The following is a 144,179-nucleotide window of genomic DNA, read 5'->3' as shown; positions in this document are numbered from 1 at the left end:
GGTGGCTCAGCCTGTAAAGAACCCATCTGGCAATGCAGGAGAGGCAAGAGACACAGGTTCTGTCCCTGTGTTGGGAAGATCCCCTGGAGGAGGAAATGATAACCTCCTCCAGTATGCTTGTCTTGAAAATTCTATGAACATAAGTGCCTGGTGGGCTATATTCCATAGGGTCGCAAAGAGTCGGACACAACTGTGTGTGTGCATGCACACACAGAGGATAATATACATATTTTAATTTGGATACATATTTACATAATGTCTTCCAGAAAAACCAATACTAATTTAGTCTGGCAAGAAGAGTTTATGAGAGTGCCTTTTTATATCAAAGTCAACATTGAAACATCATTATTTATAAGATGTGTAAATATTGAAAAGATAGTTCATTGCTGGTCTAATTTAATGTATTCAAGTATTAGTGAGATTAAACATTTTATTGTCCTTTAGTCATTGTATATTTTTTGAGACATTCATTGATATATTTTACCCATGTTTCTAATCATGCATTCATTATATATCCTACTCTTCGGAAGTTTAAAATTTTAATCTAGTTGATCCATCAGTCTTTTGATTGATGGCCTAATATAATACTTTGGACAGATTTTCCTGACCCAAGCTTATATCAAGAAAAGCTATCTCTGGTACTCTTGTTCTATATTTTTATACTTATAACACTAAACTATTTATAAATTATCCTTCCTAGGCTTTAATTCTAAATGCCAGAGAGAATTTCAGCATTTAAGCTAGACTTTTATTGAGACTTCTATAGCCATATTTAGTTTGGCTTAGGTGGCACTAGTGGTAAAGAACTTGCCTGCCAATGCAGGAGACACAAGAGATGTGGGTTCGATCCCTGGGTTAGGAAGATCACCTGGAGGAGGGCACAACAACCCACTCTAGTATTCGTGCCTGGAGAATCCCAGGGCCAGAGGAACCTGGTAGGCTACAGTCCATGGGGTTGCAAATAGTCAGACATGGCTGAAGCGACTTAGCAAAGCACAAATAGTATGTGTGTGTGTATATATATATATATATATATATATATATATAATGACCAGTATTTTTTTTTCCCTAAAATAACATCTAAATATCAACACTCATTGCAGGGCACAAATATAGTCCAGAATATACCTGAACTTGTCAAAATGTGAGATTAAAAGATGTATTTGTCTTTTAATATGGAACGCTCAAGGGCAGATATATTCTGGACCTAAGTCAGCTGCCCAGGTCTGTTAAGCCAGGACTCAGGGTCCAGGCTCTCACCTGATAGAAGAGGAAAGACCAAGAAGAAAAAGAAATATCCGGGGCTTATCCCAGATGAAGCAGCCTTGATTACTCCCTTGTTTTTGCCACAATCCTTATAATAAAGAGAAACAGAAAGAGCCAAGGCTTCTCTGCTAAGAGCCAGGCTCTTAATGTTTTAACAATGTTGATGGAACTCATTTAATAAAAACTTATCATAAGCTATTCTGATCGTTAATGTTCTAAGTGCTGTGGCTACAAGAGTAGACAAAGCACAGAGTTCTAGTCATGCAAGTTTAAATTTTCACAAAAGAGACAATTCATAGTGTAAGTGAATGTAGTGTAATTTTTTAAATAGTGGAACATTTAGGGAGATACTGATTTGTGTTAGGAAGTAAACCATGCCAGGAAGGATGGATATTAAGTGTTGCCTGGGTGTTCTTTGAGACATGTGAGTCAGGAGATGCCTCACTGAACAGGGATATTTACTCTATAAACCCTGTAACCTCATGGTTTTCCAGTTAGGCAATCTGAGATATGATTGTATCTTAGAAACAACATATGTGATATGTGTTATGCCATGGTATTTTTGCTTAAAACTCTCTTCCTTCTATTTGCTCAGATAATTATGATGTGAAACATTCAGATAGTGCATATCAGGCTAAAAGCAGTATTTTTCTGGAGTTGTTTATACAACAAACAATGTCAAAGATGCCAATACTGACATATAAACTCTGAATGATGGTTAAGTGTCCTGTCAACTTCTTTACTTGGAGGACAGTAAAGAATTAAAGGACTTTGGGCTTATAAGTTATGAGATTTTTATCTTTATTTTTACTAAAAGGTACTAGGAAGAATATTTACTAAATTAGTGATTTAATTTTATGGAAATAAAAATGTTTATTTACTTTTGGAAAGCTTTGTTTGGCTGAGAAGCCAGAATTAAAAAAACAAAAACAGGAGAACCTAAGAAAGTTCTTTCTTTTCAAATAGCTTCTCTATCAGCTAGTAGGTATCTCAGTTCAGTTCAGTTCAATCGCTCAGTCGAGTCCGACTCTTTTTGACCCCAAGGACTGCAGTACACCAGGCTTCCCGGTCCATTACCAACTCCTGGAGTTTGCTCAAACTCATGTCCATCGAGTCTGTGATACCATCCAACCATCTCATCCTCTGTCGTCCCCTTCTCCTCCTGCCTTCAATCTTTCCCAGCATCAGGGTCTTTTCCAATAGTAGGGATCTAACAGCAGTTATTACTACCTTGAGAGAGTGCAGACACCTAGTGGGAGAGGATGAATTCAGCCAGTGTCTGTGAAGAAGTCACTGTAACTCATGACTTGAATTCCTAAGGAGTGTGAATGCAAGCTCAGAATTATTTTTAAGTTACTACTATGGATGAATATGAGCTGATGATGGAGAGGGAAGCCTAGAGTGCTGCAGTCCATGGGGTCACAAAGAGTTGGACTCAACTGAGCGATTGAACTGAACTAATGGGTAAATATTAGCAAGAGATCAATCAACCCTTGCAGTAAATATATGCATTTATCCTCTTTATATATGTGTATATGTAATGAACTTATCAGACCTATTCCTGAGAGTAGTTTTGTAATAGAAAGAAAGGGAAAGTAGGATTACATAAAGGAAAGCTAGATAGGTATCCGAAGTAAACTTACTCATATTTTTTATAATGGATTTTAACCAGGAATTTCATCTTGTTTCAGGAGTTCAGAATACTGTCATTTTTATTCCAGGAAATAAGATAGAGAAGAAGTATTCCCAATATCTCCTGTAGCTAAGCCTACATAGGGGTAAATGAGGAGAGAAAAATTAAGGTGGAGAGGGAAAGGAAGGAAGGGAAATTTGGAGAGGCATAAGAATTATGAAACTTTCTGTAGCCATGTGAAAAAGCAGAAATCAAATGGAAAAGAAAATTATCTGAAGTTATTGGTAAGAAAAACATGTAAATGAATAAAGTGAAGATGCTTATTTTTTAACTGAAAGACTGATCGTCATGTATTTTAAAATATTTCCAGTTAGTGAACATTATTCCAGACCAATTTTTATGCTAGAAAATCAAGCCAAAAGTATTATTTCAATATAGTTTTAACTATTTTGACATTTTAACTATTACTTAGTTTTGTTGTCATAACAATCGACCATAGAAATACATCATGCATTGTTACATCCAGTTTACAAGAAAGTTATATACATACACATTCAATCACACACATATATGTATGTGTACTTACATATATGTATATACACACATCCGTCAATCTATCATCTGTCTATTGTCAATGATCTAGAAAATGGTGTCCTCCTTTCATAGTAATAACAGAAACAAAAATGAAAATCCTCTTATTGTCATCTTGAGAACAGGTTGTGGACCGAGTATTTACTGATCTCATTGTCATTATAAAGAAAAAAACTGAACCCAGGGAGATTTGAGTTTGCATAACAAGTAATGTCAGATTGGCAAACAAGTTATATTGATTTTCAGCTGGATTTTGGTCCTTTATACACATAGAAAACATTAATGAGGATAACCTACTTCATGGACAACTGGCTAAGTCCTCGAGAAGCTTGTTTACTCTTCGAGTCAGAGAGAACAGTGGGATCTGATTGAGCACATAGTTTAAATGTGGTCATTGTTGCCCAGCCGACTCTCCTGAGTCATCTCCCATGTATGGTTTCTGGGCCCATCCCTGCAGAATAGCACTAAGTACATAAATAGACCCTGAATGGGTGAAAGGGAAGCAGAGCACAACCGTTTCCTGCAGTTATTGAGTTGACTCTCTTCAATAATTTCTCTGATTTTGAGACTAAAAGCACAGCAGAAAATGCTGCTGTCCTTGCAAACGTCATGATCAGGGGAAGAAACTGCCCTGGTGTGTCCCGGTATATAGGTGTATCATTGATTAGGTTTCTCCTCACCACTCCGCTTCTCTCACCTGACTGATTCAAACCAGGAAATTATCACGAATTAACTTATCTTAGTATCCACTTCATTGGGCTTTATATTCGCCTCAGTATTCACTTTGTGTTGTTTTTACATCTGTCATCTATAGGGAAATGAGTACACGTCAAAATACATAAGCATTAGAAGAGAAGGAAAACTTTATAATAGTCAAGGGCACTCTTCATAAAGCTCAATGAATACTAAAGCCAAAGTAAATGTTACATAGAGAAGATACTATTTTTAGTTTTTAAAGAATATAATGCACGAAGAGTTACAAACAATATATCAAACGCCTGGAGTTAATGGTGAACATTTCTACATATTTACCTCTACATTTTTTTTAATCTAAAGAGATTATTATTATATGTTACAGCTATTACAGATACGGCTATTCTTTTACCAGCACCTAAATTTTCTACTCTTCTTTTCCCAATTCCAGAGGCAACCAATACCACACATTTAGTATTTATCATTTCATTTCATTTTGCATATATAGAGGAATGCATTCACAAGCAATACGAAAGTATGTTTTTGCTGTATTTTTAACTGCTCCATATTAACAGATGATATATAGATAGCTCATATTATGCCTTGCAGCGTTTCGTTTTGACATGTATCTATGTTTTCTCTGCTTTGTAGCATTCTGTGCTGAGATTGTGTCCTGTTGTGCTAATGTCTTTTTCCATTTCTCTACTCATACACACTTGGTACTACTTGTACACCTTGATTTTGCTGCTAAGGAGAAATGCTTTTTGTGTGTGTCTCTTTGCATACGTGTGTAAGAGTTCTTTAGGCATGCACTCAGATATGTAATTGTGGCATTGAGTGTCCTCTAAGTGGCTGTATTCTACTAGCTATATCTGAGAGAACCATTTTTCCCCCCAATTTTCCAAATCCTTGACATTATCAGACATACACATTTTTACCATTCACTGAAATAGTAAATGAAATAAGTGAAATATGGTTGTGTTAATAATTAATTTCTTCAATAGTTAGTGAGGTTGGATGGCTTTGTAATTAATTGGCTGTTATGATTTCTACTTCTCATCTCTTTTCTGAATGGCTATATTTTTCTTATTGTTGATTAGTAGGCGTATTTTACAAAGTTTAGAGTCTAGAGGAGTTAATGATAAGTCTTACTGATTTTGGCTTGAGAAACTGGAAGAAAGGAGTTGCTGCTTACTGATAAGAATGGGGCTTCAGTTTTTCTTTTTTTTTTTAAGTACATCAATTTATTAGAATAGTGATAAAACTATTTCAAATAGGTTTCTTCAGATTAATTCTTTAGGGAAAGCAGCAATAATTATGGGCGACTCTGAAAGCCAACAGGAATAGTTTCTGGCTCCTTCTTCTCAGCTCTAATTGAAGCTGAAGCTGATTCCATTCAGCCAACATTATTGTTGGTGTCATGAGTCACATCAGTGATGAATATGGGGCCAACTAACATAGCCACCTGCATCTCTCTTTGAGAGCTTCCTTTCTCCCAGTGGCTTTGGGCCAACTTTAGGGAGAAATGTGACTTTGTCCAGGGGTGAGTCTCACAGTAATTGCAAAATATCTGTGTTACCTTCTAGAGGATATCATGCATTGCTTGATCTGTTGAAGAGTCTGGCTCAGCTGATGCTCTGCTAGCTTCAGACAGCATGTGATATAAATTAGATTGCAGATGTCACCAGAACACCTAAATGTGTCAGCTCTCAACTAAAAACTTGGATACCTAATCCTTTGGCTGTTAGAAATGCTGTAAAACTGTCATACCAGTCACTTGTATTTTCATCTTGCTTATAGTGAACTTTGATGTTATAAAGTATACTATTTTAATGCAATTTGATTATTATTTTCCATAGGGCATATGCTTCTAAAATTTAAAATTCTTTCCACTTGAGCTCTCATTAATGTCTGTGCTGTGTGCTTGGTTGCTCAGTAGTGTCAGACTCTTTGTCACCCCATGGACTGTAGCCCGCCAGACTCCCCTGGAGTGAGTTGCCATATCCTCCTCTAGTGGATTGTCCCAACCCTTTATTTTAAATTTAAAATCTAGATTTAAAGTTTGTTGTCTACTTTTTAAAAAAACTTTATTTATTGAAAAGGTCATCTTTTCTCCATTGAACTATAGCACAATATTGAACAAGAACAATCAGCGGGGATATCCTTGTTTTGTTCCTGATTTTAATTTTAAATTAATTATTTTTTGACTATGCTGCATAGCGTGTGGGATCTTAGTTCCCTAACCAGGGGTTGAAACCATGCCCTTTGCAGTGAAAGCATGGAATCTTAACCACTGGACTTCCAAGGAAGTCCCTTTTTCCTGATTTTAGGAAGAAAGTGCCTGTTTGCTCAATATTAAGTATAGTATTAGCTCTCAGTTTTTTGTAGCTGTTCTTTATCAAGTTGAGGAAATTCTCCTCAGCTCCTAGTTTCCCAGTAGTTTTTATCATGAATATATATTAAATTTTCTCCAATGTTTTTTATGAGTCTATGGGTATGATTACATGATTTTTCATCTTTAGCCAATTGATATGATGGGTATGTTAAATGATCTTTGAAAGTTGAGCTGGTTTTACATATCTGAAATAAATCCTACTTGGGCATGATATATTTTTTTCTGTGATTTTATTTAATTTGGTAATACTTTGTTGAGGACTTTTGTATTTCTGTTTATGAAGTATATTGGTTTGTAGTCTTCTTGTAATACCTTTGTCTGATTTTGGAATTAGGGTAGTGCTGGTATCAGAGATTGAGTTAGGAAGCAGTCCTTCTGCTTGTTTTCTAGAAGAGATTATAGAGAATTGGTATCAGTCCTTCCTTAAATGTCTGGTAGATTTTATTTTTATATTCTTAAACTTTTTCTTCAGCCCTCCATTTGTGGAGTAATTTTTATCATTCTTGAAGTAATCCCTTCAGGGTACATTAGTGTGTAGAAATTCTTTAGGATATCTTATGTCTGAAATTTCATCATTTTATTTCCATGCTTGTTTGTTGGGATTTTAGTCTGATATATATGTATTTCCTTGACACTTTGACAGTATTACTTTACTGTCATCTCATTTCTGGTTTTGATGATTAATCTGCTATCCATTTTGAATAGGCCTATGTTCATTCTGACAGGCCTAATCCTCAGTCATCAGTTTCTTCATATTGCCTTTTCCCCCCATGTGAAAAATGTTAAGAACTTTTTTGCTAATAATTTTTATGTCTAAGTCCATGTATATAAAAATCATGTTTGGGATTCAAGAAGCACTTTTAGTCTGAAGAATTATATTTTCAATTATTAAACACCCTTATTCTGTAATTATATTTTTCTACCATTCTATTTCCTTCTAGAATTTCTTCTGATTCTCTTTTTCTTACCTACTTTTTCATACTGTTAATCTCTTTTTAGCTTTCTGGTATTCTGTAAAAAGACTTTGAATTTGTTATTTCATTGCAGTAATCCTTCAACATCTCCACAGTTCTAGTTATTGAGTGTTTTATTTAAATGAGTATATTTTACATATTATTTTTCATTGAATTTTTTGTATCTGCCATTCATAAACTCTCTCTTTTCCCTTTTTTTTTAAATTAATTAATTCATTTTAATTGGAGGGTAATTACTTTACAATATTGTGATGGTTTTTGCCATACATTGATATGAATCAGCCACGGGTACACATGAGTCCCCCCACCCACCCCACAACATAAGTTCTCTTTATGGATTCTATTTTTGCTCTCTTGATATCTACTTATATTGCACCAGGTTTTTAGATCCCACATATAAGAGAACTCATATGATATTTGTCTTTTCTCTGTCTGGCTTACTTCACTGAGTAGGACAATCATTAGGTCCATCCAGGTAGCTACAAATGCCAAGTCATTCCTTTTTGTGACTGAGTAATGTTCCTTGATATATGTATATACGTACTCATATATACATCTATCTGTGTGTGTGTATATATATATCTAAAACTAGCATAATATTGTAAATTAACTATACCCTAATAAAAATTAAAAAAAAATTAAAACCTACCTATTTAGAAAAGCCATTTCAGATTGTTCTCTAGTCTAGTTCTTTGATTGTAAATTTCCTAGTTTAGTGATTCTATGGACTCTATCTTGTGTTAATGTGTAATTTTCTTCTATAGGTATAGTCTGGTGAATTTCCTCATTCCTTTTTCAAGTGATCCTGTAGGTTTTATCAGATCTGAACCGATATTTAGGTTTGTTTCTCAGTTCAAGAGTTCTATAACTGAAGGGTGGAGTGAACTTACACACACCCCCCCAACCTGCTGCCACTCCCACCACTTCTGCCCCTCACACATTGATCACTACATGTGCTTCTGGTTCCTACTCGGTATGGGGAGGGCAGTCCCTTTATCCACATGTGTCCATGAACATTTCAAGCTTCTAGAACTCGACAGCTGAAAAGAAAGTTTCAAGTCACCATTCACTTAAATAATAACCATTTCCTAGGCCCCAGGTTTTTACAGGGAGCCAAGTGCTATTTCCCTGATTTTAGAAATAAGATCTGAAACTAACATCTATCAAGATTGGCTTAAAACTTCAGCCCCCTAGGGGATGTATCTAGTTCCCTTCTCCATGTTTCACATAGCTTCAGTTCTTGCTGGGTTTCTGATACATGCATATTTTCCTCCTTTACCTTTAAGCTTGGTTGTATATTTTCCTCTAACAGCTTTAATTGAGAAAAGATGGATATATCTGTGTTTACTCAATTCATCACCTTGACCAGAAGTCCAAAAGTTATTCTTTTCTGGGAAAACAAAGCAAAACTTTTAAAGTGAATCTTAAGTGCCTAATGGCTGCTGCTGAAGTTTCTGGTCATCCTTTGGAGTGAATGTCTTTATGATTCTTCATTGGAGCTCTTCTTTTCACAATTGCTGTCTCTGTGTTCAGCCCAGTAGTTTAAAAAATGAAGATTTCTCTAGTTGCTCCAGTCAATTTTCCTGCTAGGTGAACATAGAGCATTAGAATATAGTTCCTTTAGTTCCCATTTTTCTGTAAACTTTCTATTCCCTCTAAGGGACCATCTGGACGAGTATAGTTATCCTCACTAATTATTTAACCTTTTGTGCTTTGAATTTTATTGAGACTATCAGGCATATCAAGAGCAAGTCTAAATAACCACGAGGTCCTTTAAAAGAAACCTCCTTTGTCAAACAAGTTCTTTTTTATTTTTGTCTTGTATATTAGAAGTATAATTGAAAATATAGTTGTACACTCAAAATTGAAAATAATCGTTTCACCTTCCAATGCCACTGCAGGTATTTCAGAAATGAGAGTACTGAAATATAGCAATGAATAAAACAAACATGCCCAGCAATTCCATAGCATTTACACTATGTAATGAAAAGATGAGCAAATTGTGCCCAAAAAGCTTCTGGAACAGAACCACACCTCCTTGTTTACTTATGGATGCTTTCTACCTACAAGGGCACAGTTGAGTGGTTGAAACAAAGACCCTATGCCCAGCAAAGCCTAATTTTTACTCCCAAGTCCTTTATAGAAAAGAAATAACAGAAGACAGACACATTAAACAATCAAATTCAAAACTTCAACTAAGTAGAGTCTCTGAGAAGGAAGAGTATGATCAAGAGTATGAAGAAGGAGGTATGTCTTGTCTGATGGAAAGTGTTTGGTACAGTGGGCATTTAGAAGTGTATAGGTCTTACAAGTTAAGGGAGAGAGAGAATAAAGTTTCAGGAGAATATTTGGGGCAAAGATCACATGGAAAGCGTCAGCATAATATAGTAACAGAAAGAAGGATCCTATATCTGAACCAGAAAAGTTAGAAAGGTACAAAGTGAGGCTAGAAAGGTAGGTAGGGGCTAGATGACACAAAAGTTATTAGTTTTGATCAATCAAACTTATTTTTAAGGCAGGACAAGACAATTTTTTAATGTAAAATTCTCTGCCCATTTGGGCCACTTCCCCTATCCCTTTAAATGTGCAGTGTATATCTTCATTATACATTAACTAGAGCCCTAGAAGACCCAGGAATGCTGCTTGCCAAAAAAAAAAAAAAAAAGAAGAAGAAAGAAAGGAAGAAAAAAAACCCCACAAAACCAAAAGCAGTTTCCTCCTGGAGCCAGCAAGGTAACTCCTAGGCAAAAGCACTCCTTTCTCAACTGTTTAAGGATCAGGATGATCCACTACTCATTATGTTGGACTATGTAAATTGTCTGTATATTACTTTAATGTATAACCTTTTGTCTCAAAAACTTATATTACTATCTTTGACTTTTAGTGGATGGAGCAGTCCTTAGGGCTTTGTGAAACCTAACCTCCCGGTTATAATCCTCAGATTGACTCTTATGAAATTTTCCATTTCTTTCTTAGATGCACTATTGATTAATTTTTTCATCAACAGGTTTTATTCGTGTTTTAGCCATTTTATTAGGAACAATGAAAAAGCATTGAAGGGTTTTCAAGCAAAAAGGGATTATTAATGTATTATAATATTCCACATGAAACTGAGTGGTAACCTGGGCTTGGTTAATGAATGAGAAGATGGTTTAATGGATGGATTTAATTTGATGTGAGTATTTTGGAAAAAGGAGAAATCACTGTGCCTGTCAGGTTTCCACTTCAGAGACTGTCATTTAATAAGCGAGTGGACACAGGGAGAGGGCCGGTATGGGATGGGAAAGCTCATGAATTAAATTTTAGGGTACATTGACGTTCAGGTATGTGTTGAATCAGCCGCTGGCTATGCTGGTCTGGAGTCAAGAAGAGAGACAGTTATGGGTATGAAAGCAGGCACTTTAAGCTTGTTCTTCCTTGTTCAGTTTCTAAGTCATGTCTGACTCTTTGTGGCTCAACAGACTGCAGCACACCAGGCTTCTCTGTCCCTCACTACATCCTAGAGCTTGCTCAAACTCTTGTCTATTGAGTTGGTGATGCCATCCAACCATCTTATCCTCTGCCTGCTTCTCCTCCTGCCCTCAATCTTTCCCAGCATCAGGGTCTTTTCATGAGTCAACTCTGCATCAGGTGACCAAAGTACTGGAGCTTCAACTTCAGCATCAGTCCTTCCAGTGAATATTAAGAGTTGATTTCCTTTAGGATTGACTGGTTTGATCTCCTTGCTGTCCAAGGGACTCTCAAGAGTCTTGGCCAGTACCACAGTTCAAAAGCATCAGTTCTTCAGGGCTCAGCCTTCTTTATGGTCCAAATCTCATGTCCATGCATGACTACTGGAAAGACCATAGCTTTGACTAGATGGACCTTTGTCAGCAAAGTGATGTCTCTGCTTTTGAATACGCTGTCTAGGTTTGTCCTAGCTTTTCTTCTATAAGAAGCATCTCTTAATTCAGGGCTGCAATTACCATCCACAGTGATTTTTGGAGCCCAGGAAAATCTGCCAATGTTTCCACTTTCCCCTGTCTATTTGCCATGAAGAGATGGCAACGGATGCCGTGATCTTTGTTTTTTGAATGTTGAGTTTTAAGCTAACTTTTTCACTCTCCTCTTTTACCCTCACCAAGAGGTTCTTTAGCTCCTTTTTGCTTTTTGCCATTAGAGTGGAATCATCTGCATATATAAGGTTATTGATATTTTCCTGGCAATCTTGATTTCCAGCTTGTTCTTCTTCCAGCCCAGCATTTCACATGATATATTCTGCATAGAAGTTAAATAAGCAGGGTGACAATATACAGCCTTGCCATATTCCTTTCCCAATTTTGAACCCATGTGTTGTTCCATGTCTGGTTCTAACTGCTGCTTTTTGACCTGCATACAGGTTTCTTAGGAGATAGGTAAAGTGATCTGGTAATCCCATCTCTTTAAGAGATTTTCTGCAGTTTGTTGTTATCCACACAGTCAAAGGCTTTTAGCATAGTCAATGAAGAAGATGTTTTTCTGGAATTCCCTTGCTTTTTCTATGATTCAGTGGATGTTGGCAATTTAATCTGTGGTTCCTCTGTCTTTTCTAAGTCCTGCTTATACATCTGAAAGCTCTCAGTTCATGTACTGCTAGCCTAGCTTGAAAGATTTTGAGCATACCTTGCTAGCATATGAAATGAGCCCAATTGTGTGATAGTTTGAGCATTCTTTGGCATTTCCTTTCTTTGGGATTAGGATGAAAACTAACCTTTTCCAGTTTTAAGCTAGTTTATTTTTTCTCCTGGAATGAACAAAAGCAACATCAGACCTGATAGCATATTTCTGACTATATTTGTTAAGTGTCTGGGAAAGCCTCTGTGATGTTGTGTACCTGTGGGCTTTAACTGTGACCAGCCCTTGTATGAAAATCTTGTTTGCTGCAGCCTTGTAGTAAGTACCATTCTGTATTTTTGGCCAGGGAAATATCTACTGAGCTTTGTATTTTTGTGGGCTATGTAGGCAATTAAAAATAGCACAATAGCAAGTGGCCAGAAGGATAGAGTCATTATATGACTCCCTCTGTGTTACAAATTCCCCAAAGGTATCAGTATAACATATTCCCAGCTCGTAACATTCAAATGTGACACCTAGACCATTCAAACTGGGTAAAATCATATGTGTTCAAATGTGATCAAAATATGACTTAATATAGAAATTCACAAATAGAATATGTACATGGTGATAAATTTCTTCTGTTCTGGTTAATGTTCTTCCAGGTAAAATTTATAAACCAAGACTTTGGTAGGTGGACTAGTTTGCGGGTAGGTAAACTTACCTACTTTGCAATCCCTGTTCCATGAGACCAACAGCTTATAATTTTATCAAAGGATTCAACTTCTGGAATGAGAGAGTATATTTCTAATAGCAAATGTTAATGTATATTTTAACTGTACATTTGTATATCTGATAATGAAAATTTGGTGCTAAGTACCAATGTTCAAGATAATTTATTTTATCATTAATACAGTTGTTTTTGTGGTGTGATTTGTTTAGCATTGTTTGCATAAATTATGGAAATTTATACAATATCCCCGGGCAGCAATCAAACGCAAATCTAACAAGTAGAAAAATGTTGGCAGGCTAATTTTTTGGCATTTTGTTGAGCTTGTAATGTTAAAATCATATTTTAACTTTTAAGACTATGGGAAATGTTTAGAAATGGACCCAAAGCCCCCAAATCCTCAATAAAATTTCCCTTTCTAAATCAAATATCTTCACTGGTTCAGTTCAGTTCAGTCGCTCAGTCATGTCTGACTCTCCGTGACCCCATGAATCACAGCACGCCAGGCCTCCCTGTCCATCACCAACTCCCGGAGCTCACTCAAACTCATGCCCACAGAGTCGGTGATGCCATCCAGCCATCTCATTCTCGGTCGTCCCCTTCTCCTCCCGCCCTCAACCTTTCCCAGCATCAGTCTTTTCCAGTGAGTCAACTCATCGCATGAGGTGGCCAAAATATTGCAGTTTCAGCTTCAGCATCAGTCCCTCCAATGAACACCCAGGATCGATCTCCCTTAGAATGGACTGGTTGGATCTCCTTGCAGTACAAGGGACTCTCAAGAGTCTTCTCCAGCACCACAGTTCAAAAGCATCAATTCTTCAGTGATCAGCTTTCTTCACAGTCCAACTCTCACATCCATACATGACCACTGGTAGACAGGGATAAAGCAGTTTCTACATTGCAGTGTCCTTGATGTTAACATTAAGTAGGGAAATTAACACCTTAAACTTAAGGCTAGCAGATGTAGGTTATTCTTTTACTAATGCCAAGGAAGTGACAAAATTCTGTTAAAGGGAAAAGAATGGGGCATTTTAACTGTACTTTAAATCATCTGAACAGAAGTGTAACCAATATCTTAACAAATGACTTTGAAATAAGATGAGATTTCTATTGTAAGACTTGTTTGCGTAGACGGGGTACTCAGTTCAGTTCTGTCGCATAGTCGATTCCAACTCTTTGGAACCCCATGGGCTGCAGCATGCCAGGCTTCCCTGTCCCTCACTACATCCCAGAGCTTGCTCAAGCTCATGTCCATTGAGTTGGTGATGCCATCCAACCATCTCATCCACTGTCCTCCCTTTCTCCTCCTTCATTCAATTTTTCCCAGCATCAGAGTCTTATCGAATGAGTCACTGTTTCACATCAGGTGGCCAAAGTATTAGAGTTTCAGCATTAGTCCTTCCAATGAATATTCAGGACTGGTTTCCTTTACAATTGCCTGGTTTGATCTCCTTGCAGTCCAAGGGACTCACAAGAGTCTTTTCCGCTACCACAATTCAAAAGCATTAGTTCTTCAGTGCTCAGCCTTCTCTACGGTCCAAATCTCACATCCATACATGACTATTGGAAAAACCATAGCTTTAACTAGATGGACCTTTGTTGGGAAAGTAATGTTTCTGCTTTTTAATATGCTGTTTAGGTTGATCATAGTTTTTCTTCCAAGGGGCAAGCATCTTTTAATTTCATGGCTGCAGTCACCATCTGCAGTGATTTTGAAGCCCAAGAAAATAAAGTCTGTCCCTGTTTCCATCGTTTCCCTATCTATTTGATGAAGTGATGGGGCCGGATGCCATGATCCTTGTGTTTTGAATGTTGAGTTTTAAGCCAGTTTTTTCCCTCACCTCTCTCACTTTCATCAAGACTCTCTAGCTCCTCTTTGCTTTGTGCCATAAGGGTGGTGTCATCTGCATATTTGAGGTTATTGATATTTCTCACTGCAGTCTTGATTTCCAACTTGTTATTCATCTAGCCCGGCATTTTGTGGGATGTACTCTGCATATAAGCTAAATAAACAAGGTGATGGTATACAGCCTTGCTGTACTCCTTTCCCAAGTTTGAACGGATCTGTTGTTCCATGTCCGGTTCTAACTGTTGTTTCTTTACCTGCATACAGATTTCTAGGAGGCAGGTAAGATGGTCTGGTATAGGCTTTAGCGTAGTCAATGAAGTCGAAGTAGATCTCTTTCTGGAATTCTTTTGCTTTTTCTATGATTCAACGGATGTTTGCAATTTGATCTCTGGTTCCTCTGCCTTTTCTAAATCCAGTTTGAACATCTGTAAGTTCTAGGTTAGGGCATAGTAATCTTGCAGTAATTTGGAACATTTTAAAGATATACTAAAAGTAACTGGCTATAAGATATATGCAACATTTTTTAATTTAAAGGATTTAGAAGCATAAGTCATAATGTAATCTATTAGAAATAGCAGGCATATGAAATATTGCTTCAAGCTTAACACTGATAGTTTGGAGGTTTAATCAAACTGAATTAACTTTCACAAAAGTGACCCTAAGGTAAATTGTTGATTATCATTCTCAATTAGTTAGTCCTCTGTTTTTCTCATGTTTAATGGTCAAATTTGGATACATCCAGGCAGGCACAGATGTGGGTTATTCCTTTCCAAGCTATTCAATTCAATTCCTGCCAAGATTTCCCAAGTGTCAATTGCAATGTCAATTGTAATGTTAGTGTTTTCAAAAGAATGCTTGAAGATTATGACTGTTTTCCGAAGGAAGATTTTAGATCCTATAATTGAATGTTTTGTGTTTGTTTGAATCAGCTGTTTCTTTTTTCTAACTTTATACCATAATTTTAGAAAATAGACCCCAATTTTAGCAGTGGTGCCCTCTGGGTTGCAGGATTATAGTAGCAATTCTAATCTTTCTGTTTTTTATAAACTTTAAAAATTATTTGCAGTTTGTTTATTTTTGAAGTATTCTGTTATTAAAGTAAGACATATGAATGGTTAAGAATTGAGATGATGCTAAAGAACTGAAAATAAGGATAGTCTGTGCTCCACCCTTTCCCACCCCAAATTGCAATGCTCAATGGCTTTATTTTCAATACTTGTAGCTATTATTTTATTTACATACATATTTAAAGTATTAAAATATATTTATACTGCTATTGAAAAAAGATTTAAGTTGCAAATATTTTCTACTGATTTCTAAATATGAAAGATGAGGCTTTGACATTTTTACCATGACCAGTCCCCCACACTTCCCCACCCTCCCACACATGCTCTCACTGTCTCACACTTTCCGTCCATCAGACCTACCAGTATGATTGCCTTTTGTTTGTCTTGGTTAAATGACAAGACAAGGATTGCATTATGATGATCATGTATGAGTGACCCTGTCTATTTTGTCTGAAACTCAGTCTTGCACTGTATCAGAATGTATTAAGTGTCTTATCACCATTGGCTTACACTTATCTCTCCTTGCGTGAGTTAGTCATTCAGTTGTGTCTGACTCTTTGCGACCCCGTGGACTGTAGCCCACCAGGCTCCTCTGTCCATGGAATTCTCCAGGCAAGAGTACTGGAATGGGTTGCCATTTCCTTCTCCAGGGGATCTTCCTGACCCAGGGATTGAACCTGGGGTGGCTCAGACGGTAAAGAGTCTGCCTGCAATGCGGGAGAGATCTGTGTTTGATCGCTGGGTCTGGAAGTTTCCCTGGAGAAGGAAATTGAGAGTACCCATTCCAGTACTCTTGCCTGGAAAATCCCATGGATGGAGGAGCCTGCTAGTCTACAGTCCGTGGAGTCGCAAAGGGTCAGACACCACTGAGTCACTTCTCTATCTCTCCTTATCACTAATTAATCTATGAACTCTGTTAGAATGCTAAGCTTTTCACCAGGTGGGTCAAGTGCATCAATTAAATTATTGTCTTAGAGGGAGGTTTACAGAATCATTCTCCTGCTATGACCTGGACTGGAATCTTTCTTTTTTGTATACTAGTCCTGGGGATTTCCTTCACCATTTTTTTTTTTTTCTTTTGATGATTGCTCCTATTTCCTGGTTCCTGTGACTTCCACTTGCTTACTGCCCTGTTTCAGTTCAGCACGTTCTCCAGTAGCTTCCTTAAAAAAAAAATAAAGTTTGTACCACAAGTTAAACTTTTGCTACCTCAAATGCCTGAAAATGCCTTTATTTTACTTTTATATTTGATTGATAGTCTAGCTAGGTGTAGAATTTAGACGATAAGACATTTCCTCTTGGAATTCTGTAGCATTGCTTATTTTTAACTTCTGAGTGGGAATTGTGTGTTTGTTCCCAGTCTCTAATATGTGACCTAATTTGTCTCACTATAAACTGGTGTAGAGCCCTGGCTTGACTCTTGGTATTTCTGAAAAATCAGCATGGTGTGCCTTGCTGCTGGTATTTTTTTACACATTGTTCTATGCATTTTACATCACAATTACTTTGAATTATTTTGAAGTTTTCAGTCCTGTTAATTTTTCATGTGGTATTTGTTTAATGCTTTCCTTTCTGTATTTTCTCTGTTAACTCTTTCTTGACTCATGATATTTGGATATTGACCTTCTGGCCAGAACGGTTAACTCCTTGACTTTTTGCCCCATATTTTACTTCACCTTTTGGATTGGCTTTTTGTTTTATATCTGATATCACTTTTGTAACTTCCTAGATACTTGTTTTGGAATGTTTTTTTTGTAGACTTATGTTTTAACTTAAATTTTTTGTTGAGGTAATTGTAGATTTACATGCAGTTTTAAGAAAAAATGCAGAGTTGTCACACACACTATACTCAGGTCCCTCCAATAGTAATATTTTTTGAACTATAGAATAATTTCACAGTTACAGTATTGAGATTGATATATTCTACCCAGCAAATTCAGATTTCCCCAGTTGTACTTGTGTGGCTATGGATTTAGTTCTATGTGATTTTCTCACATGTGTAGATGTGTGTATTTACTACCACATGGATGCCTTGTGTTGCACTTGTGTTTATAACCAAACCTACTCCCCCTACTTTTATTTTCATTTCTAGGATTTTGTCTTTTCCAAAATGTTATATAAGCATAATCATACATGTGTAACTTCTCGAGGCTGACCTTTTTCACTAAGTATAATGCCCTTGAGATTCATTTCAGTTGTTGTGTGTTCATTCCTTTTACTGCTTCGTGGTATCTCATGGTTTGGATATGCCACTGTTTGCTTAACCACATATTGAATGGCACCTGGACTGATTCCCATTCTTGACTATTACAAACAGAACTGCTATGAGCATTCACATACAAGCTTTTATATAAGTTTTCATTTCTGTAGGATAAATGCCCAAGAGTGTAATTACTAGGTCATATGATAATTTTCTGTTAATTTGAAAAGAACCAGGTAAACTGTCCCTCAGACTGTTTCTAGTGTCTTATATTTGAATCACTAATGTGTGAGGGATCCAGTTTCTCTTCAGTCTGGCCAGAATTGGAGTGGTCACTGTTTCTTTTTTTTTTTTTTCATGTTAGCTATTCTAATGGGTATGTAGTAAAGTGGTTTTCATCTTGCATTTCCCTGATGACTATGAAGTTGTTGGCAATCTGTGTATCTTCTCATTGATATAACTTTTATATCTTTAGCCCACTCTGTTACTGGATTGTTTTCCTACTATAAAATTTTGAAGTTTCCTTCTATAATCATAATACTACTCTTTTGTTGAACATCTGTAAAATTTTACCCCAGTCTATAATTTATCTATTCATCCTCTTTATGTGGACTTTCAAAATGAAAATGATGAAATCCGGTTTGTCAAATTTTCTTTTTATGGATTATGATTTTGGTGATAAGTCTAAGAACTCCTTGTCTAACACTAGACTTGAGGTTTTTCTTTATATTTTCCCTAAATGTTGTGTGTTTTAAGTCTGTAATCCATTTTGAGTTAATTATTGAATAAACTGTGAGGTTTAGGTCAATGTTTGTATTTAGGCACATTTGTGTGGGGACTATTACTTGTTTCTCCTGTTAGTTCCTTTTTTATTCCTTTGTCAGAAATATACTATTTTGGTTGCTATGTCTATATAGTAAGCCTTAATATTGTGTAGATATGATAGAGATTTTATTATTATCTTAGATGTCCTTGAGATCTGAAATAAAAATATTAAGATCTATATAGGATCTCATTAAGAATACTAGGTTAGGAACTAGAAAATCTGGATACAAGTAGAGTCTTAGGTTTGTAACTAACTGACAGTGTGAACTATGTTAGACTTAGTAGTTCAGTTCAGCTCAGTCGCTCAGTCGTGTCCAACTCTTTGCAACCCCATGAATCACAGCACGCCAGGCCTCCCTGTCTATCACCAACTCCCGGAGTTCACTCAAACTCATGTCCGTAGAGTCGGTGATGCCATCCAGCCATCTCATTCTCTGTTGTCCCCTTCTCCTGCCCCCAATCCTTCCCAGCATCAGAGTCTTTTCCGGTGAGTCAACTCGTCACATGAGGTGGCCAAAGCATTGCAGTTTCAGCTTTAGCATCAGTCCTTCCAATGAACACCCAGGATTGATCTCCTTTAGAATGGACTGGTTGGATCTCCTTGCAGTCCAAGGGACTCTCAAGAGTCTTCTCCAGCACCACAGTTCAAAACCATCAACTCTTAGGCGCTCAGCTTTCTTCACAGTCCAACTGTCATATCCATACATGACCACGGGAAAAACCATAGCCTTGACTAGACAGACCTTTGTTGACAAAGTAATGTCTCTGCTTTTTAATATGCTATCTAGGTTGGTCATAACTTTCCTTCCAAGGAGTAAGCGTCTTTTAATTTCATGGCTGCAATCAGCATCTGCAGTGATTTTGGAGCCCAAAAACATAAAGTCTGACACTGTTTCCACTGTTTCCCCATCTATTTCCCATGAAGTGATGGGACCAGATGCCATGATCTTCGTTTTCTGAATGTTGAGCTTCAAGCCAACCTTTTCACTCTCCTCTTTCACTTTCCTCAAGAGGCTTTTTAGTTCCTCTTCACTTTCTGCCATCAAGGTGGTGTCATCTGCATATCTGAGGTTATTGATATTTCTCCCAGCAATCTTGATTCCAGCTTGTGCTTCTTCCAGCCCAGAGTTCCTCATGATGTACTCTGCATATAAGTTAAATAAGCAGGGTGACAATATACAGCCTTGACGTACTCCTTTTCCTATTTGGAACCAGTCTGTTGTTCCATGTCCAGTTCTAACTGTTGCTTCCTGACCTGCATACAGGTTTCTCAAGAGGCAGGTCAGGTGGTCTCATATTCCCATCTCTTTCAGAATGTTCCACAGTTGATTGTGATCCACACAGTCAAAGGCTTTGGCATAGTCAGTGAAGCAGAAATAGATGTTTTTCTGGAACTCTCTTGCTTTCTCCATGATCCAGTGAATGTTGGCAATTTGATCTCTTGTTCCTCTGCCTTTTCTAAAACCTGCTTGAACATCTGGAAGTTCACAGTTCACATATTGCTGAAGCCTGGCTTGGAGAATTTTGAGCATGACTTTACTAGCATGTGAGGTGAGTGTAGTAAGTAAAATAAACTGTTTATGATAAGGTACCTTTTGTACACTCCTTATTATTAATATAAACCAGAATTTTTTCATATTTTTACTATAGTAAAATATGCATATAATTTAACATTTTAACTATTTTTAATTGTACAATTCATTTATATTAATACATTCAAAATGTTGTGCAACAAGCACCATTATCCATTTCCATAACTTTTTTTTTTTTATCATCCTGGACAGAAACATGGTATTCTTTAAGTAATAACTACCAATTTATCTCATCCCCTCTGTCCCTAGTACTGACTGTTTATCTTCTATCTCTATGAATTTTCTGTTCTGGATACTGCATATAAGTAGAGTCATATAATATTTGCCCTTTTATATCTGGCTTATTTCACTTAGAAAAACATTTTCAAGATTGTGAATGAATAATATTCCATTATATGTGTATATCAGAATTTTGCTTATCCATTCATCTACTGATGGTCATTTGGGTTGTTTCCACCTTTTGGCTATTTATGTACTTTAAAAACTCTCCAAACCCCAAACTTTAACCAGAGGAGCTCTATTTTTAAGTGATTTACATTTGGCTTGAACAAAAGATTGTTTCTAAAATCAGTCTGAAAAGAGACATTTTATTTAAAATGATGATTCTATCATCCCTCAAATTTGAAATTTCTGCACATATCTATTTTGATAATAAATACATATCTTAACATATGTCTTGATATTTGCAAGGTGATTGAATAACTTACAGTAAGAAAAGAGATATGATTTTCTACTTAATTTGGAGGATCTCTGTATGGAAAAGTGGAAAAATCCTCAATGAATACTAAGTCTCCTATCTTATGCATCTTACAGTCTTATCTCCACCTTTCACTGCCTTTCAGTGATTTTTACAATATTTGTGGAAAATTAATAATTATGCAGATAACTCTTGTCTGTAGAAATGTAAGTCAGCCTCATCTGATGAAATGCAATTGTTTATTATCCCATAGAAGGACAGTCTTATGTATTTTTATTAATATGCTTCAGAATTTTGATTGACCTATATAAGTGGGGTCACCATTTTATTGATAGTAATATCTTACTGAATCCCACATTAATGAATAAGTTAAATACAATATTCATTAAGTGTTCATATTATATTTGTATGAGCCATGACATTACCTATTTGGGGAAAATAATCATTTCAAAACATATTGACCTGACCTTTAGGTAACAAATTCAAGGCTGGGAGATTCACTCTTGGTCAAGCCTGGGAACAATTCCAAAGAAAAGAAAATCCTTTCCTGGGTGACTAGTGAAGTCACTCAGTTGTGTCTGACTCTTTGCGACCCCATGAACTGCAGCCTACCAGGCTCCTCCATCCATGGGATTATCCAGGCAAGAGGACTGGAGTGGGTTGCCATTGCCTTCTCCGAACACATGTGCTACCTCTACCCATTTCCCTTGTGCTTACAGAACCAGTCTAATTGTAAAACAGTATTATACGAACATAAAAGTGATATGTTTCTTCCAAGCGTCACCACACCAGTGTGAGTCTACTCTGGTCCACTAAAAGCCAGCGTTACCAAAGGCAAAAAAAAAAACAAACAACATTGTAATTCCAATCTGAGTAACCTTTAACCTCAGAGATGCTCTTGTAGCTAGAGCTCCATCTAACTTCCAAACTTTCGATTCCTAGCGAGGCTAGGAGCTTCCTGACTACCAATCCAAGTTTAAGACGTAAGTCATAGTACACAGTAACAGCACAGATCACAAGTCTCTTGAAAGTCTATGATCTGACAAATTAGGTTAGTACTTCTAATTTCCACGGAGTTATGAAATGGTCAAAGAGACCGAAAAATCTGACCGAGAAAGGAAAGTTTGGTCCATACGCTTTGCCCATTTCTGGCCGGTTCCCGAAGGAGATGTTGAGTGCCTCTCGGCATTGGCAGGTCGGTATAAATCCCCAACAAGTTTCTGCCATAAGCGGCATGAAGTCACCATGGAACTGCAGAGCAGGGCTCCTCACTTGCTTCCTGCAGGGTGTTTCATTCATTCACACAAGCACACCGTAGAGTTAGTAAAGTATAGCAGAAAACGTGTTCGCTAGGAGAACAAAGAACTAGAGCTCCAAGCATCCTTACCTTATCCTGAAGAATCCCGGACGAGCCCCCAAGGTGAAATGTTGTTGCTGAATCATGCAAAGGCACCAGGATTCTTGGCCTCCGGAGGAGAAGAATTCAATCCGGGGCCAGAGATGAGGATTGATCGCTCAGAGCTTTTGTGTAATAAAGTTTTATTAAAGTACAAAGGAGATAGAGAAAGCTTCTGACACAGACATCAGAAGGGTACTATAAAGAGTACTAGAGGAGCTTATAAAACCACTCAGAGAACCACAGAGTTCTGGAGTTCCTTGAGAAGACTCATGACTTGCCTCCATACTTCTCACATTGTATAGCATGAAGCATCTCCACTAACAAGTTCAGAGGCATGCAGCAATGGAGGTACAGATTTGGAGGCAATTCTAAGCCTCAAATTAGGTATCTTTCTTAAAGCAAGAAAACTCTGGCTTGAACTGGAGTTTTTCGTGTTAGTGAAGTATACAGAAAATTTTTAACTCTAAGCAAAGAATGTTATAGACAGAAAATTGTTATAGACAGAAAATGCATTGTGCTCATAGAGAAAGAACAGTGTGTATCTACCCAATCCAAGAAACCAATTTGTCTTCACTTGCCTTGAGAAGATTGAAATAACTGTGACTTCATTTCTATTATATGTTATTCACATAGTTGTTTCTGTGATAGGTAATTATTAATACTTTAGGCACATGGTATATTGAGGGGAGTATATTCAAAATGGGCTGCATGATAAATCTTAAATATTTAAGTTTATTCTTTAGTTTTGCTTTATAGATATAACCAGGAAGAGTTTAAAAATTAAGAGTTGGAAGTGAACCTGTCAATCAATCTATCAAGAGACTTTAATTTGGAAAATTCACTTAGTTGTGAGGGAAAGGAATGATTTTCTCCAAGAAGGAGACAAAGATCACAGACTTAATGTACCAGATCATTTTCTTAACACATTATTAACCTGGGAGATTTTTGCAGACACTAACACCTGTAGCCTGTGATTTTTTATGTAAGCAGATACTGAAACACCTCCAGTCAATAACATTCAAGTAACAAGATGTACTAATATATCTCTATTCAATAATGAGTTTATTGATTGATAGGTAGCTTACATGAAATTTCAGTGCAAAGGGAAAGTTCTCTTGTAATTTCATCATGAGCGTTAGGTAAAATATAAATATCAAGAATGAAGAAAATAAATGTGTTATCATATGCTTCTAAATCATGTTTCTGTTGTATCTGTAAAACAGTTCCTCATTCTCTGACATACAAAGTTGTTTTCACACATTTTAAGGATAGTTCTTTTCCTTTCTGAATACTTATCTTGAGCATGTGTTCTCTCTCACTTCAAACCTTGAGGATTTGTGTCTTTGCATCGTTGGTTGAGCATTCACAGTAACTTTACATTTGTTCCTATATTCACTCGTTCACTCAACACCAGTTATTGAGCACCTCTGCGAACCAGGATCTGAGGTAAGTGTTATCACTATACTTTGGTCTTGAGGGATCAAGAAAAGTTTTGCAGGTGAGAATACAAAGCCAAAAAGTTGAAACAGTATCTGCAGATGCATGGGATGGTGAAAGGACGTGGCATTTTCCAGGCAAGGACATCGCATTTTTCAGAAAAGTGTCAATACTTAAAGCATAAAGTGCTCATAGTAGTTAGATTTGAAGTTGGAGAAAGAGGTGAGGAAATCCTGCTTTGAAGGTGATTACACTGTGATTAAGACTTACCTGGGTGGCTCAGTGGTAAAGAATCTGCCTGCTGATGCAGGAGCCACAGGAGATGGAGGTCAGGAAGATACCCTGGAGGAGGAAATGGCAATCCACTCCAGTATTCTTGCCTGGAGAATCCCATGGACACAGGAGCCTGGCAGGCTACAGTCCACAGAGTTGCAAGGTGTCAGACATAACTGGGCGGCTGAGCACACACAAGCACACATAGATATCCAGTCATGTTATTAGTTAAATTATCCTATGTTTTCTTTTTCTAACTGGATAATATGTTCCTGGATGACAGAGATTACATAGTATATTATTAATTATTTGGAAAATTTTATAATTTATTTCCTGGATTTAGTTAATAAACAGTAATAATGTAACAAGTACTAATAATTAACTCTCAATATACGTTCTCTCCTTTCCCCTGCATAGGATCCATATGTTTTAGCAGGCCCATGCAGGAAAGGTGTGTAGATGTGTTTGCATGTGTGTACATTAACGTATGTTCTAACTAGAAGGTTCCTGCCCAGCTGGAAGTCTATGAAAACGTGGACTTAATATTTTGTTCTTGGCTGTTTCCTAGAGTCTAGGACAGTGTCAGCCATGTTGAACAAATGTTTGTTGAATTGATTAAACAATTCATTTATGCAACAGGAAAGTTGGAATGATATGGCTTTGTGAAGAAAGAAAACATTTTCATTTAAAAACATACAACTTGTAATTCAGAGAACATAATTGGAACGGAAAAATATGAATTCAACAAACAGGTCTGAGATGTTACACATTTTCCTTCACCTGTGCTGGAAGATGACGAGTAAAAGATATATTCAAGTGACTCATTTATTTAGGAAAATAAAAGAGAAAATGATAGATGGGAAAATGACACAAGGAAAATAGAAAAACCTAAATGTCAAAGAGAAAAATAGATTTCAACAAAGAAAACTGAAGAAAATACTGGCTAGTTACTAACTGGATAATTAATCAAAGAACACATTGCAGTAAGAAAAACTGCATTGCTAAGACTATAAAGTGAGGATGGCTGCTGACACCCTGGAGTTTAGTGTTTTAAATTGGTATGAGTTTTTGTTCAAGTGAGAGATTCATCATACTTTCCAAATACAAAGCTAAGGTGCTGAACAAAGTGTTGAGAGTCATACCTCAGGTTTAGTTTTGAATGACTAATTTTAAAAGAAGCAAAGCATAATTTGTCCTATTTTATGTTTTTAATATTGTATTGAAAACAAAATTTATTCAAGAACTTTGATAGGATGATTGAAACATTCAAAATAATTGGAGGAAATTGCCAACAGACATGTACTCTTTAAACCTTTCAAAAATATTTCATAGGAACCTACTGTGTCCAAGCATTGGGTATGCTATTAAGCAGACAAAAAAAAATGATGAACAGAACAATAGCAATTTGTGTCCTAATGGCTTTATTTTTTAATGTTTCCACAATAGAAGGCTCATTTTATTTTTAGGAAAAAAAGGCAGAGCATCAAGGACACATTTAGTAAAATGTGTGAAAATGGCTCTTAAATATTTGACAGTATGTTCAAGCTCACTCATAATGTGTATACAAACTATAGTGAAACATATTTTCTTGCCATTCCATATTGACAGAATTAAAATACATGTTAATACATTTTTACATTGAGTCTGTGGGGAATCAGTCATTCACATCATTGATGGTAGGGATTTAAATTGACACAATCTTAATGAAAGACATTTTACAATATCTCGTTAAAGTACTTCCAGAATATACAAGCAGCACATGCAGCTCAATATCAGAGAAACAACACAATTGAAAAATGGACAGAAGACTTAAACAGACTTTTCTCCAAAGAAGATGCACAGATGGCCAACAAATGCATGAAAAAATGCTCAGCACCACTCATTATTGTGTGTGTGAGAGGTCAGTTATGTCCAGCTCTTCACAAGCCTGTGGACTGTAGCCCACCAGGCTCCTCTGCCCATGGGATTCTCTAGGCAATACTGGAGTGGGTGACCATTTCCTCCTCCAGGGGATCTTTTTGAGCCAGGAATGAAACCTGCATCTCTAACATTTCCTGCTCTGGAAGGTAGATTCTTTACCTCTGAGCCACCTGGGAAGCCCAGCTCACTATTACAAAAATGCAAATCAAAACTCCAATGAGGTATCACCTCACACCTGTCTGAATGGCCATCCTCAAAAAATCTGCAAATAAATGCTTGAGAGGATGTGGAGAAAAGGGAACCCTCTTGCACTGCTGCTGGGAATGTAAATTGATACAGCGTAATGGATTTAATTCAAGGCAAAGAGAGCTACACACACACACACACACACACACACGCACACACACACTCACACTCACATTCACATCCACACACAAACACAAAGTAACTAAAGAAAAAGTGTGTGTGTGTGTGTCAGTCCCTCAGTCGTGTTAGATTCTGCGACCCCATGGACTGTAGCCCACCAGGCTCCTCTGTCCAAGGATTCTCCAGGCAAGAATACTGGAGTGGGTTGCCATTTCCTTTTTCAGGGGATGTTTACAACCCAGGGATTGAACCCACGTTTTCTGCATTGCAGGTGGATTCTTTTCTGTCTGAGCCATAGCAAATACCTATTTCTTAGGAAGGAAATGAACAAAAGAGCCGAGAGAAGGATTTCTCTTGAATAGCTTAGGAGTGAATGCTCTTTTGAGAGAATGAATTTAAGCTGATACTTTGAGGAGAGAATGATGTGCAAAGGGTTAGAGGAAAAGTGTTCCTGGCAGAGGGAATAGTATGGGAAAAGGTCCTTGGGAAAGAGTTTTTTTAGCCCAGAATTGCAGAAAGCTCTGGTGTCCGGGTTGCAGTGAATTAAGAGGGAGATGGAGAAGGATGAAGTTAGAACACAGGCAGAGGCTAGACCACGATGAGCTTTATGCTTCATGGAATGGAGGTTGGCTTTATTCGAAAGCAAAGGGGGGCTTCTGGAGGAGAACAAAAATAGGGCAATGAGGCCTTGTCCTCATTTCCTTGTGAAACAATGTCAGAAGTGAAATTAAAATATAGTTACTTTTTCAGTAACATATCCACTTCGAGTCAGATTTAGAAAAATGTCTCCTGGAAATATATTCATATTTTTGGTAAACTGGACTATGACTTTTGTACTTCTTTATGCTGCGAATGCCTGGAAACAAAATTTATATAACTGTATATAGGTTAACTGGGCTTCCCAGGTGGTGCTAGTGGTAAAGAACCCACCTGCCGATTCAGGAGACCTAAGAGTTGGGGGTTCAATTTCTGGGTGGAGAAGATCCCCTGGAGGAGGGAATGGCAAACCATTCCAGTGTTCTTGAGGAATCCCATGGACAGAGGAGCCTAGCAGGCTGTGGTTTGTAGGGTCAGAAAGAATCGGGCACGATGAAGTGACTTAGCATGCACAAAAGTTAACTGTGTTCATATCCTGTTTTTTTTTAACCGCATGCAGTTGTTATAGGAGAAACAATTTGACCTTCTCTGAATCTAAATCCACAAGTGACTGGAGTTGAATTAACACCCTGAAACCTTTATTTCTGAAAAATCTCATATGTATTTGTCTTGATCTTGAGCTGAATATCCTGATACTTAGCTTTGTTATATCAGAAAGTGAAAAGACAGTTTAAAATGATAAAACTTCTCAATACGCATGACTTATCTGCTTTTTGTCTGTAAGGAATCAAGTTTTGATATAGTGTTTCCAAAAAAATGATTATGCTTGCATCGCAGACATAGTTTTTCATTTCTAAGTAGTATTATTAGCCTCCTCTTGAGCAGTGACATATAAGAAATCATGGGTCTGATTTGCTGGTCACATAATTCTAATACACATTAATATGAGAGTAACACCACTGACATCACTGTTTACCATTTACCAAGTAAAACTATCCTGGGTAACACCAATGTTACAAAAAAGAAATTGGCATCAGCAGTTAAGACCATTTCTTCAGAGTCCAACCATATACTTAAACCATCCTTTGGGTAGATAGGCACAGTATCTGTGCCTTCTGAAAAATCAGTAGCAACAAACCATAACAGAGGCGTAAGCAAATATCAAGCCCAACTCAATTCTAATAATCTGTACTCCCTGTAAACTGCTGAAGCATGGGACAACTCGACAGACTCTGTTTACAGTCCATGAATTACTGTTGGGCAGTCTTGGCCAAAAGAACTTTCAATTTTCAGTTCTATGCTAGGTCGCTAGAAATAACTCTTAAGTCTATTGATCAGAAGCTTCTGACTAGAGAAGACGAGAGCAGTATGATACATATAGACAGGCCCTTCTAACTTCTAGCTTCTCAGGGTCAAACATACTTGGTTATACAGAAGTCTTTTGCCTGCTAGCAATTAAGAATGTAGAACAATTGAGAAAGTAATAAATTGACTAAAAGCAAAATTAGCGTTCAACCTAATTTCGATGAGGTAGAGAGTCTTGGTCAGTGAAAAGACATGCCACATGATATAATAATTGTGTTGAAATCTTCATCAGAAACTCTCTTGACTCCTCAAGGAGCAAGGGCGTAGTTTGTAAAGGTAAAAGGTAGAAATTTACTTTTAAGTCTAATTTAACCTTCAGAAACATGCTTTAAAACAAACCGCTCAGAAGAGCAATAGCATTATAAATAAGAGACAAGTATAGATTAGAATTGGAATTTACTATAGTAAATTCAAATGGGGCTTTCTAATAATTTACTTTTTTCTTCTCTTTATAGTTAGAATTTTATTTCGTAGTATTATAGCTCTTCCCCCCCCCTTTTTTTTTGTATTTAGACTATATTTTAGACCTGTGTGTATGGAATTTTAAAGATATACTGTTAACATAGAATGTTGTGTTATCACAAACTATCAATGTAAAAAAAAGCATGATAATATTAACATGTTTGTGTTTTCTCTGTGTTCATTTTATTTTTTTTTAAATTTTTATTGGAGGCTAATTATTTTACAATATTATATTGGTTGGTTTTGCCATACATTGACATGAATCTGCCCCGGGTATACATGAGTTCCCCCTCCCGAATCCCCCTCCCACCTCCCTCCTCCCCTTATCCTCCCTCTGGGTCATCCCCGCATACCAGCCCCGGGCATCCTGTAACATGCATCAACCCTGAACTGGCGATTGGTTTCACATATGATAATATACATGTTTCAGTGCCATTCTCCCACTGTTCTATACATCTGTGTCTCTTTTGCTGTCTCGTATACAGGGTTATCATTTGCATCTTTCTAAATTCCGTATATATGCATTAGTATATTGTATTGGTGTTTTTCTTTCTGGCTTACTTCACTCTGTATAATAGGCTCTAGTTTCATCTACCTCATTAGAACTGGTTCAAATGCATTCTTTTTAATGGCTGAGTAATACTCCATTATGTATATGTACCAAAGCTGTGTTCTGTGTTCATTTTAAATTAACAAACATTCACTGAATGTCTAGCATGTACTGCAGTCATTTTGTCATTTTCAGGATAGAAAATGAGTAAAGTTGTAAAAAAAAAAAAAAAAAAGTGAAGTTGCTCAGTTGTGTCCAACTCTGTGACTCCATGGACTGTAGTCTGCCAGGCTTCTCCATCCATGGGATTTCCCAGGCAAGAATACTGGAGTGGGTTGCCATTTCCTAACATGACCCCTAATTTGCAGGAGATTCCAATCTGGCAGGGTAGTGGTGATAGATAGAGGATATACCCGCAAAGATCTTTTAAGACGTGGTGCAACATGATGTAAGCACTAAGAACTTTTAAAAGGAATACTCTTCTCTCCTGTCCTGGCCACTCTGGCCACAAGAGTATCAGCCTTACTGAGCAGATGGCATGCATGCTGTACCTCTTTATCAAAACTTCAGATCGGTGTACTTATCTCAGTTATACATTCACCTGTGGGGAACTGGGGAAATGAGAATAACTGGCATCTAATTCTTCATAGGACTTAAAAATATACCAACATGAGCACATGCCAAGTTGTATAAAAGTTCCTTTTTCTTTTTTTGAAATGAGAATTACACTAAATCTCTATCATCCCCTATGCAATCTCGTCTGCCCAAACTTGAACTCCCATTACTATCACTTTGCTGTGCTTCAGTGTTTAGAACCATGTGGCACACTTAAGGATTCTTCATTGGAATCATAACAAGATGCCCTGGATGTAGAGGGTAAAACCTGATGATCTGTGCTGAGGAGCAAGAAAGACTAATTCTAAGAGTCCTTTTTATAGAACTCATTGCTCAGCGCCTGTATCTTTCATTATCTGTCATGAAGACATTGAGGGATATGACGATGTTCTCAAAATCATCTTTTGTTCATAGTTTAATATTGTCCTGTTGAAAGTAAATGCAAAACAAAATCTTACTTGACATTTGGATTAGGAAACACTAAGTAACAGTGACTTTAGTTCAGTTCAGTTCAGTCGCTCAGTCGTGTACGACTCTCCGCGACCCCATGAATCACAGCATGCCAGGCCTCCCTGTCCATCACCAACTCCCAGAGTTCACCCAAACTCATGTCCATCGAGTCGGTGATGCCATCCAGCCATCTCATTCTCTGTCGTCCCCATCTCCTCCCACCCCCAATTCTTCCTAGCATCAGGCTCTTTTCCAGTGAGTCAACTCAACGCATGAGGTGGCCAAAGTATTGGAGTTTCAGCTTTAGCATCAGTCCTTCCAATGAACACCCAGGATAGATCTCCTTTAGAATGGACTGGTTGGTATAGGAGGTCAATAATGAGAAATAGGACTGCCTTAGTTTTGTGAACACCTGGAAGCCTCATATATAAGTCATAGTCATTATTTCATTTGACCTCACAAATAGCCTATGCCTAAAACAAAAGGGACTCAGACTCAGAAAGTTAAGAAACTTTCCCAGAGAAAGAGAATCAGAAAGGAAGGAGCTGGGGCAAGGACCAGAATGCTGTCTTTGAGCTCCATATTCTTTTCATAAACCCACAAAAAACCTCTCTGACACAAGCTATACCACTTTAACCATGAAATGTAACCCTGCCAAACTTGTCCTTTTAGTGAACAACAAAGACCAGCACACATCAAATAAAAACACTTTTGTCTAATCAGAATTTCTGAGGTTCTTCTTAGCTATTATTTCCATAGGGTTTTGAGTGATTCATTTGATTTATTCGAAGGGAGCTGAGTCAGCCACCTTCTTCTGTATCTTACTCCATTGCCTTTTCCCTTGGTCTAGGATCTATTTTTATTGATTAAGCTTCTGAACTATTCACTATTAAGTTGTCAGTTGTTGTAATATTAGGTGCTTTAGTTCCATAAGCTGCACTGAAAGGAATGGCACTGGTCAGAAATTTGTCATGATTAGGTGTGAAACTGAAATGTTTAAATGTCATCATGAACAATGTCTACAATCTGTTACATATTACAGTGTCCTCAGGTATTTAGCAGTATAGAATGTCACCATGTGTGGCCTTTCTTCACCTTAAAATGGTATATGTGCATGTAGTTATATGTGAGTTATATACGTGAGTGTGTGTGTTCTTGCATACTTTGAATGTTCATGTATCTTTAAGCTGATTTGCTGCTGATGAAAGATGCTATGAAACGGTGCTATTGTGATAAACAGAGAAAAATGAGAAAAAGAAGTCATAAAATATTTGAGAAGAAGTCATGTGTTCTTTTAATATTACCAGCATGACAAAAGGGAAGAGTATCCATATAATCAATGAAAGAGAAATAAGGGAAGATATTAGATAGGGACACATAATTAAAAGTAGTGTTATTTCTTCCCTCAGATCTCTTCTAGAGGTAATGTATCACAATATTATATTAATGGTGGTCAAAGGTGGGAACCACCACTTTTGCCTCACTGTAAGTTACTAAGATAATTTTGACAGGATACACTATCATTTTACTAGCTCTTTTTGGGTCATATTTCTTTAATTGAAAAATATATTCAACTCAAAGGTGATTTTGCCCAAAGGGGATAAACAATTATTGTTAAGGGGAAAGAATTCCTCCTCTTCTTATGTATAAAGTGCAGATATACATAGAATACATACACAGATATAAATAGATCTATAATGTTGAAATCGGAGGCAATGTGGAAGACAATGCCTAAAAACTCTTCTTGGGGAGTGATACTAAAGAAATGAGTGAGAAATACCACTCTAGACTTATTGATTTCTAAGGTCTCTTTCGGTGCTGTCTTTCCATGGTTATGGACTTTTACATCTTGAATGTCTTTATTTTTATTATATCATTAAAAATGGAGGCAAAGAGGACGTTTCAAAATGAACGATGCACATCATTAGCCATACAAGCAATGTAGTTTAGAGCTGACGAGCTTGAGTAAGTGCTGGGTATAGCAAGGAATACTCTGGAAGAAATTAAAAGAGTGTAAGAGACTTCATTCCCTCCCTATCCGAAGACATGATTTGCATGGCAGATGGGGTCTATAACTGGAGCTCACCTTCTTTGGGCTGGAGTGTGGGGAAAAGGACTGGCAAAGAGACCTGGTAGAATTTGTGGAGGAATTCCCTCATAAAAACATCAGTTTCTATGTATCCTTGTTAAAAGTTAGGAACATTTAATCCTGAACGTTTATACATTTACTCTTATTTCTTTGATTTATCATGTAAGTGATTTAAAATGACATAAAAAAAAAAGGGAGAAAATGACAAACCGATAATCATTTTATATTGGCCTTGTAACTGTATAGTGCTTTGTGGATATAATATAAATAACCATTGATTTTCATTCCTGACATGTAGTACAGGTCAATTTGAAGGAATTAAAATGAATTTCAAGGGCATTCTTTTGGTTTTTTACAGTGTTGGGGTATATCAGCCTGTTCTTAGAGCATTTAGGCATATAACTATAGGCATACAATGTTACATCTGTATCATTTTTATAATTTATAGATGCTTTCAAAAATATAGCTTATGCTGTTAATGTACTTAGAAAAGGCTAGTAAAATCAGAGTCATGCCTCCATAAAATATAGGCTTCATTACCTGACTCAGGGAACTGACTGTCACTCCACTTCTGAACACAATTCTACCACTCAAACACAAGTCATGGATAGCTTATTAGTGTCAAAATGACAGGAATAGATGGAAAAGAATAATTTTTATTCAGTCAGTTTAGTGAGCAGGGAGATGTACACACAGTTCTGAAGGCATTGTTTATTTTAGTAGAGGAAGAACTGAATTATAAAACAAAATTTATGTGATCCCTAAGGCATAAATTATATCTACTACTGTGGGCAGGAATCCCTTAGAAGAAATGGAGTAGCCATCATGGTGAACAAAAGAGTCCGAAATGCAGTACTTGGATGCAATCTTAAAAATGACAGGATGATTTCTGTTCGTTTCCAAGGCAAACCATTCAATATTACAGTAATCCAGGCCTATGCCCCAACCAGTAATGCTGAAGAAGCTGAAGTTAATCGGTTCTATGAAGACCTACAAGACCTTTTAGAACTAACACCCAAAAAAGATGTCCTTTTCATTCTAGGGGACTGGAATGCAAAAGTAGGAAGTCAAGAAACACCTGGAGTAACTGGCAAATTTGGCCTTGGAGCACGGAATGAAGCAGGGCAAAGGCTTATAGAGTTTTGTCAAGAGAATTCACTGGTCATAGCAAACACCCTCCTCCAACAACACAAGAGAAGACTCTACACATGGACATCACCAGATGGTCAACACCGAAATCAGATTGATTATATTCTTTGTAGCCAAAGATGGAGAAGCTGTATACAGTTAACAAAAACAAGACCAGGAGCTGACTGTGGCTCAGATCATGAACTCCTTATTGCGAAGTTCAGACTTAAATTGAAGAAAGTAGGGAAAACCACTAGACCATTCAGATATGACCTCAATCAAATCCCTTATGATTATACAGTGGAAGTGAGAAATAGATTTAAGGGACTAGATCTGATAGATAGAGTGCCTGATGAACTCTGGATGGAGGTTCGTGACATTGTACAGGAGACAGGGAACAAGACCATCCCCATGGAAAAGAAATGCAGAAGAGCGAAATGGCTGTCTGAGGAGGCCTTACAAATAGCTGTGAAAAGAAGAGAAGCGAAAAGCAAAGGAGAAAAGGAAAGATATAAGCATCTGAATGCAGAGTTCCAAAGAATAGCAAGGAGAGATAAGAAAGACTTCCTCAGTGATCAATGCAAAGAAATAGAGGAAAACAACAAAATAGGAAAAACAAGAGACCTCTTCAAGAAAATTAGAGATTCCAAGGGAACATTTCATGCAAAGATGGGCTTGATAAAGGACAGAAATGGTATGGACCTAACAGAAGCAGAAGATATTAAGAAGAGGTGGCAAGAATACACAGAAGAACTGTACAAAAAAGATCTTCCCGACCAAGATAGTCACGATAACGTGATCACTGACCTAGAGCCAGACATCTTGGAATGTGAAGTCAAGTGGGCCTTAGAAAGCATCACTACTAACAAAGCTAGTGGAGGTGATGGAATTCCAGTTGAGCTATTACAAGTCTTGAAAGATGATGCTGTGAAAGTGCTGCACTCAATATGTCAGCAGATTTGGAAAACTCAGCAGTGGCCACAGGACTGGAAGAGGTCAGTCTTCATTCCAATCCCAAAGAAAGGCAATGCCAAAGAATGCTCAAACTACCGCACAATTGCACTCATCTCACACGCTAGCAAAGTCATGCTCAAAATTTTCCAAGCCAGGCTTCAGCAATATGTAAACCGTGAACTCCCAGATGTTCAAGCAGGTTTTAGAAAAGGCAGAGGCACCAGAGATCAAATTGCCAACATCCGCTGGATCATGGAGAAAGCAAGAGAGTTTCAGAAAAACATCTATTTCTGCTTCATTGACTATGCCAAAGCCTTTGACTGTGTGGATCACAATAAACTGTGGAACATTCTGAAAGAGATGGGAATCCCAGACCACCTGACCTGCCTCTTGAGAAACCTGTATGCAGGTCAGGAAGCAACAGTTAGAACTGGACATGGAACAACAGACTGGTTCCAAATAGGAAAAGGAGTACGTCAAGGTTGTATATTGTCACCTTGCTTATTTAACTTATATGCAGAGTACATCATGAGGAACGCTGGGCTGGAAGAAGCACAAGCTGGAGTCAAGATTGCTGGGAGAAATATCAATAACCTCAGATATGCAGATGACACTCCCCTTATGGCAGAAAGTGAAGAGGAACTCAAAAGCCTCTTGATGAAAGTGAAAGAGGAGAGTGAAAAGGTTGGTTTGAAGCTCAACATTCAGAAAACAAAGATCATGGCATCTGGTCCCATCACTTCATGGGAAATAGATGGAAAAACAGTGGAAACAGTGTCAGACTTTGTTTTTTTGGGCTCCAAAATCACTGCAGATGCTGATTGCAGCCATGAAATTAAAAGACGCTTGCTCCTTGGAAGGAAAGTTATGACCAACCTTGATAGTATATTAAAAAGCAGAGACATTACTTTGCCAACCAAGGTCCGTCTAGTCAAGGCAATGGTTTTTCCCGTGGTCATGTATGGTTGTGAGAGTTGGACTGTGAAGAAGGCTGATCGCCGAAGAATTGATGCTTTTGAACTGTGGTGTTGGAGAAGACTCTTGAGAGTCCCTTATACTGCAAGGAGATCCAACCAGTCCATTCTAAAGGAGATCAATCCTGAATGTTCATTGGAGGGACTGATGCTAAAGCTGAAACTGCAATACTTTGGCCACCTCATGCGACGAGTTGACTCACTGGAAAAGACTCTGATGCTGGGAAAGGTTGGGGGCGGGAGGAGAAGGGGACAACGGAGAATGAGATGGCTGGATGGCATCACCGACTCTGTGGACATGAGTTTGAGTGTACTCCGGGAGTTGGTGATGGACAGGGAGGCCTGGCGTGCTGTGATTCATGGGGTTGCGGAGAGTCGGACACGACTGAGCGACTGAACTGAACTGAACTGAAGGCATAAATAACAAACTTAGATAAATTGCACATCATAATGATTATTCTCATTTAAACATTTTGATTTTAGAATTTTCAGTACAAATGGTTAAGAAATAATGAACTGAACTGAGAATGCTAAGTATGAATTAACAAACAGATGCAGATTGAGTGAAAGTCTAGTTTTGATGTCTGGGACTCCTGTTCAGAACAGTGTCCATGTTTACACTTAATTATGGCTATCTGCTTTTTTGAGAGTGACATTCAGTAAATTTCAAATATATATAAAACTTGGGTTTATAAATATGCATAGAACACCTATGGTGTCAATATAGTATTTGTGATTGATTTTTTTCTAGAAACAATATATATATAAAAGCTTGGTGCTGCTGCTAAGTCACTTCAGTCGTGTCCAACTCTGTACAACCCCGTAGACGGCAGACTACCAGGCTCCCCCGTCCCTGGGATGCTCCAGGCAAGAACACTGGACTGGGTTGCCACCTCCTTCTCCAATGCATGAAAGTGAAAAGTGAAAGTGAAGTCGCTCAGTTGTGTCTGACCCTCAGCGACCCCATGGACTGCAGCCTTCCAGGCTCCTCTGTCCATGAGATTTTCCAGGCAAGAGTACTGGAGTGGGGTGCATATAAAAGCTTAATAAATATGAAAATAATGTGGGTTTTTTTTTTCAAATTTTATGCCTGATCACATCTTTTGTTTGTATTTTGAGTTTCTAACTTGGGAGTCAATATGTAATTTAAACAATAAATTCCTACTTTATTATTTATTTTCTAAGAATTAAATGGAAGAAATTGTAACATATGCGTATGTACTCACCAACATTGAGTTGTAACTTTATTGCTTTGTTTAGTGGCATTTGAAGAATATAAAATACATTTTAAGTAGATTTATTTTATTTTGAAAAATACTAATCCTCCACAAAAAGGAATAGATGCTTCTAGTCCCTTGGACTGCAAGGAGATCCAACCAGTTCATTCTAAAGGAGATCAATCCAGGGTGTTCATAGGAGGGACTGATGCTGAGGCTGAAACTCCAATACTTTGGCTATGTTATGCGAAGTGTTGAATCACTGGAAAAGACTCTGATGCAGGGAAAGATTGGGGGTGGGAGGAGAAGGGGACGACAGAGAGTGAGATGGCTAGATTGCATCACCGACTCGCTGGACATGAGTTTAAGTGAACTCTGGGAGTTGGTGATGGACAAGGAGGTCTGACGTGCTGTGATTCATGGGGTTGCAAAGAGTCGGACACGACTGAGTGACTGAACTGAACTGAAAGATGATAAGTTCATTTTTAAAAATAATTTTCTCTACTTTTGCCACCATTAGGCCTTTTTAACTCTCTGGGCTCTTAAAAATGCCATTCACCAAAAATAGCAAAGTTTACGACAGGTTCAAGAAATTGAATTTGTTCTTTTAATTAATTTGTTTTCAAGTTTTTAATCATACATATTATTGACAAGAAGTCTAGTCCTCAGATTGACAAAGTTAATTTTGTATGTTTGGGGTTTGATCCAGATCTTGGATCAAATGCTACATTGCAGCAAATTATCCCTTAATAAATGGTTATGTTTGCCCAACAGAAACTCCTAAAAAAATTCATATTCTACTTCAAACATCTGAATTCTTTTAGAAATCTTTTCAAAACTGAAAAATTCAATGTATCATCCAGATGAACTGTATAAAAGGAGCATTTAATCCTTTAAGTGGCATCTTGTCCGTCAAGTCAAGGCTATGGTTTTTCCAGTGGTCATGTATGGATGTGAGAGTTGGACTGTGAAGAAAGCTGATCGCCAAAGAATTGATGCATTTGAACTGTGGTGCTGGAGAAGACTCTTGAGAGTCCCTTGGACTGCAAGGAGATCCAACCAGTCCATTCTAGAGGAGATCAATCCTGGGTGTTCATTGGAAGGACTGATGCTAAGACTGAAACTCCAATACTTTGGCCACCTCATGTGACGAGTTGACTCACTGGAAAAGACTCTGATGCTGGGAAGGATTGGGGGCAGGAGGAGAAGGGGATGACAGAGAATGAGATGGCTGGATGGCATCACCGACTCGATGGACATGAGTTTGAGTGAACTCCGGGAGTTGGTGATGGACAGGGAGCCCTGGCGTGCTGTGATTCATGGGGTCACAGAGAGTCAGACACGACTGAGTGACTGAACTGAACTGAACTGACTGACTTACCTCCTGAGAGGAAAAGGCTTTTTTCAGCTTTATGTTATCCACAAGGAGAACACCGTGACCATGTAAGGTGGCTCTGTGTGTAAATTCATTGTGGGCAGGTGGTGGTAGGTGACGAGTGATAGGAGGTTGAACCCAAGAAATGAAAGAAAGGAAAGTATACAGGGCCATTTGGGCTAAGTCATGTGAATTCTGCCATCTGATCAAATCACTCAATCAAATGTCAGATAATGGCCCTATTATTTCCCCACATTTATATGCTGTTTTTATGGTTCTCCTTTCTTTCCTGTAATACTGAGGCAGATTTACAGAACTTCCTGGGGTGTTGCAAATGCAATATGCACGGTGGCAGTACTGTTCTAGTAAGAGCAGAAAAAGAATGAGGAGGAGAGTGGAAAGAAAATTTACTCATGGTTAAAGGCATGTTAGTCTTTGAAGACTGTTTTAAAGTAAGAGATTAAGACTGTAGTAACCATGACTTATTTTATCAATATATCAGAACTTACTTTAGGTTAAATCTATAATTGGACCACCTGGACTAGAATGGTGAGGAGTCTTGATTGTGAGTGTGTGTTTGACAGCTTAATTCTCTTCAGAAATTCTCAAATAGAAAGATTTAGGATTCCTTGAGGCACAGAAAGGCTGTGGATTAAGCCTGCCAGGGCAAGAATTTCTTATCTTGGCTTTGCATCTGACTTGCTTAGTCTCACTTTGTGCTCATTTGTAAAATGTGAATTGAACAATCAATTTACTTCTCCAAGTTATATCTATGGAACGAGGAAAAATGGTTGTAGAACATTTTGAAAATATAAAGACCTGTGTAAATGTCGTATTATAAAGATGAGCCAGCTAGCCCAATTATCCATTACAATGATTCCCACTCTTTGATTAACCAGTTAAAAACTAGTTTTTTTTCTTAACATCCTTAAAAAGTCAGAAACTTGCTTTGGTAGACTGTCACACTGAATTTTAATGCCAAATGTGGTACATCTTCTTAATTATATTTTAGCTGATACATACTATGAATTATATTATAAATCATAATTTCATTTAAATTACAGGTTCTGAATTGAGATTTAATTTTTATTTGGGTCTTACATCTATGTACTATTGTATGCTATATTTTGCCTCTATTTGGTGATTAGAACTCAGGTCAAAGTTTTATTTTTTTTTGTTCTGTTTGTTTTAATAATGACAAATTTAAATCACTTTAGGAATGAAATTTTGAATACATTTATTCTTTGCCCTCTTTTCTACCCAAAACAAATTTATTTGCTAAATTTGATGGACATGTAGAATAGACTTCATGCCACATAATTTGAATTTATAACTTATCCTATATTTTAACACAAAATTCAAATAAGATTAGATAGTAAATGGTTAAAGGAGGCATTAACCTTCCAAGATCACACAGTGGAAACAATGGATCAACTTCCTCAGTAGACACTGGTGAATGAAAATTCAACTAGAATCCAGATAAATATCTATTGATAGAAAAGTTATTCTGGATGTTTATAAAGCCTATTTTAAAATAATCAATAGCCGTAAGTTGTTTACAGTTAGAGTGAACTCACTGATAATATGCTATACCTTGTAAGTCTATATCAAAGGGCCCAGCCACCTTCAAATTCATATATCTATAAGTACATGATAAGCAAGTCATGCCTTTGGGTTTAAATGGTCAACTCTCTAGACAGTGGTTTCTACTTCAGACTCTCCTGAGGAAAGAGACATGTTGGGATACTATGATTCATCTATTTCTACCTGTTTATGAATCAGAATTGTTGTAATTTATGACTACAAAGCCTGTGGTTTAAAAGGGCACTGGACACTTCAAACAGAAAGTTAAAAAAAAAAGACTTTAATGCCTTAAATGCTTCAGTCTTTTGCTATGAGGTCAATGCTGAGTAGATAGCTATAGCAAGTTAAAAAATGAATAGACTTGTTGAAAAGTAATGGTGGATACATTTTATACATTTGCAAACCCTACAGAACGTACAGTAAGTCTCCGACATACAAATGAGTTTCATTCTGAGAGCATGTTTGTAAGTCCAACAAAGTTAGCCAAGGTACCCAGTTAACACAATTGGCTATATTCTGCTGCTTTTATGCTTTCTTCTGGACATTTTGGGCTTGAAATAAAGATCCTGTACTAATGTACTCTATACAGAACTGTAAAGTACACAAAACACAACAAATTGTAAAGAATGCATGCATATGACAATGTATACCTGACATATGAACCAACTTACATGTTTGGACATGTGAACTTATTCATATCTTGAAAGTTTGCAACTTGAAGATTCATGTGTAGAGGTCTTACTGTAAACTATGGGCTTTAGTTAATAATGATAGACAGTATTGGCTCCTGGATCATGGAGAAAGCAAGAGAGTTCCAGAAAAACATCTATTTCTGCTTCATTGACTACGCCAAAGCCTTTGACTGTGTGGATCACAATAAACTGTGGAACATTCTGAAAGAGATGGGAATACCAGAAAACCTGACCTGCCTCTTGAGAAACCTGTATGCAGGTCAGGAAGCAACAGTTAGAACTGGACATGGAACAACAGACTGGTTCCAAATAGGGAAAGGAGTACGTCAAGGTTGTATATTGTCACCCTGCTTATTTAACTTATATGCAGAGTACATCATGAGGAACACAGGGTTGGAAGAAGCACAAGCTGGAATCAAGATTGCCGGGAGAAATATCAATACCCTCAGATATGCAGATGATATCACCCTGATGGCAGAAAGTGAAGAGGAACTCAAAAGCCTCTTGATGAAAGTGAAAGAGGAGAGTGAAAAGGTTGGCTTGAAGCTCAACATTAAGAAAACAAAGATTATGGCATCTGGTCCCATCACTTCATGGGAAATAGATGGGGAAACAGTGGAGACAGTGTCATACTTTATTTTTTTGGGCTCCAAAATCACTGTGGATGCTGATTGCAGCCAGGAAATTAATAGACGATTACTCCTTGGAAGGAAAGTTATGACCAAACTAGATAGCATATTAAAAAGCAGAGACATGACTTTGCCAACCAAGGTCCGTCTAGTCAAGGCAATGGTTTTTCCCATGGTCATGTATGGATGTGAGAGTTGGACTGTGAAGAAAGCTGATCGCTGAAGAATTGATGCTTTTGAACTGTGGTGTTGGAGAAGACTCTTGAGAGTCCCTTGTACTGCACAGAGATCCAACCAGTCCATTCTAAAGAAGATCAATCCTGGGTGTTCATTGGAAGGACTGATGCTAAAGCTGAAACTCCAATACTTTGGCCACCTCATGCGATGAGTTGACTCACTGGAAAAGACTCTGATGTTGGGAGGGATTGGGGGGTGGGAGGAGATAGGGATGACAGAGAATGAGATGGCTGGATGGAATCACCGACTCGATGAACATGAGTTTGAGTGAACTCCAGGAGTTGGTGATGGACAGGGAGGTCTGGTGTGCTGTGATTCATGGGGTCGCAAAGAGTCGGACACGACTGAGCGACTGAACTGAACTGAACTGAACTGATTGGCTCATTAATTCTAGCAAATGTACCACACTTAGACAAGATGTTGACATACGGAAAGCTGGTGTCTGTGTGTGTGCATGTGTGCATGTGTATGTATGAAGGTGGAGAAGTATATAAGAACACTCTATACATTATATTTTATTTTTCTGCAACCCTAAAATTGCTCTAAAATAGCTAGCTAAATATTAATGGTAAATAATATTTTAAAAGGAAATTATACACAACTGTCATGGATTCTCCCTTTTTTGTAATATATTTTAAATTCTTTCCATTACATTATTAACAAAAACCTTTGGGATATGCTGAAATATTATTAATACATATATCTTACGGTTGTCCCAACCAAGAACATGATAACTTTACCATTTTTAAAAAAATTAATAAAGATAAATTTTTAAAAATATATGTGGTAAAAGACCTAATTTAAATTATCCTTTCCTGAAAAGAGGAAAAATGCCAATCACTTGCCTATGAGATCAGAGTGCTGACAATGCATCATGATTTAATGCTGAATCATCATGTAATTTGTTGATAGCAAATAAAATTTTGCATATAACATATCAAAAAAAACCCTCATCTTTTTTCATGCTTTAAATGGGAATGTAATAAAATTATTAAAAATGTAATATTATGAAAACAGAATTAAATTAACTGCTTTCACCTCCTGATGGAAGACTTGAGTACATGTATTCATTTCTCATCTCTTTTTGGATTCCATAAAAATAGTGCAAAAATAGTAAAAATTAATTCAAGGCAAAATGAATGTGAGTATGTTTACAGATGAAACAAGTAGGAAATAGTACTAGGTATATACTGTATATACTATTGTTAATTCCATATTTATTTAAAACTAGTATCTGGGAGTCCAAATTAGTATATACACACCTAATTTATTTGTAGGTTCCCTTATAATTTTACTAGTTCCCAATTTATAGTTTTGTTTTTTTTAACAAATAAAAATATTTCAATTATCTTAAACATAGCTCTGTGTACAAGTAAAAGAACATTTATGGTATGAATTATTATAAATGAATTTAGGAGTCAAAGAGCACATGCATTTAAAATTCTGATACTGCTAATTTAACAGTATCATATTTTAAAAAATCTAATGAAATATACTATATGGTAACACACATGTATGATAAATACATCCAATTAAATTATGAGAGAAGCCAGTGTTAGAACTGTGCAAAGTGCAAAGTCATATAGTTTTAACTCAGTACAAAGTATGTGAACAGTTATCACAAAACTTCATAGCAAAATGAAAAGATGATTTCATTATGATTTCTAAGCTGAAACCATTGTATGATTGTGATTCCACTTAGAAAGTTATGCTTCTGTAGAGAATCAGTTTTTTATATACACAAGAGAAGTTTCCAGCTTAATTCTATCCCTGAAGGTAACCTGAGTCTGACCCATAGTTGGTTTAGTTCATCTTAGAATTCTTTCCCACTTGAGTACTTCTTTGTTGGTAATAAACCTGATTGGAAATCATTATTATGAAAAACCAAATCCAAAATTCATTTCCTTCACATTTATTTTTTGTGTAATTGCAACAAAAAGCATAATTAAAAAAAAAAAAAAGGTCTGTCTTCTGTGAGAAATTCTTCTAAGTAGTTTTTGTTCTTGGGCTGCAAATTTGCTTTTGTGGATCATGTGGGTTCTCCCGCACATGGCATTTTGGTGGCTGTTAAGAGTAATGGTTAGTACAGTTACAGTCCACCAGTAACAGCAGGAAGCCCCTTGCTCTGTTGGGTCTGCTCTACAAAACTCTGAAGGCAGAAGGAGACTGATTATAACACATACTTCCTAGGGGACACCATGGAGATGAAGTTGAAAGCCACCATCTGGATTCTTTAAGAGCTATTCTGAGGCATGCCTAATGATAGGAGCTCTGGTAATATACCCCATACTGTCTGGCAACAGCATAATAATTGTTTTTAATACATGGTATGTAGGTCCTACGGCTTTCTTCAAGTGAACTGTAAAGTTTTGCATTCTCTCACTTTATTAAAAAAACGTTGAGATTGCCTATATATTTCTGAAATAGTGACCCTGGAAAACACACATGGCCAAATGGTTAAACTAAACAACATGCTTGTTTTTTATATTAATGCACTCTCCTCTATTAAAAAAACCCCAGCCTTTACAAAGTTTTAAGTGAACTGTGAAAAGTTTATGCTGTTATTATCCAACTGTTCTTTAATCCAAGGTTAGCCATTGTAATGTGAGAACAGGCGCCACTGAGCCCTAAAAGGAAGCAGTAAGGTTCTGTCTGTGTAGCCTGGTGTTTGCCTGCCGTTTGTTTGCCTAATGTAACAGTGTGAACTCATGCAGCTCAGGGGCCTGGGTTGGAATCAAACCTAAGAGGTCTTTGTTGAAAAAAGTCTGAAACCATTCTGGATTTGCTTGGAGTATGACTCTTGGCTACTTGACTTACTCCATAATGTTTAATGGACCAAGTTCTCACCTTGTTCTTTCAAGCTGAAGGCCTAGTCTGGGTGTGAAGTTGAAATTCAGTTTGAGCTCTAGTCCCAGATGAGCTTTGGAAAGCAGCAGAGCAAGAGAGGAATTTGTTTTACTGCGTGCACAGACACCGACGTCTAATTTAATTTTTTTTTTTTTAAAGTTAGCTTTTCAGGGATGGGATTTAACAATGGCATGTACTGAATGCTGAGCAGAGTGCAGCTTGGTTCTGATCTCTGAGAGCACAGGTGGGCTGGTAGAGGTTGAGACTTGAAAGCTCAGAATTTGAAGAATTTTATTCACTTATGACTATGATAGTCTGTGTTGTAGGGGGAGGTCCCGAGCCAAAAAATAAAAAAGAACCAGTAGTGGGTCCCCAGTGGCACCAAGGAATTGGGCCATGCTGCTTCCTCTTGTCTACCCAATCTGTTCCTAGACTCCTAGACATGTGCTTCAAGCTCAAGCCTTGCAGCACTTTCCAGATACATGACCTCTTTTAAATCATAAATCTGTCTTAAAATGTAGGGTTATCACCTTTGTTTTAAAGTTGAGGACAGTGAGACTTAACTGATGTACTCTGTATATACAGGGTATATTCAGAGTATACCCTGAGTTAGTGGAAGATCTAGAATGACTCCAGTCTCTCTGATGCCAAAGTTTATGCTTTGCTTTATCCACTAAGTTCTACCACCCCTAAACTCTCTATCTGCCTTGAACCAATGTGAATGATTGGGTTAATGAAGAAGAAAGCCAAACACATTATTTCCATTATTGATAATGTCCCAAACATGCAAATAGTATAATTGCAGAATGAAAACTTTAAATTTCACTTTTAACTGGTGATGTAGCTCTCTCTGGATGGTGAAATTGTCAGGGGTCTTCTTCTTTTTTTAATTTTCTATATATTTCTAAGTTTTGTGTATTAAGGATATATTTTCATTCTTAAAAGACCACAAGTGATATATGAAAAATTTAAGTCATGCATAATAATTTTAAACTATCACGATTCCTCTGAAGAGTCACTGATAGTTACAGTATAGCTATCCTCCCTATTGTGTTCTTTTTATGAATTATTTCTTATTGTATGATGTTTATGGATAGAATGAAATGATAAACTTTAATTAGAATAATGTTTTAATGGACAGAGAAGCCTGGTGGGCTACAAATGGGATTTTCATAAGGGAATTATTCTGTAATCACCATATTTCTTAGCATCTTCAAAGATTCTCAGTTGAACTCTAGCTCCAGCTGTCCCATGGCTTGAGTTGATTAAGTATCAGTCCTTTGGAGGTGTTTGGTCCCTGGAGAGTCTCAGTGCCTTCTCATAGTTGAGAGAACAGGGTTTGGCTTGCACTGTGTGGCAGCATGAGTGTCACATGCTAGTGCTGAAGTTCAGCCCAAGCTTACGTAGAAATGAGAAAAGTATGAAAGTGTCTGAGAGTGAACATCACTCAGTTGTGTCCGAATCTTTGCAACCCCATGGAATATATAGTCCATGGAATTCTCCAGGCCAGAATACTGGAGTGGGTAGCCTTTCCCTTCTCCAGGGGATCTTCCCAACCCAGGGATCAAACCCAGGTCTCCCACATTGCAGGCAGATTCTTTACCAGCTGAGCCAGGGAAACCCACTGGAGTGGGTAGCCTATCCCTTCTCCAGTGGATCTTCCCAACCCAGGATCGAACTGGGGTCTCCTACATTGCAGGTGGAGTCTTTACCAACTGAGCTATGAGGAAAGCCAAGGAATATATGATTCCCTAAAAACTGTTATTACACAGAAGTAATATCCTATGGGCATCAATATTCTACTGAATATTAAAGTTGACTGAGGATTTAGGATGGTTGAATTAGTAGTGGTTAAAATGATCACAGGAAACCAACTACTTGTAGGTGTGTATGAAACTGCAAGGAATTTCAAGTACTCAAGATGCCTGCCTCTAAGCCCTTTATGCATGCATGCTAAATTGCCTAGGTTGTATCTGACTCTTTGTAACCCCATGGATTGTATCCTACGGGGTTCCTCCATCCATGGAATTCTCCAGGCAAGAATACTGAAGTGGGCTGCCATTTCTTCCTTCAGGGGATCTTCCTGACCCATTCTTTACCACTGCGCCACCTGGGAAGCCCCAGCCATAGCATAAATGTATTTTATTAACTGTTACATTTATGGTCTACAGAGTTGGATTTCATCAGATAATTTCATTTTTGTTTATCTATTATAAAATATTGCTTGGTTGCATTTTACCTTTTTTATAAATGTATCATCTACAGGGAAATATGAAAGTTGTTTATTAAAATACAAGAAGACATTTTTCTCCACAGGCTTACAATTCATATTTCTACATCAGTAACCGTACAAGACTGAGTAGCATGGTATTTACTAGTTTTAATGTTGAGTAGGGTTTTCTTTTTTTCTCATATGTATTGTATGCTTTTAGTTTGACTTTTCGATTTATGAAACTTCTACTAGACCTTGATGTGAAAATGCTTGTAAATTTTAAAATATACTTGGTTTTCCTGATGGTTATTAATTTGAGACCATATTTACTTTTCTCTTAATTCTTTGACCTCTACCCTCAGAAATGTGGACCTACCCTATTTGTTCTATTCATGTTTCTCCTCTTGCCTACTATCTTTGATGCAGTTTTTCTTCTGCTGTGCTGAAAACTAAACTTTCTCTTTCTATGCTCTCTCTGCAAGTTATGGACTTCTTTTCTATGGACAACAGCACTACTTTGAAAAATTACTTGATTGCTGCTGTTGCACCTCACTCTGATTATTTTTCAGTCATTAAATTTTGCTTTCTACTAAAGATATAGTCTTAACTTCTGGCTTCAACATGGAGTAATTTAGTTTTCTCAGAGTGTCTGAAATACAGGTCAGAGTTGAGAGGTAGTGACTAAAAGCGTGTGTGCTCTGTTTCTCAGCTGAGTCTGACTCTTTGCGATCCCGTGGAGTGTAGCCTGAATGCTCTTCTGTTCATGAGGTTTTCCACATAAGAATACTGGAGTGGTTTGCCATTTCATACTCCAGGAAATTGTCTCCACCCAGGGATCAAACCTGTATCTCCTGCATTGGCAGGTGGATTCTTTACAGCTGCACCACCTGGGAAGTCCAGTAACTAAAAGATGGCTATTTAAATATGTTTACCCTTTAAAACCTCCTCCTTCTGTATTTGAAATTGTGATCATTAACATCTTCCTCTTACTGTCTTCGGTCATCATCTGTCTTATTATCATACTCTTTTAAGTACTCTTCAATTTTAGACTAAATGATATTAAATTCCTGACATTTTAATGTTTGCCTTTGTTTTCCTCTCCTTTTCTAAGTTTTATCCATGGCTGTTTATATTCATTTCTTTGTTTCAGTTTGAAGACACAAATGGTTTATTTTCAGTTTTTCCTCAATATATTTAGTGTTTTCCATTGTTTAATGAAAGAATCTTAACTAAACATCATTATTTAGTTTACAAGATAGTCATGAAATGATTGGTTAGATCACAAATAAATGGTCTTTGATTCTGTTGGTCAAATGTGTTTCCAATCATTTTGGTATGTTAATTTGTTGGAGTCTATTGTGTATGTAGCATGTTTAAGAGCGACAACAAAAATGGCAAACATTTGTTTTTGCTGTAAAATAGCTGGACTGGCTGGGGACTCAGACAATTTTTTGGTGCTGGTCAGTGTAACACCTAAAGGACTTTCTGTTACTTAGTGAAGCTATTTTCTTTGGAATTTGATCCTGTTTATGGGTCACCTTCTCTTCCCCTTTTAAGGTAATGTGTGAGACGTCAACTTGGATATATTATGCCCTTCAGAAGAGAATGACTCCTCATATAGTACAGTTAAATACAATGAGTGGCTCTTGTAGTTGGAGGGATCTTAGAAAGGGTTTTAAAGTCGGCTTCGGCTCAGAGCATGAATGCCTTTGAACTTTTCCATTTGTGCTTTACGCAATGTTAGCTTTCTTTTCTTCTAGTTACTCGCGAACTTTAGATAATGTGTATCTATCATTTTCTCTTGCTTTTATTCCAACATGATTTAATTAATTTCAATTAAATACCAAGACAAAGACTGTCTTTTCATGTACTTTAAACATTCTGTCTTCTCCCAGCACTCCTTGTCAGATGGGCAAATTCTTCCGTTTGTGTGGATCTGTCTTGGCTCATTTTTTAGTTCCTCTTCTATTTATCTCTTTGTCTTGCATTTTTTCCTGCTACTATTAATCTTGACATTTTCATTCATTTAGTATTTTTTAAAATGTCTAGTTTTTGCCAAAGAAGTTTGATCTAGCTTTTGTAACATCTCATTGAGACTTTTGTAATTTCATTTATACAAGATGTTTTAGCTTTGGCCTTTAGTCATATTTAGCATTTATAATGCAATAACTAGATTTATTTACCTTTTTCCTCAAAGATCTCATTCTTAGGCTATTTATCAAAGGATTTTATTAGATACTACTAAAACTTGGGCCACCCCACTCCTGTAATTGTTGATGGGAATAAGATACATGCTCATATACATTTTTCTTCTTAAGGAATTTCATTTCATCATTATTTATTCTTACTTTAAAAATCCTTTTGAATATTTCACCTCTTTCCTTTTTCACCATAAGTAGTCTTATGTAAAGGGTAATATATTTCTAGAAATTTCTTTACTTAAATTCACTTTGGTTCACTGATTCTTTACTGAGAACTGTCTGTTGTATCTGTGCCAGACTCCTTGGTCTGACACTGAATATGGCCTGTACAATATGCCACTTCCCCTATACGTTTCTGTATCATTTATTTTGTTTTGTTTCCTGGCAGTTCAGATGAAATCTAGTTAGAATACTCATTTTTCCTAACCGTGTCCTAATTTTGTACCTGCTTTCATCCTACAAATTTTCTTGCTCCCATTTAGACCTCCACTATCCTTTCTTTTCTATTATAGCTACAATGCAAGGTCTGTGGGGCCAAGAAGAGCAATGACGAGGTAAATGTCATGAGTCGGGTAACTTCTAGGAGGAAGCACCAATGTCAGGCCACATTTCCCTTTATTTAGACTCTTTCAGGGATGCATGCTCATGGTCCCAGGGAACAGCGCCACATTCTGTGGGTGATTCAGATTCACACATACACTTTCCCCAAAATGTCCGTATAGTTATTTTCTATAAGCAAGCCTGTTTTCCCTTTGTTTTTACTATTATGTTGTAATATATGCCTTTTGTAAAAAGAAGTCCTATCTGGAGTAATGTTCCATACTGACTGAATGCCATCACAAATATAAATGATTTGAAGTATAGCCGAACAGGAAAGTGTTCAGGAAGATAATCTGTAGTGATAAATAGGAACCCTGTAAACTTTGTGGAGACATTGGGGCCCGAATGTGGAAATGTCAGGAAGGGTGTCCTACATAACAAATGAAGATGTTTCATTTATGACGCTGTCGTTCTTCCAGTGACAGTGCCAAAGAACAGCACTGGAGGAGGCAAAGGACCTGCCTGCAAAAAGCCTCCGTCGGTCCTTCCGCCAAAGTTACTACCAGCTAATCTAAAAATGCCCACATGTCTGCACTTATGCTGCTCCTTAAAGAAATTCTAGAACTTTCTCTAGTGACCCAGGCACTGGCTACAGCCACTGGAACTAACAAAAAGGTTAAGCAAACCAAAAAGGCACAGTTTAATGGGCACTTTGTACTTTGATATCCTGGAGGTCATTCCTGTTGAGCCTGCGTGTTTGCACATTTCTTTTCCATGGGCCATCCTCCCACACCACTAACTTGTGGTGAAGGAACAAGGGTGTAACTCACACACATTACTAGAATGCTACATCTTTGATTTTATTTTAATTCAATAGAGAGTTTCTAGAGAGTAGCTCAATAACTGCTTGAACTTGATTAAACTATGTCACTGGAAAAATTGTCTTTCTGTTGCCAATCATTTACTCATTAATCCAATATTTATTGACTACATACTCAGAAAGTTTCCTTAAACTTAGTGGGCCCTTTGGATCTATAAGCCTCTGTTTTACTGTTTCCTCAGGAAAATCTGGAAATCCTAGATTGAATCTGCATTTCTTTTTGTCTACATCTTTTATCTTCTCTCATTTTCATCTCTTTATTTCCTTTAGAATAACATTCATATATATATATATATATATATACACACACTTAACATAATTGATAGGGATTTCCCCCAATTGCTATTCTTTTTATTAACTTTAATGGATTATAAATTTACCCCAGATTTTATTCCTTTTCTCTTAAATCAAACCCTTGAATTTCACCTCATCATGTTATTTTTTGTGTCCCTTTGTTCTTGATTTGAAAATTACCTGTTATTTCTCTTTTTTTCATGGATTTCTGAAATCAAAATTCTTGCTAATTGAACTTTGTCATAGATTTGGAGAACTATCCTGTGATTTTTTTCTTTTTTCTTTATAAAATTTAATAAATGGTACAAAGCACAATGCCATAAACATTAACAGTTAAAATATCACCAAATGAAAAAAAAATACTATAGAATACACAGTTGCAAAAAGCTACATTAAGTTATTTTACAACTGCCTCAAGCTGCAAAAAGAAAAAAGAACCCAATGCCTTACCTAAGTTATCCCTCTCTCAAAATAATGCCATTTATATTATAAACCACGAACTCCCCATCAAAAGACGGGAACTGCTTTTGTTAATTCATGTGTGTATATATATATATGACTATATCACTTTGCTATACACCTGAAACAAACACAACACTATAAACAAAGTATAGTACAATATAAAATAAAAATAAGTAGCAGATCTTCGGGGCTTTACATTGAGTTAGAGTTCCTATCAGAGGGATAACAGCACCACAGCCGCACTGGATCCTCACGAAGGAGGCACACGAATGACTGGGTTACAAGAGTTACAGGAATGAGAGCTGCTCACTTCCCAGAAACTACTGCTCACAGAAAACCATCAAAGGCGCGAGATACAGACCATTCACTTATGAATGTGTAAAACTCAAAAAAGTCCACATCACTCCTACAACATGTCGAAAGTGCCTCAGAATTCACACAATACCAACTTTCTCATGGTTCTGGTTAAATTACATATACCAGTTTATAACAAATGGCAAAATCTGTAACTCTGTTCAAAGTTTTAAAAAATTACTTACGGATAATTTCTTGTATTTCTATGCCAACTTTATAGTTCTGGTTTCTCATTTCTTAATTAGTAAATTCAGCGTGCAGTTTCTATCCCAGGCTAATTTATACACTTCCGGAAGAAATGGCCTCTTAAATCCACAAAGTGTTGAGGTGGGGAGCCCCCAACCACGTCAGATTCGTTTCACATATGATAATATACATGTTTCAATCCATTCTCCCTAATTATCCCACCCTTGCTCTCTCCCACAGAGTCCAAAAGACTGCTCCACACATCCAAGTCTCTGCTGTTGTCTCGTATACAGGGTTATCGTTATCCTCTTGCTATAGTCCATATATATGTGTTAATATACTGTATTGGTGTTTTAGTTTCTGGCTTACTTCGCTTTGTATAATAGGCTCCAGTTTCGTCCACCTCATTAGAACTAATTGAAATGTATTCTTTTTAATCGCTGAGTAGTACTCCATTGTGTAAATGTACCACAGCTTTCTTATCCATTCATCTGCAGATGGACATCTAGGTTGCTTCCATGTCCTGGCTATCATAAACAGTGCTGCGATGAACATTGGGGCACATGCGTCTCTTTCAATTCTGGTTTCCTCGGTGTGTATGCCCAGGAGTGGGATTGCTGGGTCGTATGGCAGTTCTATTTCCAGTTTTTTAAGGAATCTCCACACTGTTCTCCATAGTGGCTGTACTAGTTTGCATTCCCACCAACAGTGTAAGAGGGTTCCCTTCCCTCCACACCCTCTCCAGCATTTATTGCTTGTAGACTTTTAGATAGCAGCCATTCTGACTGGCGTGAAATGATACCTCATTGTGGTTTTAATTTGCATTTCTCTAATTATGAGTGATCTTGAGCATCTTTTCATGTGTTTGTTAGCCATCTGTATGTCTTCTTTGGAGAAATGTCTGTTTAGTTCTTTAGCCCATTTTTTGATTGGGTCGTTTATTTTTCTGGAATTGAGCTGCCGGAGTTGCTTGTATATTTTTTAGATTAATTCTTTATCAGTTGCTTCATTTTCTATTATTTTCTATTATCTTTTTCTATTATTTCTATTATCAGTTGCTTCATTTTGCTATTATTTTCTCCCATTCTGAAGGCTGTCTTTTCACCTTGCTTATAGTTTCCTTTGCTGTGCAGAAGCTTTTAATTTTAATTAGGTCCCGTTTGTTTATTTTTGCCTTTATTTCCAATATTCTGTGAGGTGGATCATGGAGGATCCTGCTGTGACTTATGTCTGAGAGTGTTTTGCCTATGTTCTCCTCTAGGAGTTTTATAGTTTCTGGTTTTTATCCTGTGATTTTTTTTATTTTAGTATTTCTTCTAGACTCTGTAAGAAACTTACCTAATCCCAGTGCTTCCCAAAAGAATGGCAGGATGGAGTACTTAAGCTTGTGTGCTAATGGCTTGGGGTTTTCAGATCTAAACCTGAAGGAAAGGAAGATGTGATCAATTATGCTTGAATCCCCTTGAATCAAACAGTCATTTCATTTAAAACCAAAAAAGCTGGACTGATATAGACTTTTCTGTACTGAATATTGAATTATCTGATTCAGTTCTACTCCAAGTGTTGTTCACAGAAGGGGCAAGTTTGTAAAGTATCTGCTACAGGTAGAGAAGAAAGCAATAAAGCAATGGGAGGTAAGGCTTTTGAATCTTTTGCAAAATCACAATTAGAAGTATTTTATGTCTGTTGAATCTAATATTTTTAAAAATGCTCTTCATTTTGCATGATAGGTGGTTAGTTTAATTTCTAAGTGATTTATTAATATTGTAATTCTTAAAAGTTTCAGACAGCAATAGATCGGAAAGTTTTAAAAGATGAATAAACTGGGTCTTCACAAAAGGTAATTTGAGAAGCACTGACCTAAATAAGAAACAGAACACTCAGCAATTAGCTTTTTATTCATGAATTCTGAACACTGTGCTCCTATGCTATTCCAGTCTTTAAATCCTGTTGTAGTTTGATAGGATGAGAAGAGTTAATGAGAACAAGAGGAAGCAGACATGGCTCAGAATCAGAGCATGACAGAAGCAGACATGCTGATTTGGAAGAGAAATTGCAAGGACTTGAGAAATAACAGCCTTTTATTGTGCAGTGGTGATCCTGCATTAAGGCACCAAAGGTGACTATCAGGGTTACATTTCCCTGCATAAGAAACATTTAGGGGTCATGTTTGGTTAGTGCCCTTCAGATCTGGCCTTGAGGGTTAGATAAAAAATGAACTTTTGAATCAGTCCCTACAGAAGCCACAGTCAGTGTGAATGGCTATCCTACCCCTAACGGGGACTTGGGCACATTGTTTAAAGTGGACAGTTTTTGTTTCTAGGGATTTTCTCAGCTACTATTTATTTGAATATTTCCTGAGAAAAATACTTGAATATTTTATAAGGGATCTTATGGCCAGTTAATCTGCTTTCTTAGTTTCATAGGAAACCTTCCAAGGTAGCTTATAAAGGAGACCCCTTCAGTTTCCTTTATTCACAAGGAAAAAATTTGTGCTTTCTCTGCTTTCTTCATGAACACATTCCAAGAGATATATTGATGTTTCAGAAAGGAACCTTTTCCTGAGAGAGATTTCTAGCATGTAGACAGCTCTGTTAAGAGGAACTAATAATATATTGATTAATGGGAATTGAGCTTGAGGTTATTCTTTTTTTCTTCCTTCATCTACCATTTTACTCTGACACTTTGGGTCCTTGAGTATTGAATTTCTGCTTTGGAGCAAAATTCTACCATATAATAGGCATTTCAGTTATATTTATCTGACGTAGATAAGCTACAAATCCTGTTGGATCATGATCTTTGTCATCCATAGTAATCCCCAGAATCAGCCAACTTCAGCGATAGATAACCTTCTCCATTATGATTTAGTTTGAAAAATACTCTTGCCTTTTACAAAAAAAAGTAAACCATCTTGGAGAATAAATAAAACTTTCCCTGAAGACATACCAAGAGGAATAAAAATTTACCAACTAAATGTTTTCTTACCATCTGACGCAGGAGGTAGTGACAATGAAATGTTATGAAAGGACTGACTCTGAAAACCCACCATTGGTGGAAGTTGATTGCCTTCCCTGTCCATAAAATTTTCTGGGAAATAATATCCTATGTCTCTAATTTCACATTAAGAGCCTTGTAGTATACCTGCCATTTCTTGCTCCTAAACAAAGATACAACTATATATTAAATAAGAAGCCAGTATAATTAAGTTTATTCTAATATTATGAATGTGTCAAATTTGCTAGTCTAAATTTTTAAACTAGTTTCTTGATAATTGAACTCTTTTATTGGCATTTTAGATGTCCTGAGTATTTTTTCTCTTAGAGCAGCTGAACTTGCTGATATTAAAAACTGTCTACTTTAACTCTTTACCTGACACTGTAACATCAAACTGTGTCTAACACGGTGGAAGGTGGGGCAAATTTTCAACTTTTCTAGATAATGCAACAGAAAAGGGATGAGTGATGAAAAGAAAGTCATGTGCTAAATTACAGGTAAATTCCCTCCAGGTTTAAAACTTTTAGTCAATAATTGTAAATCTCTTCAAGTACAACAAAATTAAATGAAAAATATCTTCTGAAAGAGCTTAACCTGATCACATTCTCACTTTGACATTTCTTCCCAAAATGTCCTTATTTCCATAGTATTTCCCAGTGACTCAGCGGTAACAGAAATCCACCTGCAGGGCAGAAACTGCAGGAGACATGTGTGTAATCCCTCAGTCCAGGAAGATCCCCTGGAGGAGGAAATGGCAACCCACTCCAGGATTCTTGCCTAGGAAATCTCATGGACAGAGAAGTCTGGCAGGCTACAGTCTATGAGGTTGCAAAGAATCAGACAGGACTGAAGCTACTTAGCATGCACACATGCATAGTGGATATTAAATTTAGATTTGTAATATATTTTCACTTAATTCATCTCGGTATCTATGTAAATCTATATCTATCTTGCGTTCCAGCTAAAGAACATTGCTGTAAAGAAAGGAAGAAAAGCTGAGGGTGACATTTTATAGTATGATTGAAACAAATTGTTTTATTTCACCTTAAAGTGGGCCCCTTGGTTTGAAGGTGAATCTGTGAAACAGAATTCCTTCATGAATGAACAACCGTGAGCCCTATGTAGTTGGAAACGGAGAGAATAGAAGCTTTGGTATTTGTGAAAACAGTTCCCTGGGATGTTTTAATATAAAAGGCTTGCTTGGAGCATGTGCAGAGAGAAACCTTATTCAACCATTAGGGTTCCTTGGCAGTCATCATCTCTGTCACTATCTACCATCTCTGTGCGTTGACTTCAGTAATAGAAGCTGATGGGCAGCTTGCCCAAACCATTGAAAACAGCTGGCTCAGATTTTGAAAGCTCAGCACTGCCATTTCTGTGGCTGAGTAGAGCTTTCTAGGATGCTTGGGATCCCAGTGTCTTTCTTGTTCTGTCTTCTCGAAGTGCATTCCTTAGGGCTGGCACCCTTTAGTCATCACCTGCTCACCACTACCAACTGGCAAGCTGGTATAGTTCAGCCGACCATAGGACATTTCTCAAGATTTGGCAAACTTTTCTAAAATGCAAGTCCCAGAACATTTTCTATTCTTATCTACACCAACGCGGGGCAGGGGCAGTCTTGTGAATTTTGTAGGAGTCCGGTTTTACTAAGATTTCATTTTATCTCTTATTTAGAGCCACAGGTCACTATCTCACACCTTGAAGATGTGTCTGTATCTTCAAGAATGTACTTGTTTGTTAGTTTGTAGTTTAAAATCAGTTTAAAATGTCTCTAGGTCTTTCCTTCTGCTTTCCAAGTCAACATGACCAAAGGGTCATTGTAATGTCAGCATATCATAACTTCTTAATGATAAGTTGCTAAGCAATTTAATTCATGCAAAATACATGATTTGTATTTTCTTCTGATTCAGACCTCATCAGCACCTAGCCTGTAGAGGTATTCAATATCTTTTGAATTAAGTACATGGATGGAAAACTCATTCTAACCTCACATTTCCATTTTGACAGTATATTTTATTTCGTAAAAGAAAAACAGATATTTTCTTTTTTGAATTTAAATGATTAGGCTTTGACCAGATTAGTTTCTTATTGTAAAACGCATACATTAATACATTGAAAAGTTTTTTTAAAAATAAACATTTTATTGTAAAATGTTTAAATTTAGAGAAGAGTTTGTGAATTAAAATTTAGATGAAATTGCACATTTTCTAATTGATTACAATGTCCTAGATTCAAGACTAATCCTCTTTTCTTAGCTAAATCAAACAAAAAGCTCATAAAAGTACAATGATTATTTTTTCCATTTTCTCTAAAAATTGTCAAAATACTAACTGTTGTGTTGTTCAGTCACTAAACATGTCTGACTCTTTGTGACCTCATGGACTATAGCACTCCAGGAGGTTCCCCTGTCCTCCACTATCTATTTCCCAGAGTTTGCTCAAATTCATGTCCACTGAATCAGTCATGCTGTCTATCTTGTCCTCTGCCACCCCTTCCTTCTTTTCCCTTCAATCTTTCCCAACATCAAGGTCTTTTCCAATGAGTCAGCTGTTCGTGTCAGGTGGCAAAAGTATTGGCACTTCAGCATCAGTCCTTCTAGTGAATATTCAGGGTTAATTTCCTTTAGGGTTGACTGATTTGATCTCTTTGCAGTCCAAGGAACTTCAAGACTCTTCTCCAGCACCACAGTTTGAAAGCATCAGTTCTTTAGCTCCCAACTTTCTTTATGGTCCAACTCTCGCATCCATATGTGATGGCTGGAAAAACCATAGCTTTGACTATATGGACATTTGTCAACCAAGTGATGTCTGTATTTTAATACACTGTCTAGGTTTCTCATAGCTTTCCTTCCAAGGAGCAGGCATCTTTTAATTTCCTGGCTGCAGTCACTGTCTGCAGTGATTTTGGTGCCCAAAGAATGAAAATCTGTCACTGCTGCTACATTTTTCCTTTTCTGTTTCCCATGAAGTGATGGATGGGACTGGATGCTGTGATCCTAGTTTGTTTTTTTTTTTTTTAATATTGAGTTTCGAGCCAGCTTTTTCATGCTCTTCTTTCACCTTCAAGAGGCTCTTTAGTTCCTCTTCACTTTCTGCCGTTAGAGTGGTATCATCTGCGTATCTGACATTGCTGACATTTCCCCTGACAACCTTGATTCCAGCTTCTGATACATCTAGCCTGGCATTCTGTATGTTCTACTTTACATATAAGTTAAATAAGCAAGGTGACAATATACAGCCTTGTCATATTCCTTTCCCAAATTTGAACCAGTTCATTGTTCCATGTCTGGTTCTAACTGTTGCTTTTTTGACCTGCATAGAAGTTTCTTAGGAGACAGGTAAGATGGTCTGGTATTCCCATCTGTAAAATTTTCCACAGTTTGTTGTGATCCACAAAGTTTACTTGCCTGGAAAATTTCATGAACAGAGGAGCCTGGCGGGCTACAGTCCAAAGGGTAGCAAAGAGTCAGATCCGATTGAGCACGCATGCACACATACAGTCAAAGGCTTTAGCTTAGTCAATAAAACAGAAGTAGATGTTTTTTTTTTCTCCTGGAATTCTATTGCTTTCTCCATGATCCAACATATGTGGGAGATTTGAGTTCTGGTTCTTCTGCCTTTTCTAAACCCAGCTTGTACATCTGGAAGTTCTCAGTTCATCTACTGCTAAAGTCTAGCTTGAAGGATTTGAAGCATAACCTTGCTAGCATGTAAAATAAGCACAACTGTATAGTTGTTTGAACATTCTTTGGCACTGTCTTTCTTTGGGATTGGAATGAATACTGATTTTCTCAAGTCACTGACCTGTGGCCACTGCTGAGATTTCTAAATTTGCTGACATATTGAGTGCAGCACTTTAATAGCATCATCTTTTAGGATTTTACATAGCTCAGCTGGAATTATGCCACCTCCACTAACTTTGTTCATAGTAATGCTTCCTAAGGCCTGCTTGACATCACACTCCAGTATTTCTGGTTCTAAATGAGTGAGCTCACCATTGTGGTTTTCTGGGTCATTAAGACCTTTCTTTGGAGAAGGCAATGGCAACCCACTCCAGTACTTTTGCTTGGAAAATCCCTTGGATGGAGGACCCTGGTAGGCTGCAGTCCATAGGGTTGTGAAGAGTCAGACACGACTGAGCGACTTCACTTTCACGCATTGGAGAAGGAAATGGAAACCCACTCCAGTGTTCTTGCCTGGAGAATCCCAAGGACAGCGGAGCCTGGTGGGCTGCCGTCTATGGGGTAGCACAGAGTCAGACACGACTGAAGCGATTTAGCAGCAGCAGCAAGACCTTTCTTATAGTTCTTCTGTATATTCTTGCCACCTCATTTAATGTCTTCTGCTTCTGTTAGGCCCTTAACTGTTTTTGTCTTTCACCCTGCCCATCTTTGCGTGAAATGTTCCTTTGATATCTCCAATTTTCTTGAAGAGATCTCTAATGTTTCCTGTTCTGTTGTTTTCCTACTAAGTAAATAATATTAATTTTGTAAATTTAACTTGTTAAACCTCTATGATGTGAAAATAATTGTTCATTTAAGAAAAGGTAGTTTAGAATTTCTGGTTACCAAAGAGGAAAGAGACAGGGTGTGAGGGTGGGGAGACCCAGATTAGGAGTATTGGATTAACAGATAAAAACTAAATGGCAACCCACTCCAGTATTCTTCCTGGGAAATCCCACGGACAGAGGAACCTTGTTGGCTATAGTCCAGGTATCACAAGGGTTGGACACAATTTAGCGACTAAACCACCACCACAACATAAAATGCATAAGCAATAAGGATTTACTGGGTAGTACAGAGACTTATACCCAGTATCTTTTAATGACCTCTACTGGGATATAATCTGCAAAAAAGAAAAACACAAAAAACCTCAAACCCAAATCACTATTCTGTATACCTGAAACTGGGCTTCCCTGGTGGCTCAGTGGTAAAGAATCTACCTGCCAATGCTGGGGATATGGGTTTGATCCCTGGGTCAGGAAGATCCCCAGGAGCAGGAAATGGCAACTCACCCCAGTATTCTTGCCTGAGAAATCCCATGGACAGAGAACATTGGTGGGCTATAGTCCATGGCATTGCAAAAACTTTGGACACAACTTGGAGACTAAACAACAACTTATCTGAAACTGACATAACATTGTGAATCAACTGTACTTCAATAAAGAAAGCAAGAAAAGACTAAGAAAGCTTATTAGTAGAATCTAACAAGTAGGATGAAGTTTTGATTGACTGGGTCACTGATGTTTAAGGAAATGACTTTATAATTTTTCACTTGTTTAGCTATATATCCTATTGACAAAGAACTACATGGGAAAATACACAATTGTAAGAGAATAAAATATCATGTCGATAGATTTTAGGTTGTAATTTTGAACATGAATTTTTTTTTTTCCCAGTAGAAACTAAGCCATTTGTATTATGTTTGGTTACTAGGAGAGCCTTGAGAATCTTACTTAATTTAAAAAGTACTTAAAATCACTTGAAGTGCAAGTAATAACACCACTCCCTAACTGTCACTTTTGACAGCAGTTTACCATGAAACAGCCTGATTTTCACTAGAGCTGTTAGGAGCCAAATGCCATTGCAGAAACAGTGAGCTGAAAGATTTTCTTTCAGCCAATCTTGTTTGATAAGTGAGAAAACTGTAGGTTAGAGAGGTAAACTTTACTCAAGGGGACGGTTAGTAGAGACAAAAAGCTCAGTTGGCCAGCTTTCAATCTAGATCTTTTGTGACTGTATTACATGGCTAAGGACTACTTGAACTGAGTTATATATGAATTTTTTTTTTTTGGCACCATCTTCTGAGTGGTAAAAATCATTATTTTTCCTGGAAATATAAAATATAAGACTGGAGTATAACAAAGCTCCATGATAATTAACAAATATTTTTTAGGAAACATTTATTATTGCTTGTTATATGTCAGGTTTGGTGAAGGATAGAAAGGCATGTCAGACCCTCTCCTTCCCTGTCCAGTGGAGAATCATTTTCCTCAGATTTGAAAAAAATTAAGCATACTGCCTAAAATATCCTCTATCTACTCCATATCAGTGGATGAAAATTTTAATCTCTTTTTTTTTTTTGTGACTTTCTCAAAATTTATTTATTTATTTTTTTTTATAATTTTTTTTTCTTTACAGTTAAAAGTATTTTTATTAAAAAAGCACAAATGCAAAGAAATGAACAGAGGAAAAATTATGCGTCGAACCTGGACTGGTCACTTATGATAATATACATGCTACAATTCCATTCTCCCCAATCATTCCACCTTCACCCTCTCCCACAGAGTCCCAAAGACTGTTCTAAATGCCTATGTCTCTTTTGCAGTCTCTTATACAGGGTTCAGGTTACCATTTTTTCTAAATTCCATATATATGCGTTAATATACAGTATTGATGTTCTTCTTTCTGGCTTACTTCACTCTGTATAATTGGCTCCAATTTCATCCACCTCATTAAAACTGATTCAAATGCATTCTTTTTGATGGCTGAGAAATACTCCATTGTGTATATGTACCAAAGCTTTCTTATCCATTCATCTGCAGATGGACATCTAGGTTGCTTCCATGTCCTGGCTATTATAAACAGTGCTGCAGTGAACATTGGAGTACATGTGTCTCTTTCAATTCTGGTTTCCTCGGTGTGTATGCCCAGGAGTGCGATCGCTGGATCATATGGCAGTTCTATTTCCAGTTTTCTGAGGAATCTCCACACTGTTCTCCATAGTGGCTGTACTAGTTTGCATTCCCACCAACAGTGTAAGAGGGTTCCCTTCTCTCCACACCCTCTCCAGAATTTATTGCATGTAGACTTTTGGATAGCAGCCATTCTGACTGGTGTGAAATGGTATCTCATTGTGGTTTTGATTTGCATTTCTCTGATGATGAGGGATGTTGAGCATTTTTCATGTGTTTGTTAGCCATCTTTATGTCTTCTTTGGAGAAATGTCTGTTTAGTTCTTTGGCCCATTTTTTGATTGGGTCACTTAGTTTTCTGGAATTAAGCTGCAGGAGCTGCTTGTATAATTTGGAGATTAATCCTTTATCAGTTGCTTCATTTGCTATTATTTTCTCCCATTCTGAAGGCTGTCTTTTCACCTTGCTTAGAGTTTCCTTTGCTGTGCAGAAGCTTTTGATTTTAATTAGGTCCCATTTGTTTATTTTTGCTTTTATTTCCAATATTCTGGGAGGTGGGTCTTGGAGGATCCTGCTGTGATTTATGTCGGAGAGTGTTTTGCCTATGTTCTCCTCTAGGAGTTTTATAGTTTCTGGTCTTACATTTAGATCTTTAATCCATTTTGAGTTTATTTTGGTGTATGGTGTTAGGAAGTGTTCTAGTTTCATTCTTTTACAAGTGGCTGACCAGTTTTCCCAGCACCACTTGTTAAAGAGACTGTCTTTTCTCCATTTTATATTCTTGCCTCCTTTGTCGAAGATAAGGTGTCCATAGGAGCGTGGGTTTATCTCTGGGCTTTCTATTTTGTTCCATTGATCTATATTTCTGTCTTTATGCCAGTACCATACTGTCTTGATGACTGTGGCTTTGTAATAGAGCCTGAAGTCTGGCAGGTTAATTCCCCCAGTTCCATTCTTCTTCCTCAAAATTGCTTTAGCTATTCGAGGTTTTTTGTATTTCCATACAAATTGTGAGATTATTTGTTCTAGTTCTGTGAAAAATATTGTTGGTAGCTTGATAGGGATTGCATTGAATGTATAAATTACTTTGGGTAGTATACTCATTTTTACAATATTTATTCTTCCAATCCACGAACACGGTATATTTCTCCATCTATTAGTGTCCTCTTTGATTACTTTCACTAGTGTTTTATAGTTTTCTATGTACAAGTCTTTTGTTTCCTTAGGTAGATATATTCCTAAGTATTTAATTGTTTTCGTTGCAACAGTGAATGGAATAGTTTCCTTAATTTCTCTTTCTATTTTCTCATTATTAGTGTATAGGAATGCAAGGGATTTCTGTGTTTTGATTTTATATCCTGCAACTTTACTGTAATCATTGATTAGCTCTAGTAGTTTTCTGTTAGAGTCTTTAGGGTTTTCTGTGTAGAGGATCATGTCATCAGCGAACAGTGAAAGCTTTACTTCTTCTTTTCCAATTTGTATTCCTTTTATGTCTTTTTCTGCTCTGATTGCTGTGGCCAAAACTTCCAGAACTATGTTGAATAGTAGTGGTGAGAGTGGGCACCCTTGTCTTGTTCCTGACTTTAGGGGAAATGCTTTCAGTTTTTCACCATTGAGGATAATGTTTGCTGTGGGTTTGTCATATATAGCTTTTATTATGTTGAGGTATGTCCCTTCAATTCCCACTTTCTGGAGGGTTTTTATCAAAAATGGATGTTGTATTTTGTCGAAGGCTTTCTCTGCATCTATTGAGATAATCATATGATTTTTTTTTTCAGTTTGTTAATGTGGTGTATTACGTTGATTGATTTGCGGATATTGAAGAATCCTTGCATTCCTGGGATAAAGCCCACTTGGTCATGATGTATGATCTTCTTAATGTGTTGTTGGATTCTGACTGCTAGAATTTTGTTAAGGATTTTTGCATCTATGTTCATCAGTGATATTGGCCTATAGTTTTCTTTTTTTGTGGGGTCTTTACCAGGTTTTGGGATTAGGGTGATGGTGGCCTCATAGAATGAGTTTGGAAGTTTCCCTTCCTCAGCTATTTTCTGGAAGAGTTTGAGTAGAATAGGTGTTAGCTCTTCTCTAAATTTTTGGTAGAATTCAGGTGTGAAGCCATCTGGACCTGGGCTTTTGTTTGCTGGGAGATTTTTGATTACAGTTTCAATTTCCGTGCTTGTGATGGGTTTGTTCAGATTTTCTATTTCTTCCTGGTTCAGTTTTGGAAAGTTGTACTTTTCTAGGAATTTGTCCATTTCTTCCAGGTTATTCATTTTATTGCCATATAATTGCTGATAGTATTCTCTAATAATCCTTTGTATTTCTGTGTTGTCATTTGTGATCTCTCCATTTTCATTTCTAATTTTATTGATTTGGTTCTTCTCCCTTTGTTTCTTGATGAGTCTGGCTAGTGGTTTGTCAATTTTATTCACCTTCTCAAAGAACCAGCTTTTGGCTTTGTTGATTTTTGCTATGGTCTCTTTTGTTTCTTTTGCATTTATCTCTGCCCTAATTTTTATGATTTCTTTCCTTCTACTGACCCTGGGGTTCTTCATTTCTTACTTTTCTAGTTGCTTTAGATGTAGAGTTAGGTTATTTAGTTGACTTTTTTCTTGTTTCTTGAGGTGTGCCTGTATTGCTATGAACTTCCCCCTTAGCACTGCTTTTACAGTGTCCCAGAGGTTTTGGGTTGTTGTGTTTTCATTTTCATTCATTTCTATGCATATTTTGATGTCTCTTTTGATTTCTTCTATGATTTGTTCATTATTCAGCAGCGTGTTTTTCAGTCTCCATATGTTGGCACTTTTAATAGTTATTCTCCTGTAATTGAGATCTAATCTTACTGCATTGTGGTCAGAAAAGATGCTTGGAATAATTTCAATTTTTTTGAATTTACCAAGGCTAGATTTATGTCCCAGGATGTGATCTATCCTGGAAAAGGTTCCGTGTGCGCTTGAGAAAAAGGTGAAATTCATTGTTTTGGGGTGAAATGTCCTATAGATATCTATTAGGTCTAACTGTTCTATTATATCATTTAAAGATTGTGTTTCCTTGTTAATTTTCTGTTTAGTTGATCTATCCATAGATGTAAGTGGGGTGTTAAAATCTCCCACTATTATTGTGTTATTGTTAATTTCCCCTTTCATACTTGTTAGTAATTGTCTTACATATTGCGGTGCTCCTATGTTAGGTGCATAAATATTTATAATTGTTATATCTTCTTCTTGGATTGATCCTTTGATCATTATGTAGTTTCCTTCTTTGTCTCGTTTCACAGCCTTTGTTTTAAAGTCTATTTTATCTGATATGAATATTGCTACTCCTGCTTTCTTTTGGTCTCTATTTGCATGGACTATCTTTTTCCAGCCCTTCAGTTTCAGTCTGTATGCATCCCTCGTTTTGAGGTGGGTCTCTTGCAGACAACATATATGGGGGTCTTGTTTTTGTATCCATTCAGCCAGCCTTTGTCTTTTGGTTGGGGCATTCAACCCATTTACGTTTAAGGTAATTATTGAAAAGTAGGATCCCGTAGCCCTTTTCTTTATTGCTTTGGGTTCAAGTTTATACACTCTTTCTGTGATTCCTGTCTATAGAAGATCCTTTAGCATTTGTTGGAGAGCTGGTTTGGTGATGCTGAATTCCCTCAGCTTTTGCTTGTCTGTAAAGCTTTTGATTTCTCCTTCATATTTGAATGAGATCCTTGCTGGGTATAGTAATCTGGGCTGTAGGTTATTTTCTTTCATCACTTTAAGTATATCTTGCCACTCCCTTCTGGCCTGAAGAGTTTCTGTTGAAAGATCAGCTGTTATCCTTATGGGAATCCCCTTGAGTGTTATTTGCTGCTTTTCCCTTGCTGCTTTTAATATTTGTTCTTTGTGTTTGATCTTTGTTAATTTGATTAATATGTGTCTTGGAGTATTTCGCCTTGGGTTTATCCTGTTGGGGACTCTCTGGATTTCTTGGACTTGGGTGATTATTTCTTTCCCTATTTTAGGGAAGTTTTCAACTATTATCTCCTCAAGTATTCTCTCATGGTCTTTCTTTTTGTCTTCTTCTTCTGGGACTCCAATGATTCGAATGTTGGAGCGTTTAACATTGTCCCAGAGGTCTCTAATATTGTCCTCATTTCTTTTATTTCGTTTTTCTTTTTTCCTCTCTGTTTCATTTATTTCTACAATTCTATCTTCTAGTTCGCTTATCCTGTCTTCTGCCTCTGTTATTCTACTGTTTGTTCCCTCCAGAGTGTTTCTGATCTCATCTATTGCATTATTCATTGTATATTGACTCTTTTTTATTTCTTCTAAGTCCTTATTAAATCTTTCTTCCATCTTCTCAATCCTTTTCTCCAGGTTATTTATCTGTAACTCCATTTTACTTTCAAGATTTTGAATCATTTTCACCATCAAAATTCGAAATTCTTTATCAGGTAGATTCCCTATATCTTCTTCTTTTGTTTGTGTTGGTGGGCAATTATCTTGTTCCTTTACTTGCTGGGTATTTCTCTGCCTCTTCATCTTGCTTATATTGCTTTGCTTGGGGTGTCCTTTCCCTCTTCTTGCAGTTTGTGGAGTTCTCTTTATTATGTAGTTTCTTCGCTGTGTGTGGGGTTGGACAGGTGACTTGTCCGGGTTCCCTGGTTAGGGAAGCATGTGTCAGTGTTCTGGTAGGTGGAGCTGGATTTCTTCTCTTTCCTTTAGAAGACAATGGGCTGCTTTTCTGGGAGCCTGATGTCCTCTGCCAGTATTCAGAAGTGGTTTTGTGGACTTTACTCCACGTTCAAATGTTCTTTTGATGAATTTGTGGGGAAGAAAGTGGTCTCGCCGTCTTGTTCCTTCCTCCCCAGAACACTGGATTCCTATATTCCACCTGGTCGTGGAGTATCCCTTCCCAGCTGCTCCAGCAAGGCGCAGCCGCTGTACCCTACCTTGGACGAGGGGTATCTCCTCAAGGCCGCCCCTCCTGCTTTGAATGTGGATCAGCTCCTCTCGGCCCTCCGGTGCCCAAGAAGCCACCACCTCCTGGACGTGGTACAGCTCCTCTCGGCCACCGCCCCAACCCTGGGCGCGGAGCAGCTCCTCTCAGCCACGATTCTGCACGTGGTCGGTTGCGCCGGGAGCCGGGCGTCTCTCGCGTCTGCGCCGCCGGGAGCCGGGCGTCTCTCGCGTCTGCGCCGCCGGGAGCCGGGCGTCTCTCGCGTCTGCGCCGCCGGGAGCCGGGCGTCTCTCGCGTCTGCGCCGCCGGGAGCCGGGCGTCTCTCGCGTCTGCGCCGCCGGGAGCCGGGCGTCTCTCCAATGTAGTAGATTTCTATTGGGCAGTCCTTCCAGCACCCTTTTCCGACTGTTTAACAATGTTGGAGTCAACAGAGCTTGTTTTCCTCAAAGTTCTTCCAGCCTGAAATTGAACAGCCTAGGCCTTAGTTACTAAAGAGCTGTTATGGACCAGAAAGGTAGAGTTACTCCCAGAGGAGGAAAAGGGGAACCAAATTAGATCCGAAAATTTTAATCTCTTTAATAATGTACACAACTAAGGATAAAATATATTTTCAGTGTGACTTAGTTTTCTTCCTTTTACATCCCTTTGATTATTTGGACCTGACTTTTAAAACAATGAAATGGTTTCTCTTTACAGTGTCTCCTTTACATAGTACTATTGACCATTTTCTGAAATCTGGCAAAATAGTATAAATAAGCATACAGCAGTGTGGGGACAATATTTTAAAGCAATCAAGAATATTTTACCAATCATATTAATTTATCCTTTTCCTTCTCATGCTTAATTACTGCATACTTTGCAATATATATAAAAAAATTTAATTCCATTTAATTCCAATGGCAATCTGTCAACTCTCTTCAGAGATTTCCTATAGGAAATCTAATAGGAATTCATTTGGAAATGTGAAACATAAAAGACTCAGTGATATTCTCCTACCAAAGCAAAACTGACTTTTGAACAGGGCCTCTGGGAAAAAGAAATTTTAAAAAATTCACAAAGTCTTCTCTTTCTAATTCTAGATAAACAGATTGGGATAATCCTTAGGATTATAATTAATGTCATACTAACTTTAAAAAGGCATACACAAAGGATGAAAGTTATCTTTTAAGTTAACTACTTAAAATATTTTTCAAATTCTAGTAAGAGCAAGTGATAGTAAAATAAATCCTTATATTCAATATTAAAATTTTCACTTTAGTAATTTTCTTTTAGATACATTTATTCTCCCCTAATGACAACTATAAATTAATATTAACTTGAAAAACTTATTGCCTGTTTCTACAGACATCAACTAACTTGTCCATATTAATTAGCAGACTGGTTTTTAATCATGCATAAGTGCGTTGTTTAACCATAAGATGTTGAGAGAGGAAACCATATAATTAGGAGGCAAAATGAGATTCCTTTAAACCCAGTTGTCAGTTGACATAAAAAGTAAAAGATTATGATTGTTTTAATTTTATTATTAAAACCCGTGGAAGAGCAGAACATACCCCTTTTAGCTGTTAAGACTGTTTTCTATTAGGTCTCCACCAGGTCATCAAAAGAGCCTCTTCCTCAAACAAGAGAGAGCAATTCCTTCGTAAGCCTTAGCAATGACCCTAAAGCAGGTCGTATCATGTATAATGTTTATAGGTAGTTTAAGAAAGGTGTTTCTGTATGAAGTGGAATGGACAGACCCTGATTGCAATTGTGCAGATTTTTAGATGTAATACTTTAAGACTAGTGGACACAGCCAGGAGAGAGCTCTAAAATAAACCTTCAAGATGAAACTGTTGCTTGATAAACCCAGCTGAACAATCTGTTGTCTGCAAAGGGACTCTTACTCTGATGAGGGCTACTGGAGTGGCTCAGGTAAATAGGTTGCCTGAAATTTCCTGAAATAAACAAAACAGTTATTTGTAATTTCATCTTTCTGGGACAGACATTAATATTATTAGAATTTGTATCAATAAACTTGAAGTTCTATTTTCTAATTAGTTGATTACTCTCTAATAGTTGTCATCACTAATAAAGATTATCTAATAAGATCTATACCAGATATATATATGGAGACAAGTTAACCAAATGAAAGACTACGAATAACTGCACATAGTGTATGTTATGATTATACCTACAGATACAGATTTATTTATGGTTTGGGTGGAAGAGTGTGGTCAAATTTTGAACAGATAAAAGAACTTAAAGTTTTTGCCACCCCCTTAGAATCTTTTAGCTACTAGAAAATTTGAAATGAAGAATCATCCATGTTGGTCCCTTGAAAAGTGATTTTCTTTGGCCCAGGTTGAAAACCTGAAGTTAGCTAGGTGGCAGGACAAGAAGCGGGTATAATATAAATCTTCAGTTTTTATTTGAAGCATTGAGCAGCAGCATTCAGCAAGCCCATGACTTAATATTATGTATTTAACTTTATGTGCTGCACCACCTGTAGCAACGTAGATGTGTTTGTTTAAAGGCTGATGGATAACTGTGACCCCTTCTCTTTCCTCCTGCTCTCTGTTCATAGTTACGGTGATACGTGAGGTTCTCTTCGGCATAGCAAAAGCTTGCAAAAACCTAGTTGCATTCTTTTTGGTCAAAGTTTGAATGCCTTTACAAACCAAAACAAAGAATCTCTTCTGACTATTTATCTTCCTGCAGTTTGAGTTGCACAATTCCTTCCATTTTTTTTTCTGTGGCTTGCTCATGGTCTGATCAGAGAAGATCAGTTCATTGGAAGGACTGATGCTAAAGCTGAAACTCCAATACTTTGGCCACCTCATGCGATGTGTTGACTCACTGGAAAAGACTCTGATGCTGGGAAGGATTGGGGGCAGGAGGAGAAGGGGACGACAGAGAATGAGATGGCTGGATGGCATCACCAACTCAATAGACATGAGTTTGAGTGAACTCTGGAAGTTGGTGATGGACAGGGAGGCCTGGCGTGCTATGATTCATGGGGTCGCAAGGAGTCGGACACGACTAAGCGACTGAACTGAACTGAACATCAATATAAAATATTGTATAAACTAAGTAACATTAGTTGGATGGAAATTCACCTTCAAATGGAGCAGCAGTGGGATAAAAAGCTTACCAAGTCAACAAAGGCAGATTTTGAGCATTTCTAATATTCCATACTAAAGCTGAAACTCCAATACTTTGGCCACCTCCTGTGACGAGTTGACTCACTGGAAAAGACTCTGATGCTGGGAGGGGTTGGGGGCAGGAGGAGAAGGGGACGACAGAGAATGAGATGGCTGGATGGCATCACCTACTCAATGGACATGAGTTTGAGTGAACTCCGGGAGTTGGTGATAGACAGGGAGGCCTGGCGTGCTGTGATTCATGGGGTTGCAAAGAGTAGGACATGACTGAGCGATTGAACTGAACTGAACTGAATATTTCATGCCAAGGAGTTACTTTGCCAAGCCTTTACTATGTGGCTTTATATTTCACTGTATTATCTAAATAGTTAAGATGTAGAAAATGACTATCAAATTATCTAACAGAAATTAGGAAGTTGCATAATAGTTGTTGATATATTCAACAAATGTTTCTTATATGTTTGCTTGGTGATTTGAACAAAATCTCTCTACAACTCACAGAACTTATTGGGAGAAATGATCAGTCTGAAAGACAGCAGAAAATTTACTGAGAAATTAACCTTTGGCCTATGGTACCACCATTAATGTCCACAAGGAATACTTGTCAGACAGGCATTTTCATGTGACGAAAGTGAGCAGTATCCAATACAGTGTAACTATGCAAGAATTCTTATTTTTTTAATTAGTAAGACATATGGATACAAACATTTCATGTATTCTTTTGGGGGTGAGGAAAAGAGGATATTCCTTGAACATGTTATTCCCTAGTATATGAACAGTGACACAGCAATTATAAACAGGGATAACCCAGGGACAGGGATAAAATGGCACAAATACTGTCACTCTCCCTGAAATCTGCGATGCATCAGGGGTTTTTCTGTCTCTCTTCTACTCTGCAGAGATCATGAAAATCAATTTCTGATAATTATTTAAATTAATATTCTCATATGGTACATGGCTAAAAGTGGCACCCAGGGGTTTTCTGCCTATGGAAAGAAGGAAGGACATTTGAAAATTAATAGCATCATTATATAGTATAAAGGTAACTGAAAAGCAAAGTTGTTTACATAAAAATGGGCATTTTAAGGGGAGAAAAACATTAAGCAATAATAACAACAGATGCATCTGTTGTTATTTTTCCTTTTGAATGTGTTCTTCCTACCAGTTTCAACAAAGAAGAGAAATTTTTCAAGTGTGTTTATTCCCTATGAACAGGACATTAACTGGCAATATGTAGAAACACAAAAAAAATTTGGAAATTATTATTTTCAAACTGGTTAGAAACCTGAGATAGTTGCCTAAGCAGTCTGACATTTGAAGTCTAGTTTTAATTAGTTCTGAGAAGATAAACACAAATATGCCTTGTTGAATTTCACCTATACCTTTGCTTATTTATTTACTTATTTTTATTTATTTTTTAATTCCCTGTGACAAGTATTCCTTGTGGACATTAATGGTGGTACCATAGGCCAAAGGTTATTATTTTTTATTTTTTCCTTATTGACGTCTATTATTATACTAATATGGTTTTTCCAGTGGTCATGTATGGATGTGAGAGTTGGACTGTAAAGAAAGCTGAGTGCCGAAGAATTGATGCTTTTGAACTGTGGTGCTGGAGAAGACTCTTGAGAGTCCCTTGGACTGCAAGGAGATCCAACCAGTCCATCCTAAAGGAGGTCAGTCCTGGGTTTTCATTGAAAGGACTGATGTTGAAGCTGGAACTCCAATACTTTGGCTACCTGATGTGAAGAGCTGACTCATTGGAAAAGACCCTGATGCCGGGAAAGATTGAGGGCAGGAGGAGAAGGGGATGACAAAGGATGAGATGGTTGGATGGCATCACTGACTCAATGGACATGGGTTTGGGTGAACTCTGGTAGTTGGTGATGGACGGGGAGGCCTGGAGTGCTGCAGTTCATGGGATCGCAAAGAGTAGGACGTGACTGAGCAACTGAACTGAACGGAATGTTATCTTAGTTTCAAGTTGCAACATATATTCTTAAAGATATTCTTATAGATAATACTCCTCTTGTTCAGTTGCTCAGTCGTGTCCAACTCTGTGGTCCCATGGACTGCAGCACATTAGGCTTCTCTCTCCTTCACCATCTCGTGGAGTTTGCTCAAACTCATGTCCATCAAGTTGGTGATGCCATCCAACCATCTTGTCCTCTGTCGTCCCCTTCTCCTCCTGCCTTCAATCTTCAGTCCTTCCAATGAACATTCAGGACTGATCTCCTTTAAAACTGACTGGTTTGATCTCCTTGCAGTCCAAGGGACTCTCAAGAGTCTTCTCCAACACCATAGCTGGAAAGCATCAATTATTTAACACCCAGTCTTCCTTATTGTCCAACTCTCACATCTTTACGTGACTACTGGAAAAGACATAGCTTTGACTATACAGACCTTTTTCGGAATTTAAAGGTATTTTATTATAAAATATTGGCTCTATTCCCTCTACTGTACAATATATCTTTGTCATTTATTTTGTACTGAGTAGTTTGTACCTCTTAATCCCTTATTACAGTCTTTCCTTCCCTATTTCCCTCTCCCCACAGGTAACCCACAAATTCATTCTCTTTATCTGTGAGTCTGCTTCTGTTTTATTAAATTCATTAGTGTTATTTTTTAGATGCCACATATAAGTGATAACATATAGTGTCTATCTTTCTCTGACTTTTTTACTGAGCATAATACACTCCAGGTCCATCCTTGTAGTTAAAAATGGCAAAATTTCAGTCATTATTGTGAATCAGTAATGATCTATGTATATAAAGGGATCCAATCCAGGTCTCCCACATTGCAGTCGTGTGAGACCCTTTGGGACCCCATGAACTATAGCCTACCAGGCTCCTCTGTCCATGGAATTCTCCAGGCCAGAATACTGGTGTGGGTAGCCGTTTCCTTCTCCAGGGGATCTTCCCAACCCAGTGATAGGACCCAGGTCTGCTGCATTGCAGGCAGATTCTTTACCATTTGAGCCACCAGGGAAGCCCTATGTATACCATGTCTTTATCCATTTATCGTTTGACTGTCATGTGGGTTTCTTCCGTGTCTTGGCTACTGTAAATAATGCTGCCATGAACATTGAGGTGTGTGTATCTTTTTGAATTAATGTCTTCATTTTCTTCACATATATCCCCAGGATAGGATTAATTGGATCATGTAGAAGTGGTATATTTAGTTTAGTTTTTGAGTAGCTTTCATACTGTTTTCCACAGTGGCTGCACCAATTTACATTCCTACTGACGATGTGCAAGCATTCCCTTTTCTCTGCATTCTCACTGACATTTCTTATTTGTGGTCTTTTTGGTGACAGTCACTCTGACTGTGAGGTGATATCTCATTGTGTTTTGAATTGCATTTATCAGATGATTCATGATGTTTAGCATCTTTTGATGTGCCTGTTAATCATCTGTATGTCTTCTTTGGAAAAAATGTCTATTTAGGTCTTCTGCCCATTTTACTTTTGCCTAGAAAATCCCGTGGATGGAGGAGCCTGGTAGGCTGCAGTCCGTGGGGTCGCTAACTGAGCGACTTCACTTTCACTTTTCACTTTCACACATTGGAGAAGGAAATGGCAGCCCACTCCAGTGTTCTTGCCTGGAGAATCCCAGGGAAGGGGGAGTCTGGTGAGCTTCCGTCTATCGGGTCACACAGAGTCGGACACGACTGAAGTGACTTAGCAGCAGCAGCCCATTTTTTAAATGAGTTTTTTGTGTCTTGACATTGAATTTTATGAACTGTTTATATATGTTAGATAATAACCCATTTTGAGTCATATAATTTAAAAATATTTTCTCCCATTTAGTAGGTTGTATTTTTATTTTCTCAAAAAGTTTCTGAGTTGAATTAGGTCCCATTTGTTTATGTTTGCTTCTGTTTCCTTTGCCTTAGGAGACAGAGCCAAAAAATATTGCTAAGATTTTTGTCATAGAGTGTTCTGCCTAAGTGTTATTTTAGAAGTTTTATGGTTTCTAGTCTTATGTTTAAATCTTTGATACATTTTGAGCTTATTTTTGTATATGGTGTAGGAAAATATTCTAATTTTATTTTTTACATGTAGCTGTCCAGCTTTCCCAGCATCACTATTGAAGAGAATGTCTTTTCACCATTGTATATTCTTGCCTCCTCATTGTAGATTAATTAACCATACTTGTGTGAGTTTATTTCTAGGCTCTCTCTTCTGTTCCATCAATCAATGTGTCAGTATTTGTGCTAGTATGGTATTATTTTTGATTACTCTAGCTTTGTAGTATAGTCTGAAGTCAAGGAGCATGATATCTCCAGCTATGCTAAATATGGATTAATTCTGATTGTTACTGATATGAAAATAATATCTATACTTTCTTCAATAAATATTTCAATATTGTATCATTTATAATAGATTTGATCTCTTTTTATCAGTCTTTTCTGGGCATAGTAAACACTGAGAAAAATTACTGAGTTCCTGATCTTCCTTTTTTTTTTTTTTTTGTTTCTCTGCTCCATATCTGGATCTATTTTATCAGGCCTTTTACTCCTGTGGGTTGGATTCTAGCTCTGACTCTTGAGGTTGAACGTGTTATCAGCATGGGTGCATTGCTTCGTGTTTTGGTACTGATATTGCATGAAGCCAGAGTCTGTCCTGTCCTTCTCCAATGGAAAGAAGAGGGAGCAGACTGTTCCCACCTTAAGTACCCCAGCCTTGATAGACACCTAAACTTCTCTTCTTCCTTTCTCTCTCTGATATCAGACATACCCTGGGAAAGTCACCCTCACAGAATTGTTGTAAGAATGATGTGAGATTATATTGCAGTTTTTAAAATTACCCATTTGGTGGATACATTATTAAAAAGGGTGAAAGTGCCTTAACAATATCTTCCAAGTATACTCAGAGAGATCCTCCAAAGGATTGTGGTTGGAAAGGGTTTGACAGTTAAAACAAAAACAGAGCATAATTTTGTATTGCTTAAAGACCAGAATGAAACCAGTGAGGAGGCAGAAAAGAGTTCAGATTCAGATCTTTAATTTTACTTTTAGGATCAGATGAACTAGGTGACCTTTCAGAGAAAGAGTTGGTCCATTTGCTTCTGCATTCCAAAAATGGTGTGGGTTTAAATGGGCATTCCCTCCCCTGCTGACAACCTTCTTTACCTCATGGATTTCAAGGTTTTTGTCATGCTTCAGTGCATGAGCTACAGAAGCCTGGGAAAATGATTTCATTCTTCTTTGAACAAGAAACACTTACAATTTTCTAACTGTGACCCTTCATGTGTTTCTTTGCTACACATAAAGTAGAGACTGGATGTTAACAAGATTTAGACTCAATCTTTGTGAAAGCACCTTTGTCCTTGTAATACCCGTTAGAGCTAGACATTGCCCATACCAGCTTTCCTGAAGCATGGTACTATGCAGTCTTTGATGTATACTTTTTAAACATATAGGTTTGTGTGAAAGATTATTGAACCTGTGTGTTTTGGAAACAGGATGAAAAAGGAGAGAGAAGGATGGGGAAAAGTTTCCAATAAATTAAAAAATGACTAGCATGTCAGTTGTGATTTTGATCCATGCCAGTTTGGCTAATGTCTCAACTTTTGAAAAACACTCAGTGGAAACTTTTTCTTTTCCAAATCAGTCATGAGAAATGAAAGAAGAGGAAATGGTTATCTGCAAAACGTAAAGCACATTTTCTTTGGTGCTGAATTTTAGCCTGGAATGAATTTTTATGACCACATTATAAACCTCTGAAAATGGAGTTTAGTGGAAGTGCTGAAATGGCCTTAAATATATTTTACTGGCAAATATGCTCCTGGAATGATTTTTGTAAAGGTAAAGATATTAATTTTATGCAATCCATATGTATGTGTGTTTTAAAATATTTGAGGGGTTACTTATTTTCAGCATAACTAGCACGTAATCAAAGGTGGAACAGAATAATTTGAAGAGTTTTTCAAGAAGAAATTACACATGCTGCCTGTCAAAGACTCTGCATAATTCATTTCATTCTAATACCATGATGCATTTAGCTCCTTACAATCTAAGCACCAGGGAAGATAAATCAGTCTGGTATGATTCCAGAATTTCCTCCTCAGAGACCAATACCCATTTCATTTCTGATGAGAGTATTCAATCAAAGTGTGGGGAAAAAATAATATCTTTTTCCAATCAGCATGTATGTGGCTCTAAATCCAACAATTAATTTGAGAATTTAGAAACAACAGAAATGGATTTTTCCACTAAGCAATATTATATTTATTGATTGATATTTGAAAGAATAATAGAAAAGTTATGATCTGTATATGCAGTATTTTGACACAGGACTCTTCATTTGCAGATACATTCTTACAATAAATTATAATTAAATTGAAGAAAAATAATATCTTCCAATATAGACATCTGATTTTCTTCCATTTTAAGGTAGTGTAGACTAACTTTGAGCAAGTTGCTATGGCCAAAAAGAACCTTCAAGTTTTTTGCAAGTTATCTTCTGTTGCCACCAAGGCAATAAATACCAACTGAGGAAACAGTCTGGGAGAAAATCATAAACAGTTTCTATAGGGACTTTTAAAGTAGATTTTAATTTTGAATACTTCTGAACTTGGATGCAGAAGGAAGAAAGAAAGATAAGAAAGAAGAAGGAATAAAAAGGGAAACCTGCTCTTTAGATAGATTGTGGGAAGTGTTTAAATAGAAACTTATGAAAAAAGAAAACTCTTTTAATAGATGCCTCCTCTAAAGTATGGTCCCCATGAGAAGCTGTCTTCATCTGCTTTGTATTTGTTCCGGGCACTACACTTCACAAGGGGTGATGACACAGGTATATTAGAGGAGAATGATGCAGTTACTAGGTGTCTAAAGACGGTAGGTGAGGACATGTGGCAACGACTTTACTCAAGCCCACGAAGTAAAGACTTAGTAATGGAATATGATACCTTCTTCAAGTATTATTGAAAATACGATTTATTCTGGGTGGCTCTTAGGAGGAAGTATGAGGGCTAGTGGCTCTAATTAAGCTAGGTGGATTTCTCCGCAAAACAAATTAAGAACTGTTTAATAGTTAGGATTCTCTATAGCTGGACTATCTCACCATAAGCTAGCGAGTGAGTTTCCTGTCGCTGAGGCTTATAGGGGAAACTGAGGGGCTTAGTATGAATTCATTAATCACGTGAACTGAATACTACATTAGACTCTTTCTGACTGTGACGACTTCCATGTCTTTGAGGCAGCTGTATGTGCAGAATCACTCTTTATTCGGGGGAGGGAATATGGGTGGAATATGTCAACACTGACATATCCTAAATCTCTGACTTTTCCGTGTGAAGTACTCAAAAGTTGTCTGGAAGTAAACAGGTTTCTGAAATAAAGTAGATTTGTTCTTTGGAAATGATCACTAAAGGAAACTGAAAATATCTTTGAATCTCACTTTCTACTCTACTTTCAGATAAAAGGGAACTTTAAAGTAAGAAACCCTGGGGAGAAAAGAAATGCTGTTGTGACTTATAATAAGGGATCTTTGAATACTGAGAATATCTGGGTGACAGTGCAAATGATTCTATAGCTATCGCTTAATGTTAGATGTCATATCTACCTGCTGTAAACCTGAGGCTCAGTAGATTATCCACTCAGCTTTGACCTAGCATGCTCTCTGATGTGTGGTCAATGAGTTTCCAGCAACAACTTGCCTTCTTGTTGAACAGCCATGGTAAGAGAATTTATTGCGATAATGAGGATAAGGTATTCATTCTGGCTTATTGTAGCCACCTAATAGTTTCTATTTCTATTATTATAAAAGTTGTGATTATTCAGCTATACAAATCTAAGCAAATTACTCCCCTTTTCACAGTGGATGTTAAAACTGACTTTAGCTTCTGTGAATTTGGATGCTTTTAAAACATTTTGGTACATGGAACTTCAGTTCAGTTCAGTAGCTCAGTCATGTCCAACTTGTGACCTCATGAACCGCAGCACGCCAGGCCTCCTTGTCCATCACCAATGCTCAGAGTTTACCCAAACCCATGTCCATTGAGTTGATGATGCCATCCAACCATCTCATCCTCTGTTGTCCCCTTCTCCTCCCAGTCCTTCCAGTGAATACCCAGGACTGATCTCCTTTAGGATGGACTGGTTGGATCTCCTTGCAGTCCAAGGGACTCTCAAGAGTCTTCTCCTACACCACTGTTGAAAAGCATCAATTCTTCGGCGCTCAACTATCTTTATAGTCCAACTCTCAACTTACTCTATACCAATTAAATCAGCATCTCTGGGGATGGAACTTAGGCATTATTATTAATTTCTCTAGAGGATTCTACCGTACAGGGTTGAGATTCACTGTACTGTTTTGGGTATACTATAAACAAAGCCAAATACCTAATTTAAAAAAAAAAAATAGTTGTTTGATTTAATGTGATAAAATATCTAGAAAGTATATATCTTATATATATATATATATATTAGATATCTATATCTAAAAATACAAATATGTAGAAATAGCTTATCACTAATTTAGATCAGTGCAAGAAATGAACATGGAACAAGGGGAAGCAGAATGTTTTTCCTGTTTCCCATTCTTCCTGGTTTATTTACATTTCAAAATGAATCCTGATGGAGGCTTTCTTGAACTAAACATAAAACAATAAACCAGCATGTTCCAATAAATGAGCTCAACACTATTGGAATTAGCAATATATTGGGCTAGTTTGTGAGTCTGGCTAAAAGAAGATGCTTCATGGGGAGGTATAATTCTTATGAAAGTAAACAGACTGAAGAATATCAACCTGGAACCATTTCTTAGTGTATAACAAGAAGGGATCCTGAGAATAGGGACAACGTGTATCAATATGGAGTCTTTGTCACATATAATGGCCCCCAAATCAAAAGGAGTTGTAATATGACAGAGTATGTTGACTTACTCTAAAGAAATAATTTTATGCAGAGAGGTGTGTTCTTATTACTGAACAGGCAGCAGTTGGTATGTTCAGTATATAATTGAAACCTAATATAAATTTATTGCTTACCAACCAGAGTGTCAATAGTGAAGCAGGCACTCCTGGAAATAGAGATGAAAATGTGTGAGAGTACTGCTGCTACTTTGAATAATTCACTGGTAGATGAAATATGTCCATATGTCAGAACTGTGATATTCTTTTAAAAGAAAGTTATCTTCCTTCTTAGCCTGCATCAATGTGCACCTCTGCTTTCCACCTCCCCCCCACCCGCCCCCGCAAATAATAGTTCTTGCTACTAGACAGGGTAATGAGGAATAGGGATTTTGTGGTTTGAAGCAGGCTCCCCGTGGAATTTCTTTGAACTACAGAAACCCTGCTACTTGCTCTGTCTTTCTTGTTTTTACTAGTTTAGCACAAACGTTGCCTTTCAATGCGACTGCATGTTCAAAGCAAAACATAAAATTGTGTTAGTTTAAAGGACTCATTAATTTCCTTTGTACTCCAAATCCTCTTCATTAACAATTGCAATATGCTGATTCTATATTCAAACTTACTCCATTTTGGTTGCTATTAACTTCAAAGGAAACCTGAAAAAAGAGTGTAAGGGAATTAAATTCTTGTGTTGAAAAATTAATACATTACTGACAACTGACCCACTTTTTAGTTTCTCTCACTTATGAAATTTTAAAGTTTTTCTATTGTATGACAGATCTGTGGTTAAACCTGTTCCAGTGTATTGCTCCTTAAAGATTAAACCTTGTCCCCATCAAGTCAGTGTCATTCTGTGAATGCTTGTGGTATGATTGCTTTAATATTACTTTCAGAACTCTGATTGTTTCCCTGGTTTGTGTGTGTATGTGTCTATATAGGTATTAGGCATAAAGACATTTCATATCTAAAATTATTAACTAGAAACAAAAACTAGTCAATTCAAGGGAAAGGATTTTAATTTATGTTGCTGTTCCTAAAAAATATCCGTTACTTTAAATAATTTGAAAACTTTCACCTTATTGGAGTTGTCAGTGTGTATAGATATTGAGCAAGAACTTCTATGATTTCAGTATCAATAACATAAATATGTCTCTATACATGTGTGTATAATTAAAATTCTTTTACTGAGAGAAATAACAGGGTTATCAATTTAGGAAAATGAATGCATGTAGTGGCCCCAGTTTAGTAAAACCTTAATGAATAAGTTCAAATCATTTATTTCCTTTACTATGATGATGATAAACTGATATTTTGCAGTGACCATTTCTGAGAAAGATAAAAGGCAATCCCGTTGCTAGGTGATATCAATAATTCATTCATATGATACTAAGCAGAAAATTTAAATCCCAAGATTTAATTTGATTTTTCAAGAATATCTATATCTAACATGCAATTGATATTAATTGCTTCTTATGTTTTTTCTTCTTAGCAAAGTAAATACGTTTGCTATAAAATGATCTTCAAAAATCTGTTTTACAGTTTCCTAATTTAATTTACCATTTTAGTTCCACATCTCTATCAGTTCAGTTCAGTTCAGTCGCTCAAGTCGTGTCCAACTCTTTGCGACCCCGTGAATCACAGCACGCCACGCCTCCCTGTCCATTACCAAAACTCCCGGAGTTCACTCAGACTCATGTCCATCGAGTTGGTGATGCCATCCAGCCATCTCATTCTCCATTGTCCCCTTCTCCTCCTGCCCCCAGTCCCTCCCAGCATCAGAGTCTTTTCCAATGAGTCAACTCTTTGCATGAGGTGGTCAAATCTCTATAAACAAACTAAAAAAACACATGTAGGCATAAACTCAAATTATCCTACCAGCTTTTCTCTATTTTTTTCTCAGGTTGCTCCCCAAAGACTTGAAGCTCATAATTGTGTTTGCAAAATCATTTCACTTGAAAATTAGTACATCCTTCTGAACTCAAAGTTTCTGGAGGATTATTTTTTTCTGGGGGTTTTGAGCATGCTGTAAAATCTGAAGGGTTTTTAACTTTTAAAATAATGGAGACTTTGCACTGATGGTTCAGAGGGCTGGTGAAGCCCTTGAGTGCTGTGTTCTCTGCTAGATTTAGAGACAGTGCTCTTGGGAGCTCTACCTGCTATAATCATGTGATGTGTCTTAACATTCAGTTAGTCAGTAGAATCAAGCAAAACATCCACATTAGATCTTACCAATATTTCTGCTCCATCTCTTGCCTAGTTACTTCTTGAATAAATATTTCCTGCAAAGTTAGGAATAGGTGGCTATTTCTCTTCTGTTTATATTGTTTTATTGTGTTTCTCGAGCTTCCCTGGGAGCTCAGCTGGTAAAGGATCTGCCTGCAATGCAGGAGACCCTGGTTCCATTCCTGGGTCAGGAAGATCCCCCGGAAAAGGGATAGGCCACCCACTCCAGTATTATTGGGCTTCCTGGTGGCTCAGACAGTAAAGAATCTGCCTACAATGTGGGAGGCCTGAGTGTTTGATCCCTTGGTTGGGAAGATCCCCTGGAGGAGGGCATGGCAACCCACTCCAGTGTTCTTGCCTGGAGAATCCCCCTTGGACAGAGAAGCCTGCTGGGCTACAGTCCATGGAGTCGCAAAGAGCTGGACATGACTGAGCAACTAAGCACTGCACAGCACATTGTGGTTTTCTGTGTAAATGTAAAAACATTTCTAGCCTAAAAAAAAAAAAAAAAAAAAAGTGCAACACTAAGTACAATTAAAGAGTTCATGAAATGCTTAACATAGCAGACAAAGATGAAAAAAATGCAGCAAACTCTAGTCCTATAGAGACTGGTCAGGTGGGAATCAAGTGAAGACCTACAGTCATAGAAAAGTCACTGTTTAACTCCAAGTTATGATTTGCTCCAGTCCTGTAACTATTTCAGGAGAAGCCCATACTCTGGAAGTTTATATTATGGTATCCCAACATTTAAACTTTAGCTTAATTTACAAAATTCAGATAAAATGATCTGTCAGAAGGATTTAGCTTAGAGTATATAAACTTACTATTTTAAAAGCAAGCAGTGCTCATCAATGAAGATATTCGCATATGTAATAGAATGTGAAATGGAAGCTAGCATCTCTATGCTTAAATTTCTCCTTTTCCTCCTCCTGATATATCTTGGAAGTACTGTAAGTAGCTCTCCTCATCATCAAAGAATATGGTCCATGGCCATATTCTTTTTTTTTTTTTTTCATGACCATATTCTTAACAGCTGTATCAATCTAGTAAGATCTTCAAATTCTCTTAAACTTAGTTTCTTTGTACACGAGATTGAGAATGCTATTCAATTATGTGTCAGTCAGCATCACACAGTTTCTTGCATTTAAGTGTTCATTTTGATTTTTTTTTTACATTTTTATTTCCCTTAAGTCAGAATAAGAATCAAATTTGCTTCATTTGTACATAATCACAAAGGTTGAGTGCTGATTTGCAGACCTCTGAATATCTCTTCTGTTGGGCTGTGAGGACAATAATGTTAATACCTCTTTCTGAGAGGTGTTGAGTTCAGCAATTTGAACTCATGCTAGGCTCAAATTTTCATTATAGGCAGACTTTGGCTTTTTAATTTTTATATTTTCCCCACTTGCTCCATCATAACAAACACCAACTGATGCTCCAAGCCTTAGGAGGAATTTCTCGGGACTTTACCTGATCAGTTTTCCAATTGTATTTTAGAAGCATGGACAGCTACAAGGAAGTATGAATTAAAGAGCTTTGAGGCAGTCACTATTACCAGATTATCATGTTTCCAATGGTCTCCTTCAAATTCCTATCTGTCTCTTAATAAGACTTCCCTGTGTTCATAATAATTGAGAATAGTGGGATTTAATATGAGAGCAGAGTCCCCCTAACTGATTTATTAACACAGTGGAATTCAGTTACTGAGTATGAGGGCTGATGCTATCACTATAGCTTCTTGTCAGAATGTTCTAAGATTTTCTGAAATATTTTGGAAATGTTAGGAAGTAGTTATTTTCATCTCCCTCTTGAAAAGGTTCTCCATACCCCCAACCCTTACATTCTTGCTTTGTCTCAGCCTTTATCTCATGATTTTGATCATTTCTGTTCCTTCTATTCTGCCATTTCCCTGATTTCTTGTCTTCTAAATAAAGAAAAATGAAACAAAGACTTGCTCACCATTTTAAATCAATCCTGGAAGATGATAGCTCAGTTGATGAAGAATTCACCTGCAATGCAGGAGACCCTGGTTCCATGCCTAGGTCAGGAAGATTTGCTGGAGAAGGGATAGGCTACCCACTCCAGTATTCTTGGACTTCCCTTGTGGTTCAGCTGGTAAAGTATCTGCCTGCAGTGCAGGAGGCCTGGGTTCAATCCCTGGGTTGAGAAGATCCCCTGGAGAAGGGAAAGGCTGCTGCTGCTGCTGCTGCTAAGTCGCTTCAGTCGTGTCCGACTCTGTGCGATCCCACAGACGGCAGCCGACCAGGCTCCGCCATCCCTGGGATTCTCCAGGCAAGAACACTGGAGTGGGTTGCCATTTCCTTCTCCAATGTGTGAAAGTGAAAAGTGAAAGTGAAGTTGCTCAGTCGTGTCCGACTAGTAGCGACCCCATGGACTGCAGCCCACCAGGTTCCTCTGTCCATGGGATTTTCTAGGCAAGAGTACTGGAGTGGCTTGCCATTGCCTTCTCCGAGGGAAAGTCTGTATTCTGGTCTGGAGACTTCTAGTCTGACACAACTGAGCGACTTTCACTTCACTGGAAGATTCTAACGTTCTCAATAGAGTACTCAGATCAGGGGATGCTTTTGCATTACGTTGTCATGCCCAGAGCTCACCTAAATGTGATAGGTGAAACTACCATCATCACCAAGTGAACAGAGGTAAATACAGACTTGAGGACCTGGATTCTAACAGGAGACAAAGTGAAAGCTGAGTTGCCCAGTCTCATGCTTATCTTTAAGGTACTGAAGGGAGAAGAGAATCATCCCCTCCCTTTCTCAACCCAAAGAAGCAGTGGCAGATACAATTTGGTACAGTTTCAGGACAGCAACTCACCATGTCTGTAATAGGCAGGGTGGCTGGTATTAGAGTCAAGTACTTGACCTTCTCTTTTCCTTCTCTTCCATAAGAAAAGATGTTGATTTAAGAGTGAGGTTGCTGTGTTGTGTGTAGTCGCTCAGTTGTGTCTGAATCTTTGCAGCCCCGTGAACTGTAGCCTGCCAGGCTCCTCTGTCCATGGGGATTCTCCAGGCGAGAATACTGGAATGGGCTGCCATGCCCTCCTCCAGGGGATCTTCCTAATCCAGGTCTCACACATTGCAGGCAGATGCTTTACCATCTGAGCTGCCAGGGAAGCATAACAGAGACTAATACAAGAGATGCAACTTTAGGGACCTGAAGGGTGGGTACAAAAATGTAGTTTTATTATTATGAGGAAGAAAGTGAGAGAACCAGAACGTCAACAATAGTAAGGAAGATTTTGGTTATTCAGTTGATATGCTTCTTTAACTTAAAAAAGAAAAAAATGGTGGAAGAAGCTTGCACATGCTTGCAGGTTGTGGGGATGTGAGATGAGGAAGACCTGGCAGGGAAAGAAAGCATACAAGAGATGGAAAAGTAACCATGAGTAAGTTTCAGAGGGTATTGGTCTGAGCAGAGGCAAGATGGTTGATCTTGCAGCGAAGACGGCACTAGCAAGAGGAAGGTTTGCGGGTGAAGACAGTCACTTGTGTAGATGCAGGAGAAACAATTTGGGGCCTCCATTTGTTCACAGGAAGAAGTAGAGTTTTCCGACGTGGTCGGCTTGAGATGAATGAAGGGTTGGAACACCCATTTTGGGAACGGGGAGAAGCTGCCGAGTGGGGTCATCTGAAAAAAATGTTGAGGGATACTAGCATTTTTTAAAATTTAGTATGAACATTTATGGAGGTGGTGAGGAAAAAAGACCGAGAGCTTAGGAAACCACTAGTGCTGAGGAGAAACTGCAGGTTGAAATGCTCAGATCACTGGCTTTTGTAGGCCTGGAGCTCTCGGTCACCTAGTTTACAGAACCCTGAGTTTCTCTTTTGAGATATAGATCTAGGAGTCTGTTTGGAAGGCGATTTCCTGCTGAGTTCAAACTGCCTTGAGCCTTGAGTGCAATTTGAAAAGTTTGTGAGTAATAAAGAAAGGGCTTCAATGAGGGAGGAAATGAAAAACCATTTATATCAACAAATTGGTAAAGTCGGTTGGCCTCTAACATATCCATTAACTAATTAGACACAATTTCAATGCAAGGAATTTGTCTCAGTGTTGTTGCTCATTTGGAACTGATGAAAAGTGCTTTTATTCTGTGTGCTTGTAACTTCAGCAAGTCACCTTTGTGCTGGGTGCTCAGCCACGTCTTTCCAGCTCACTCATCTGTGGCTCAATTTAATGAGACCCACATCTTGCTGTGCAGTAGATTGTGGGAATTATTGTAATGATTATTAAATCATTTTCCCAGGTCTTTTTAATCTTTGAAATGTTTAATTTCCCAAATCCCAAATCATCTAGTAAAATGAAAAAGGCTTCAGAAGCAGCATAGCCCTCCTACCTTTGCCTAAAATGCATATTTTCCCTCACATCTCCTTGATATTTACCGACATCCATTATGGAAATTAAAAAGCAGCAGTAACCCACATCATGAGGTTCTTGCTCTTTGTTTGGAGATCTGAGTTTGCATATGGAGAAAGTGAACCAACACAAAACAAAAATCCTGTCAGGGCAAAATTTTATGCCTACAGTGAGATGGAATATAAAGTCCACAATTCTATTATTTGGAAGTTCATATATAAGAAAAAGGTGTGTTTTTTTGTGTGACTGAACTCTGAAGTTATTATTTATGAATACCCTAATTACAGATTGTGAGTTGTTTTAAAAGACATTTCGGAAACTTACTTATGGTCTGTCAGTTATAGCCAAGGTGACCACACAGTTTGTCCAGCAAAGTCATCTGTTTACATAGGTTGTCTCTGATGTAATAATTAATAATGTCTTCCTCTTACTTTGGTTTAAAAGATTACTTTTATATTCATCTTACCTAGGTATAGCAAGTGTGCATTATATTCAATACAGGATAGCAGGTGGGAAAATAAATCCTGCTTGTGAATTTGGATAGTTGATCAACTTAGTTTTCCTTGAAAGGTGTGTTGTAAAATGATGCCTCATACAAAACCTTGCATTTCAGAAATGGTAAGAATGCCTGAATTTATACAACTTCTCAAAATATAGAAAAATATGATTGCCAGTACAGTTGTGCCAATCACAACTTGTTACCAAATTTATATTTTATTTACTGTAAATTTAATACATTGAAAATATGTCAAAAGAATATCTTGAAAATGCTGCAATTTTCTTCCATCAGTAATGCTTAGTTGGAATGAATCATTCCTATCTGTAAAGTTCAGAAAAATATCTGATAGTACAGTCACCTTTGAAAAATGGGCTGTTTTTGAGAAATTCATTAGATTCTTTTATCACTTATACTTAGAGAATATTGAAATTGCTTCTGAAATAATCAATGTGTACTACCAAACTCAAGAGGAGCATGCTATATTAATATGAACTCAAAGGGCAACTAAGGTATCAGACTCTGTACATAATTTTTTTCTTTCAGTCATTTCCATGCAAATTCTGAAGGATTAGAAAAGTACAAATGAAAAATGCTATGTTACTTTAAGAAGTTGGCCAGTTACAATTCTGAGAACAAGATGGAGCCTATATGGCGTAAGCAGAAATCCTAGGTGAAAAAGTGCAAGTTCTTGACTTTATAAGGAAAAAGAAGAAAACTGTATGCTGAGTTTGCTAAGATCTCCAGTAAGAATGAATCTTCTATCGATAGCATTGTAAAGAACGGCAAAAAATCATTACTTTTGCTGGCATCTCCTGGCATCCTTAAACTATAAAAGTTACAGTTACAGCCACAGCTCATGATAAGCACTTAGTGAAGATGGAAGAGGTGTTAAATTTGTAGAGTAAGATATTTTGAGAGACAGAGACCACATTCACATAATTTTACTATAATACACTACTTATATTATTATTAATAATATATATTACAGTGTTTAGTTTATAAATTAATTATCATAGGTGTGTATGCATAGGAAGGTCTCTATAGGATTCAGTATTATCTACAGTTTTAGGCATTTTCTAGGGGTCTTGGAACATATTCCTGTTGGATAAGGAGGACAACTCTATGTATGCATGTATACATTTATTTTCATAAATTTTCACTGTCTAACTTCTAACACTTGTATATTTTGGAAGCGGAAGGTCACAAATGCTGTTAAAATTTATTTTGTTCTCTTAGCATGTCGTACATAAGTGGTCTAGCACCTCATTATAGAACAGAGGTTGACAAACTTCAACCTACTGGCCAAATATAGTTTGCTACCTATCTTTGTGTGACTCATGCCCTCAGAATGATTTTTATACTTTTAAAAGGTTGAAGAGGAAAATGAGAAAAAGAATAGTATTTTGTGATATGTAAAATGATAGATCCAAATTTCTGTGAAGGTTTCATTGGAACACAGCCATGCATGTTCATTTGTATGTCATCTGTGGCTTCTTTCTCCATATGATGGTACGATTGACTGATCAAAGTATTATGAGCTGCAAAGTCTAAAATATTTTCTGTTTAGTTCTTTTCAGAAAAAGACCAACTCCTTCTTGTATAATATGGTGTACTTGGCATCTTTTATATTGTTCTTGGCTATTGGAGTTTTGGTTGAAATTGAGAGAGCTTCAGTTCCATTTTAACATCTTGTAACATTACATATGGAAACTTGAAGTATTGTTACTATCTTAATTTATGATTGTTAAATCAATGTGACATTTTTAATATGACTTGTTAGTTTACTATTGTTGTCCATTTAGATAGAGATTTTAAAGAACACAAATAATATGCTATGCTTTCTTGTCAGGAATATTCAGGCTGGAAATGTTGTCACAACAGGCCTACAGAATCATTCATAGCATATAGCATTTAACTTCTGTTATGATCCAAAGTTTAGGAATCAAGGCAGAAGTTACTAGGAACTCCAAAATATTGGTGGTTTGTTAAAAAATATTGGTGGTTTTTTAGTAGTTCCTGGTGGGATGAATACTCTAAATGTGTTCATTTGGTTTCAGTTGGTTTTATTTTTTTTTTTTCCTTAAAGTTTTAAAAGGGTAAATATTTGTGACCATGGTATTTAAGCAATTTATACTGAAGTATGAGTGCTATCTAAAAAAACAAAATAGAAATCATGAAGTTATTTGTAACAGATGAGAAGAATTGCTAGATGAGAGGGTCATAAATAAGACATGGGTAGAAATTCTCAGCAACCCCATCACCATGGCATTCCACAAAATAATTTACAGAATTGTTTCCAGGATTTGAAATTTGGCACAGCTGACTATTAACTATTGTATGAAAACTGTTTAAGGTTTGAAAGTGAAAGTGAAGTCACTCAGTCGTGTCCAACTCTTTGCAACCCCCTGGACTGTAGCCTACCATGTTTCTCCGTTCATAGGATTTTCTAGGCAAGAGTACCAGAGTGGGTTGCCATTTCCTTCTCCAGGGTATCTTCCTGACGCAGGGATCGAACCCAGGTCTCCCGCATTGCAGGCAGACAATTTCCCCTCTGAGCCACCAGGCAGATGTTTAAGGTTTAGGCAAAATAATTATAAATCTGCTCTGACCTTCACTGGACTACTTGATACTTTCAGAGTATATCTTTCATTTTGCATTATTTGTCCATTAGCTAAGATTTCATTAGGCTAGTGGGCACATTCACCACCTTTGTTTTTGAAATCTTACCTGGTCTTCAAGAGCCAATTCAATTTTACCCCTCACCAACTAAGCAAATTAACTGCACCTTCTCTTTTTCTCTTACCGTTCTCTTATAGTACTTCATTGATTTTTCCAGTGTTTTAAAGTCATATTTTGATTTGGTATATTTTCATCTGCATCTTGCTTTTTGAGAGTAACAATCATATCTTGAATGCTTTGTCTTCACCAAAATGCTGGTAGTTAACAGGTTACACAGAAGCTAGCTATTGAAAACAATGTGGACTTCTAAACTTATTTAAGTTTAATAAATTTTAAGCATATGTCAGAAAAGTGACATTAAAGTGAAAGCCTTACTGTCAGGTCCATGCTTGCTCTGTCTAGCTATGTACTCATTTATAATTTTGTGAGATATAATCAAAGGTAAATCTTGAAGAGTTTGGAAAATAAAAGTGTATCCCGTATGCGTATATACAAGTTGAACTGAGTCAGAAAGTCCAGAGTCCAGAAGGTCATTCATATAAATCAACATGCAGAGAGCTACCAGATGACAGCTAGTTTCTATAAACAGTGGTCTTACTATTTCCATGGAGGTTGAATTGTTGATGGGTTTGGCTTTGCCGATTAAGCTTGGCTAAAATACTCTTCAGCAAGACATTGAGTAATTTCCTTTATGGATTTCTTTCAAGTTTTAGTTATATATATTTCTGCTTCAGAGAGTTTCAGGTCCAGAGTCCTGCATAAAAGAAGTAAAATTGCCTATGCAGATGGTAATTGAGTCTCATTTAGCAAGTGCTTACAATCTGACTTAATTTTTGTCACTTTTATTGAAAAAAATGCCTGTATTAAAATGGCACCATATTGTTATGTAAAGAAACTGGTTCTAAAAAAAAGTTTTTTTCAAGAGTCACAATAGTATTTTCTGACTAGGCATTTAAGTAATATATTGTTGACTGATTTAATACCAATTGAGTAAGTCAAAAGAAAACATAATAGAGAAATAACAGCGTTGTGGAAGTTCATGATGTTTGTTCAAAATCTATTTATTTGTATCTATTCATATCAAATTACCCACATATCTTTATTTGCAGGCATTTTACAAGCTGAAAAAGAAAAAAATCCTTCACATTGGATATAGTCATTTGCAGACTTATTTGGAATTTCTCCATCTCATTCCCCAAGAATAGCCAAATAATTCAATACAAATGTTCCCAAGGTATTATTAGTCATTGGTTTTACATTTTACTTTCAATAATGTTCTTTAGATATCATTTACTTTTCCTACCTTAATTTTTCTAGTTTCTAAATGCTATGACTATGACTGCCACAGGAGAGTAAGTGATAAAAGTTCATCAAGTTTTATTTAAAAATATATTTGAATGTTTAAAAATGAAAAGTGCAAAGAATACATTACATAGAGTGTAGTTTTATGTAACAACAATATAACTTACTGTACTTGTCTATTCCAGTGGATTAATCATATTGCTATATGTATCATCCCCTAGAATGGCATGATTAGAAGAAAAGGTGAATCTTAGCCAGCATTCTGGCTTAGTCATGACTGAAAGCCATCTGGTAGACCTAACACCCATACTGCTATGTACTAGTTTGTGTGTGGAGATTGCTTTTTCTGAAACAATGGAATTTGGATAAAGACCCTTTTCCCACTATCTCTGAAAGGAGGCAGTGGGAGATGGGGCACTGAGATGAAAAGTATAAAAAGAGTGAATCAGTTTCTTTGTCATGATGCAAATATTTAAGGTAGGATGTAGAATGTGGCTAAATAATGGTGTAATAGCCTAAGGATTACTTGAGGTGTCTTTTTTCCTGGTTTACATTTCATTTTTATCCCTTGACCTTTCCTCATTTCACATGTTGCACATGAGCAATCCTTTGTTTTAGGGAAACTTATTACTGTATAACCAGAGAAGAAAGATATCACATCTTTTACTTTTATGCTGTAAAGCTGTCATCCAGGTGTAGGAGAGAAAGACTATACAGTCAAGCAGAACCACCTTTCCTTTCAGAAGAGATGAAGATCCCCTGAATTCCGGAGGGAAGGGAAAGATGGAACAGAAGAGGAAGGCATTGGAAAAAGTCTCTTGGGAAGAGATGATGAAGAAACTAAGAGGTCTTTTCTCACAGTTGTCAAGATCTCTTCCTCGAGGTCCTGAGCTCCATAAGCACTCTAAATGCATCCTGCACAGAGAGAGGAAATGAAATGTGAACAACCTGAGTTTACTTTCAAGGGTTCAAAGTAAGCCTTAATTTAGTTGTTTACTTTCTCAGTTGTGTCTGACTCTTTGCGACCCTACAGACTGTAGCCCTCCAGGCTCCTCTGTCCATGTGATCTCCCAGGCAAGAAGACTACAGTGGCTTGCCATTTCCTTCTCAGGGATCCTCTCTACCCAGGGGTCAAACCCTTGTCTCCTGCATAGGCAGGCAGATTCTTTACCTTTGAGCTACCAGGGAAGCCCCAACCTTAATTAGCAAGATTATATTTTACTCTTCTAGAAGAAATGGTACTTCCAATTAGAGAGTGAATCAGTTTTTTTTAAACAGTTCACAAGTTAAATTCCCACAGCCTTGATTGGGCTTCACGTACTACTGAGATTTAGCTGTCAGCGTCAGTTTCAGTTCAGTTCAGTTCAGTTCAGTCGCTCAGTCGTGTCCGACTCCTTGCGACCCCATGAATCACAGCACACCAGGCCTCCCTGTCCATCACCAACTCCCGGAGTTCACTCAAACTCATGTCCATAGAGTCGGTGATGCCATCCAGCCATCTCATTCTCTTTCATCTCTGTCTCCTCCCACCCCTAAACCCTCCCAGCATCAGACTCTTTTCCATTGAGTTAACTCGTCGCATGAGGTGGCCAAAGTATTGGAGTTTCAGCTTTAGCATCAGTCCTTCCAATGAACACCCAGGATTAGGTAAGAACAAATAGCGGATGAGTTTTCAATGTTTCCTTGCTGCCTTTGCCTTATCGTTAATGCCCTGCTTCTGACTTGCTCCCTCTAGTTCACGTAGCTATAACATAGATAGAACTCACAGTTTGTGCAGTGGCCGTCACCACCATGTTACCTTCCACCCCATCACAGTGTCTCTTCCCATGTACTCTCCTTTCTCGGTGAGCAAAATTTATTTACCTTTCTTGTGTTAAATTCCCTTCGGGCACTGTAATGTCATCTCACAAACCAGTTAGATAGAACTTTTGTATTTTCCATTTTGGTGTGAGGAATAATGTATCAATATTTTATCTGTAATGATTGCTAACTAGATTATGATTCTCAATTGGGTTTCAGATGTAGGTATATTAAAATTCACGGTCTATGTGTGTGTGGAATGGATTTTAGAGGAAAAAGAAATCTTCACACTTGATTTTAGTATCGCATACCACTACTCCATGATCTATAGCACACATCTCAAATCCTTAGCAAGTCATTTCTTGCTTTGGCCTGAACAATGAACAATTGCATGCTATGGAACACTTTTCTGAGTATTTGCCTTTTAATAAGAGAGTTTGGAAAATGTACAATTTGTGGAAATAGTAATTGATTTGTTTTTATGACAATAAAGTAAGAAGAACCCAGATAAACAGACCAATGATTTAAGAGAAGTGTGTAATATCTAAAACTGATGGGGGTATTCCCTATAACTGTTAAAAATTTATGTGTTCTTCATACAAGATACATTAAAATTTAGATTAAAGTGAAAGTCGCTCAGTCTCTTTGTGTCCCCGTGGACTATACAGTCCATGGAATTCTCCAGGCCAGAATACTGGAGTGGGTAGCCTTTCCCTTCTCCAGGGATCTTCCCAACCTAGGGATTGAACCCAGGTCTCTCACACTGCAGTCAGATTCTTTACCAGCTGAGCCAAAAAAGAAAGCCCAAGAATACTGGACTGGGTAGCCTATCCCTTCCCCAGTGGATCTTCCTGACCCAGGAATGGAACTGGGGTTTCCTGAATTGCAAGTGGATTCTTTACAAATAAGCTTTCAGAGAAAGATAACATATATGAATGTATATATCTTATAAATATATATATGCAAATGAAAAAGTGAAATGTTATTCACTCAGTTGTGTCTAACTCTCTGTGACCCCTGGGCTGTAGCCCTCCAGGCTCCTCTCTCCCTGGAATTCTCAAGGCAAGAATACTAGAGTGGGTAGCAATTCACTTCTCCAGAGGATCTTCCCGACCCAGGGATTGAACCTGGTTCTCTTGCATTGCAGGCAGATTCTTTACCATCTAAGCCACCAGGAAGATTTGGCCACCTCATGCGACGAGTTGACTCACTGGAAAAGAGCCTGATGCTAGGAGGGATTGGAGGTAGGAGGAGACGGGGAAGACAGAGAATGAGATGGCTAGATGGCATTACCAACTCGATGGACATGAGTTTGAGTGAACTCCGGGAGTTGGTGATGGACAGGGAGGCCTGGCGTGCTGTGATTCGTGGGGTTGCAAAGAGTCGGGCACGACTGAGCGACTGAACTGAACTGAACTGATATACACACACACACACACATACAGACATATATGTATATAAATATATGCAGTATATACCCTATATATATGGAATGTGAAATCAGGTAGGCCTTAGGAAGCCTCACTATGAACAAAGCTAGTGGAGGTAATGAAATTCCAGTTGAGCTATTTCAAATCCTACAAGATGATACTGCACTCAATATGCCAGCAAATTTGGAAAACTCAGCAGTGGCCACAGGACTGGAAAAATTCAGTGTAGATACCAATCCCAAAGAAAAGCAATGCCAAAGAATACTCAAACTACTGCACAGTTGCAGTCATCTCACACACTAGCAAAGTAATGCTAAAAATTCTCCAAGCCAGGCTTCAACAGTATATGAACCGTGAACTTACAGATGTTCAAGCAGGATTTAGAAAAGGCAGAGGAACCAGAGATCAAATTGCCAACATTCGTTGGATCATCGAAAAAGATCACAACAAGCTGTGGAAAATTTCTAAAGAGATGGGAATACCAGACCACCTGACCGGCCTCCTGAAAAATCCCCTATGCAGGTCAAAACATCAATAGAACTGGACATGGAACAACAGACTGGTTCCAAATCAAGAAAAGAGTATGTCAAGGCTGTATATTGTCACTCTTCTTATTTACCTTATATGCAGAGTAAATCATGAGAAATTCTGCACTGGATGAAACACAAGCTGGAATCAAGATTGCTCGGAGAAATATCAATAACCTCAGATATGCAGATGATGCCACTCTTATGGCAGAAAGCAAAGAAGAACTAAAGTGCCTCTTGGTGAAAGATGAGAGTGAAGAAGTTGGCTTAAAGTTCAACATTCAGAAAACAAAGATTATAGCATCTGGTCCCATCACTTCATGGGAAACAGATGAAGAAACAGTGGAAACAGTGGCTGACTTTATTTTTTGGGGCTCCCAAATCATTGCAGATGGTGACTGTTCAATTCAGTTCAGTTGCTCAGTCGTGTCTGACTCTTTGCGACCCCATGAATCACAGCATGCCAGGCGTCACTGTCCATCACCAACTCCTGGAGTTCACTCAGACTCATGTCCATTGAGTCGTGATGCCATCCAGCCATCTCATTCTCTGTTGTCCCCTTCTCCTCCTGCCCCCAATCCCTCCTAACATCAGAATCTTTTGCAATGAGTCAACTCTTCGCATGAGGTGACCAAAATATTGGAGTCTAGGTTGGTCATAACTTTTATTCCAAGGAGTAAGAGTCTTTTAATTTCATGGCTACAGTCATCATCTTAAAAAGCATATTAAAATATATTAAATATATATATATAAAATAGCATATTAAAAAGCAAGACACTACTTTGCCAAGAAAGGTCCGTCTAGTCAAGGCTATGGTTTTCCCAGTGGTCATGTATGGATGTGAGAGTTGGACTATGAAGAAAGCTGAGCACTGAAGAATTGATGCTTTTGAACTGTGGTGTTGGAGAAAGCTCTTGAGAGTCCCTTGGACTGCAAGGAGATCCAACCAGTCAATCCAAAAGGAAATCAGTCCTGAATATTCATTGGAAGAACTGATGTTAAAGCTGAAACTCCAATACTTTGGCCACCTGATGAGAAGAGCTGACTCATTTGAAAAGACCCTGATGCTGCGAAAGATTGAAAGTGAGAGGAGAAGGGGACGTCAGAGGATAAGATGGTTGGATGGCATCAGCGACCCAATGGACATGAGTTTGAGTAAACTCTGGGAGTTGGTGATGAAAAGGGAGGCCTGGCGTGCTGCAGTCCACGGGGATCACAAAGAGTTGGACATGACTGAGTGACTGAACTGAACTGATGCCCTATATATATACAAACTATGTTATATACTGTGTGTAAACACACACTTGACAGATATATATCAAGGACCATTGCTTACGATTATTCCCTAACTTCTCCATTTGTATCCATGATATGGTCTCTATTTTTTATTAGTTTGTTGTCTGGTTAGAATCCTTTCTTGTTTACCTTAGGTTCTGGAATATCCACAGTAATGTCCTTTTTCCTAGAAAGGTGAGTGATATATTGACTGAGTGTGGAACTCTAAGTTTTCAGCCCCCTTTTTGACTTGTAGATGTAATTACACCTTTTAGCTTTGTGTATTGAAGAAGAATAGCAATCTTCCAGCACCATTTGATATGCTGTTGGTGAGGGATATGGGCATATTAAAACATATTAGCAGAAGACTGATCTCAAATATTCCCTGACATACACAGATCTCATAGTGCCTACTTTTCCCCAATGTTCAGGCTTTAACATTCTATGCTATGGGTTCCAAGCCTGGTCTCAGGTAGACCTTCACAGAACCAAGGCATTTCTTACTCTAGCAGCTATTAAAACTAGGAAAGAAAGATCAACTGGAATCATGGAGAGAAATGAAACTGCATTCAGTTGCCATTTTCTTCTGCTGTATTTTTAAAATTTTTATTGGAGTATAGTTATTTTACAGTTTTTTGTTAGTTTCATGGGTACAGAAAATTGATTCAGTTTTACATAGACATATGTTCATTCTTTTTCAGATTCTTTTCTCATATTGGTTATCACAGAATATTGAGTAGAGTTCCTTGTGCTATACAGGAGGTCCTTTATGGTTATCTGTCCCATAGATAGTCATGTATGATAATCTCTAGGTCCATCCATGTTGATGCAAATGACATTTTTTTCTTTTTATGGCTGAGTGCATGAGTTTGGGTGAACTTCGGGAGTTGGTGATGGACAGGGAGGCCTGGCATGCTGTGATTCATAGAGTCGCAAAGAGTCGGACATGACTGAGCAACTGAACTGAACTGTACTGAGTGTTCCATTGCATATATGTACCACATCTTCTTTATCCATTTCTGTTAATGGATATTTAGGTTGTTGCTTACAATGTCTTGCTATTGTAAATATTGCTTCAGTGTACATTATGTTGCATGTATCTTTTCAAATTAAGGTCTTCTTCAGATATATGTCCAGGAACAGGATTGCTGGATCATATAGTGCTGCTATATGACTTAAGGAACAGTCATACTGTTCTCCATAGTGGTTGTATCAATTTACATTCCCACCAGAGTGTAGGAGGGTTCCCTTTTCTCCACATGCACTACAGCAGTTAATATTTGTTGACTTTACCAACTGTGTCTTGGAATCGAAAGCTGCAATTGTTTTACCTACAGTTAGTTCATCATTGCAAACGAGTGTATAGAATTAATGCTGATACCTTTGAATTAGTCTTTCCTATGATCAATCAATTAACCAATAAGCAGAATCTAGCGTAGATTCATGCTATTCTATTGGAATTTATGGCTGCTTCTAATTTGCTTCTATACACATATGGATATAACTACATATTTTTACCTAAGAAGAGTATAAGTCTCCAGTGAACACTTCTCAAAATAGGAAAATAATAACATACAGAGGGTAAAAGAAATTGAAGAGCAAGTCTAAAAAACCCTTAGAAGTCTTTTTACTTCGAGTGGCCATGATGCTAATGGAGCAGATAATAAGCTCTCTTGAGGTTCTAGACAAGGGCTGTTTTCTACTTGTCATATATTTCAGAACTAGTGTAGTCAGTAGGCATACTGAAGGACTGATGGGTATGCCAAGGTTCTAGCTGCTATATTTTCACAGCTGGAACCAGGGTAGAGCTGCCTATATAAGTGTGCATTATCATTTACATTGGGAAAATAGCCATGGCATCACTGACTTTCATTCTCAGTTTTATCATACTAAGTTAGAATTATGCATGTTTTCTTCTATAAGTGAAATGATTTAGAAAAACAAAGTTAGGAAGATGATTTTGTAGGCAAGCTCCTTTGAAAATTCTATTCAAATGCTGATTATCTGAAACCTGGGGAGTATGTAAAGAAGGAAACATCTCAAACCCATGGGATACTCAAATACTCAATTATATTGCCTCACTTTAGCACTGGTGAGCATTGCTTTGTTGAGTGTATTGACTCCAGATGCTGTGACTCACTCAACTCATTTACGAGAGCTCAGATTTCCTGCACAGCGGTTCAGTGGTTGCACTCTATATGTAATACGTATGTCCCAGACCCATAACTAATAGCTACAACATGTGTATCTGAAATAGTACTTCCATTCTGTTCCCCAGTAGGTACCGCTCAAACTACCGGGGACTGATGTGTTTAAAATCTCAATAACTGAAAATTAGAGGTAGTACAGTGAAGTATTTAAACCACACCCCTAGAAATATAATTTGAATAATTTTCAGTTGTGAATAATTCCATTCATTCTTTACCTCATTTAATTCCTTTGAAAAAATTATTAAATCTATTAGATAAGTATTACTATTACCAGTCACTTGCCTAAGATTATATAGCTGGTGCCGGAGCTGGGATTTAAGCCTAGTAACCTGACTCTAAAATCACTGCTCTTTACTGCCTCATGAGCTTTGAAGCTTTCCTGTGATTACTCTGTATCTGTATCTCTGTATCTCAGTTTTCTTAAACCTAAAATTGTTGTTGTTGCTATTGTGTCACTAAGTCATGTAAGGGGTAAATTAAAGCTGATAAAGCACTGAGCAGCTGGCACACATTACATGTTCAAAGATTCAGTTCAGTTCAGTCGCTCAGTCGTGTCCTACTCTTTGTGACCCCATGAATCACACACAGCACGCCAGGCCTCCCTGTCCATCACCAACTCCTGGAGTTCACTCAAACTCATGTCCATCGAGTTGATGCCATCCAGCCATCTCATCCTCTGTCATCCCCTTCTCCTCCCGCCCCCAATCCCTCCCAGCATCAGACTCTTCCAGTGAGTCAACTCGTCGCATGAGGTGGCCAAAGTATTGCAGTTTCAGCTTTAGCATCAGTCCTTCCAGTGAACACCCAGGATTGATCTCCTTTAGAATGGACTGGTTGGATCTCCTTGCAGTCCAAGGGACTCTCAAGAGTCTTCTCCAGCACCACAGTTCAAAAGCATCAATTCTTCGGCGATCAGCTTTCTTCACAGTCCAACTCTCACATCCATACGTGACCATGGGAAAAACCATAGCCTTGACTAGATGGACCTTTGTTGGCAAAGTAATGTCTCTGCTTTTTAATATGATATCTAGGTTGGTCATAACTTTCCTTCCAAGGAGTAAGCATCTTTTAATTTCCTGGCTACAATCAGCATCCGCAGTGATTTTGGAGCCCAAAAAAATAAAGTCTGACACTGTTTCCACTGTTTCCCCATCTATTTCCCATGAAATGATGGGACCAGATGCCATGATCTTTGTTTCTGAATGTTGAGCTTCAAGCCAACCTTTTCACTCTCCTCTTTCACGTTCATCAAGAGGCCTTTGAGTTCCTCTTCACTTTCTGCCATAAGGGTAGTGTCATCTGTATATCTGAGGTTATTGTTATTTCTCCCAGCAGTCTTGATTCCAGCTTGTGCTTCTTCCAGCCCAGCGTTCCTCATGATGTACTCTGCATAGAAGTTAAATAAGCAGGGTGACAATATACAGCCTTGACGTACTCCTTTTCCTATTTGGAACCAGTCTGTTGTTCCATGTCCAGTTCTAACTTTTGCTTCCTGACCTGCATACAGGTTTCTCAAGAGGCAGGTCAGGTGGTCAGCTATTCCCATCTCTTTCAGAATTTTCCACAGTTGATTGTGATCCACACAGTCAAAGGCTTTGGCATAGTCAATGAAGCAGAAATAGATGTTTTTCTGGAACTCTCTTGCTTTCTCCATGATCCAGTGGATGTTGGCTATTTGATCTCTTGTTCCTCTGCCTTTTCTAAAACCTGCTTGAACATCTGGAAGTTCATGGTTCACATATTACTGAAGCCTGGCTTGGAGAATTTTGAGCATGACTTTCCTAGCGTGTGAGATGAGTGCAATTGTGCGGTAGTTTGAGCATTCTTTGGCATTGCCTTTCTTTGGGATTGGAATGAAGACTGACCTTTTCCAGTCCTGTGGCCATTGCTGAGTTTTCCAAATTTGCTGGCATATTGAGTGCAGCACTTTCTGCACTGGAGAGTGATATGGTCAGATACAAATTTAAAGATCACTCTTAATGCTGTGTAAAGAATGGATTAGATCTAGATGAGACTGGATGTGTAGAGATCAATTAGGCCATTTCAGCAGTGCCCATGAGAGATTAATAGTGATCTGAACAAGGGCGGTCCTGGTGAATTCAAGAACTTTTGAAGAATAGGAAAAAGAATGGATAGGTGAGCTGTTTCCTTCTGTATAATCCTTTCTTCTTTGTGTTTTGCTTTCTTTGTTTGTTTTTTAATTTCCTACTTGTCACTAAAACAGGACTCTCGTGTAACCACCGATCCTGGAATGAATCTGTTTCTGGGTTAAACTTTTTCCAACCCAATTCCCTTTTGTCTCACCCTGCAGTATTATTTCCAAACTCAGCTTCAAATGCCCCAGCACAGCCAGCACCCCACCCACTTCTTTACTTGCACCTTCCCTTTCTTCAAGGAGATTCGGGTGCTCTTTTAAACAAATATTCTTCTACACTAAATTTCTGAATGAACACGCACTCTACATCTTAATTTTAGAAAGTGACCTTTTCAATAAAAGTCTGTCTTGCTTAGTCTACTTGGGTGGAGATGGTGCAGTGATTTGGTTCCATTTACTGACTGAATAACAGATGCAGTGATTCTTCTATGCATTTCAACTAGTAACCACTTTTATGGGTAAAACTGGAGAGTTCGGTTGAGAGCCTTGACTACTAGGCTGATAACTTTACTTTTCTTTATCATAGAGAATTCAGAATGACTTTAGAGCAAAAGTACATGATTAGACCAGTTGCAGTGGTAGTTAGAATGTTTTGGTGTGGGAAATAGAGTAAAAGTCTACACTAGCCAAAAAAAAAAAAATGTGTGGTGAATGGACAAGTCGTGGATTCAAGTTTACATAAATTTATATTTGAATTTTGCCATGATCATTTAGGGCTTCCCAGGTAGCTCAAATGGTAAAGAATCTGTCTGCAATGCAGGAGACTTGGGTTTGATTCCTGGGTTGGGAAGATCCTCTGGAGAAGGACATGGTAACCCACTCTAGTATTCTTACCTGGAGAATACCATGGACAGAGGAGCCTGGTGGGCTACAGTCCATGGACTTGCAAAGAGTCGGACACAACTGAGAGACTAACACTAACTTACTAACTATGGTCATTTAATAAACAGATATTTGAATTTATATTAGCTATGATAATGAGATGAATTTGGAAAAAAATCAGTCCTGGATGTTTATTGGAAGGACTGATGCTAAAGCTGAAACTCTAATACTTTGGCCACCTCATGCAAACAGTTGACTCATTGAAAAAGACTCTGATGCTGAGAGGGATTGGGGGCAGGAAGAGAAGGGGACGACAGAGAATGAGATGGCTGGATGGCATCACCGACTCGATGGATGTGAGTTTGGTGAAATTCGGGAGTTGGTGATGGACTAGGAGGCCTGGTGTGCCGTGATTCATGGGGTCGCAAAGAGTCAGACACGATTGAGTGACTGAACTGAACTGAACTGAACTAAGGGTCAAACTACCTTCCAACTTCTGGCCCATGGTTTGAAAATGTAGGCTTTATTATAAGTGAAGGAGGGTGATATTAGAAGCCTTCACAAGAAAAGAACATTATTTAAGATTTTTGAAAGATCACTGCAGAGCTTAAGGACTGTGGGTTGGTAGAACCTGAGTCTATGCAAGAAATAAAAACCCTTAAGAAATCGAATTTATCTTCAATTAAATACAAGAATGTAGAGATCGTAAAACATTAAACTCTGATACCAGAACAGAATGCCAATTAAAAGGGTTAGATGATCAAATTGAGGAATCCCCTGAGAGAATAGAACAAAAAATTTAAAAGAAGACAGGAGAAAAAGACAGGAAAATCAGAGGGCTCCTCATCTGATTAGCAGGTCCATCCTCCAAATAATAGGCATTCTAGAAAGAGAAAATGGAGTAGAAAGTGTCAAGGAATTACATTTTCCAGAACTAAATGTTATGAATTGCCAAACTTAAAGGACTAACCATGTAACCAGCTTAACAGATGAAAAGTCAGAATATTTCAGACAGATATTCCAGGATTAAAATAATAAAGTTTCATGCAAACTTTCAAGTATCACAGTGGCTTTAGACTTTTTAGCAGCAATACTGAACGTGAAAAGATGATGAAGCAGTGCTGTTAAAATACTGAGGGAAATGCTATATATTCTAGAGTTTAGAATATTTTACTTTGCTAAATTATCAATTAAAAGTAGTAGGTAAAGAAGTTTTCAAATATGCAGGATGTTTTAAGTTTCTACCTCTTATTCTCTCTTTCTCAGAAAGACTTTATGTTAGAGGGTGTACTCCACAAAATAAGGAGTAAAGCAAGAAAGAGGAAGCATGGGTTCCATGAAACGGAGCACAGGCTCTAAAGAGCAGCAAATAGAATTTTCAGAATGATGGTTGACAGGGATGCCAGAGTGGTACCTGTGTATCAGGTTTTAAGTTTAGCCAATCTGGATTGAATTTTGAGTGGATAGCAGTAGAAATCTCTGTAAGAAAGTGAGATAAAATTGAGAGACTGTGTAATGTGTTTGAATGTTTTTAAGAAAAACCTCACAGCTGGTAGACAATGGGGGTTAAATTTATAGTAAGTGTCTAGAATAATGAAACATGTGTGGCTTGGCTATCAGCGTTTATGCATCAGAATAATGTAAATATTGTATAGCTACATAATCAAAATTACAATGAAAATACATCATAAGGATGAAGGTGTAGGAAGTGGATATGTGGTTTCTGGAAGGAAATGGTAAGAGAGCCAAATCCTCTTCTTCTATAGATGGAAGAGAATAGATAATGCTGCAAAATGAAAAATCAAGAAGCAGTATACTATGTCAATGTAACATGTTTTATAGATAACACCCACACAAGGTAAATACCAAATGAATTGAAAGTGATTATCTCTGAGAAGCATGATATGACTATGAAATAAGGGATTTCTTCTCTAATGTAAATGGAAAATTTTTACTTCATTTATTTCAATCACTTATATGTATAATGACTTCCCTGGTGGCTCAGACAGTAAAGCGTCTGCCTACAATGTGGGAGACCCAGGTTCAAACCCTGGGTCAGGAAGATCTCCTGGAGAAGGAAATGGTAAGCCACTCCAGTATTCTTGCCTGGAAAATCCCATGGATGGAGGAGCCTGGTAGGCTACAGTCCATGGGGTTGCAAAGAGTCGGACATGACTGAGCAACTTCACTTTCACTTTCTATATGTAGAATGGATAGAAGTTACCATTAAAAATTTCAAACTATTACTCTTCTGTTTTGTTAAGAGTGGATTTTGGTGGAGGCATCAGAAAGGGAGAAGGGAGAGAACAATATAGTCTTCTGGACGATGATATTGCCACTCATCCAGATAACACCAGGGCAATGACCACCACTTTGGTAGCTTGATCAACTAGGTGGATCATTGCCTTCTAAGGTGAGAGCAGTAGAAAAAGAAGTGGTTTTAGGGGAAAGGCAAGGATTATTTTTTTTTTTGGAACATCATGTTCAGTTGGAGTTGTCTACTAGGCATTCTAATGGAGACCCAAGGAAGGCATTTGACAGCTAGCTACGTGTTAGCCTACTTTCCTTGCCTATAAAATTCTAATCTCCTGAGTGCCAGGACTTAGTCATTTTCATCTCTCTTCATAGCTTGTGCAGTCAGGGAGGTAATAGCATTAAATTTGAAGTTTCTGGTTCTCTGTAACTCACTAGTGATAATGGATTCTTGTTGTTTCAGCCTTTCCCCCTACCTAGTAAAACACATAATAATTCTTGTCGCCTAAGTTCCCTGAAGGAATATTATGAGCATCAATGAGATATCTGTAAAGTATATTGAGCTTTTGGGGGAAGAAAGCTGTTTTATAAATTATGAAGTATTAGAGTGTTGACAGGCTGTGAGGTGCTGGCTAGAAATATTCTGTGCTTGTCCAATCAAAAGAAAAATGCAAAACATCAGATAAATAAGTGGACCTGTCTTAAAGTTGTAAAGGTTGTCTCTTTTTTCTTTGTCTTGCTCTCCCACCATCCCTCACTGTCTTTATCCTGGAGTAGCACTCAGATAAAATGGTAATCCTAAAGTGTCTGGTGGGAGATGGGAGGGAAAGATCTAATTTATGAAGTGATTTGAATGGAGAGAGTATAATATATTACAGTTACCAAAGGTGAAGAACTGAAAAAAAATGAGAAAGGAAAGGAAAGTGTAAAAATTTGATGAGGACTGCCATTTGCTGCCTTTCTCTTTTCTGCTCTATTTCATTCCTTTCAGCCTCTCTGCACTGCTGTATTCTGTTTTCTCTTTCTTTCCTGTGTTTCACCCATACCAGCAATACATGAGCGATTAAAAAGTTTGTCAATCAGGTCAGCATGCTTAAATTTTTCTGATACTTCATATTCTGTGAATATTCCCCTTAATATGAAAACCCAATGGCATTGCACAGCTTCAGTTTGCATATTCTTAGAATCTGATTTTAAGAAAGCAGTAGATTAACACCACACTGTTCTAAGCTCCAAATTTATATGGAAGTTTCTTTTTATTTATTTGCCATGAAAAACTAAAAGTGAGTGTGTGCCTTAGGATTTTATAAATGTCAAAGAAAAACAGAAAGCAATTTGACTTAGAGCACAAGGAAATCTCTGCCCTGCTTCTTGCTAGTTTTGTCAAGTTTCTTGAGATTCCTTACATTCTCATTTATACAATGCCAATAGAATTTATCTGCAAGTTTATTATGAGGACTAAATAAGATAATTACTGCTGCTGCTGCTAAGTCACTTCAGTCGTGTCCGACTCTGTGTGACCCCATAGACGGAAGCCCACCAGGCTCCCCCGTCCCTGGGATTCTCCAGGCAAGAACACTGGAGTGGGTTGCCATTTCCTTCTCCAACGTGTGAAAGTGAAGTCGCTCAGTCGTGTCCGACCTTTAGCGTATCATGTGCTAAATACAGTGTTTACTGCTATCTATTTGTGCTGTTTTTTTAATCATTATTACTTAAACATCTTTTCTCTTTGTATGTTCATTTAATATATGACTTAAGAGTAAACCATATCATGCAGTGTGTGTGTGAAATTTCTGGAAAAATAATACAAGCTATTTTCAACTGTACATATAGGAAGTGGTTGGTCAAGAGAGAAGCAGATCAGTTAGCTGAGGGTAAACATTTATTAATCCTTGCTCTCTATCAAAGGTAATTATGTAATAAAAAAATCATGTAAGTTTTAGGCACATTAATAGGGCTTTATAACGAAAGCTGACAAGTTTTTCAAAATGCCCCAGTCAATCCTCTACATATATTCTGAAGCTGAAGGATGTTAAATAACCTTCTTGGAAACCAGTCAGGGGTATTCACACTGCACTGGCTATTTATAAACACACTCATCTCAGGCTTAGTTCATGCATGTCACTGCGGAAATTGGTTTTATCATAATACACTTTTCCTGGAAAATCTATAAAATACATATGGGGAAATAAAACATTTAATTTATTAAGGAAAACTTGACTTTCAAAACTTACTGAATTATCCAGTCTTAAAATAAGGACAGCAATATTCCTTGGCATTTGTCAATACCAACTCCGGTTGCCCATCAAGTCAATGTAACATATGTCCTAAGCATTTTAAATTAAATGCAGATCTATTGTAAAGTTAATTGAACATCTTGCAATAAAATCAAATAAAAAAGCTGTTCAAGTACTTCCTTAGTCATACTCAAACCATTTAAACAGGAAGATTTGTTAGAGTTGAACTGGTAAATAATAATTGAAGTAGAGAGAATAAGTAAATAATCAATACATTAGAATTTTAAAAAATGAACACATAGATCTCAAATTAGTAGTATAATCTTATACTTTAAAAAAAAAACTAGAGAGGTAGAACCTATTAAGCTCAACAAAAACTGTAGGAAGAAAAAATAAAGATAAAACAAAAAATCAATGAATTTGAAAACAAAAAGCAAATAAAGTAACCAGTAAAACCTAAAATTTCATCTGTTGAGTCAATCAAATTGGTAAACTTCTAGTCAGACTAACAACAACAACAAAATAGAAAGTAAAATTATCTACAGCAGAGAATTAAAGGAGCTCACTACAAAACCCTAGATGTTAAAAGAACTATTAAAAAAAAAAAAAAAAAGCTACTTCTGCTTCATTGACTAAGCTAAAGTCTTTGACTGTGTGGGTCACAACAAACTGTGGAGATGGGAACACCAGACCACCTGACCTGCCTCTTGAGTAACCTGTGTGCAGTTCAAGAAGCAACAGTTAGAGCCAGACACCCAACAACACAGTTTCAAAATTGGGAAAGGAGTATGTCAAGGCTGTATATTGTCTCCCTGCTTATTTAACTTATATGCAGGGTACATCATATGAAATGCTGGGCTGGATGAATGTAAAGCTGGAATCAAGATTGCCAGGAGAAATAGCAATAACCTCAGATATGCAGATGGCACCACCCTAATGGCAGAAAGAGAAGAGGAACTAAAGAGCCTCTTGATGATGACGGAAGAGGAGAGTGAAAAATCTGGCTTAAAACTCAACATTCAAAAAACTAACATCATGGTATCCCCAGTTCCATCACTTCACGGCAAAAAGATGGGGGAAAATGGAAACAGTGAGAGACTTTATTTTCTTGGGCTCCAAAATCACTGTGGACAGTGACTGCAGCCATGAAATTATTTTTTATTTTATTTTTATTTTTATTGGAGGCAAATTACTTTACATTAATATATTGGTTGATTTTGCCATACATTGACACAGATCCGCCCAGGGTGTACATGTGTTCCCCTTCTTGAACCCCCCTCCCACCTCCCTCCTCCCCATATCCTCCCTCCAGGTCATCCCGTGCACCAGCCCCAAGTATCCTGTATCATGCGTCGAACCTGGACTGGTGATTCATTTCACATATGATAATATACATGCTACAATGCCATTCTCCCAAATCATCCCACCTTCACCCTCTCCCACAGAGTCCCAAAGACTGTTCTATACACCTATGTCTCTCTTGCTGTCTCGTATACAGGGTTAAGGTTACCATCTTTCTAAATTCCATATATATATATGTGTTAGTATACTATATTGATGTTTTTCTTTCTGGCTTACTTCACTCTGTATAATAGGCTCCAATTTCATCCACCTCATTAGAACTAATTCAAATGCATTCTTTTTGATGGCTGAAAAATACTCCATTGTGTATATGTACCAAAGCTTTCTTATCCATTTGTCTGCAGATGGACATCTAGGTTGCTTCCATGTCCTCACTATTATAAACAGTGCTGCAATGAACATTGGAGTACATGTGTTTCTTTCAATTCTGGTTTCCTCAGTGTGTACGCCCAGGAGTGCAATTGCTGGATCATATGGCAGTTCTATTTTTTGAGGAGTCTCCACACTGTTCTCCATAGTGGCTGTACTAGTTTGCATTCCCACCAACAGTGTAAGAGGGTTCCCTTTTCTCCACACTCTCTCCAGCATTTATTGCATGTAGACTTTTGGATAGCACCCATTCTGACTGGTATGAAATGGTATCTCATTGTGGTTTTGATTTGCATTTCTCTGATTATGAGAGATGTTGAGCATTTTTTCATGTGTTTGTTAGCCATCTTTATGTCTTCTTTGGAGAAATGTCTGTTTAGTTCTTTGGCCCATTTTTTGATTGGATCGTTTATTTTTCTGGAATTGAGCTGCAGGAGCTGCTTTTATATTAAAAGATACTTGCTCCTTCAAAGAAAAGCAATGACCAACCTAGACAGCATATTGAAAAGCAGAGACATTACTTTGCCAACAAACGTTCATCTAGTCAAACCTATGGTTTTTCCAGTAATCATGTATTGGTGTGAGAGTTGGAAAATAAAGAAAGCTGAGGGTCAAATAATTGATGCTTTTGAACTGTGGTGTTGGAGAAGACTCTTGAGAGTCCCTTGGAGAGATCAAACCAGTCAGTCCTAAAGGAATATTCATTGGAAGGACTGATGCTGAAGCTGAAGCTCCAATACTTTGACCACCTATACAAAGAGTCAAGTCATTGGAAAAGACCCTGATGCTGAGAAAGATTGAGGGTAAGAGGAAAAGAGGGCAACAGAGAATGAGATGGCTGGATGTCATCATCTATTCAATAGGTATGAGTTTGACCAAGCCCCAGGAGATAGTAAAGGACAAGGAAGCTTGGTGTGCTGCAGTCCATGGAGTCATAAGTAGTTGAACATGACTGAACGTCTGAACAACAACAGCAAGGAAATACCATAAACAACTCTATGTTTATGAAATCAGCAATCGATTGATATAAACTACCAAACTACACAAGCTCAAAATGACCAGAATTACAAGCAAGTTCACATTCACTCAAATGAGTATACCAAATATTGTCAGAATGTTGAGAAATTATAGGAATCATATACCGCCAATGGGAAAGTAAAGTCTTAAAATATTTTCAGAAAACAGTCTAACAGCTTCATAAAAGGTTAAATTTTATAATACAACAATATCAATTCCACTCCTAGATAGTCAATAAAATCTAAGATGTTTATCCAACAAAGATTTAGTATCACATGATGGTAGCAGCTTTATTCTCAATAATCCCCAAACTGGGAACCACCCAAATGACTGTCTATAGATGAGTGGATTAAAAAAAAAAAAAGCTACAGCTGTAAAGTGGAGTACTTTTGTCAATATTAGGGATACATTTTTGATAAATGCAATAATGTGGGAGAATCTCAAAATCATTATGCTGAATAAGAGAGACATGACAAAAAAGGGCACTCAGTGATTGCTTTCATTTATATAAAATCCTAGAAAATCTAATCTATAGAGCTAGAAGACAGATCCATGTTTGCCTGTAGGTGGATTTGAAGAGAAAGATGTTTTACAAAGTGACTGGAAGAATATTTTGGTAATGAAGAAAATGTTCATTGCTTTGGATGTGATGATGGTTTCATGGGTTTACGTATATGTTTACATCTCATATTTTTGTATGCTTTACATATATACAATTTACTGTACACTAATGCCTTATTAACTGTGAAAAACAGAAAAAATAGATCTGAATAAATGGAAAGAAATACCAAATTCATGAATAGAGGGACTCAACTTTGAAAAGCTGTCAAATCCAGCAGATTAGTGTACAGTTTCGATGTGATTCCAACAGTTTTTCTGGAGGAATGTTTAAACATAAGGAATGGTATAGAGCCAAGAGTATTTTGGGATCAATTTTGAAAACAAGCCATGCATAAGATAATGATATTTTAAAAAGTATGGTATTTTCCCAGGGGTCAAAGAAAAAATCAGATTAGTGGAAGAAAATAAGATTGAAAATGGATTGAAATAGTTTATAGAACTTGACATATGACAGGAAAACATTAAAAATTACTAAACCTGTAAATGCCTCAAAACATAATGATAATAAAATTAATAATACATTTTCCAATATAGACTATACCTTGGTGTCTTTCAGAGGTTAGTTGTTCCTGAATCCTACAGTCTTTTAAGGGTTCTGTCTGCATTTGTACCCCTAGGAGTGGAGGCTGTCTTAAGCTTTGTACTCTGCGTGCCTCCATTGCCTTGTTACTATCTGGCCACCATTAACTTTGAGCTGGAATCCCAAATGTCTACACAGTCCACCTGAATCTTAACTATATGTTTACCATGATTCAGAGAGACTTGAAGTCTGGTTTCTTATCACCTGGCTGTTCAGAGAATTTCACACCAATAATATGACTCTAAATTAGTATTACCTTCAGATGTAGGACAGAAAGAAATAAAAGCATACTATAGAAGATGAAGCTGTAGTCCTGTATCTTATATTATTTCCGCAAATACCATTTTCAATTGCAATGTAGAGTACATTGTCTATGTTAATCAGGCACATAGGGAAACAAGATACATTACCTTAAAGAAACATCAGAAATAACAAGCAACAGAAACAAGCTCCTCAACCTATGGATACAAATTGGAAATATAATGTGAAATGAAAAAGGCAAGTTCAGATGCGATCACCAAGACTCGGTGATTATATTGGAAGATCAGAATTATATTACATTCATGGTAGAACTATAAACTAGCCATCTGAGAAATTTGGCAATTTCAAAACCTAAGGTGTAAATATTTTATGACAGTAAATATATTAGCAATACTAGATCTGAACATGTACCTTAAGAAAAACTTATGTAGAGGATGTTTATTTCAACATCAGAAAACATACAAGTAAACGAATTGTGGAATATTCCTGTATTGGAATGCTATGTATGTATTAAAAATAAAGGAACTAAACTGAAGTTTTAGTAAGAGTAGATCTCAAAAATAATGTTGATTGTAAAGTCAGTTATAGAATTATAAAAACAATATTAAACATTTATACAAAGATGTAAAAAGAACACTGACATGATATTATATATTTTGTGGATACATATATATTAAATGTATACAAATGTATACAAAAAATGGAAGATTTTGATTTTATCTGTCACATTTTATTCATTGAAAATATAGCTGAAGCAATTACAGCAAAATTTTAACATTTGGCAAGTCTGGGATATGGCTTATATCTCTTAAAAATCTTAGTTTTTTCCTTTCTTTTTAAAATGTTATATATATTATAGTGTATTACATAATATAGATAATATATTTAAGAAGTCAAAGAAAATTTATGAAATTTCCACATACTTGTTCCTAATGTTCTTTATAGCTATGCTATGAAAGTCATATATTATGTGAAAGTTGTTCATTATGCATGCATTCATAAATGTTCTTGGACAAATATATATATGGAAGGACATTACATCTATAATATTTGTTTTTTAAATAAATATGTAATTGCCATTATAATCTAAATTTTGTTCAATATAGATAAAATATTAGTTTAATGTATTTTTTATTTTTGTTTTCAATCTAAAATCCCAAGCAAGCTTAAAATATTTGTTATAAATCTATTTCAGGTGAATTTAAAACAGACTTTCTGTTTTGGAAAAGTACTACAAAATTCCCTGGACACTCTAGATATGCAAAATAATTTTCTTGAAAAAATTGAGTTAAACTGATGATACATTTAAAATAGCATTCTCAAATACCAATTCGATATTAGTTTCTCTAAACTATTTATTTTTTCTCAATTTGCATCTCCCTAAGCATCTTTGAAACTCACTAGCTAACTTCATGCATATAGTAGAGAATGTGTGTGTGTGTCTGTGTGTGTTCCTGGGGTGATAAGAAAAAGAGGTAAGTGACTGGAAACTTCTCCATCCAGTTTGCTAAAACTCATAGATGACACTGTCTTGATAACAAAGAGAATACATAACACATATTTAGGTGACAAACTCAAATTATAAACTTTAAGTAAAAGTTTATGAAGTAACTATGGTCTACATTCAGTTCAGTTCAGTTCAGTCGCTCAGTCGTGTCCAACTCTTTGCGACCCCATGAATCACAGCACGCCAGGCCTCCCTGTCCATCACCAACTCCTGGAGTTCACTCAAACTCACCTCCATCGAGTCGGTGATGCCATCCAGCCATCTCATTCTCTGTCGTCCCCTTCTCCTCCCATCCCCAATCCCTCCCAGCATCAGTCTTTTCCAGTGAGTCAACTCTTAGTGTAATGCAATTACAATTAAGGCTAGTAAAAGGAATTTGGCTTTTGAAAATGTAGACATCAGATTTGTGTGAATCTGTTAATAAACTGATTCTTTGGAAATAGAGCTGCCCATTTGGAAATAAACTGCCCTCCAAAATGCAATAATAGAGCTTTGATTTCATTTGGAACAGCAGTGTGTTCAGTGTTATAGCAGTGTGTTATAGTTTTTCACCTCAGTTGCCTTGAAGAGTGATTAATGAGCTATTAGTGAAAGCAATTGAGTGTGGTTATCAAAATAACTCTCACAGAGCTCAGACTTGGCTGAGAGAACTGTTTGTTGTGCCCTTCCCTTCCTAGAAAATGGATGTGATGGCTGGAAATCCAGCAGCCATTCTGTGATGCTGAGAGCAGAGGACATGTGCTTAAGATGGTGATAGAAAGGATAAATAATAGGAGCTTAATGCCTAAATGACTTTGTAGAGCTGACATACCAGGACTAGAATATATATACTTTGGTTTTACATGAGAAAATAAACCACTAAATTAAGGGGAAAAATTACTGTAGTCAGGACTCTGTTATAACAGTAATAGCTGTATGTGATTATTAATAAATGGCTTAGAAAATTCATAGTAGTTAATCAAGCTATAAGAATATGCAGTGAGGATATATATCCACATAAGGCTGAATATGTGTATGCATATCCATTTGTGGGAAAGCTAGGGGAGAAAATAAGAGTTTGTATTTTTTTCTAGAAATTTAAGTGTTCCAAAAGAAAATCAGGTGATCATAGTAAAATACAAAATTACTTCGGTAGTTGAAGTGATGAGAATTAGGAAAGAGTTGACAACTAAACTGATAAAGGCAGTAGAAGCTATGAAAGTTAAAAATTTTTGAAGGGTGAGCACATGGGTGCTTAAAAATCCAATTTAAAACTTCTTTAAGGAATATAGGGGAAAGGAGAGAAATGTCAATGATAAGCATAAAAGTGGTTTTTGAAACAGTTTAGATAACATAGGCAAAGCAATTTTCAACTGCTGAAATTTGCAAGCAGAATTTTTGAAGGATGCCAACTTTTCCTTATGTTTGGTGAAGAAATAATTTACTTTAGAAATGCAGTGGTCACATCAGTAAAGAGCAGGGAAGATCACATGATGATTATACTAATGAGAGAAGTAAGGTACCCTATGATTTACCACAATTAGTATTGAGTCTCAGATTAGAATTCACTTCCAATAGCCATATGACATAGAAGTCATAAGATGTATTTTCTAAAATAAATATTTAAGATATTTATTATAAAAATATAGATTTATATTTAAATACAAATTGTTTATTTTACTTGATCTACTTCTCTAGCAATGTAAAATATTTTTTGTTTTATGGAGACTTTAACTTATCTGGAATTTTTAAATCAATAATTAATTTCAGTTCTAAAAAACTTTATAGACTAAATATAATTGAGAAAGAGAAAAGTTGTAACCTTATAAAACTCAAGTTTTCTGATGCTGTTGAGAAGAGAAAACCCAAAATATCTGTTCAAAAATCTTCTATCAATTTGTCAAAATGATAAAACCAAACTAATACACACATACACAAACTTCTAAAAGTTGCTTAAAGATATACTACATAAATTAGAAATGGCATTAAGAACGGACAAGTAACTTTTTATCAGAGATGAAGTAATGAGTAATATTGCTTCAAATATGCACTCAGAGGGGAAAAAACTAATTTATAACAAGTCCAGATAAATTTCTCTAACATCAACTTTCTCTGTAAATCTCAGAAATGTAAAATGCATAGACATAACCAATCAAACAAAAGATGTGTGGTGAATTCTGGTGAAAATGGCAACACATAATCAAAAGATTTCAAAATTTGGAAAACTCTGAAATACAGTGAGAATTTTGGAAGCTAAGGTTAATATAAAAATTTAACTCTAAAGTTTGTGAGTGGTGGTAGGCTGGAGTAACTACAGAGATTTGAAAGTACTGTTACTGAAGCCTCATCTTTCATCGTGCTCATGCTCTCTTTTCTACAAGTTTCTTGCTATTAAACATTTTTTCCATCTTGACTATATTTTATTTACCTTCATTTTCTCCATTGTGTTGGAAGTGCAAATGTTATCTCTTTAAGAACTATATTTCCCTTCTTACTGGAAAACAAAAATAGAAACAAATATATACAATACACACCTTAATGAGATAATAATACATTAACACTTGTGATTAGCACATAAATGGAAACAAAATTTTGCCAGCCACTGCAGATGTTCCTCCATGATCTGGTGCTCCTTATAAATCTAAAAATAGCTGTTATTCTGAGTGTTATAGTGGTCACTTCTTTATATGGTTGTATAGTTCTATCACTCAAATGTGTATCCTTATACAGTAGAGTCTAGTCTTGCCAATTTGGAAAACTGGTTATATTTTTAACTCTCTTTTAATCCAGGAGTTCCTTTTCCATTCATATTTTTTCCTTTGAGTTATCTGTTGAAGAACAAAGATGTTTGACCTGTAGAGGTGGGCTGGTCTGGATTTAGTTATTTGAATATTAATGATGTGGTTCAACACATTTCTGTTTGGTCTACACATGGACACTCGAATCTAGAGGCATTTTCCAACTCAGATTCTATGCTTTTAGCAAATGCAGATGTGGTGTTCTGTTCTTTCATCAGGAGGAACTTAATGTTTGGCTGCTTTTTGTGACATCACAGTTGTTGCTATTTACTATCTAGATCCACTTATTAATTGGGGATTGCAAATCTTTCAGTTTCTCATTTACTAGTAGGAATACTTCTATGAAGGAATTATTTTTCTGTTAATTGGTTATCCAGTGTTGAATATGTATAAGGCAGGATAAATACCATTTTTAAAGATAATGAATTCACTATAGTTCTCAAAAGGGATTTTTTAAATTATTAATATATTAATTTAAACTTTGTCATTACTATTTTGAAGCTCAAAAATCTCCACCTTTGATCACATAAGACCTCTTCACTTTGTCTCTTGAGTCTTTTGGATAGGACCTGGTAGTCTCTGAGTGTGTCTATGCTATCTGGACTAAGATGCTTTAGCGTCGACTTGTATACTTCCTGCCCCACATCTGTAATCGGTCATTTCTCTAGGATGCTTTTTATTTTTTAATTAACTTTTAAATTGCTACTTCAAGAATACAATCTAGTTATTGTGGATGCCCACTGATGATCAGTTGCTCATTATATCTAGGCCTCTTCATTGGATTCATTTCAGTTCAGTTCAGTCGCTCAGTCGTGTCCGACTCTCCGCGACCCCATGAATCACAGCACACCAGGCCTCCCTGTCCGTCACCAACTCCCGGAGTTCACTCACACTCATGTCCATCGAGTCAGTGATGCCATCCAGCCATCTCATTCTCTGTCGTCCCCTTCTCCTCCCGCCCCCAACCCCTCCCAGCATCAGACTCTTTTCCAGTGAGTCAACTCGTTGCATGAGGAGGCCAAAGTATTGGAGTTTCAGCTTTAACATCAGTCCTTCCAATGAACACCCAGGATTGATCTCCTTTAGAATGGACTGGTTGGATCTCCTTGCAGTCCAAGAGACTCGTTTACAATAAATTTGTCTGTATTTCAATCTATATCTATCTATATTTATATCTACAGTTATGCACTTGTGATATGCTTCATAAATTGATACTTCAGGAATTGATCATTCTAACCATATTTAGGACTACAGGTTTTTATCTGAAGTCTCTTATATTCTATTTCTATCATCTTTTCCACGCTGAGATTCTTGCTCTCAATGGCACAAATGATGATAGAATTATATCATAATTACTTGGGCTTCCCTGGTGGCTCAGACAGTAAAGAAGCTGCCTGCAATGGGGTAGACCTGGGTTTGGTCCCTGGGTTGGAAAGATCCCCTGGAGGAGGGCATGGCAACCCACTCTAGTGTTCTTGCCTGGAGAATTCCATGGACAGAGGAGCCTGGTGGGCTACAGTCCATGGGGTCACAGAGAATTGGACACGACCAAGTTAGTAAGCACAGCACAACACATAATTACTCAACTTTTTTTTATCCTACAGCACATAGAAAACAGCCTCAAACTAACAATATCAAAACTATTACCACTTGTATTACCACAACATTTGCTAGGAAGAGTCTCCAAATATTTTTAACAGCTTTAAGATTTAATTTATATACATGGAATTTGGCTGTTTCAGATATAAAATTCAGTGTTTTTTGGTATCTTTACAGAGTTGCATAACCATCACCACAATTAATTTTAGTGAAGTTCATTCATCCCATAAAGAAAGATTTTCCGATAGTGGTCACTCCATATTTCTACTAATCTGCTTTTTTACAAATTTTGCCTTTTCTACACTTTTGCCTTTTATGGGCGTTTCACATTGATGATATCATGTAATATGTGGTCTTCTGTGTCAGGCTCCTTTCGTTTCATTAAGATTAGTCTATGTTGTCGCATGTACCAATACTTCATTCTTTGTTATTGCTGAATGTTTCAACATTTTTAGATATGCCACATTTTATTTATCTGTTCACTAGCTGATGGACATTTGGGTTGTTTCCACATTTTTACCATTATAAATAATGCTACTATGGACATTTGTGTACAAATCAATCTGTGGTCACATATTTTTATTTCTCTTGGATAGATGCCTAGGATTGGAATTGCTAAGTCACATGGGGAATCTATTTTTAACATTTTGATAAACTGCCAAACTCTTTTCCAAAGCATCTGGCTGTACCATTTTACAGTCCCACCAGCAGTACACAAAAGTTTTACTTTCTCTACATCCTCGTCAATACTTGTTCCTGTCTGTCTTTGCGTTATGACCATTCTAATAGATGGAAAATTGTTCTGATTTGTTGTGGATTGTGAATTTTGTTGTGATTTTGATACATATTTTCCTGGTGAATGTTGATATTGTGCATCTTTGCACTTGCTTATTAGTCATTCTAATATCTTTGGTGAAGTGTTTAATCAAATATTTTGCTGATTCTTGAATATTTCTTGTCTTGTTATTGAATTGTTAGTGTTTTTCATATATTCTGGATACAAGTTTCTTATCAGATGTATGATTTGCAAATATTGCACTTTGTTGGTTTTTCTTTTGACATTTTTTTTTTTAAATGGAGAAGTTTAAAAGTTTGATGCAATCCAATTTGTCTTTCTTATTTTTTTCCTGCAACATCACTTTTAATGACTATAAAAATTATGATGTTGTAAAACCAAATCATCTGTCCATGGGGATTCTCCAAGCAAGAATACTGGAGTGGGTTGCCTAGGCCTCCTCCAGGGTATCTTCCTGACCCAGTGATCGAACCCAGGTCTCCCACATTGCAGGCAAATTCTTTACCATCTGAGCCACCAGGGAAGCCCCATATAAAATGTGATGTTTTAAAATCAAATCCTCATTTGTTGGCCACTTAGATTGTTTCTATTTTTTAACCATAATGTGTAATGTTATGATAAACATTCCTTCCAACCTCCAAAAATTTTTAATTGGAGGATAATTGAACCCAGAGATAAACCCAATTTAACTTTAAAAAAAATCATTTATGCTTTTGGTCTTGTTTCTGAGAAACCATTGCCTAACCCAAGGTCAAGAAACTTTACTGCTATGTGTTCTTCTGAGAGTTTTACAGCTTTAGATTTTACTTTTATGTTTATGATTAATTTCACTTTTATTTTTGCATAGAGTGTGAGGTAGGGGTCCAAATTTATGCCTTGTGTGGGCATATCTAATCATCCCAGTGTCATTTCTTGAAAGACTAGTCTTTTCCTCCATTAAATATTCTTGGCAACATTGTTACTATTTAATTGACATAAATACATGTGTTTTTTTTTCTGATCCTCAGTTCAATTCCATTTATCTGTATATCTATTTGTATGTCAGTACCCTGCTGCTGATTGCAGCCATGAAATTAAAAGACACTTACTCCTTGGAAGGAAAGTTATGACCAACCTAGGTAGCATATTAAAAAGCAGAGACATTACTTTGCCAACCAAGGTCCCTCTAGTCAAGGCTATGGTTTTTCCTGTGGTCATGTATGGATGTGAGAGTTGGACTGTAAAGAAAGTTGAGTGCTGAAGAATTGATGCTTTTTAACCAGAGAAGGCAATGGCAAGCCACTCCAGTACTCTTGCCTGGAGAATCCCATGGATGGAGGAGCCTGGTAGTCTGCAGTCTGTGGGGTCACTAGGGGTCGGACACGACTGAGCGACTTCACTTTCACTTTTCACTTTCACACATTGGAGAAGGAAATGGCAACCCACTCCAGTGTTCTTGCCTGGAGAATCCCAGGGACGGGGGAGCCTGGTGGGCTTCCGTCTATGGGGTCACACAGAGTCAGACACGACTGAAGTGACACAGCAGCAGCAGCAGCAGCAACTGTGGTATTGGAGAAGACTCTTGAGAGTCCCTTGGACTGCAAGGAGATCCAACCAGTCCATCCTAAAGAATATCAGTCCTGGATGTTCATTGAAAGGACTGATGTTGAAGCTGAAACTCCAATACTTTGGCCACCTGTTGTGAAGGGCTGACTCATTTGAAAAGACCCTGATGCTGGGAAAGATTGAGGGCAGGAGGAGAAGGGGACGGCAGAGGATGAGATGGTTGGATGGCTTCACCGCCATTACTGCCTTGATGAACATGGGTTTGGGTGGACTCCGGGAGTTGGTGATGGACAGGGAAGCCTGGTGTGCTGTAGTTCATGGGGTAGCAAAGAGTCAGACATGACTGAGCGACTGAACTGAACTGAACTGAATCATGCATTCTATACTTTGGATAACACTGTTTAGAAATACCGTTTTGTGCAAATAGCTACACTGGCAAGGAACATGAAATTCCATGATCAGTGAGTGTCATCAAACATTTTTATGTAAGACAGGTCATATTTAAGCAATAGATTGGTTGATAAGTGTCTGGGATCACAATGGTGGGACTGAAGGTAAAATAGAGGTCGTTCAGAGGGAGAAGAAAAATGAAGAGTGGCACTGGAAAACACTGTCTATCTAAGAGAGTGTCAAAATGTCTTGTTTGTACTGTGAATTGCATTTATCAGTCAACGCTAGCTGAGGATACAGCATGACATTTCTTCCTTTGCTGGTAACTGAGATAGATGAATATAGTAAATAGAGTTTTCCTTAAAACTACCTTTCTGTTTTTAAACAATCCAGTCTTAATATCAGTAACAACATAAAAAGCAATAGATATATGGTTACCATTGTTGGGAATAAGGAAATATTGACAGTTTTAGGGGAGTATTTGCTTCAGAAGAACAGAAAAAGTACAATAGCATGCAATATTTCTTTCCAGGTATGCATATGCATACATGTTAAGTTATTCTGTTTCAGCCCTTTATGAATCCCTCTCAAGCCAATCCATGGTGCTATGGAAAAAACTCATGGTTTAAAGCATACTTATTGAATAATTGAAATCTTTTAGAAAAAGTGTTGTTAAAAGGTAATCTGTGCTTATTTTATTAAGTGGGTTTTTAGAAAGATCTTTTTTGACTTTAGATTTGGGTCACATATTTCTCAAGAGAATTATCCTCAAAAAACAGAATCCTCATGGCTTTGTAATACACAGTTCCTGGAATATTTATTAGTTTAGGTGAGAAACCTCTGTTACTTCTAAATTTCTAAATGGCCTCTAGTGTTTCCAGTACTCTTAGGCTTCAGTTATCTTTAGTTTTATATTTCCACAAATGCTGAAGAGTTCTCATATTCTATTCAGAGTATCTCATTAGGACATGAATGAATATAGTTTAAAATCAAATTGGTCTTGCAAAGAATATTTTTCTGACTACATTAAAGTGGTAAATATTGCCGAAATCATGTTAGCTATTGCATTTATAAAACATCCTTTGCTGATAGCTTCAGTGCTGGAGAGGACACAGCTGCAGAGACTATATGCTCTCCTTATATTTAATTAATGTAAAAATATATTGTAATTTAAGCAGAATTCATAGTGTGGTATATTATTTTCAATGCTGTTAACTACCTCATAACAGGTAAAGTCATGCTATGGTGACTGTACAAGATTTCAAGTATAAAAAATTAAATTACGAGTGATGCTTCCAATTTTTATACTCCAAAGATCATTCATTGTATGTGGACCAAAGAAATACAGTATTGAATTTAAAATAAATAAAAGACAGCCTTTTTTTCCCCAAAATGCTGGAAGATTCACATATGAGGATCTAGTTTAGGCCATAGGTGGAGGTAGATATTTGTCATTGCTTTTGTAATTTGAATTCAAATTCAGAGCTAAGTTTAAAATAAAAAATGGTTCTTACTTTGAAGATTTGAAACCTTTGAAAAGCAAGCAAGCAAACAAAAAAAAACCTATCTTATATGATTTGGAAAAACTCAATATTGTATATCTCAGAAGGGACAGAAATAATACAATGTTTTAAAGCCTATCCAAAGTGTTGTAAACATTTTCAGGCCTGGAACTCTATTTTATATAGTAATAAGAGGTAAAGCATTACTTTCAGGGTTAGATATGGTTGAATACTCTTGCTCTGATGAAGCAGTGGTTAAAAGTGAGGTTCAGGGGGTCAAAATTCTTGGGGTACTTTTTGGTTTTACCACTTAGTAAGATTTAACCCCAAGCAAGTTACTCAGCTGGGGCTTCCCAGGTGACTCAGTGGTAAAGATTCCACCTGCCAGTGCAAGAGATGTATGTTCGATCCATGGATTGGGAAGATTGCCTTAAGAAGGAAATGGCAACCCACTCCAGTATTCTTGCCTGGGAAATTTCATGGACAGAGCTGCCTGGTGGGCTACGGTCTGTCGGGGGGCAAAGCGTCAGATACGACTGAGTAAGCCGCCACCACCACTAAGTTACTCAGTTCTTTACCCATCAGCATATAGCTTTTAGATTTGCTGTTTCTTACAATTAAATTTCATAGTACTTACAAAGTGCTTAAAATAGTGTAAATAGTAAGTGATGATATTAATATGTGTTTTTAGTTTCTAGTTTCAGATTATTTTCTGCTCAATACTGTGTTGAATATTCAATCAGTGCTCATTGATTGAATGCATATATCAACTGATTGTAGCTTACAGTGGCTACTTTCTTATTTTATTAATACAACAGAAGTGCAGAAGCCAGTGGGTGCTGCTTTCTAATTAATTAACTCCCACAGAGATTGCTGAAGTCCAGATCTACCAGGTTAAGAGGCAGGGATGATGACCACAGGCTACTTTTCATTAAAGCTGCTAATTTTTCACTGGAAGAAAGAAATGGAAGCAGAACAAGTAGGTATTCAGATACTACTGAGTATCTCAGTTCTTCATATCTAGAAAAGTTGGTAATATGAACATAAGTTTAGACCATTAATTAAAAACACAATTCTACGTTAATCAGGTGATTATTTAATTGTCTACCTTCAGGAAATGACATACAGTAGTTTTTAGGATTTTTCACTGGTAGAAAAACTTCACCTCCCTGTACCTGGTCCCTGAGGAAGAGCTAATTAGTGACTGTGAAATGCTCATATAATTCGCTATGCTTCATTGTCATCAACAGACTGTAATTTAGAAAAGCACACTTATTAATGAGTAAACTTTTACACCTATACTGAAAATAAATTTTTAGCTCATGCATCATTGCCAGTCTCTTTTTGTAATTTCTGAGCATAGATTTTAAATCCTTGAAAAACAAATCCAAAGCAGTACTTGAGGAGAATGAATTAAATAGCATCACTGAGGCTACTCAGTGTCAGGCAGTGTTTCACGCACTGGAAATACAACACAAGCACAATAGGCTGACTTTTCTCAAAGATAGCACACCATCAAAACATTTCATAGCAGTCCTTGAGACAACATATCTTCTAGCACCATGACCTTGATTCCAGCATCACAGCTTCTCATAGCCATGGTGACCTGGACCAGTTGCTGAGACTGCACCTGTGTAATGGGCATTAGCTTCTTTAGTCTTCCCACCAACACTGTCAGACAGATACTATTTAGTCCCCATTTTCCACATTCCAGAATGCAACAGGAGACAAAGCAACTTAGAACCAAATTTGTTGTCTATATTTAGCAACTGTAAAGAACTATATAAAATGAAAAATGCCCCACCCTTATGTACTTCTGACCCAGTTTAACTTTATCCTGTTTTTTTAAATGTACTTTTAAACCACCTCACATATGATTTATGAGGTAGGAAATGTATACAGTTTCCTTCACTTGCTTCTGTGATGTAGTAGCATCTTGGGTTTTCTTTTAACTTCTAATGACTTCTCTAGATGTACTGCAGTCTCAGCTTCTAACTTGCATTAAGTATAGATTTTCACATGGCTGGAGACAGTCTTCACTTCCTCCTCTATATTCAATCTGGTCCATTCACACAGCCTTAACTTCTACCAATATACAATTTATTTAGAGTTTATTATCTCTCAATCTGTTCTCCTTTCTGAGTATGAGATGAATACATTCATCCACCTCATAGAAATCTCATGGTGGGACTTCGACAATTTACTCATTATTTCTACCCATATCCTATGATGAAAGAAAATAAGAGTATGATCCTTTTTTATTAAATAATGCTACCATTCACACAATTTCTCAGCCAAACTATTAGAAGTCATCCTAATTCTTTTCTTTATTGTACTGTCCTTCCTATAGCCATCTCTGAAGCATTGTCAGAATCATCCACTTTTCTTCGTACCACCCCCAACACTCTAGTTCAAGGCATTTATCAGAACTTTATTAAATTTCTGAAATAGCCTTCTAACTAGTTTGCCTATCAGCATAAGTAAGACACTGGACTCTCCAATCCACAGAAATCAAAGTGATCTTTTAAACATTGACATCTTCTAAATGGGTTTTTGATACTCTCAGTGTTGAGGGAAGATGACTCCTTAAAATAACCCATAAGGCCCTTTGTTGTTTTGGTCCTAATAACTATAGTGAGCTGCTTCATTTCCTTACACTTAACATCGTCCTGCCCATCACAGTTAATTTCCACATGTTGTTTCCTCTGTCTGAAATTATTATACATCTCATCTTTACTTGATTAACATAAATCTGTCTTATCCTTCATATTTCTCTTCCAGTTCCAGTTCAGTCGCTCAGTCATGTCTGACTCTTTGTGACCCAGTGAACTGGAGCACACCAGGCCTCTCTGCCCATCACCAACTCCTGGAGCCTGCCGAAACCCATGTCCACTGAGGCAGTGAAGTTATCCAACCAGCTCATCCTCTGTTGTCCCCTTCTCCTCCTGCCCTCAATCTTTCACAGCATCAGGGTCTTTTCAAATGACTCAGCCCTTCACATCAGGTGGCCAAAGTATTAGAGTTTCAGCTTCATCAGTCCTTCCAGTGAACACCCAGGACTGATCTCCTTTAGAATGAACTGGTTGGACCTCCTTGCAGTCCAAGGGACTCTCAAGAGTCTTCTCCAACACCACAGTTCAAAAGCATCAATTCTTCGGCGATCAGCTTTCTTCACAATCCAACTCTCACATCCATACATGTAACTGGAAAAACCATAGCCTTGACTAGACAGACCTTTGTTGGCAAAGTAATGTCTCTGCTTTTTAATATGCTGTCTAGGTTGGTCATAACTTTCCTTGCAAGAGGTAAGCGTCTTTTAATTTCATGGTTGCAGTCATCATCCGCAGTGATTTTGGAGCCCAGAAAAATAAAGTCTGACACTGTTTCCACTGTTTCCCCATCTATTTCTCATGAAGTGATGGGACCAGATGCCATGATCTTCATTTTCTGAATGTTGAGATTTAAGCCAACTTTTTCACTCTCCTCTTTCTCTTTCATCAAGAGGCTCTTTAGTTCTTCTTCACTTTCTGCCATTAGGGTGGTGTCATCTGCATATGTGAGGTTATTGATATTTCTCCCAGCAATCTTGATTCCAGCTGGTGCTTCTTCCAGCCCAGCGTTTCTCATGATGTACTCTGCATATAAGTTAAATAAGCAGGGTGACAATATACAACCTTGATGTACTCCTTCTCCTCTTTAGAACCAGTCTGTTTTTCCGTGTCCAGTTCTAACTGTTGCTTCCTGACCTGCATACAGGTTTCTCAAGAGGCAGGTCAGGTGGTCTGGGATTACCATCTCTTTCAGAATTTTCCACAGTTTATTGTGATCCACACAGTCAAAGGCTTTGGCATAGTCAATGAAGCAGAAATAGATGTTTTTTTCTGGAACTCTCTTGCTTTTTTGATGATCCATTGGATGTTGGCAATTTGATCTCTGCTTCCTCTACCTTTTCTAAAACCAGCTTGAATGTTTGGAAGTTCATGATTCATGTATTGCTGAAGCCTGGCTTGGAGAATTTTAAGCATTACTTTACTAGTGTGTGAGATGAGTGCAATTGTGCAGTAGTTTGAGCATTCTTTGACATTGCCTTTCTTTGGGACTGGAATGAAAACTGACTTTTTCCATTCCTGTGCCCACTGCTGAGTTTTCCAAATTTGCTGCCATATTGAGTGTAGCACTTTCACAGCATCATCTTTCAGGATTTGAAATAGCTCAACTGGAATTCCATCACCTCCACTAGCTTTGCTCATAGTGATGCTTCCTAAGGCCCACTTGACTTCACATTCCAAGATGTCTGGCTCTAGGTGAATGTGAGTGATCACACCATCATCTTGATTATCTGGGTTGTGAAGATCTTTTTTGTACAGTTCTTCTGTGTATTATTGGCACCTCTTCTTCATATCTTCTGCTTCTGTTAGGTCCATACTATTTCTGTCCTTTATTGAGCCCATCCTGCATGGAATATTCCCTTGGTATCTCTAATTTTCTTGAAGAGATGTCTAGTCATTCCCATTCTATTGTTTTCCTCTATTTCTTTGCATTGGTCACTGAGGAAGGCTTTATTATTTCTCCTTGCTATTCTTTGGAACTCTGCATTCAAATGAGTATACCTTTCCTTTTCTCCTTTGCTTTTTGCTTCTCTTCTTTTCTCAGCTATTTGTAAGTCCTCCTCAGACAGCCATTTTGCTTTTTTGCATTTCTTTTTCTTGGGGATGGTCTTGATTCCTGTCTCTTGTACAATGTCACAAACCTCCATCTGTAGTTCATCAGGTACTCTGTCTTTCAGATCTAGTCCCTTAAATCTATTTCTCACTTCTACTGTATAGTCCTAAGGAATTTGATTTAGGTCATATCTGAATGGTCTAGTGGTTTTCCCTGCTTTCTCCAATTTAAGTCTGAATTTGGCAATAAGAAGTTCATGATCTGAGATACAGTCAGCTCCCAGTCTTGTTTTTGCTGACTCTATAGAGCTTCTCCATCTTTGGCTGCAAAGAATATAATCAGTCTGATTTCGGTGTTGACCATCTGGTAATGTCCACATGTAGCGTCTTCTCTTGTGTTGTTGGAAGAGGGTGTTTGCTATGACCAGTGCATTCTCTTGGCATAACTCTATTAGCCTTTGCCCTGCTTCTTTCTGTACTCCAAGGCCAAATTTTCCTGTTACTCCAGGTGTTTCTTGACTTCCTACTTTTGCATTCTAGTCCCCTGTAATGAAAAGGACATCTTTTTTGGGTGTTAGTTCTAAAAGGTCTTGTAGGTCTTCATAGAACCATTCAACTTCAGCTTCTTCAGCATTACTGGTTGGGGCATAAACTTGGATTACTGTGATATTGATTGGTTTGCTTTGGAAATGAACAGAGATCATTCTGTCATTTTTGAGACTGCATCCAAGTACTGAATTTCAGTCTCTTTTGTTGACTATGATGACTATTTCCATTTCTTCTAAGGGATTTCTGCCCACAGTAGTCGATATAATGGTCATCTGAGTTAAATTCACCCATTCCAGTCCATCTTAGTTCTCTTGGCCAGGTCAAATTGCCCATTTGCCATGTTAGTTTGAAGCTTTGTCATAATACAGTTAATAGTTGTAAATTATATATGTATGTAATATTCTGTTACATGAGAAATACTTATTATACAGTTTTTGTCTGAATTAATAAGCAATTTGATGGCAAGTTTGTTGTGCTACCATTAAATTATCTGTTGCAAGATCAAAATCATGTATTTGAATAGAGTTACCTCTGATTATTTTTGGAATGAGATGAAGTAAAAATAAAATAAATAGGTCTTCTAGAGTATGATAAATGCAAAACACAATGCCTGTTATTTCAAGGTCTCTTGCTTCCTTATCAGTTGCAAAAATCATACCCAAAGATTGCATCTAACCACAGATTTAGAAATTTAGAGATATAGACCGTATATACTAGATCTGAGCTGTTCTGTGTGATAGTCATTAGCCACCTGTGGTTATATATACATAAATTTCAATTCATTAAAATTAAATTATTTAAACATACAGCTTTTCAGTCATACGAGCCATATTTCAAGTGCTTAATAACCAAAACACTGATTGTGCAGATACAAAACATTTCCATCACTGCAAAAACTAGCATATAGCATTGCCCTAGATAGCTTCCACTAAGGATGGAAATATTAAGTGGAATTAGAAAAATAACTAAGAGATTTCTGAGGTAAAATTAATTGCTTTCATAGCAAAAACTCTTAAAGAAATTAGAAGTAAATTTTAATGAATTTCCCTTAAGCAGTTTGTGCTGGCTTGTAAAATATAGTCATATATTTCCTAAAGCCCCTTTCTCCTCAGAGAATTCTATTTATAGATATGTGAAAATTCCCTGATGTTTTCTACAAGGTAAACTGAAGAAGAAATTCAAAACCTTTCACTAATCTGCAGGATGCAGTTGTAATAAAACTGGACTTGATATTTTCTAGGTGTAAATATTTATCTAGAAAGTTATGCTCACCTTTAAAATTTAGGATTTTCTATTAGATGTGGTTTGCACAGATGAGATCTCCATCCCCTTCATCCCTGTTTATTTTTATAAGGGACTCTTTTCTCCTCTTTTCTCATCAGTATATTTTAAGGGAAAGTCAGAAGGTGCATTTGTATTTTTTCACAGAATTAAGTTGAAGCTCCACATGAAATCTTTGGGGGTCATTATTCATTCATCTGACATATACTCACAGAAAGTATTCTTTGTTCTGAGTCTTGTGCTAGACTGTGGTGAGAAGGGGAAGTAAGAATCAGTCAGAAGGAGGAGGGCACTGGTCAAGATGGAGTATTATGGGTAGAGGTGAATAACTTGAGCAGAGGACCAAGAAGTGAGAAGAAGTCTATACAAAACTTTAAGTAATTGTGTCTGGTTGAGTTATGACATAGTTATCACCAGGCACTTTTTATGGATGAAGAAAAAGGTGCAGAACGGATACATTCTCACACTTTTGTGGAGAGTTATTACCAGAGATGGAGGCAGAACACAGGTCTTTGGGTATGAACCCATTGTTCATCCCTTTGAAACTTGATTTTTCTAGTAGACTGAAAAGCATCTAGAGACACTCATCAATGCACTGTCTGAGGCTTGGGAAAAATAGAAATTCTTGAGCACCTCAAACAAATGACTCAGACCTAAGAGTGTAAGGTTTGGGTTGGGAAAGAGTGTGTAAGATGGAGGACTGAAATCAGGGAAACTGAGCTCAAACTCCGGCCCTGTTTTCTACTAGCTGTGCAACTTTGGACCAGTCTTTGATCTGTGGGTCTCAGGTTTTCAATCAGTAAAATGTTGCTAAAAACAACAAAATCCAGCTCATCAAGGACCAAATATGAGCTGGATTTTTAGAAGTTATATATAATCTCGAATCTTAAGGTATTCTTAGGGGGTAGCAATGGATACAGGTATCCCAGGAGATGAAACCACGTATGAGAAAATGCGGAATCATCAAGGCGTTGTGAGTATTTGGGGACAGTGAAAAAAGTTGGTATAGCCGGAATATAGGATGTGGATATGTGTGTGTGAGTGAGGTCAGTGGATGCTGTGGGAAGTGGTGAGAGAAGAAGCTAAAGAAGTAACGTGAGGTCACAGAACCAGACACACTTTCCAGATGAAGTTTCATATTATCCCTATAGTGTCAGTGCCTCTCAGAGACTGGACACTTAAATCCATGCTTTTGAAGTAGAGGGCAGATAAATAGACAGGTAGATGGATAAATAGATGGGTGGATAGATGGATATTGAGTAATGTTAGCTGAAGTCAGGACATTATGTATAAAGCTTCTAGTTTTGATCATATTCTTTAACTTTTTGAGGTACTAGAAACATTTTTATTATTTTTTAAAATTTTTTATTAGAAAACTGAAATTCACAGTGTGTTTATATCACTCAGTGAGTACATGGCATGTAAAAACAACGTCATTAAAGAAAGATAACAAAAATACAAAGTCTTAAAACCTACGGGATATGGAAAACATTATCCACTGAGGCCTTAAATGTAGTAGATTTTACATAAAAAGGAAAAGCAATGAGTATACAAGTATACAGCCAGTTTAAGAAGTTAGCAAGATGAGCAGAATAATCATAAAGAAAAGAAAGCACCTAATACATACCAGGTATTAATGCAATAAAAATAAAAACAAAATTGAGAGGCTCAACAGAGTCAAAACTGCCTTAAAAAGCTTCTCTAAAAAGGGAAAGTACAGGTAACAATAATCAACAAGAAAAATCTTGCAAATAAACAATATTCAAACTGGGAATTATTCATAGAAGCATTAAGAATATAAATAATAGAAACAACTTTATGTCTATACATTTGAAGATTAATTGTCTCCTATACAGGGTTATCGTTACTGTCTTTCTAAATTCCATATATATGTGTTAGTATACTGTATTGGTGTTTTTCTTTCTGGCTTACTTCACTCGTATAATGGGTTCCAGTTTCATGCACCTCATTAGAACTAATTCAAATGTGTTCTTTTTAATTGCTGAGTAAGAGTCTGATGCTGGGAGGGATTGGGGGTAGGAGGAGACGGGGACGGCAGAGAATGAGATGGCTGGATGGCATCACCGACTCGATGGACATGAGTTTGGGTGAACTCTGGGAGTTGGTGATGGACAGGGAGGCCTGGCGTGCTGTGGTTCATGGGGTCGCAAAGAGTCGGACACGACTAAGCGACTGAACTGAACTGAACTCCATTGTGTATATGTACTAAAGCTTTCTTAACCATTCGTCTGCAGACAGACATCTAGGTTGCTTCCATGTCCTACATGTGTCTCTTTCAACTCTAGTTTCCTCAGCGTGTATGCCCAGCAGTGGGATTTCTGGGTTGTATGGCAGTTCTATTTCCAGTTTTTTAGGGAATCTCCACACTGTTCTCCATAGTGGCTGTACTAGTTTACATTCCCACCAACAGTGTAAGAGTGTTCCCTTTTCTCCACACCCTCTCCAGCATTTATTTCTTGTAGACTTTTGGATAGCAGCCATTCTGACTGGCGTGAAATGGTACCTCATTGTGCTTTTGATTTTCATTTCTCTGATTATAAGTGATGTTGAGCATCTTTTCATGTGTTTGTTAGCCATCTGTATGTCTTCTTTGGAGAAATGTCTGTTTAGTTCTTTGGCCCATTTTTTTATTGGATCATATATTTTTCTGGAATTTAGCTGCAGGACTTGCTTGTATGTTTCTGAGATTAATTCTTTGTCAGTTACTGCATTTGCTATTATTTTCTCCCATTCTGAAGGTTGTCTTTTCACCTTGCTTATCAGTTTCCTTTGCTGTGCAGAAGCTTTTAATTTTAATTAGGTCCCATTTGTTTATTTTTGCTTTTATTTCCAATATTCTTGGAGGCGGGTCATGGAAGATCCTGCTGTGATTTATGTCGGAGAGTGTTTTGTCTATGTTCTCCTCTAGGAGTTTTATAGTTTCTGGTCTTACATTTAGATCTTTAATCTATTTTGAGTTTATTTTTGTGTATGGTGTTAGGGAGTGTTCTAGTTTCATTCTTTTACAAGTGGCTGACCAATTTTCCCATTCAGTTCAGTTCAGTTCATTCGCTCAGTCGTGTCCGACTCTTCGCGACCCCATGAATCACAGCACGCCAGGCCTCCCTGTCCATCACCAACTCCCAGAGTTCACTCAAACTCATGTCCACAGAGTCGGTGATGCCATCCAGCCATCTCATTCTCCGTCGTCCCCTTCTCCTCCCGCCCCCAACCCTTCCCAGCATCAGAGTCTTTTCCAGTGAGTCAACTCGTCGCATGAGGTGGCCAAAGTATTGCAGTTTCAGCTTTAGCATCAGTCCCTCCAATGAACATCCAGGATTGATCTCCCTTAGAATGGACTGGTTGGATCTCCTTGCAGTATAAGGGACTCTCAAGAGTCTTCTCCAATACCACAGTTCAAAAGCATCGATTCTTTGGCGATCAGCCTTCTTCACAGTCCAACTCTCACAACCATACATGACCACGGGAAAAACCATTGCCTTGACTAGATGGACCTTGGTTGGCAAAGTAATGTCTCTGCTTTTTAATATACTATCAAGGTTGGTCATAACTTTCCTTCCAAGGAGCAAACGTCTTTTAATTTCGTGGCTGCAATCAGCATCTGCAGTGATTTTGGAGCCCAAAAAAACAAAGTCTGACACTGTTTCCACTGTTTTTCCATCTATTTCCCATGAAGTGATGGGACCAGATGCCATGATCTTTGTTTTCTGAATGTTGAGCTTCAAACCAACCTTTTCACTCTCCTCTTTCACTTTCATCAAGAGGCTTTTGAGTTCCTCTTCACTTTCTGCCATAAGGGTAGTGCCATCTGCATATCTGAGGTTATTGATATTTCTCCCAACAATCTTGATTCCAGCTTGTGCTTCTTCCAGCCCAGCGTTCCTCATGATGTACTCTGCATATAAGTTAAATAAGCAAGGTGACAATATACAACCTTGACGTACACCTTTTCCTATTTGGAACCAGTCCATTGTTCCATGTCCAGTTCTAACTGTTGCTTCCTGACCTGCATACAGGTTTCTCAAGAGGCAGGTCAGGTGGTCTGGGATTCCCATCTCTTTCAGAACCACTTGTTAAAGAGACTGTCTTTTCTCCATTGAATATTCTTGCCTCCTTGTCAAAGATAAGGTGTCCATAGATGTGTGGATTTATCTCTGGGCTTTCTATTTTGTTCCGTTGATCTATATTTCTGTCTTTATGTCAGTACCATACTGTCTTGTTGACTGTATCTTTGTAGTAGAGCCTGAAGTCTGGCAGGTTGATTCCCCCAGTTCCATTCTTCTTTCTCAAGATTGTTTTGGCTATTTGACGTTTTTTGTATTTCCATACAAATTGTGAAATTATTTGTTCTAGCTCTGTGAAAAATACCATTGGTACCTTGATAGGGGTTGCATTGAATCTATAAATTATTTTGGGTAGTATACTCATTTTCACAATATTTACACTTCCAATCCATGAACAGGGTATATTTCTCCATCTATTAGTGTCCTCTCTGATTTGTTTCACCAGTGTTTTATAGTTTTCTATATATTGGTTTTTTGTTCCTTTAGATAGATATATTCCTAAGTATTTTATTCTTTTCGTTGCAATGGTGAATGGAATTATTTCCTTAATTTCTCTATTTTCTCATTATTAATGTATAGGAATGCAAGCGATTTCTGTGTGTTGATTTTATATCCTGCAATTTTACTATATTCACTGATTAGCTCTAGTAATTTTCTGGTAGATTCTTTAGTGTTTTCAGTGTAAAGGATCATGTCATCTGCAAACAGTGAGTTTTACTTCTTCTTTTCCAATTTGGATTCCTTTTATGTCTTTTTCTGCTCTGATTGCTGTGGCCAAAACTTCCAAAACTATGTTGAATAGTAGTGGTGAGAGTGGGCACCCTTGTCTTGTTCCTGACTTTTGGGAAAATGCGTTCAATTTTTCACCACTGAGGAAAAGGTTTCCTGTGGGTTTGTCATATATAGCTTTTATTATGTTGAGGAATGTTCCTTCTATTCCTGCCTTCTGGAGGTTTTTTATCATAAATGGATGTTGAATTTTGTCAAAGGCTTTCTCTGCATCTATTGAGATGATCATATGGTTTTTATTTTTCATTTTGTTAATGTGGTGTATTATATTGATTGATTTGAGGATGTTGAAGAATGCTTGCATCCCTGGGATAAAGCCCACTTGGTCATGATGTATGATCTTTTTAATGTGTTGTTGGATTCTGATTGCTAGAATTTTGTTAAGGATTTTTGCATCTATGTTCATCAGTGATATTGGCCTGTTCAGTTCAGTTCAGTTGCTCAGTCGTGTCCGACTCTTTGTGACCCCATGAATCACAGCACGCCAGGCCTCCCTGTCCATCACCAGCTCCCGGTGTTCACTCAAACTCATGTCCATCGAGTCAGTGATGCCATCCAGCCATCTCATTCTCTGTCGTCCCCATCTCCTCCCGCCCCCAATCCCTCCCAGCATCAGAGTCTTTTCCAGTGAGTCAACTCGTCACATGAGGTGGCCAAAGTATTGGAGTTTCAGCTTTAGCATCAGTCCTTCCAATGAACACCCAGGATTAATCTCCTCTAGAATGGACTGGTTTGATCTCCTTGCAGTACAAGGGACTCTCAAGAGTCTTCTCCAACACCACAGTTCAAAAGCATCAATTCTTTGGCAATCAGCTTTCTTCACAGTCCAACTCTCACATCCATACATGACCATGGGAAAAACCATAGCCTTGACTAGACGGACCTTTGTTGGCAAAGTAATGTCTCTGCTTTTTAATATGCTGTCTAGGTTGGTCATAACTTTCCTTCCAAGGAGTAAGCATCTTTTAATTCCTGGCTACAATCAGCATCTGCAGTGATTTTGGAGCCCCCAAAAATAAAGTCTGACACAGTTTCCACTGTTTCCCCATCTATTTCCCATGAAGTGATGGAACCAGATGCCATGATCTTTGTTTTCTGTATGTTGAGCTTCAAGCCAACCTTTTCACTCTCCTCTTTCACTTTCATCAAGAGACTTGTTAGTTCCTCTTCACTTTCTGCCACAAGGCCTGTAGTTCTCTTTTTTTGTGGATTCTTTGTCAAGTTTTGGTATTCGGGTGATGGTGGCCTCATAGAATGAGTTTGGAAGTTTACCTTCCTCTGCAATTTTCTGGAAGACTTTGAGTAGGATAGGTGTTAGTTCTTCTCCAAATTTTTGGTAGAATTCAGCTGTGAAGCCATCTGGACCTGGGCTTTTGTTTGCTGGAAGATTTCTGATTAAGTTTCAATTTCCGTGCTTGTGATGGGTCTGTTAAGATTTTCTATTTCTTCCTGGTTCAGTTTTGGAAAGTTGTACTTTTCTAAGAATTTGTCCATTTCTTCCAGGTTGTCCATTTTATTGGCATATAATTGCTGATAGTAGTCTCTTATGATCCCTTGTATTTCTGTGTTGTCTGTTGTGATCTCTCCATTTTCATTTCTAATTTTATTGATTTGATTTTTCTCCCTTTGTTTCTTGATGAGTCTGGCTAGTGGTTTGTCAATTTTATTTACCCTCTCAAGGAACCAGCTTTTGGCTTTGATTTTTGCTATAATCTCCTTTGTTTTTTTGCATTTATTTCTGTCCTAATTTTTAATATTTCTTTCCTTCTACTAACCCTGGGATTCTTCACTTCTTCCTTTTCTAGTTGCTTTAGTTGAAGAGTTAGATTATTTAGTTGACTTTTTTCTTGTTTCTTGAGGTATGCCTGTATTGCTATGAACCTTCCCCTTAGCACTGCTTTTACAGTGTCCCACAGGTTTTGGGTTGTTTGTGTTTTCATTTTCATTCATTTCTATGCATATTTTTATTTCTTTTTTTATTTCTTCTATGATTTGTTTATTCATCTGCATGTTGTTCAGCCTCCATATGCTGGACTTTCTAATATTTTTTCTCCTGTAGTTGAGATCTAATCTTACTGCATTGTGGTCAGAAAAGATGCTTGGAATGATTTCAGTTTTTTGAATTTACCAAGGCTAAATTTATGGCCCAGGATGTGATCTATCCTGGAAAAGGTTCTGTGTACACTTGAGAAAAAGGTGAAATATATTGTTTTGGGGTGAAATGTCCTGTAGATATCTCTTTAGTCTAACTGGTCTATTGTATCATTTAACGTTTGTGTTTCCTTGTTAATTTTCTGTTTAGTTGACCTATCCATAGGTGTGAGTGGGGTATTAAAGTCTCCCACTATTATTGTGTTATTGTTAATTTCCCCTTTCATACTTGTTAACATTTGTCTTACATATTGCAGTGCTCCTATGTTGGGTGCATATATATTTATAGTTGTTATATATTTTTCTTGGATTGATCCTTTAATCATTATGTAGTGTCCTTCTTTGTCTCTTTTCTTAGCCTTAATTTTAAAGTCTATTTTATCTGATATGAGTATTGCTACTCCTGCTTTCTTTTGGTCTCTACTTGCGTGGAATATCTTTCTCTAGCTCTTCACTTTCAGTCTGTATGTGTCCCTTGTTTCGAGGTGGGTCTCTTGTAAACAACATATATGGGGGTCTTGTTTTTGTATCCATTCAGCCAGCCTTTGTCTTTTGGTTGGGGCATTCAACCCATTTACATTTAAGGTAATTATTGATAAGCATGATCCCTTTGCCATTTCTTTATTGTTTTGGGTTCGAGTTTATACACCCTTTCTGTGTGCCCTGTCTAGAGAAGTTCCTTTAGTATTTGTTGGAGAGCTGGTTTGGTGATGCTGAATTCTCTCAGGCTTTGCTTGTCTGTAAAGCTTTTGATTTCTCCTTCATATTTTAATGAGATCCTTGCTGGGTACAGTAATCTGGGCTGTAGGTTATTTTCTATCAGCACTTTAAGTATGCCCTGCCATTCCCTCCTGGCCTGAAGAGTTTCTATTGAAAGATCAGTTGTAATCCTTATGGGAATCCCCTTGTGTGTTATTTGTTGTTTTTCCCTTGCTGCTTTTAATATTTGTTCTTTGTGTTTGATCTTTGTTAATTTGATTAATATGTGTCTTGGTGTATTTTGCCTTGGGTTTATCCTGTTTGGGACTCTCTTGGTTTCTTGGACTTGGGTGGTTATTTCCTTCCCCATTTTAGGGAAGTTTTCAACTATTATCTCCTCAAGTATTTTCTCATGTTCTTTCTTTTTGTCTTCTTCTAGGACTCCTATGATTCGAATGTTCGGGCATTTACCATTGTCCCAGGGGTCTCTGAGATTGTCCTCATTTCTTTTAATTCGATTTTCTTTTTTCCTCTCTGTTTCATTTATTTCAACCATTTTATCTTCTAACTTGCTTATCCTATCTTCTGCCTCTGTTATTCTACTGTTCGTTCCCTCTAGTGTTTTTGATCTCATCTCTTGCATTATTCATTGTATATTGACTCTTTTTTATTTCTTCTAGATCCTTGTTAAACCTTTCTTGCATCTTCTCAATCTTTGTCTCCATGTTATTTGTCTGTAACTCCAATTTGTTTTCAAGATTTTGGATCATTTTCACTATCATTATTTGGAATTCTTTATCAGGTAGGTTCCCTATCTCTTCCTCTTTTGTTTGGATTGGTGGGCATTTATCCCGTTCCTTTACTTACTTGGTATTTCTCTGCCTTTTCATCTTGCTTATATTGCTGTCTTTGGGGTGGCCTCTCCGTCTTCTGGCAGTTTGTGGAGTTCTCTTTATTGTAGAGTTTCCTCGCTGTGGGTGGGGTTGGATGGGTGACTTGTCAACTTTCCCTGGTTAGGGAAGCTTGTGTCGGTGTTCTGGTGGGTGGAGCTGGATTTCTTCTCTCTGAAGTGTAATGAAGTGTTTAGTAATGAGTTATGAGATGTCGGTAGTTTTGGAGTGACTTTGGGTAGCTTTATATTGAAGCTCAGGGCTATGATCCGGTGTTGCTGGAGAATTTGCGTGGTATGTCTTACTCTGGAACTTGTTGACCCTTGGGTGGTGCTTGGTTTCAGTGTAGGTGTGGAGGCGTTTGATGATCTCCTATCAATTAATGTTCCTGGAGTCAGGCGCTCTCTGGTGTTCTCATGATTTGGACTGAACCCTCTGCCTCTGGTTTTCAGTCTTATTCTTGCAGTAGCCTCAAGACTTCTCCATCTGTCACTTCCAAGGTGGTTCCCTCTATTTCAGCTTCTGTTTGCTGGTCTCTTCAGTGTCTAATTTCCACCCTGACACAAGGGGGCGGTGGTGGGCAGTTTTTTAAGCTCCCTTGTTCAGTTGTGCTGTGGGGAGGGAGGAACTGGCGTCTGTGGGGAGTACTCGCAGTGCCTCGGCCACACTGGGTTTTCCCCTGCTCACGGCATGTGTGCTGTCCCAGTCTACACTGCACAGGCTCTAGGTTGTTCTGCCAGGAACTGTCTGAAGCTGGCGCTGGGCTGCATGCACTTCCCAGGTCAAAGCTGCTCAGGTTCAGGTACTTGGGTACTCCACAAAGGCGCAGACTCGGTTGGGCCTGCGTTTTGTGCCCTTCCCCAATCTGAGAAGCTCAGGTGACCAGGTGTTTGGTGAGCACAGTCGCTGTGACTTATCACCTCCCCGTCAGTGCTGCTCAGTTTTCTGGATGTACAACCGACACACCTTCACAAGCGGATGTCAACCAGCCAGAATCCCACGAAATCTTGGTTAGCAACAAAGGCTGCTTGCACTTTGGTATCGGATGCCTCTCTAAGGTTGTGATTGCCCCCTTCTGGCTGCCCTCCCCTGCCTGTCTCAGTGGGGGATGGGGAATAGGCCATGCACAGCCAGCTAGCCCTGCTCAGTCTCCTGCTCTGTGAGCGGGTCTGGCGGAGTCTTAGGTTAGGGCTTTTTGCCTTTTCGTGGGGTCGCTATCCCACGGTCTGCTTTACTATCTCAAATTAATTTCCTCAGATTACCCTTGGGGCATTCAGGCCTGGTCCTTACTTTAAGCAGTGCAGCCTGTGCCTCCCTGCCCAGCCCCCGCTTGCTAATGGCGGATGTGGGCGTCTGTGCTGCTTCTCCAATGTGAGTTACTGTTGGGCATGTAATCTGGGTTTTAATTATTTCCTTCTTTTTCCTCCCGGTTATGTGGCCCTCTGAGGTTCCAAGGCTCGCCACAGACTCGCCAGTGAGAGTGTTTCCTGGTGTTTGGAAACTTCCCTCTTTTTTAAGCCTCCCTTAAAGCAAAACCAATACACAGTTGTGGATGTGACCGATGATAGAAGCAAGGTCCGGTGCTGTAAAGACCAATATTGCATAGGAACCTGGAATGTTAGGTCCATGAATCAAGGCAAATTGGAAGTGGTCAAACAGGAGATGGCAAGAGTGAACATCGACATTCTAGGAATCAGTGAATTAAAATGGACTGGAATGGGTGAATTTAACTCCGATGAACATTATATCTACTACTGTGGGCAGGAATCCCTTAGAAGAAATGGAGTAGCCATCATGGTCAACAAAAGAGTCCAAAATGCAGTACTTGGATGCAATCTTAAAAACAACAGAATGATTTCTGTTTGTTTCCAAGGCAAACCATTCAATATTACAGTAATCCAGGCCTATGCACCAACCAGTAACGCTGAAGAAGCTGAAGTTGAACGGCTCTGTGAAGACCTACAAGACCTTTTAGAACTAACACCCAAAAAGGATGTCCTTTTCATTATAGGGGACTGGAATGCAAAAGTAGGAAGTCAAGAAACACTTGGAGTAACAGGCAAATTTGGCCTTGGAGCACGGAATGAAGCAGGGCAAAGGCTAATAGAGTTTTGTCAAGAGAACACACTGGTCATAGCAAACACCCTCTTCCAACAACACAAGAGAAGAGTCTACACATGGACATCACCAGATGGTCAACACCGAAATCAGAGTGATTATATTCTTTGCAGCCAAAGATGGAGAAGCTGTATACAGTTAGCAAAAACAAGACCAGGAGCTGACTGTGGCTCAGATCATGAACTCCTTATTGCCAAATTCAGACTTAAATTGAAGAAAGTAGGGAAAACCACTAGACCATTCAGATATGACCTCAATCAAATCCCTTATGATTATACAGTGGAAGTGAGAAATAGATTCAAGGGACTAGATCTGATAGATAGAGTACCTAATGAACTCTGGACGGAGGTTCGTGACATTGTACAGGAGACAGGGACCAAGACCATCCCCATGGAAAAGAAATGCAAAGAAGCAAAATGGCTGTCTGAGGAGGCCTTACAAATAGCTGTGAAAAGAAGAGAAGCGAAAAGCAAAGGAGAAAAGGAAAGATATAAGCATCTGAATGCAGAGTTCCAAAGAATAGCAAGGAGAGATAAGAAAGCCTTCCTCAGTGATCAATGCAAAGAAATAGAGGAAAACAACAGAATAGGAAAAACAAGAGATCTCTTCAAGAAAATTAGAGATTCCAAGGGAACATTTCATGCAAAGATGGGCTCGATAAAGGACAGAAATGGTATGGACCTAACAGAAGCAGAAGATATTAAGAACAGGTAGCAAGAATACACAGAAAAACTGTACAAAAAAATCTTCACGACCAAGATAGTCACAATAGCGTGATCACTGACCTAGAGCCAGACATCTTGGAATGTGAAGTCAAGTGAGCCTTAGAAAGCATCACTACGAACAAAGCTAGTGGAGGTGATGGAATTCCAGTTGAGCTATTTCAAATCTTGAAAAATGATGCTTTGAAAGTGCTGCACTCAATATGCCAGCAAATTTGGAAAACTCGGCAGTGGCCACAGACTGGAAAAGGTCAGTCTTCATTCCAATCCCAAAGAAAGGCAATGCCAAAGAATGCTCCAACTACCGCACAGTTGCACTCATCTCACACGCTAGTAAAGTCATGCTCAAAATTCTCCAAGCCAGGCTTTAGCAATATGTGAGCCGTGAACTCCCAGATGTTCAAGCAGGTTTTAGAAAAGGCAAAGGCACCAGAGATCAAAAAGCCAACATCCGCTGGATCATGGAGAAAGCAAGAGAGTTCCAGAAAAACATCTATTTCTGCTTCATTGACTATGCCAAAGCCTTTGACTGTGTCGATCACAATCAACTGTGGAACATTCTGAAAGAGATGGGAATCCCAGACCACCTGACCTGCCTCTTGAGAAACCTGTATGCAGGTCAGGAAGCAACAGTCAGAACTGGACATGGAACAACAGACTGGTTCCAAATAGGAAAAGGAGTACATCAAGGTTGTATATTGTCACCCTGCTTATTTAACTTCTATGCAGAGTACATCATGAGGAACGCTGGGCTGGAAGAAGCACAAGCTGGAATCAAGATTGCTGGGAGAAATATCAATAACTTCAGATATGTAGATGACACTACCCTTATGGCAGAAAGTGAAGAGGAACTCAAAAGCCTCTTGATGAAAGTGAAAGAGGAGAGTGAAAAGGTTGGTTTGAAGCTCAACATTCAGAAAACAAAGATCATGGCATCTGGTCCCATCACTTCATGGGAAATAGATGGGGAAACAGTGGAAACAGTGTCAGATTTTATTTTTTTGGGCTCCAAAATCACTGCAGATGCTGACTGCAGCCATGAAATTAAAAGACGCTTGCTCCTTGGAAGGAAAGTTATGACCAACCTTGATAGTATATTAAAAAGCAGGGACATTCCTTTGCCAACCAAGGTCCGTCTAGTCAAGGCTATGGTTTTTCCCATGGTCATGTATGGATGTGAGAGTTGGACTGTGAAGAAAGCTGATCGCCAAAGAATTGATGCTTTTGAACTGTGGTGTTGGAGAAGATTCTTGAGAGCCCCTTGGACTGCAAGGAGATCCAACCAGTCCATTCTAAAGGAGATCAATCCTGGGTGTTCATTGGAAGGACTGATGCTAAAGCTGAAACTCCAATACTTTGGCCACCTCATGCAATGAGTTGACTCACTGTAAAAGACTCTGATGCTTGGAAAGGTTGAGGGGGGGAGGAGAAGGGGACGACAGAGAATGAGATGGCTGGATGACATCACCAACTCTGTGGACATGAGTTTGAGTGAATTCCAGGTGTTGCTGATGGACAGGGAGGCCTGGCGTGCTGTGATTCATGGGGTTGCTAAGAGTCGGACATGACTGAGCGACTGAACTGAACTGAACTCCCGGGATGGATCTCTTGTCTCTCTTTTTATCTTTTATACTATTTCCTACCTCCTTTTGAAGACAACGGGCTGCTTTTCTGAGTGTCTGATATCCTTTGCTGGCATTCAGAAGTTGTCTTGTGGATTTGCTCAGCATTCAAATGTTCTTTTCATGAATTTGTTGGGGAGAAAGTGATTTCCCCATCCTTTCCCTCCGTCATCTTAGGACTACCTAGAAAAAAATTTAAAGCAGGAAAATCAGGTGACCAAATTGCCTTTTTAGATTATAGTTGAAGTGGTATGGAGAATTAACTGGAGTGAGGAGGGAATATGGGCAGCATAATTACAAAGGAGTTTTTTAGGATAGTGAAGACAAGAGATCCAAATGCTGTAAGTCGGGAAATAAAGAAATGGGAATTTAAAAGTATATCTCTTTAAAGGCGATAGTATAAACGTGTTTACATGGGGCAGGAAACATGAGACAATGAATCTCCTCATCTGGAAAAATAATGAGAATTTTTTTCATATTATTTTCCATAATAGGTTATTACAAGGTATTGAATATAGTTTCCTGTGCTATATAGTCAATTTTTACTGTTTCTTTTATATATAGTATCATGTATCTGTTAATCTCCAATTCCCAATTTCTCTTCCCCACCTACCCTTTCATAAATTTATTTCCTAGGTCAGTGAATCTGTTACATAAATCAGTTCATATTTTTTTTAAATTATACATATAAGTGACTTCCCTAGTGGCTCCGAGGTTAAAGTATCTGCCTCCAATGTTGGAGACCTAGTTTCGATCCCTGGGTCAGGAAGTTCCCCTGGAGAAGGAAATGGCAACCCACTCCAGTACTCTTGTCTGGAAAATCCCATGGACGGAGAAGCCTTGTAGGCTACAGTCCCTGGGGTTAAAGAGTCAGAAAGGGCTGAGCGACTTCGCTTTCACTTTACAAGTGATATCATGTGATATTTTTCTTTGTCTAACATCACATGATATGATAATCTCTAGGCCCATCCATGTTGCTGCAAATGGCATTATTTCATTCTTTTTTTATGACTGGATAATATACCATTGTGTGTATGTATGTGCAAAAATATGTGTAAACATATACATATGTATGTATACACACATATATATGTCACATTTTCCTTATGCATTCATCTGTTCATGGACAATTAGATTGCTTCCATGTCTTGGCTGTTATGATAGTGCTGCTGTGAACACTGGGGTGCACATATCTTTTCAAATTACAGTCTTCATCTTTTTCGGATATGTATCCAGGAGTAGAATTGCTGGATCATATTGTAACTCTGTTTTTGTTTTTTAAGGAACCTCCATACTATTCTCCATAGTGGCTGCACCAATTTACATTCCCATCAGCCATGTAGGAGGGTTCCTTTTTCACCACATCCTTGCCAGCATTTATTATTTGTGGACTTATTGATGATGACCACTCTGACAAGTGTGAGGTAATACCTCATTTTCATTTTGATTTTCATTTCTGTAATAATTAGTGTTGTTGAGCAAAATCTTTTCATGTGCCTGTTGTCCATGTCTAAATCCATTTTGATATCAAACTATATGATCTCATGTTATCACTTCAGCAACTTTTTTCAGGTAACTCTCCAGTACTCTGTCCTTTACCTGCTAAACTGTGTTGTGTCTGCACCCTTAACCCTTGTTGGGTTATAATTGACTGCTCACATGTGTGTAACCCTTACTAAACTGTGTGGGGCTTCCCTTGTGGCTCTGCAATGCAAGAGACCTGGGTTTGATCCCTGGGTTTGGAAGATCCCCCGAGAAGAGAATGGCTACACCCTCCAGTATTCTTTCCTGGAGAATCCCATGGACAGAGGAACCTGAAGGGATACTGTCCATGGGGTCACACAGAGTCGGACAGTACTGAGTGACAAAACGTAAACTGCTTACTCTTTAAAGGCAAACACTATATCTCATTCTTTCTTTTATCCCCAGCTTCTAAAACAGTACCCAACATATAGCAGTCGGGTACCCAACATATACCCAAAACAGTACCCAACATATACCCAACAAATATTTTTTAAATTACTAATGAATATATGAATGAATAAACTTATAACTAGGGGACACTTTGTCACCCAAGGTTCTAGATACCTTGTTTGGTTACCATTCTGGCATTATCTCTAAGTTATCTTTTGTGCTGGCTTCTGAGATACTAAGACTCTTTGGAGGGAATTTTCTACACCAATTCCTTCTCAGGCCTATTGTTTCTTGGGTTGGATAGTGGAGAGCTTCTGCCTGAGAGTTAAAAACTCTAAAGATACCTCAGGTTCAGCATGTGAATCAACTCTTGTTCAAGGATTACCAGATGAAACAGTGTAACAAAAAGCCACATCTGAAATGTCACACATGGAAAGCAAAGCAAACAAAACTGGGATGAATGTAGTGCTTTGTAGGTTATACTTCATGATTACTTTTCTATGAGAAGAGGTTCTTAGGTGATTATGGATTACTGGGAAAGAAATATACAATCATATTTTCAGTACCAATTCAATCTATCTTGCAATAATTGAATTTTTTTTTCAGAATTTGTTATTTTTATTTTTTCGATTTTCTTTTTATTTAAATTTTACAATATTATATTGGTTGGTTTTGCCATACATTGACATGATTCTGCCCTGGGTGTACATACATTTCCCTTCCTGAACCCCCCTCCCACCTCCATCCTCCCCTTATCCTGCCTCTGGGTCATCCCCGTGCACCAGCCCCAAGTATCCTGTATCATGCATTGAACCTGGACTGGTGATTCGTTTCACATATGATAATATACATGTTTCAATGCCATTCTGCCAAATCATCCCACCCTCACTGTCTCCCACAGAGTCCCAAGGACTGTTCTATACACCTGTGTCTGTTTTGCTGTCTCGTATACAGGGTTATCATTGCCATCTTTCTAAATTCCATATATATGCGTTAGTATACTGTATTGATGTTTTTCTTTCTGGCTTACTTCACTCTGTATAATAGGCTCCAGTTTCATCCACCTCATTAGAACTGATTCAAATGCATTCTTTTTAATGGCTGAGTAATACTCCATTGTGTATATGTACCAAAGCTTTCTTATCCATTCATCTGCAGATGGACATCTAGGTTGCTTCCATGTCCTGGCTATTATAAATAGTGCTGCGATGAACATTGGAGAACATGTGTCTCTTTCAATTCTGGTTTCCTCGGTGTGTATGCCCAGGGAGAAAATAATAGCAAATGAAACAACTGACAAAGAATTAATCTCCAAAATATACAAGCAGCTCCTTCAGCTCAATTCCACAAAAATAAATGACCCAATCAAAAAGTGGGCCAAAGAACTAAACAGACATTTCTCCAAAGAAGATATACAGATGGCTAACAAACACATGAAAAAATGCTCAACATCCCTCATAATCAGAGAAATGCAAATCAAAACCACAATGAGATACCATTTCACACCAGTCAGAATGGCTGCTATCCAAAAGTCTACAAGCAATAAATGCTGGAGAGGGTGTGGAGAGAAGGGAACCCTCTTACACTGTTGGTGTGACTGCAAACTAGTACAGCCACTATGGAGAACAGTGTGGAGATTCCTTAAAAAACTGGAAATAGAACTGCCATATGATCCAGCAATAATTGGATTTAAGGATAATGAATACTGTATCGTAAACATCATGTGACGTTTTACATCACTTTAATGCCTAAATTCCCTTGTTTCAAATAAATAAAATACATTGCCATGAATATTGGAAAAAAAAATTTCAAGACAGATTCTCCACTACCTGCTTTAATAAACTATTTCACACTTGGGATGTATAAAATAAGTACCTTTAAGAAACAGCAGTTTTGTTTTAATGAAGTTTTATTTTTTTACTGAACAGAAATGTGCTTCTTCACCAGTTTGCACTTGGGATTTATTTACCCTTTTGAATTAGTCAATTTATTTAAATTTTCTGCTAACACTGTGAATATAAATTTTATTAATGTTTTACTGTATTTTTGTTTTAACTTCAGAAATGATGTATCTAAAATGAGAACACTGGGTAGGTGTACATGCCTCTTATGATCTCAGTTCAGTTCAGCCACTCATTCGTGTCTGACTCTTTGGGATCCCATGCCTGGCTTCCCTGTCCATCACTAACTCCCAGAGCTTGCTCAAACTCATGTGCATGGAGTCATTGATGCCATCCAACCATCTCATCCTCTGTCATCCCCTTCTCCTCCTGCCTTCAACTGTTTCCCAGCATCACGTTTTTTCCAATGAGTCAGTTCTTTGCATCAGGTGGCCAAAGTATTGAAGTTTCAGCTTCAGCATCAGTCCTTCCAATGAATATTCAGGACTGATTTCCTTTAGGATTGACTGGTTTAATCTCCTTGCAGTCCAAAGAAGTCTCAAGAGTCTCCTCTGATACCACAGTTCAAAAGCATCAGATCTTCAGCTCTCAGCTTTCTTTGTAGTCAAACTCTCACATCCATATATAACTATTGGAAAAACCATAGCTTTGACTAGATGGACCTTTGTTGGAAAAATCATGTCTCTGCCTTTTAATATGCTATGTAGGTTGGTCCTAGCTTTTCTTCCAAGGAGCAAGCATCTTTTAATTTCATAGCTGCAGTCATCATCTGTAATGATTTTGGAGCCCCCCAAATAAAGCCTGTCACTGTTTCCCTTGTTTCCCCGTCTGTTTGCTTGAAGTGATGGAACCGGATACCATGATCTTAGTTTTTTGAATGTTGAGTTTCAAGCCAGCTTTTTCACTCTCCTCTTTCACTTTCATAAAGAAGCTATTTAGTTCTTCACTTTCTGACTTAAGGGTGGTGTCATCTGTGTATCTGAGGTTATTGATATTTCTCCCTGCAATCTTGATTCCAGCTTGTGTTTCATCTAGCCTGGCATTTCGCATGATGTACTCCTTATATAAGTTAAATAAGCAGGGTGACAACATACAGCCTTGACATACTCCTTTCCGGATTTGGAACCAGTCTGTTGTTCCATATCCGGTTCTAACTGTTCTTATGCTCTAGTTGGTTCTAAAAAGAATCTGCTTAGTCCCACTGCCTCTCTCAACCTGTGAGCATGGCTAAAGGAAATTAATTAAAGAACTTTGATCCTGAGTGCATAGGTCAGTTTGCCAAAGTGATTTTCACTGAAGAGTTGTTTCACTGAACTAAAGCTGTACTTTAGAACTAAAACAGTAGTTTCACTGAACTAAAGCTGAACAGTTGCTACTTCTGTGGGTGAAATGCTACTGTGATACAAGTATAACAACAGAGGAAGGGGATTTTAGATTAACTACTGTGCTTCAGCCATGTCTGCCGAGACCAGTTTCTCAGTAGCTGAAGGCCACTCTTATAGTCGAGGCATTGAGATAGGACCTAGTCAGGCTGTATGCTCTTTGACAGAACTGTCATAAATGCATGGGATTTACTGACACAGAGAGCACAGGAGACTGAAACTTTGAAGGTAGCGAGACATTCTGCTTCCATTTCTGTCTGGTGGGTTTCCACATCCCATCCAGGAAACTGGGCTTCACATCATATTATTTAGCCATAAAAAGGAATGAAATTTTGTTATTTGCAACAACATGAGTGGAGGGTATTATGCTTAGTGAAATAGAAAAAGAAAAATACTCTATTTACCACTGATATGTGGGAGCTAAAAAATAAAATAAATGAATGTAAAAAAATAGAAAGAGAGACGCCCGGCTCCCGGCGGCGCAGACGCGAGAGACGCCCGGCTCCCGGCGGCGCAGACGCGAGAGACGCCCGGCTCCCGGCGGCGCAGACGCGAGAGACGCCCGGCTCCCGGTGCAGCCGACCACGTGCAGAATCGTGGCTGAGAGGAGCTGCCCCGCGCCCAGGGTTGGGGCGGTGGCCGAGAGGAGCTGTACCACGTCCAGGAGGCGGTGGCTGCTTGGGCACCGGAGGGCCGGGAGGAGCTGATCCACATTCAAAGCGGGAGGGGCGGCCTTGAGGAGATACCCCTCGTCCAAGGTAAGCTGCAGCGGCTGCGCCTTGCTGGAGCAGCTGGGAAGAGATACTCCACGACCAAGTGGAATATAAGAATCCAGTGTTCTGGGGAGGAAGGAACAAGACGGCGAGACCACTTTCTTCCCCACAAATTCATCAGAAGAACATTTGAATGTGGAGTAAAGTCCACAAAACAACTTCTGAATACTGGCAGAGGACATCAGGCTCCCAGAAAAGTAGCCCATTGTCTTCTAAAGGAAAGAGAAGAAATCCAGCTCCACCCACCAGAACACTGACACATGCTTCCCTAACCAGGGAACCCGGACAAGTCACCTGTCCAACCCCACACACAGCGAAGAAACTACATAATAAAGAGAACTCCACAAACTGCAAGAAGAGGGAAAGGACACCCCAAGCAAAGCAATATAAGCAAGATGAAGAGGCAGAGAAATACCCAGCAAGTAAAGGAACAAGATAATTGCCCACCAACACAAACAAAAGAAGAAGATATAGGGAATCTACCTGATAAAGAATTTCGAATTTTGATGGTGAAAATGATTCAAAATCTTGAAAGTAAAATGGAGTTACAGATAAATAACCTGGAGAAAAGGATTGAGAAGATGGAAGAAAGAT

This window comes from Moschus berezovskii, chromosome 8 (genome assembly GCF_049115385.1).
Source record: "Moschus berezovskii isolate FMDL1 chromosome 8, NW_MosBer_1.0, whole genome shotgun sequence".
NCBI lineage: Eukaryota > Metazoa > Chordata > Mammalia > Artiodactyla > Moschidae > Moschus > Moschus berezovskii.
The sequence above is the reverse complement of the archived record's forward strand: the minus strand, read 5'-3'. Positions refer to the sequence as shown.